This window comes from Dipodomys merriami, unplaced genomic scaffold, assembly GCF_024711535.1.
Source record: "Dipodomys merriami isolate MVZ:Mamm:240054 unplaced genomic scaffold, mDipMer1.0.p SCAF_30, whole genome shotgun sequence".
Lineage (NCBI taxonomy): Eukaryota > Metazoa > Chordata > Mammalia > Rodentia > Heteromyidae > Dipodomys > Dipodomys merriami.
In genome coordinates this window covers 18,598,744-18,711,896 of record NW_027204493.1, presented here as the reverse complement: position 1 = coordinate 18,711,896, position 113,153 = coordinate 18,598,744, and the positions used below count along the sequence as shown (strand labels likewise).

The 113,153-nt window shown below is 39.2% G+C and overlaps 1 protein-coding gene across 2 annotated transcripts; it reads left to right on the top strand.

Moving 5' to 3' along the window:
* Nucleotides 1-25,262: 25,262 nt before the first annotated feature.
* On the top strand, nt 25,263-82,103 carry Depdc1b (DEP domain containing 1B). Of its 2 annotated transcripts, none has more exons than XM_070040947.1 (11): nt 25,263-25,343; nt 30,903-31,168; nt 56,002-56,137; nt 60,363-60,490; nt 63,086-63,216; nt 65,271-65,318; nt 68,705-68,845; nt 72,837-73,003; nt 76,093-76,269; nt 79,566-79,751; nt 81,244-82,103. In XM_070040947.1, exons 1-11 carry the CDS (start codon nt 25,296-25,298, stop codon nt 81,403-81,405), a joined length of 1,590 nt encoding a protein of 529 aa, XP_069897048.1. In that variant the 5' UTR covers nt 25,263-25,295; the 3' UTR covers nt 81,406-82,103. The 2 variants fall into 2 exon arrangements, with proteins under 2 accessions (XP_069897048.1, XP_069897049.1); XM_070040948.1 differs by lacking the exon at nt 81,244-82,103 and adding an exon at nt 80,931-81,000.
* Nucleotides 82,104-113,153: the final 31,050 nt, after the last annotated feature.

Sequence of the window (113,153 nt, the reverse complement as noted above, 5' to 3'; positions counted from 1 at the left end):
ATGCACTGAAAGCATGTCTCTCTTCATATGCTATAATGCTATGAAGTTTTCTTACTAAATTTTATTTTGAACTCAAATCTTACCGATTTTCTACATCCAACCTACCATTTACAAGAAATACAGTGGATAGAGGAAGATGTTAAAAGATACCCAGAGAGTGCCAGGCACCTGTGGCTCATACCTGTAACCCTAACTACTCAGGAGGCTGAGTACTGAGGATCACAGTTTGAAGCCAGCCTGAGCAAGAAATTCTGTGAGATTCTTATCTCCAATTACCTATCAAAAAGCTAGAAGTGGAGATGTGGCTCAGGTGTCAAAGCACTAGCCTTGAGCAAAAAAGCTCAGGGACAATACCCAGGCTCTGAGTTCAAACCCTGCACACATATCAAACACACTAAGAAAATAGGTATAATCAGCAGATACAGAAATTCTTTTTTTTTTTATTGTGAAAATACTGTACAGAGGGGTTACAATTACATGGGCAAGATAATGAATACATTTCTTATCAAGCATTGTAACCTCCTCCTTTGTTTCCCCTTCCCATCCCTTCCCATCCTCCCAGCCCCCTCCTGCCCCCCCCCCCAAAGTTGTAAAGTTCGTTTTCGACATAACCACTTGAGATACAGGAAATTCTATAGGACAAATGACCTGACCTTTTCAACAAAAAGGCACTGAAAACACACACACACACACACACACACACACACACACACACACACACACTTATGGTTAAGAATAAAAAGACCCAAATCTTAGTAGATTAAAAAGATTTAAGATATCCCATGGGGGAGGGAAAGGATAGTGGGAGAACAACAAAGGAGGAGGTAACAATGCTAACAAGAAATGCACTCATTACCTTACTCACATAACTGTAACTCATCTGTACAACATCTTTACAATAAAATAAATTTTAAAAAAGATATCCCAGAACCAGACATAGTATCACATACCTGTAATGACAGTATTTGGAAAGCTGAGCTCAAGGCCAACGTAGCAAGTTCCAGGACAGTCTGGGCTACAGAGTAAGACTTTGTCTCCAAAAAAGAAATTAGAATTGTAAAAAAAAAATGTTTGTCAGTCCAAAAATTCATATGGAACAACAAAAGACCTAGAATAGCCAAAACAATTCTAGGGAATAAAGACAACATGGGAGGGCTATCCATGCCGAACTTCAAACTCTACTACAGAGCTATAATAACAAAGACAGCATGGTATTGGCACAAAAACAGACCCGAAGACCAATGGAACAGAATAGAAGATCCAGAAATAAATACCACAGGCCTACAGCCAGCTGATATTCGACAAAGGAGCCAAAGACATACAGTGGAAGAAACACAGCCTCTTCAACCACTGACTGGTGCTGGGAAAACTGGGCAGCCACATGCAGAAAACTAAAAGTGGACCCCAGCCTATCACCATGCACCAACATCAACTCAAAATGGATTAAAGACCTTAACATTAAACCTGAATCTCTGAAACTACTGCAGGACAGAGTAGGAGAGACACTTGAACTAATAGGCACAGGAAGGAACTTCCTGAACAGAGTCCCAGGGTCACAACAAAATGAAGAGACACTCGACAAATGGGACTACCTTAAAATAAAAAGCTTCTGCACAGATAAAGCTATCACAACCAAGCTAGAAAGACAACCAACTAATTGGGAAAAAAATATTTACCAGCAATATATCAGACAAGGGGTTAACATCCAGTATATACAGGGAACTCAAGAAACTAATCCCTCCCAAACTTAACAAACCAATTACTAAATGGGCAAGGGAACTAAAGAGGGACTTCTCAGATGAGGAAATAAAAATGGCAAAGAAACACATGAGGAAATGTTCATCATCCCTGGTGGTGAAGGAAATGCAAATAAAGACAACCCTGAGATACCACCTTACCCCAGTCAGAATGTCCCACATCCACAAATCAGCCAATGACAAATGCTGGAGGGGATGTGGAGAAAGAGGAACCCTATTACACTGCTGGTGGGAATGTACACTTATACAACCATACAACCACTTTGGAAAGCAGTCTGGAGGGTCCTTAGAAAGCTAAAGATTGACCTCACTTATGACCCAGTCATACCACTTCTAGGCATCTACCCTGAACAACAGGAACCAATATACAAGGACACGTGCACCTCCATGTATATTGCAGCACTGTTCACGATAGCTAGGATATGGAAACAACCCAGATGCCCCACCACAGATGAATGGATCCAAAAATTGTGGTATCTATACACAATGGAATATTATGCAGCCATTAGAAATGACAAAATAATGGCATTTGCAGGGAAATGGATGGAACTAGAAGAAATCATGTTGAGCGAGGTAAGCCAAGAGCAAAGAGACAAATGGTACATGGTCTCCCTGATAAGTGGATGTTAAATCCAAAATATTAGGTGATACGACAAAATTAACAGGACTTAAGAAACAAAGAACTTCCACTCATCTGGTCGAACCACTACTAAATATCCCCATGCTGCTGATCACATATATGGTGTATATGTGTACACCGTTATATGTTATAGACTGTGATAGACAATTTGCTCCAGGAAAGTTAGAATGAGCTTGTGATTTTAAATGATCATTATTATTCCACAATACTGTGAAATTTGGGAAATTATGTAATCACTTATCACAACTTAAAAAAAAATCATCGGGGAAGGTAAGGAGGGAAGGGATAGAAGGGGGAAAAATGGAGGGAGGGGGTAACAATGCTCAATAGGAAGTATACTCATTACCTTACTCATGTAACTGTAACCCTCTGTATAGTATCTGTACAATAAAAAATTTAAAAAAATGTTTGTTTTGGAGTTAATTGGGTTTCAGTTAGAACCACATCTCTAGCCCAAGTTGTAAGACATTTTAAAAGGATCTATGTGGTCTTCAACCTTAGGAGATTTGTAAGATAGGAAGACTAAGGCACCATACATGTGTCCAAGGGAAAACATTTGTTACAGATTTTCTCAAAGTTGCTTTTTTGTTGTTGTCCTTGTTGTAGTTGTTTTGGTTTGCCAGTCCTAGGGCTTGAACTCTGGGCCTGGGCGCTGTCCCTCAGATCTTCAGCTCAAGGTTAGCTCTCTACCATTTGAACCACAGCGCCACTTCTGTCTTTTCTGCTTATGTGGTGCTGAGGAATCGAACCCAGGGCCTCATGCGTGCGAGGCAAGCGCTCTACCACTGAGCCACCTTCCCAGCCCTTGTTATAGATTTTCTAGTGGAAAATAATTTTGACATAGCATTGAAGAGTATTCATTGGGAGTCCCTGCAGATATCTTTGATAAGAGAAATAACATGAGGAGTCTAGTTATGAGAGACACTGGAAAATGTCCCTTCCATGGAGCCTGAGGTGCCTATGGCCTTATAACACTTTTCTTCTTACAGAGATGAGTGAGAGTAGGGATTGTGTGTATAATCTATTGTTGATGTTTATGTTCATCATGATATTGCAGCATCATACCGTATAGCCAAGTAGTCTGGGGAGGGGCAAAAGTTCAGAGAAAGTATGCCTTTATTTCTCCATAAATCGTCTAGGGTACCAACTAAGGCAGTCTAGATGTGAAAACAAGGTCCCACGAATTCTACATAAATGTATCCACGAGCAAGCCTACCTAGTGGCTTTGAAAGACGCTAGGGAATGTAATTTTCTACACTAACACATGGTCATCTTCAATAAAATCAGATTCTATTATTAAAAGGAAATTAAGTGAGGTTTGAGTAGGCAATTAATGTCCACTTTCCCATTGAGAACGCACCATCAAGATGAGCCATTATTTGATTCTCCATCAGAGGCCACCCTCTCCCCACTTCCCAAACTAATCTCCACAAGCTTCATTGGTCCATTTTTAACATATGTTAAAAGGATTTTGTCCACAGTTACTCTTATTTACCATTTCCATTCATCCAGTTCCCAATCTGCAGATCGGAGCTGTTTTCCATTTCTGTCATTTGTTTTTTTAGTGTATGCTCTTGTTCCAGGGAGTTTCACTGTGGTATTTCACACGTGTATATACAGTGTTTTAATCAGATTGAATCCCTGCCTTATTCTCACTTTCCCCATCCCCCCCTTTTATAAGTGAACAGCTTTCAGTTAGTTTTCTTTTGGCATCTTCATTCACAAATGTTCACTCTCTAACATCCTCTTTTTCTCTCTCCTCTTCCTCTGATTCCTCAAACAATCCCTGAATTACAGACAGTTTTACACACACACACAGAAGAATGTATGTTTATCTTTTAGGTATGTATGAAAAAGTACGAACCTTTGTCCTTCTGAACCTACCTTTCTTCATTAACTATTTTAATAAAAAAGCCAATTGAAATTTAATTATAACTCTGGGTTCAATGCACAACACCAAAAAAACAAACAAACAAACAAACCACCAAATAAAACCCCAAACAGCCTTTACACTATAGTTTTGTCCATTGACAATAGGTAACAACAAAATGAAGAGAGTTAAGATGGAAGCAATGAAGAGTCCTGGAGAACTCTTTGAAGATGAGAAGAGTTCTGATTGCATCACATGGGAATACACTTAACGCTACTGAACTGTATGCCTAACAATGGTTAAGATAGTGATGTTAGGCTGACTGGTTCCTTTAATTTACTGTCAGATTTTGGTATTAGAGTTACGATGGCCCTATAGTGGAAGTTAGAAAGCATTTGAGGTTTTTTTTTCCAATCTTATTTTTATTAATTATCTTTAAATAGTTGTACAAAGGGGTTTCGAGTCAACTTGTCAGTTTGTGAGTACAGTGCATCGTGATCAATGTCATCCCTTTCAAAATTCTTCCCCATTCTTCCAAGCCCACCCATCCTCTCAATTTTCCTAGTTCCCATTTTTGCATATAAACATTGAGTATCAGAACCACATTAAAAATACTCATATTTAGGAATTACATGTACCTTCATTTTTTAAAATTATTGTTTACTTTCTTGTTATTATAAAGGCGATGCACAGAGGGATTACAATTACATGAGTCAGGCAGTGACTTAATTTCCTTTCACACTGTGTCTTCCCTTCCCTCATTTTCTCTCAGTCCCTCCCTCCCATCTCCACACAGGAGTTGTAAAGTTCACTTTCATCAGTGTCAGTGAGCTCTACTGCTGCACTTCTCCACTCTTTTCCCCTGGAGTTCTGTACCCCCCTCCCCCTCATGAACATGCAAGTATATCATACATAAAGAAGACAATCATCAAAAAAATGATATGCTTTTAATTAGTTAAATCATTGTAACTTTTCTTCTGGGATGGGAGGGACATCTTATTATGTTGCCACGTCTGATTTTCAACTCTTGAGCTCAAGTGATTTTCCTGTCTCAGCCTCCCACATGCTGGGATTATACGTGTGAGTTCCATGCCCGCTCTAAATACAGGATTTAGGTTACTGTGAACTCCTGGCTATCACTACTAAGTTCTTCATTTCTCCTACATTATCTACACTACATTAGTGCCTCCTCCTTCCCACCTTACCATTGCTACTTTTACCTATCTCAAACTCTTGCCAGTACTGAGACAGGCCAACCTATTAGTGACCCACATCTTGTAGTGGCAACAGAGCAGGTCATTTTGGTTAAGGGGAGAGTGATTGTGAGCTCTATGTTCAGTCACCCCTTCCTCTCACCCTCCATATCCGCCTCCTTTCCAAAAACTTAAATAAATATCAAAACCCCTGCTGCTTCTTCCCACAAACCGTTAAGTCCCCACCCTACCTATTGAGACTTTTAAAAATTGTTTTTTTTTTTTTTACTTCATGTTCCTTAACTGTGAGGATCAAGTCCAGTTTCACCATTGTATTTCCCTACTTGTCATGAAACAAAATGGAGACCACAGAGTGGAGGCTGGGATGGAGAATTTAGGAAAGAGTTTACTAGAGTACCCGTTGTCTGTAAAAACTTTTAGAAAGCCACAAAATGGGTGTGTGCTTCCTCAGTGACAGGAAGTGACAATAACACTTCTTAGCCACCACCCTCCCGTGTGCTACTCTGCACTGCTCCTAGAACCTTCCTGCTGGAATGTGAACCTGTGAACGTACTCTCTTAATCAAGTCAGTCTTGTCTCTGTTAGCCCATATACACTTTAAAACACAGATCTAATTATGACTCTCTCCAGCTTATTCCCCTTAATGGCTTCTCATTATCCAGAGGGGGAGGGGGAATCCAGAAATGACCCTTCAGAGCCTCCATGCCTGTGAAGTCAACCTCTGCCCAGTTTTCCAGCCATAGTTGCTTCTCATTTGATCATTTTCATTTCTCAATTATTGCAAGCTTCTTTCTCTGACTATGTATGAAACCTGCTCACTAGATTACCAGCCTCCCAGCCACCCCCTCAGGCTGCCCCTGGGGTGCATGTAAATCCTTGCCTTCACCTGAGGACCTTTTATCCACTTTCAGATATGAAATCACAATTCATATTTTTAAGGGATGCTTTTTCCCAACTACCCAGTGAGATTTCCTGCTATAAGACTCAGTGTGCCTATTTTCAGAGCAATTCTCACTATTTTCCATTAAATGTTTATACGATCGTGTGATTCACATTTGTCTTCCCTATCAAGGTCATGGGCCAGAGGAAGGCCCAGGTTGTGTGTGCCTTGCCTAAAATTCTATCTCTTGTGCTTAGCATAACCCTGCACGTAGTAACAAGTCAAAAAATATTTGTTCAGTCAATACAGGAATGTAAGAAGAAGGTGTGAGCCTGTTCTATATCACACTGAGTCAGGTGTTGAGCTGTAAGTTCAATAAGATAAAACTTTATTTTTCTCATGCTTGACTTTGTAAAGAATTTAGGAAGCAAACATCTAGGGATAACAGCTTCTGAAACTGTAGGTTTCAGAGGGAAATGAACTGAGAAATGTGTATCATTTCCTACTTAAAACAAACAAAACACCTGGAACCCTTTAAAGAAATGTTAAATTCTTGGTTTTTCTCCTCAGAGACAGGGTCTTGACATACATGTAGCTCAGGCTGGTCTTGAATGCAAGATTACAGTGCTTCGACTTCCTGAGTGCTGGTTTTACAGGTGAATAGCATGCTGCCCAAAGGATTCTAGATCTTAAGCAAATGATGCACAAGATTATCTTGAAACATGTTATAGTAGAAATAAGGACTACACAAAGACTAATAGGAATATAGCAAAAAGAGGCAAGAGGTAGTTGTGAAAGAAAATGACAGTATGGACAATAATTCATTTAAGCCAAGAATGATATTTAAAAATATTCAGTGGGGCTGGGAAGGTGGCTCAGTGGTAGAGCGCTTGCCTTACATGCATGAGGCCCTGGTTCTATTCCTCAGCACCACATAAGCAGAAAAAGCTGGAAGTGGCACTGTGGCTCAAGTGGTAGAGCACTAGCCTTGAGCTGAAGAGCTGAGGGACAGCGCCCAGGCCCAGAGTTCAAGCCCCACGACTGACAAAAAGAAAAAATCATTGGAGGGAAGGAAAGCTCTTCATAATAGAAGAAAGCTTGCTGAAAAATGTTGAGAGGATGGTTGAATTGGAAAATCAACCATTTGCAACTATCAACGTGTTAATTGATACATGAAAGGATAATTTAGAAATAGATAAAAGTTTCTTGGAGAATGGCTATTCATATGGTCTCTCTCTCCAAATTACAACCAGTATTATATAAACGAACAAGGTATCTTTTGGGGGAGATCTGGTGGGTACCACTCTAACCAAGTGACTAAACAACATAGATAATGCAGGTTTAGACCTTTTGGTATGTATAATTTTTACTAAAAGGAAAGAGGACTAGCAGAAAGAGGAGGAGCTAGAGGAAGAGGCGCTGGAAGAGGAAGAGCAGGAGAGGAGGAAAATTAGTATGTGGAGAAAGAAAACATAGCAAAAAATATTAACAATTGATAAAAATAGGCAGAGTCTTTCTCTCTCCCTCTGCCTTGTACAAACTAGTTGTGATCAAATTTATGCCACAGCCAAGCAGAACAGAATTAGCAAATGTCTCAGGTAGGCAGATTTCCCAGAGAAACCAAAAGGGTCAGAGCCATGCTTGCAGTTTTAAACTCCCTGTTTGGAGAAGCTACAAGGTATTCTTCTAAAGGCTGGTTCTCAGACTAGGTTGTATATGAGTATCATTTGGAAATCCTGAAGCCTCAACTAAACTCCAGAAAAATGATATAACCAGTGTAGGTCTGAAGCTCCCCAACTGACTCCAATGGACAGGCGAGTTGGAGAATCACTACTTTAAAGGCAGTCTCTCCATGAAAATGTTAAACATGGAGGATTAAATGTTTATATTAAGATTAGGCAAGGAAGAAAGGAAATTTACCTGGGATTCCCTATTTCAGAAGGAAAATGCCCGGAGCTACAGTAATGGCCAGCCTTTACCACCTTCAACCACACAGCCCCCTGCTGGAGTCTAGCCTTGGCACAGGAATGAACTCCAGTGGTTTATAATAAAAGAAACTCTTCTTCCTATTTCCTAGTTGCTGGGCTTAGGAGAAGGAGATAGGAAGGTCTGTAGCTGGCTCCAGGCATGGGGGAAGGCACAACGCAGTTCAGTGTGGTGAGAATATGCCACGGTCACACTGACAAAGCAGGAAATTAGTTTGTGGTATATTAAGCTTTTAGAGAGGGTGGTATTGGGAAATCTTTCTATAATGTCTAATATTTTGAAGTTACATAGAAAGATTGTATTCTGAGTTCACAAACCTTATTTGCAAATGAATGTTGGGAATGCCTAGATAGACTTTGTGTGTGTGTGTGTGTGTGTGTGTGTGTGTGTATGTATTGTTAGTCTATTTGTCTATAATCATAACCAATACCACACATTCTTAATCCCTCTAGTTTTGTAATAAATGTTGTATTCAGATAGTGTTATTCATCTAGTGCTCTTCCTTTTCAAAGTTATTTTGGCTACTCTCGTGCTTTTGCATTTCCTTAGAATTTTAGTATTATAATTTTCTGCAAAAAAATGGGCTGATAGAATTTTGACTGAAATTGCATAAAATCTGTACAATTTTTTTTAAAGAAGTGACATCTTTTGTTATATGAATCTCCTGGTTCCTGGACATTATGTATTTTCCTATTTATTTGTATGTTTAATTTTTCTCTATATAATTTGGTGTTTCAATCTTATTGAAAATGAAATTTTAAATTTCAGCTTCTGATTCTCCACTGATAATATACAGAAATATAATTGATTTCTGTTTATTGATCTCATGTGTTGCCAGCTTCTATAATATTCTTCTTAGGTCTACTAGTTACTTTATGGCTGTCATATGAGTTTTGGACAATCATGTTTTCTATAAATGCAATTTTCTTTCCAATCTGGAAACTTTCTTGTTTTTTCTTGACTTATGGAATGGCTGGAACTTTTACTACAATGTTGAACACAAGTGCTGGGGGGCTGGGAGTGTAGCTGACTGGGAGTATGTGGCACACATGTCTGGCAGGTCAAATCCCTGTCACCAGATCAAACCAAACACAAGCAAAAACAAAGAAAAGCCATTACCTTGTTTCTGATCTTAAGAGGAAAAGCAATTAACCAGGTGCTGGTGGCTCACACCTGTAATCCTAGCTAGTTAGGAGACTAAGATCTGAGGATCATGGTTTGAAGCCAGCCTGGACAGTAAAGATCTCCAATTAACCAGCAAAAAGACAGGAGTGAAGCTGTGGCTTAAGTGGTAGAGTGCTAGCCTTGAGCAAAGAAGCTCACAGAGAGTAAGAGGAAGAAAGAGAAAGAGAGAGAGAGAGACAGAGAGACAGAGACAGAGAGAGCAGAGACAGAGTAGCATTCACTCTTCTGTTTTCATTAGGATAATCACAGAATTCTTACAGATTCTCATTGTTAAATTGAGAATGGTCCCATTGCAACAATGAGATGTACAAGATTTTATGTCGAAAAACGAACTTTACAACTTCGGCGGGGGGGGGGGGAGAGGGGGGTTTGAGGGAGAAATGGGAAGGGATGGGAAGGGGAAACAAAGGAGGAGGCAACAATGCTTGATAAGAAATGTACTCATTAGCTTGCTCATGTAATTGTAACCCCTCTGTACAATATTTATAAAATAAAAAGAAAGAAAAAAAGAAATTGAGAATGGTCTTGTCTGTTCCTTGGTTTGCTGTGCTTATTCCTTTGTTTTTGCCTTTTTAAAAAAAAAAGTCAGAATGTACTTGAATGCAAGTCTGGTGATACACACCTGTAATCCCAGCACTTTGAAAGCCGAGATAGGAGAATTTCAAGTTTAAGGCCAGTGTGGGCTACATAGCTAGATCCTATCTCAAATAAACAAACAGAAAAATGACCAAAACTCTAGTTTTGTGAAATATCTGGAGAGTAAATGCAGTAAGTCAGACTTTTCTCATCCTAAATTTGGAGGGCTTTGAGCCCATACTTTCCAAGGATGAGCATTCAGCTGGCTCAGTATATTCATGTAACCTTGAGTCGTGTAGGAATTCTCGACCTTGGTTAACTCTGCATGTGGCTTGAGACTGGGTGTGCCTGTGCAGCCTTGTGTGGCTATACTTGGCCACGTGCCACTTTTGTCTAGGGAAAATATTAAAACAAGAACCACTGCCGAACAGGCACCGGCCGCTCCGGCTGGAGGGTTAGAGTGTAGGAGTGATGAGTGATGCTGTGAACAGCCTATGATGTGCACCTGTGGACACAATGAAGTTGATGCTGCTGATGCGTGCAGTCTGTGTGTCTACATTGCAGCTGACAGCTGGTCCCTGTACTGCTGCTGTTGCTGAGTCTCTGAAGAGGAGAGCCTGTGGGTAAAAGTGTGACCCTCCTTCCCTACCAAGACTCAAATCTTCTTTGGCCTACTCCAATCATAGAACCTGAAAACTTAAAATGTGTCATATCTGATTAACCCCAGCACTATAAAATCAAACACAAAAACTAGGAAACAAACACACATAAGAAAAACTCTGTAAAAACAAATGATTACAAGTAGAACATTCAAATGCAATAGAAGTAGATAATAGTAATAATGATTCCTCCTACGCGGTTATCCAGATTGAACAACTGTGAGCTCACCAACAACCTGATTTTTATTTCTCTCCCCACCCATGTCCACTTCCCCATGATATAGCAAGTGTGTCTTAGACATTATGTCATTTTATCATACACATTCTCAAAGTGGATCTCAAAGTTGCTATTCTTCTCCTGTCTCTAGGCCTTCAGCATTGCAATCACCTAGAAACTTGTTGGAAATAAAAATTCTTAGGTCCCTGCAAAGCACTTCTGAATCAGAAACTAGAGGAGTAGAGTCCAAGTCCTCTAAGTAATTCTGTATGCCAAAAATCTAGAGCTAAAAGATTGAGATTAAGATTATTGTGCTAAAAGATGGAGTCTTCTAAATGATAATGGTAATGCAATTATCATGCCTCAAAGTTTATAATATTTTTTTTTGTTTTGAGATGGAGTCTGTAGCTTAGACTTGCATCAAATTCCTGCCATCCTGACACAGCCTCCTGAGTACTGGGATGACAGAAATCCACCACTGAATCTGTTCAGTATCCTTTCAATGGCCTCATGATTACTTTTAGCACTTTTGTTCCTATTAGTTCACTGAGTTTTGCTCCAAATGTCCACATAATGATGAATGGATACGTGTTATTTGGCTGTTCATTTATAGCTCGAGGACTTGGAATTTGCTAAATATAGATCAGACTGGCTTTGAACTTTAGGTCCTTCTGCCTCATCATCCTGAATGCTGGAATTATAGGAGTGTGCTACCACCCATAGCTGAGAATATCTCTTAATTATTTGAAGGATCTCCTCCATCATTTACCCTTCCTCTCCTTGCAACTGCAAACATCTGATCATTTGTAGAATTTTCACATTCCAAATTTTGCTGGATACAACATTCTCCTTCCATCATCTGCATTTTCTGGAAATTGATAGTTGGTTCATAGCAGTGAGATTTGGCCATGTTGTGATACTCTCATTCCTTAGAGAATGGAGTTGTAATTCTCATCTTGTTAAGAACCAAGACTGGGTCTAGTAATTGCACTGCAGTTCTGTAGTTACTCCATGTTGTGCATCACACTTCCCATGGGCCTTTGAAGAGTGGGCTCTTCTTGTAGCCTTAACATTTCCTTAGGGTTTTATTTCTGGTAATTACAGCCTCAAGGACAGCACAGACATTCTCTCCTAGGACCCTGCCCAGGTCCTCAGGACCCTTCCCAGCAGGCTGCAGAGCTCCATCCACCCTTAGCCATCAGCTTACTTGCTGATGAAGATCAGATAATTATGGCTTTTCTGTGGCCTTCCTAGGAGATCTCCTAGAGGAGATCTGGAGGGGTGGGGCAACTTTTTCATAGTCTCCAGGGCTTTGGTGAGTATACAAGTTTGAGGACAACTTCGTAGTGAGTGCTGCAGGGCTACACACTCATTGGAACTGGAATCAAACCAGTACACTTGCCTTGCATGCATGAGGCCCTGGGTTCGATTCCTCAGCACCACATAAGCAAAAAGAAAAAAGCCAGAAGTGGCGTTGTGGCTCAAGTGGTAGAGCGCTAGCCTTGAGCTGAAGAGCTGAGGGACAGTGCCCAGGCCCAGAGTTCAGGCCCCACGACTGGACCAAAAAAAAAAAAAAAAAAAACAGTACATTACCCATGAATTTCAGGAGCAGGTGAGCCAGAATTTTCAGAGAAAAGACTATGAAGTTAAATAGGGGTCCATGTCTAGAGAATTTCTCTTTAGTTTCTAATAAAAGGAGGAAATCAGCAAATGGCCTGCCTAATTAAGACTAAAACTGAATGCTGGGTTTATTCCCTCACTAAAATCCTTCCATCCCTTTTCTCTCCACTCTTGGAAGGTGGTTTTTGTGCTAAATTCCTGGTGAGTTGTGACTGGGTGCCTGTTTCCACTTTAGTGTGGACTAGTTTCCATTGGTGCTTCTTTTTTTTTTTTAATGTTTTTTTTTTATTGTGAAAATACTGTATAGAGGGGTTACAATCACATGAGCAAGGTAATGAGTACATTTCTTATCAAGCATTGTTGACTCCTCCTTTGTTTGCATAGTATAAGATCTGTTACTTTACTCTTTCAAGCATCTTATTAGGTTGGTCATGCTTTTTGTCTGGACTCCGGATTCCTTCCCTGAGCACTCCCCTGCACTTCATGTTTCATTGGTTGATGTGGTGCTGATTAGAAGGATAAGCTTGGTTGATGAAAAGTCACTGAACTATGTGAAGATGATCTGAATGTTTTCTCTATATGATTATGTACTTAGCACGATGGCATTTTGGCGGACAATGAGTTGTGTATATGACAGTGATTTTGGAACATTCTGGTCACCTAAGTTGGTAATTACCATTGTAGTCATGTTACACTAGGGTTCAGTGTTTCACTAAGTAACTGGCTGTACAGGTTCAGAGCGTATGAACAATAGGGACACCATAGAGCCTTGATGAGCCCTAGAATGTGCTGTCTTGTCTGTCTGTGTGGGTACTGTGAAGACAAAATTACTTACCCACACATTTTTCAGAGTGCGTCCTCATTGTTAGGTGGTGCAGCTCTGTATATGTTACAATATAAGATTTTTAAGGCTATCATAACAAATATACCACTTTGGTGATAGAGTTAGTAATGGCATATGCTGTGCATGTGTAGGTGTATAGGAAATCTCTGTATGCTCCACTCAACTTCTTTTGTTATTTTTAAATCCTCAAATGGTTATACATGGGGTTTAAATTTAATATGTCAACATAGCTATCCATTGCTTCTCAGAGTCATCCTTCCGATCATTCTCCCTTCCCCCTCAATATTGCTGTAATGTTAAAGTGCTCTGTGAAAAGTCTTTTTAAAAGTGTATTTTTTTTATTACAGAAGAATTACCAGACTTAAAATACTTTATTTGATTAAATGGTAACCAAATATATGAGTTATCCTTAAAACCTTTGAAAAGTAACAAAAAGAAGGAAAGGGAAAAGAAGGAATAAGGAAAGGAAGTAAAGAAGGAAGAAAGGAAGGTAAGGAAGGAGGAAGGGAGGGAAGAAGGAAAGAGGGAAGGAAAAAAACAAAGAGGAAAAATATCTCTGTCAGGAAAAACCAAAGAAAATATATCCTATAAAGTAATCATTATTTTTAAGAATAAAAGCTCAAGATGATTTTATTTTTGTATCCCAGTGACTGTCAGTTACTTGGCACTGAAAAGAACAGGAGTGGCAGTGTTGGAGAGAGCACAATGGCCATTATGGCCTTTGTTGGCCTGACACACACAGACACCCAGCCCAGCCCCCAGCCTATAGACTTTCTTTGTCCCCAACTGCCCTTGCCTCACAATCTCCATTTCATCCTGTTTCAGTCGTAGTGTTGTGGGTCCCTATTCTATTTCTGATTGTGGGTCCTAGGCCGCAGAACCTCTGCTCTTGTGGATGAGCAGGAAATTCCCTGGTAAATGTCTTTGCCTGCAGGAAGCAACCCCTGTCTGGACTCCGTATTACTACAAGCGAGGGCTGTGGGACCTGGCAAAAGTGTCTTTTACAGTTCTGTATATTCCCCACTCTCTTCTGCCCATGGGGTTTTTCACTGGTTTTTCCCCCTCTATATTAAGTATGTTGGCTATTTCAGGCACTATTTGTAATGACACTTGTAGCCAACCTTTTAGACTTCTCTTAAAATTAAGTGTAGGGCTGGGAAGGTAGCACAGTGGAAGAGTGCTTGCCTTGCATGAATGAGGCCCTGGGTTCCATTCCTCAGCACCACATAAGCAGAAAAAGCTGGAAGTGGCACTGTGGCTCAAGTGGTAGAGCACTAGCCTTGAGCTGAAGACCTGAGGGACAATGCCCAGGCCCAGAGTTTAGGCCCCACGACTGGCAAATATATATATATATATATATATATATATATATATATATATATATATATATATATATATATATATATATATATGTATACATATGTATATGTATACACACACACACACACACACACACACACACACACACACACACATATATAATATAAACACCTAAGTGTAGATACTATTGATGTCAATTGATCTGCTCTTCCAGACTTGGTCAGAAACCAGAAAGTTCAAATATGTAATGATTTGTAAGTCTGCTGAGGCAAAAAATTGTCTTGTCCCCTTAAGAGTGTAATAGAAGCTAGGCGAGCTAACTTATGTCTATAATTGAGCTCCAAGGAAGCTGAGGTAGGTAGATCTTGAGTTTAAGGCAGGCCTGGGCTAGATAGGGAGATCCTAGCTCAAAGCCAACACTGAAACAAACAAAAACACAAAGGGGGATGAAGGAAAGGGGAGAGGGAAAAAGAATGATGGAGAGTGAAGAATTTTGAAATACATTACAATTACATATCAAGACAGTATACATACAGAATCTCAATGAAAGCCATTGATCAGTAGGAGGTTACAGGAAGGGGAAAGAAAAAGCAATACACACTGATCTGAGCAAAATATAATATAACATGTCTAAAGTATGACAGTAAGAACACTTACTACAAGTAATATGAACTAAGAAAATAAAATACAGAAAAGGAAAGGTGTGGGGCCGGGGGATGAGGATCCAAGCGCAGGGCTATTGACAAAGATAAATATGGTAGAACTAGTTTGTCTGCATACATGAAAATGTATCCGTGAAACCACTGAAGTTGTTTTAAGGAGGTTGAGAGGTAAGAGAGTGATGGAGGGGGTGAAGTTGGCCAGGATGCATGTATATACATGTGTGGGAATGTTCCAGTAAAATATCCACTATATACTAACAAAAATATGTAAATAACAACAAAAACTAAACTCAAATCTAAAGAAAAAACAGTAAAATGGAGAAAGTCTTTGATAGCTGTCCAGAGCTTACAGCCCTTGGGGATGCACCCAACTATGAGAAAGCTCTTTTCTAGAGCAATCACAGACCCACAGCAAGCTGTGGGACTGCAGTAAATGAAGTTCAGAGTAGACAGATAAGGTGAGACCAGGGGTGAAGCAATAGGACTGAGGTATGTGCATGATATGATAGTAAGTCCTTGTGTGTCTGTATGACTTCCATTTCCCCAGCCCTACTCTGAACCTCATTATCTAACATATGAGGTGTTAGATCAATCAAATGCTGTATATCCATATTCCAACTTCTTTAGGCTTTTGGTATCATCGTATTTTTCAGTTACCAGCATTGGAAAGTAAGTTTTCCTTCTGACGTACACAGGCATGGACCATCAATGTCAGATTGCATGGAGGATCTAGGTGTTTGGCTAAGACACAGCTTGGCTGATAGTCCTCTAAACTGGCCTCTAAGGTAGGAGCTGCAAGCTCTTGTTTTTATCAAGATTAGAAATCTGTACATGTTGTGGATCCTTGAAACTCCTGGAAAATAGCCCAAACCATAAGCCAGCTATGAAATCTATATGCCTCTGGGAGTAGAATTCACAAAGTGGAATCTTAGATAAGCTACCTTGGAGCTTCCTATGCATAACAAAGTTGGCATATTCCATCTTACTTTGGCAGGTATTTTCTGTTTCTTCATGGTTTATGATGCAATCTTTCTGCCAGCCTCTCAGATGACATTTGGAGCCATATTTGACTTTTTCCCTGCCTCAGCCTCATCCTTTACAGTGAATCACTCATTAAATATCACCATGACTTTTTATTCTTAGAATTACCACGCTGTAGCTATCACAAACTAACACTGGAGAGTTTCATATATAAAATGTGTATCCATTTTCTAGACAAAAGAAACGGCTACAAGCCTAATGAATTGTTTTTTTCAGCACTGACTTAATAGCTCACAATTTACTTTGTCCACCATGTGGCATGATGTGGCTTCCTCTGCTCAGCATATCAAGTGTGATAAAGCTGGAGTCAAGGAATTTTCCAGGCTGAAATCTCTGGTGGAGTTTCTGGGGAAAGTCTTCTCACTCCTGCAGGCTGCTGGAATTCACTTTGGCTGCTTACCTCTGACTTCTGCTACACATCTACTCCAGCTAGAGAGCACTTCCTCCTGCAAGGGGTTCAAATGATTAAGTCAGGCTCACTGAGTGTTCAGAAAATAGTTGTGTCCATCTCCCAGTGTTTTTCTCTAGTAATTCCAAAGTTGCACGTGTGTTTTTTTTAAATAAAATATTAAATGAAGCTCTTTGATGTAGTTTGAATTGGCATTTGTTCAGAGTGAGAGATAGGAGTTTAACTTCAGTATTTTACATAGAGACATCCAGCTTTCTTAGGTACATTCGTTGAAGAGGGTGTTTTTCTTTATTTCTTCTTCTCCTCCTCCTCACATTCTTCTTCCCTCTCCCCCTCCCCTCTCCCCCTCCCCTCTCCCCCTCCACTTCCTCCTCTCCCCGCCTCCTCTTCCTTCTCCTTCTGTGCCAGTCCTGGGGTTTGAACTCAGGGCCGGAGCAATATCTCTGAGCTCCCCGCCCTCTCCCCCCCACCACGCCACACACACATCTAAGGTTAGCACTCTACCATTTCAGCCACAGCTCCACTTCCAGCTGTTTTATCTGTGGTGGGTAATTGGAATTAAGAATCTCACAGTTTCCTGCCCAATCTGGCTTTGAACCATGAGCTCCAGATCTCAGCCTCCAGGGCAGCTAGGATTACAGTCATGAGCCATGAGCTTTCCAACTTATGTTTTTGGCTTTTCTGTCAAAAACCAGATGGCTGTAATTGCCTGGGTTTATTTATTTTATTGGTTGTGCTATTCTAGTCCATTGGTCTTTGTATCTGCTTTTCTGCCAGTATCATGGTGTTTTTGTTATATTGGCTTTATAATATGACATCTGCTATTGTTACACCTATGTTGCTCTTTTTGCTTACACTTGCTTTGGATATTGGGGATCATTTGCATGTCTAAATGGATTTTAGGACTGATTTTTTTGTGTGTGAAGAATAACATTTGAATTTTGATGGGGATTACATTGAATCTGTAGATGACTTTCATTAATATAGCCATTTTTAGAATATTACTTCTGCCAATCCACAAACATGGGAGCTATTTTCATCCTCTTGTGCCTTCTTTAATTTCTTTCTTCAATGTCTTATAGTTTTGGTTGTAGAGGTCTTTTATTTCCTTTGGTAGATTTCTTCCTAGGTATTCTTTTAAAGGCACTCATGAATGATATATAGATTATTAATTGTTGGCAAATAGAAAAGCTATTGATTTTTCTATGTGGATTTTATAGTGTTTATCCAAACTGGGAGATTTTAGTGGAACCTCTAGAGTCTTTTAAGTATAGGATCAAATCATCTGCAGGTAAGACCAATTTGACTTCTTTTACTACTTGTATTCCTTTTATTTCTTTCTCTTGCTTTATTGCTTTGGCTAGGAAATCAAGTACTATAGTGAATGAGAATGGAGAGAATGGACACTCTTGTCTTGTTCCTGACTAGGGGAAATGGTTTCAATTTTTTTTCATTTAATGTGATAGTGACTTTAGACATGACATATAGAGCTTTTATTATACTGAGGTGGGTTCTTTCATAGCTTTTATCCCGAGAGAATATTCTTCTGCATCTATTGAGATGATCATGTAGTTTATGTCCTTGAAAGACATAAGGTTTGAAACTTAGTTTCATTTGTCCCTTTATTCATTTATATTCCTTTAACAAGTATCTGTTATCTGCTACTAAGTGACAATATCAAGTAAATTTATTAACTTTTCCTGCTGGAATATTGGAACAGTTTCTTAATTAGTTTTTCTATTTCCATTTCTTGCTCTGTAACCTACCTCATTCTAGTCCATGGTCCTTGTAGCAGCCAGAGTGAGGCTTACAAAAACACCTATTTCAGATCTTAGAACCCTGTTGTTCAAATCTTGAATCCCACAACCCCATATGTGGCCTACAGTCCCTTTACACTCTTTTTTTTCCCACTCCTCCTTTTATTCATTCTAGCTGATGCCAGGCTCCCTCTCATGTCCCCTGGGTGGGGCAAGCATGTACCCATCTCAGGCTTTTACTTAGGCTGCTCGTTCCCCTGTCTTTGAAGGTTGTCCCCTAGACAATTACCTTGTACAGCACTGAGATCATCCACTCAAATAGCCCTTCATCAGTCACATCCCTCATCACCTGAATCAAAATAGCATCTTCTCTTCACAGCCCTCTTCTTTCCTCTTTCACTTTTCTTCCCAGCATTCAAATCACAAACATATATTAAATATATATTATAGTAGCCTATCACCCCTTCTGCTAAGGATGTCAGTCCCTGGAAGAATGATGTGTTATGTAATGCATTATTCCAGTGATTTGAGGTGTACTGGTATTAGGAGGTACTCATAAGTACTTACTGGATTAGTGAGTGACTGAATGTGAACACCTCTCTTTCTCTTTCTTTCTTTCTCTCTTTTCTTCCTTTCTTTCTCTCTTTCTTTTTTCTTTCTTTTCCTTCCTTCCTTTCTTCCTTCGTTCCTCCCCCCTCTCTCTTTCTTCCTTTCTTTTTCCTTCCTTCCTTCCTTCCTTCCTTCTTTCTTTCTTTCTTTTTTTCTTTCTCCCTTCCCTTCTCCCTTTTCCTTCCTCTTCTTTTTCCCTTTCCCCTTCCCTTCTTTCTTGTGCTGGTCTTGGGGTTTGAATGCAGGGCCTGGACGCTGTTCTTAAGCTTTTTATGCTTGAGGCTAGCATTCTACCACTTGAGCTACTGCTCCACTTCCTGCTCTTTTTTGGTGGCTAATTGAGGATAACAGTTCCATAGACTTTTCTGCCCAGGCTGGCTTCAAATCACTAATCTCAGATCTCAGCCTTCTCAGTAGCTAGGTTTACAAGCATGAGCCACTGGTGCCTGGTTCATGGCATTCATTTTAAAGAAAGCTAAAATAAAAATGTTGTAAAATAGCTTCAACAATTGTAATGAAATGATTTGGTTTTGTATTTTCCATATATCTTCATCCTTTTTTCTTTACCTGTAAATAAAAAGAAAATAGCCCTCTTATTGATAAACAATATTAATAAAGTTCTGGAGAACATTTCTCAATGAGATGATGGCAGTTCATACCAAGAACAGGGGGAATGAAGTCAAATGGGCTGGCTTGATAGCTTTGATGCTCAATAAACACTGTACAATGAATGCCAATGCAACCTGCAGAGCTAACATGTGATGTAAGCCGTGGGTTAACTTGGGTTTCACCATTGGAATCCTTTCAAAATAACACACCCCACTAGCCAACTGAGGACAGTAACAGGATTCAGTGCAGTGCCCAGGAACCATTTGGGAGTGAATACATAGCTGTCAGCCCCTCCCTTCTCAGGATGATTGAGAAACACATCTTCCAATTCAGCAGTGTACTTGAGGTCAATTACTTTCTGAACCAAGGCTGGAAATTTCCTAATGTCAGTAACAAATAATTTGTGATGGTGAAAGATCCATTTCTCTACAGACTTACACTCATCCTCTGAAGGTGTTTGGAGACTGAGTCAAAGTTTCTATAGCACCTCCATGGCTCAAACTTAGATATACCCGAGAAAAGTATGCACAGACATATTAACATTGTTATACCCAGTGTAAAAATAAACTTAATGATTCAGTGGAGACCTAATTGGGACTTAAATTTTCTTGGGGGTTGGAGAGACAGTAATCTGAATTAATTTACATTTCATATACAATTAATCCTATGTAATATAAAAAATTATAAAATCAATCCAAACTTTAACCAGAGTGCTGAAAAAGAAGTATGTGATTTTCATTTATTTTTAAGTGTGTGAGTTTAAAAAGTAAAACTCATTTCTCATAAGGGTTATTTGGATAGATTTATGACAGGTTTCTATCTTCTTACCTTTCTTATAAAATGTCTTTCTATAACTATGTGTGATTTTTACCTTATATATTTGGGACATATCCATTTTGAGTCTTTTAGGTTGTTGGGTTGTTTGTTTGTTTGTTTTGAGACAAGGTCTGTCTCAAAATCAGAATCTAGGCTGTCCTTGAATTCACAATCCTCCTACTTCCAGCTAGTTCAAGGGTAGGTATCTCCATGTCTGAGGTCCATTTTGTTTCTTGAAGGTATTAGTGAAAACCAACCAAAACCAAGCAAGCAAGTGAAACTAAACTCCACTATGTAAAGATTTTGTGGTAGAAGATCTAGATTTAGGTCCAAGAACTATTAATTACTGGCTGCAGGACTCTAAGCAAGTTGCTTAATGGCCCTGGTACTTAGCTTTCCTCATGGTAAAACAGAGATGTTTGTATGTACATAGCCAGTCAATTGTGGGCATCAAATAATTCAAGTAAACTTGGAAGGATGCTTTACAACTATAAGGACTGAAACATTTATTATAAATTTGTGTTTCATTCTAGAAAGAGGAGGTAACTTTTATATATTTATGTAAAGTAGAAAATAAAGGTGAAAACAAAATACTCATATGAGAGATTTATTTATTTATGTTTGTTCTAGTCCTGGAACTTGAACTCAGGGGCTGGGAGCTGTCCTTGAGGATTTTTGTTTCTGTTTTTATTTTTGTTTTTTCCCCCTCAAGGCTAGGACTCTACCATTTGTGCCAGAGCTCCATTTCCAGCTTTTTTTGGTGGTCAGTTGGAGATAAGAGTTTCACACACTTTCCTTCCCAGACTAGCTTCAAACCATAATCCTCAGATCTCAGACTTCTGAGTAGCTAGGTTTGCAGGTATGAACAAGGAGCTCCTGGCTATTATTTTGTTTTATTCATACATTTTAAATTTATTTAAATTTAATTTTGAGATCGGATCTTGTGATATAGTCCAGGTTTATTTCAAATGAACTATGGCTTCTCATGCTTAAGACCCTTCTGCCTCCACCTTCTAAGTGCTGGAATTACAGGTGTATGCCACCACACCTATTTGTATATATTTTTAATAGTTATTAGAGATTTTCCACAATTGTATCAATTACAAGTTCCTGGTAGAGAACTTACTCAGGTAGATTTTCAGTTAAAACAGACATAACTTTATGGAACAACAAGACAAACAAATATACTAGTTTCTTTTGGGACTTATTCAATGAGAGTTGTTATGGAGAAAATAAGAGAAGATAGTAGCATGTTCATACATAGCAGGATAATTTGAAGAATATTTGAATTTTGTTGATAAATAAGTAAAATATTTTAATATTGAAACAAAGGTATAGCTACATAATGGACTAGTTATCAACTATAAAATGTTAATTTCAGGAAAATGAGTTGGAAGTATAAGTTATCATGTGGAGTAAAATCAACCAGACTGAGAAACACAAATATCATGTTTTCTTTCATATGCAAGATTTGCATCTTGAAAAAAAAAAGAAGAAAGAGTTTTGTAAGTGTAAAATAGGAGAATTGCTTGTGGATGAGAACCAGTGAGAGAGGGGAAATGTAAAATAGATGTGTGTGTGTGCTTGTATGTGAATGATTATGGCATTTATATGCATGTATGAATATAGAATAATAAAACCCATTTTAGAAGGTAGAAGGGAATTAGAGTACTGGAAGTGGTGCATTTGATCCAAGCACATTATATATATGTACAGAAATATTGTTATGAAATAGCTGAGATTTGTTTTGAGCCACCACTCCTGGCTCCTCGTACACGCACGCATGTGCACGCGCACACACACACACACATACACACACACACACTTTTTTTTTGCCTGTCCTAGGGGCCTGGGTGCTGTCTCTGAGCTTCTTTGTGCTCAAGGTTAACATTCTACCACTTCCATGAACTTTCCTGCCCAGGCTGGCTTTGAACTGCAATCTTCAGATCTCAGCTTCCTGTGTAACTAGGATTGCAGGTGTGAGCCACTAGTGCCTAGAATATATATTTTTTAAGCCAGACTATTGGTTGCATGGTTTTCCTCATTTGTGGTAGCTAGAATGTGCCTGTAAATCTACAAATAAATATACTGAATGGTACAAACAAAACAAAAGCTAAGCAAAGCAAAAACAAACACTGGGACATGATAAATTATACAGGCATTAACACAGTGAGACCAAAGGAGAATATTCTTAGGAGAGGAACACAAAGGCATAATACCTATGTATAGCTGATTAGAATATAAATAATATTTATAAACAATATTTATCAAAATGAACTCCAGGAAATGGAAACAATAGGTTTTTTCCCCTTTGTTGCTGTTTTCATTTCATTTTTGTTTTGTTTTGTTTGTTCATTTATCTGCCTTTGGGAAGGTAAGAGGGGTGCACAGAAACCATGTGACAAAGGGTGAACAGAGGCAGCAGTGGTTTTCACTAGACATTATGTTGAAAATGAACTGTACAACTTGTGCGTGAGATGGGAGGGGAAAATCAGGAGAGAGCCAGGGAAGGTGTGACACTGTTCAAAAAGAAATGTACTCTTTATCTGACTTATGTAATCCCTCTGTACATCCCCTTTATAATAATCATTTTTAAAAAGCATGAATAAAGAAGAAAACATTCCCCCCCATGCCAAAAAATACTCTGAGAGAGAGAGAGAGGAATCCTTTTATTGAATCAAAACTATTTTTTTTAATAGAGGGTGATGGTAAAACAAATTAATGTTGGTACAGATGAGTGCTGAGTGGGCTGGAGGAGTGGGGTGTGTGTGTGAGGTCTCTCTACACAGCAAGATGAGGGAAGACTTGTAGATCAGTTGAAGGCTAGCATTGAGACTTGAATGAAGACAGAGAAGCTATGTAAGGAGCTGGAGCAAGAACTTTTTTTTTTTTTTTTTTTTTTAGCAATCATTGCAAAGGCTGTGAGATAGAAATAAGGTTATGGGATAGAGCAAAAGCCCATGGTGACTGAAGCATAGGTCAGAAGGACATGGAAAATTCCTGAGTCCCTTTTTGGGGATATTGAAAGCGTGCAAGAACAATCAGAGATCCTTTTTAGACAATATTTACGAACACCGTATTTGTGACTTCTGATATGTTGATCTTTGGGAGGCAGACCTGTGCAGTGAACAGGAATTATCTATGGTTTATAATGGACTCTTGGGAAAATGCCCAAGAAACTCACACGATGTTTTAAAGAGAGTTGTTCTTTTTGCTGCTGTGTCCTGGGCACCATATTTAGCACTTTAATGTATCAGTTCAAATCCTTATAACGACTCTCTGAGATGATTATCTCTGAGATGATTATTGATATTTCCATTTTGCCAGGGAGTAGATGGGAATTAAAAAATTAGATTGAAGTCACTCAGCTATTAATAATACTGATTATTACTGAAATTCAGATCTAGCAAAATTCCACAGACATGGAAGCTGCCTAATTTAGTGATGGGCATGGTTTGTTGCCAAATCCTTGTTTCACAGCTTTAGTAGCTGGTGGTAGGTCTCAACATGGACAACACTCTAAATTTCCTTCCACCTGTTTCTCTTGCTAAGGATATAAGCATCCTTGGGTAACCTTTGTCAAGGACAAGCAGATCTCTTGGAGTTTGGAGGTGTAAATAATGTGATAGTTTCACTTATTGCAAGTAGAAGTGATCCTTATTGCTTTATATTATGTGCTCATCATTCCAGGAATTTTTGTGATTTTTCTAAATGAGGCCATGTACACATCTGAAGCTGCTAATGGGGGAGAGGATGGTCTAAGGTGGGAGTTCAAGTTTTACTTATGATGTCTTATCCTAGGTACTCACTGAGTTGGCCAGACAAGAACTCTTAACTCGAGGTACACTTATAGAGTGGTGACCTCATTTTTCTCCTTGAATATCTGCAAATTGGAACAATTCCCGAGTGTGTGTGTGTGTGTGTGTGTGTGTGTGTGTGTGTGTGTGTGGTGGGGGTGTTAGAGGGACAGTGATAGCAAAGTTACCTATAACACGGGATGAAAATTTCACTCAGATGTAAACCAGAGAACTCCAGTTCAAGTGAAAAAGAAAAGAAAGGCTTTTATATTCAATCTAGAGGACACAACAGAAGCTGAGCCTGGGCTCTGCCCCAGGTCCCACAGCTCTTGAACGCGCTCTACACCGCACGTGGTCCTTACCCGGCTGTGAAAAGTCCTTCGCCTCGTCCAGGCTTTGGGTTCGCTCCTTTCATTCCACCACCAGCTCCTTCCAATCTCGCGCGGTGCTGCGGGCCGGGATTTACCTGCACAGCCCCCAACTGGGCTTGGGGCCAGCTGGGTCGGCGCTGCGCAGGGGAAGCCCGGGGGCGGCGTCGGGGCGCGGTGTCCCCTCCCGCGGGCGGGCGGTGAGTGCGGAGCGGCAGCGGCAGCGGGAGGGGGGGGTGGGCGGGGACACTGGGGCGGGGACACAGGACAGCTCCGCAGGATCCGCCACAGGGAGGTGTGCAGACGCCGGCCCCGCCCACCCATGCAGTTCCGGTCACGTGCCCCACGCGCCGCCCAATCAGTGCTCAGAACGCTTAGGCTCCCGATTCAAACTGCGGAGGGGGCGGCGCCCGGACCGGCGCTGGCTGGCGGGGCGGCCGGGCGGGCGACGTGGGGGCCATGGAGCACCGCATCGTGGGGCCCGGGCCTTACCGCGCTACCAGGCTGGTGAGTTAGTGTGCAGAGGCCTGGGTGGAGCCTCTTGCTCGGAGGTCTGCCCCCACGGCAGCCCGCGGGCCGGTCCTTGCTTGGGCCGGGCCGGCCGGGCGGCGGTGGGGCCCTGGGTGGCAGGTGCTCGGACGATGCTTCTGGAGGAAGGGCCGGTGGGCCCAGCCGTCCCGGAGGGTGCAGGGCCGCCCCCGAGGCTGGCGGAGTGTGCCTGGCATTATACAGGCGGATCTCCTTCCCGCTTTGTCCTTTGGAACTTAACCCTGCACCCGGGAGCGGGGCGGCGCAGCCTGCCTGCGACCTTAGGGCCATGGCCCCCATAGGCCCTTAGGCCACCTCACCCGCTGAAGGAGCTTAGGTAGGACCTTCAAGTCCCCCCACCCCCCACCCCGTAGGCCCCTACCCCTGTAAGACCTGTAAGACCTTTGCCACTTCACCCCCTCTAGGACCTTAGGGCCACCCACCCCCTATAGATAGGCTACTGCCCCCTCCTCCAACACTTACGGTTTGTGGTAGTGGGGTGTGTGTGTGTGTCCTTCCTGAATGACACTTGTTGACACTTGACGAAGTTTTCTAACTGTCCAGAACTGAGGTGGAGCTCTCAAGCCGCTTGGTGTTTCTGTTTCTGTTGTCTCCGATTTAGCTGAGGAATCAGCAGGGGTGGATGGTCTGAAAGAGCTTTTTGCAGGCTTTGATGGTAAAGGATGATGATTTCTCTCGGAGGTTAACTTTTAGTATTCAGGTGTACACTTGCTCGGCTTATGACCATGAGCAAGCAGGTCTGTTTGTTTGTTTTTAACTGATTTCTGCCTCAAGGATTACCATAATGGAATAGAGTGACATCTTGGTAAAAGTTCATGACAGTTTTTTTGAGGACTTTCTCTGGATGCTTAAAAGGTACTTTGGGAGGAAGGCTGTTGACTTCGTGGTCTGTCAACCACTTTGGGAAGCATCTGACTTGGAATTGAGTCTCATTGTTCTGTATGCCTTAGGACTATGTAGGAAAGGGTAGGAATTAAGGTTTAAACTCAATCATATGTGCACCATGTGAAAATATTGGGAAATAGTTTCCTCCTCTTTCTAGAGCCAGCCACACTTTTTTGCCCATAGGTTGGAAGACCACGTCTGGTAGGAGAAATGTTGAGGGCTGATGGTTTTTTACTTATTTGGCTCATAAGCCACTTTGAAAATCTAATAAAAATTACCAATCCTCTTTACAGATAAAATGCAAAAGCCACATATTCATGTTATCAAGGGACTTTAAGGTATTGTCCCATTTGACAAACCAACAACTAAGTCTTTCCTTGTGGTTCTTTGAGTCAGCAATCTCAGCTGGACTTAAATCATTGGTTCTTCTAATGGGATTCACTCATGTGCCACAATCATCTGGTCATGTGAGCAGGGGTAGTCTGTTGACTCAGTCCTGGGTTAGTTGGGCATATGTCTCTAACATGTTAGCTTAGGCATCTTCACGTAGTGTCCTTGTTGTTTCAGAATAGCTAAATGGCTTGGACTTGTGGCTTTTTGTTCAACTCTCATTGGCCAAAGGAAATAAAGCAGCTTAGTCTAGAAATTCAATCCTATTGCTTAATAGTAAGGGTGGCAAAACAATGCAATAAATACAAATTTACTGGCCAGGCATGTTGGTATATACTTGTAATCCCAGCTATCAGGAAGCAGATAAGAAGATTGTAGTCTGAAGCTACCTAAGTATGAGAAACTAGCCAGGGCCAGCCGCTCACATCTGTATTCCTTCTTATTCAGGAGGATCAAAATTTGAGGCTAGGCTGGGTAGAACAGGTCAGTGAGACTCCAGCTCCAAAATAACAAGCCCAAAACTAAGCTGGAGCATGACTTAGGTAGTAGATCTCAACTGAGCAAGCAAACTGAATAAGCATGAGATGAGTTCAAACACTGGTACTACAAAAGAAAAAGGATTTTTTTTTTTTGGTATGGCAAAAATCAAATGACTGTCCTACTTCATGAGGAATATGGAAACAAATTAGCCATTTGCTATCACTTAATCATTTTGTAACCCATGATTAAATAATTAAGAACTTTTTTTTTGAGGCAGGATCTCCTATGTTTCCTAGGCTGTTCTCAAGCTTTTGCACCAAGCAGTCCTCAGCCTCCAGAGTAGCTGGGTTTGCAGGTGTATGTTACCATGCCATGTTAATAGTTGTTTGCTTGTTTGTTTTAAAATTTCAGGCAATGTTTGGTGCATTTCACCCTGGCCTTTTCACTTACCAATCATTCTAGGCTAACCTCCAATTGTTCACTATCTGTACCTGTATCTGAGGCTAAGTGTGTGTGTGTGTGTGTGTGTGTGTGTGTGTGTGTGTGTGTGTGTGTGTGTGTGTGTGTGTGTGTGTTTCCCCCATAGTTTATTGGAGATAAGAATCTCATAGAGTTTCCTGCTCAAGGCTGGCTTTAAACCTCAACCTGAAGCCTCTTGAGTAGTTAGGATTACAGGCGTGAGCCACTAATGCTCAGCAAATCATATTTTTTTTAAAGTTACCCAGTCTCAGGTGTTTTGTTATAGAAGCAGAAAATGGGATTATGTATGTTTATTGCTAATCAGCTTCATATTGTAAAAATCTCATAAGAGAATTCAACAGAACAGATCTTATTCTTAGACCAAATACTTAAATAACATTTGCCAAATTGGGTGCCCTGCTGATTTTCTTCCAAAGATTTCTTTTTAATTGTAGTATAGATTGAATCTTATGCATTCTTTTAAGAGACTATCCTGAGATTTTATACATTCAACTGATATCTAAGCAACAGTTTATCTTTTACAAAAGAACGTTATACCTGCCTTCTGAGGTAGGCAGGTAGATTAAAAACTCAGGCCTGGGTTCAGGGTCTCTTTAAGGACTGTCTTTCTACTCTTCCTTGTTTAATTCTAGCCATCTTGTTATACTTTTCTTTTTTTTTCTTTGGGGGGGGGGAGGGAGTCCGGTCGTGGGGCCTGAACTCTGGGCCTGGGTGCTGTCCCTCAGCTCTTCAGCTCAAGGCTAGCGTTCTACAACTTGAGCCACAATGCCACTTCTGGCTTTTTTCTTTTTGCTTATGTGGTGCTGAGGAATCGAACCCAGGGCCTCATGCATGCAAGGCAAGCGCTCTACCACTGAGCCACCTTCCCAGCCCCTATACTTTTCTTATATTTGTATATAGTCTCTCCTTTACTTATTTGGATTTCTGAGATGTAACCCCATTGTGAGTTGAGAAACATCTGTATCCATCAGTTCTACCACTTATTAGCTGCATGGTTTGGTGTAAATTCCACAACTTCTATCAGATACTTATTTTGAAAATTAAATGTACCAAGATCATGGGAAGAAAATTTTGGAGCACATTCTAAAAGTTTCCAGGGAACAAAAATGACTCGAATGTTTATATATTAGAAACAAACACTAGGCAAGAGCCTCATGATGGGTTGTGATGTTTAGGAGGATGATGTGTAGGAGGGATGCCAAGACCTTTGCCCCCCCCCCATCTGACTGGCAGGACACTGAATAGCTCATCATGTCCTTGAAGATTCTAGTATAAGTTAGTATTCTAGGCTTTTCTGCTTCATAAGTTCCTGTCACTGATGTAATTTTACATATAAATAAGGAAGAAGGAGTGTGCCAAGGCCTGTGGCTTATATCTATAACCCTAGCTATTTAGGAGGCTGAGAGCTTAGGATCATTGTTTAAATCCAGCCTGGGCAAGAAAGTCCCTAAGACTCATCTTCAGTTAAACACCAGGAAGCCAGAAGTGGAATTGTGGCTCAGATGGCAGAGTGCTAACCTTGAGTAAAAAAAAGCTCAGGGACAGTTAGTTGACAGACTCCCAAGTTCAAGCCCCAGGATTGGCACACACAGAAAAAGAAAAAAGAAAAAATATCTTGGAAGCAGAAAACGTCATGAATTAATAATTCTAGCAGTCGGAATGATTCCTACCATCCCTTGCCAAGAAAATTTCACTATTGTGGAGAAATAGGCATGTGGGAAGAAGAAAATATTCAAGGAAGAAGAAAATATTCAAGGACTCTTGGTACACACCAGATGATACACCTGGCATGCTTGTTAAGTTTAAGAAAACATTCCTAGAGGTCCAATTGCATAGGTCTTGTATACTTAAAACTAGATATTGCCAACAAGTAACAGTGTGGTTTCCAAGGTCCTGCTTTGGAGGAGTTTTGGTCCTGCTAAGTCAGTTTCATTCATGATGCTGCCATCTGCTGTGTTTAGTGGGTGTTACACTGTTAGAGATCTTTTTTTTCCCGCCAGACGTAGTTGATGTTGATACCTAATTCTTCTAATAAAAGTAGACTGTCCTCAAAGATGTTTCTGTAGAGCGGATGAGGTGTAGCTGGAGGTTATGTCTGAGTTGGCTGGGAATTCTGCCCAGTGCATCACTGTCCTAGCTGTGACATTTCTGGAGGAGCCTGCTGTGAGTGTCATAGCAGCACGCTCTTGGCTGTGAAGGCACAGTCTGCTGAGACTGGCCATTGGTGCTCTAACTTGTTTGGAAGAAATCTATGTTTGCATAATCGAAGCCTGACATTGCAAAGGTGAAGGAGACAGTGTAGCTTCAGTGGCCCCAGGTAACCCCAGGCTCAATTTTGTGCTGATCCTGTGCCAGAGGAACTGCTTCTGGGGCATGCCTTCCCACCTTTGTGTGCAGCTGTGTTGGCAGGGTTTGCTTTTGGTCTGGTCAGATCTTTGTTTTTATTCACTATAAATTCTTACAGAGAAATATGAACTATGCCAGCACCATGTGTTTATCAGCAGAGCTCAGGCTAAACGTTGGCCAGTGGAAACTCCACTCAGGGGTCTTTCTAATATACTTGTACAACTTTAACAGTTTTACTCACCCTGATAATAAAACAACAACGATGATACTAATGGCTAAAGTTTATCAAGCATTTGCTACAGGACAGGCACTGACAGGCTTCGTGCACTTTATCTGTAGTATTTGTAAGAACTTCATTAATTATATCTGTACTTGCTTTGAAACTATCACTACCATTTATTTCTCCAGAACTGTTCTTTAGAATTTGAAGGCTGCAAGGAAGAAGGCTTCATCTGTTATTCAAGCAGATTTTAATAATTTTTAATTCTGTTTGTCTGCCCATCCATCTATCCATCCATCTAACTAAAGGCCTCCTCAGAATCTCTACCACTGTGCTATATCCCCAGCTTTCAAGCAGGTTTTTTGTTTGTTTGTTTGTTTTTTAAAATGGAAACATTGCACTCATTGGGATGTAACAATGTTTTAAAAACTTTCAGTTGAACTGGCCACTAGAGGCTCATGCTTGTAATCGTAGCTACTCAGGAGGCCGAGCTCTGAGGATTGTAGTTTGAAGTCAGCACAGGCAGGAAAGTCCATGAGACTCATTTCCAATGAAGCAACAAGAAGCTGGAAATGGAGTTCTATGGCTCAATTGGTAGACTGTTAGCCTTGAGCAGAAAATCCAAGCCCTGAGTTTAAGCCTAAAGACTGGCACAAAAAACCCCAAACCAAGCCATCAGTTAATTACTAACTACTTTTGCCTCCTTTTTGCCCTAGTGGAATGAAACTGTGGAGCTATTTCGTGCCAGGATGCCGTTGCGGAAGCATCGCTGTCGGTTCAAGAGCTACGAGCATTGCTTCACAGCGGCTGAAGCTGTGGACTGGCTGCATGAGCTGCTGAGGTGCAGTCAGAACTTTGGCCCAGAAGTGACTCGCAAACAGACTGTCCAACTGCTGAAAAAATTCCTCAAGAATCACGTTATTGAAGATATCAAAGGGAAGTGGGGTCAGGAAGACTTTGAAGACAACCGTCACTTATACAGGTAATGGCAACATGTAAATTCCTTCTTGGGAGGCCAAATGGGCCAGAGTCTGGAAACTTTCTGATGTGAAAGATCTGATCTTGTCTGTTGAAGCATTGGTTCCATCTGTGATGTGTGAAGTAGGGAACTAAACGTGCTGCCAAAACTGCAACTTATCATGGATTCTTAGCACACCCCAAGGTAGTCTTTGTTGCAATGAATTTTCAGTTTGGATTTTTTTTAATGCCTTTTGGTGCCTACAAAGATGGCTGTAATGACTTAGTACTTCTGAGGAATCTGAGAGGTGGAACAATGGTACCTCTGGGTTTAACTCTGCTGAGCATCAGGGATTGGTGTATATAGGGACTTAGTGCAGTGTGTCTGATTTTTTAACAGTTCAGGGCCCAAATCAAGAATTGTGCTCAGGCCGGGCGCTGGTGGCTCACGCCTGTAATCCTAGCTACTCAGGAGGCTGAGATCTGAGGATCGCGGTTCAAAGCCAGCCCGGGCAGGAGAGACCGTGAGACTCGCGGTTCAAAGCCAGCCCGGGCAGGAGAGACCGTGAGACTCCTATCTCCAATAAACCACCAGAAAACCAGAAGTGGCGCTGTAGCTCAAGTGGTAGAGCACTCGCCTTGAGCTGAAGAGCTGAAGGACAGCGCCCAGGCCCAGAGTTCAAGCCCCACGACCGACAAAAAAAAAAAAAAAAGAATTGTGCTCAGATTCCCTAATATTTCGAATGAGTTCTGACTATGTAAGTCTGCTTTTCTCAATGTTTATGTTCACATTTTAGTGCTGTTTTATGAGGTGGATGCTTACCATCAGGTGACCTGAGCAAAAATGGAGATGGCTTTTCTTCTTATTCTTTCTCATTGCACGATAGGCTATTTTATTGCTGGCAGCAGAAGATTCGGGCAATAGGAAAAGGCTTAGGAGGAATGAAGTCATATAAGTCAGGAAGAGGGAGTGTTGACTTACCTGTGGAAACCAACCAAAATAAGAACTGAGAAAGACTGACAAAGGAAGGGAGAATACAGACCCTCTCCACCCTCCTTTTCTGTTTTTTTTTTTTTTTCTTTTTAAACTAGGGTTTGAGCTCAGGGCCTTTCACTTGCTAGGCGAACAGTTTACTTGTGTCATAATTATATATATATATATATATATATATAATGTAATGTAATGACATTTTTTCAGTTAGAGTTTACAAATTATATATATGTATATATACATATATATGCATATATATGTATATACATATAAATTATATATGTATATATACATATATACATATATACATGTATATGTATATATATACGGATATATATACATATATATATATATTTAATTTGTAAACTCTAACTGAAAAAATGTCATTACAACTTATTTAGTGAGTTGCAACTTACTTTAGTGAATATATTCTCTGAGACACATGGCATTGAGTAGAGATAACCTGGATCTTTTATACCTGTACTATTTCTTTTCTCCCCTCCATCCCTCCTTGGACTAGCTGTTAAGAGAGGGAAGAGCAGGCTAAGGGTGGTTAGGAGTATGCAGGACATAGGGAGGAGAATACATATTACTGTGCATTTACAATCAGATTTCCTTATTCCATTTCATCAATAGTCTGCAGTGTGCAGATGTCATGACTCATCTAGGCACGTGTCTATTTGGTGGTTATTTTTGGTTTTGATGATTCCACTTTTAATTAAGATCCTGATTGGCCTCAGTCTAGGTCTTAAGGGCTTACAGATATCAGGCAGCAGAAATCCTGGCCCTGGTTCCTTCATGCCACACTGCATTGGAGATTCTTGAGTCATTATTCTCTTGGGAGACTAATTGCTTGTACCCCATCAAGATTTAGCTAGAACACTTCTAAAAGATTCTCTGGTTGGGTAACTTCTAATCTGTTCTGTTATGACCTGAAATTGGGTATCTTCCAAAGAGGCTGTGTGAGTCCTCAAGAGAGTAAAATAGGAATGTATTCCAGAAGCTGTCTACCAGCACTGACTGTTAGGAAAATGGAAGGGAAAGGAAGGAAGCAGGCCCGACTTGATCTTGCACAGGCAAGGACTGTTTATTGAAGAACTGCGAGGAGCAGCAACTTTCCCATGGGATCAAAGGTTGTTCCAGGGGATGGGGTTGGAGTTAAGGCTTTTATGGGGCCTGAGCCAGGAGACAGAGGTTACTTGATTTCAGCATAGGGGAGATGACTGCAGGTGCAGGCAAGGAATAGGGTAAGTATAGTTATAATTGACTTCCTTATCCAAGGTCTCAAGCTTTTTACTGTTCAAACAGCTCTACATTGGTCTTGCCTTGACAGTTTGACTTTCATGGGGTCCAATACTCAGTCTTCCAACCTCTTAACCCTTTTCTGGCCTCAGAGCTCAGCCTCAGAGCCTTATAGGCGAGGCCCACAATGATTCAGAATGTTTACAGTCAGGCTCAGTTTGGATTGCCTTGCATATCCGTGCAAACCTGGGGTTTTGCCTGAGATCTGCACGCATCTGGGATAATAGGGTGGGGGTGAATCCTTCATATTCCATCTTTAAATACATAAAAAGATTGGGCCAAGCGGGTAGAGGTAAGTCCTTCACTGACTGCTGTTTCACTTCTGTATTAACCCATAATTATGTCTACCCCTAAAAAAATAACATGTACAAGACATGTTCTGTCCCTCCATTAATATAGCTATCCCACAGCATCTTGATTCCGGGATCCCCTGGGGATCCAATAGAGATGATTTAAAGTATTGGGGAAAGATTGTGTAGGTTATATGCAACTGTTGAACCATTTTACATCTATCTATCTATCTATCTATCTATCTATCTATCTATCTATCTATCTATTACTGATTGTAACTTACAAAATGCAAATGCTCTTTAAATAGTTGTTATACTGCATTGTTTAGGAATGACAAGAAATAAGAGTGTGTGTTCAGAACAAATGCCTCCATTGTAGGCCTCATTGCATAGTACGTGAACAAGATGTACAAGACCTGAGGCAAATGATGTTCTCTGCTGGATAGAAACAGATTGTGAGATGATAAAAGTTTGCACAGGCAGGGCCTGCATATCACTTCATTCATGTTGACTCAGTGTGGAACTTGAACCGTGGCAAATTCAATTTCTGCTTTGTGGAATTTCCTGGACTTATTTTTTTTCATAGATGACATCTTGATGTTGTTCAAGTGTGATCCTTGAGCTCAAGTGTGATCCTCTTGTGTAGTTGGGACTATAGGTGTACGTCACAGTCCCAGGCTGGAATTTGTTTTTTAAATATTTTTGCTCATGCTCCATTGAATCTAAAGATGCAGAACCCATGGACATGAGGGGCTAACTGTAATATCACATACCACCTCCAATCTGGTTTAATAGAATGTTTGTGAGTCAGAAAGGGAACAATAGTTTCTTTCTTTGTTTGCCACCTGAAGATACAGTATAGCCTTTTAATATCTTGAGTGGCAGCTATGTAAATTCATCCACCTACTTCTTTGGGATGAAGTCTGTGTAGACAAGTAAAACATTTGCCTTGTATTGAGAATGAGCTAATGAGTGTGGGGCCAGCTGTGGGACACACACTGGCTTCCATGATGCTTGGGACCCTGCAGTAACATGCCAGTGTCCTAAGGAGAGCTGCAGGGGCCACAGTACCTGCATAATGCTCAATGTACATATGTGAAAATAGAGCTAGGTAGTTTCAGGGCATGAATGGGTTGGGATAAACGGGGAGGGAGAGAATAATAGATGGGATGGCCTTGATCAAGATGCATTCTACTCATAATTTCATATTGAACTGAGATCCCTTAGTACCATAAAAAATAAAGTGAAAAAAAGTTGTTCCTAAATAAAGGAGGTAAGGGAAACAGATCTACCTGAATATTTTTTTTTATTTTTAAGATTACTTTTTTGTTGTTGTTGAATTTTTTTTTTATTGTGAAAATACTGTACAGAGGGGTTACAATTACATGGGCAAGATAATGAGTATATTTCTTGTCAAGCATTGTAACCTCCTCCTTTGTTTCCCCTTCCCATCCCTTCCCAGCCCCCACCAATTCCTCCTCTCTCCCCCCCCCCCCCGCACCAAAGTTGTAAAGTTCATTTTTGACATAACGACTTGTACATCTCATTGTTGCAATGGGTCCACCTGTATCCCTATTTAAACCATTTGTTTTTCCCCTTCCCCTCCACAAATTATAACCGACATCAAATACAGTGAAAACAGGGGTTATACCGTGGGGGGAGGGACATACAAAGCAACAAAGAAATAATCTTATAAATATTTTAGAAACAATCGCATGAAAGAAAAAAAAACATTTGAATACATATCTTAGGGTTCATTTCCCTAACATCATCTTATCTGACCTTTTCTGCTTGACTCAGACATATACTAGATATTGCAAATAAGGGAAACCATGGGACCTATGTTTCTTTGGGCCTGGCTTACTTCACTTAATATAACTTTTTCCAAGCCTTTCCATTTCCTAACAAATGGGGCAATGTCATTCTTTCTGATGGAAGCATAGAATTCCATTGTGTATACATACCACATTTTCTTGATCCATTCATCTACTGAGGGGTATCTGGGTTGGTCATATCTTAGCTATAGTAAATAATGCTGCAATAAACATAGTCGTGCTGGTAGCTTTAGGATGGTCTTGTTTGTAAACATTTGGGTAAATGCCCAAAAGTGGGATTGCTGGGTCATAGGGGAGCTCTATGTGGAGTCTTTTGAGGAACCTCCATACTACTTTCCAAAGTGATTGAACGAGTTTACACTCCCACCAACAATGCAGTAAGGTTCCCTTCTGCCCATATCCCCTCCAGCATCTGTTGTTATTACTACCTGAATATTTATATAGCAAGGAAAGATGGTATCCTTGGTCTATGGAATTAAAGCTATAAAATATAGACACACTTTGCTATTCTTTTGTTTTTGTGGTGCTGGGACTTAAACCTAGGACCTTGCTCATGCTAGATAAGTGTCCTACCACTGAGCTACAGCTCCATCCCTTGGTTTCATCTTTTGAAATAGAGAAATCACACACACACACACACACACACACACACACACACACACACACACACACACACACACACACACACACACACACACACACACACACACACACACACACACACACACACACACACACACACACACACAGAGGAGGATAATGTTATAACAAAAATGCTTACTTTGGAATAGGTAAAAATTTAGGTTATAAAAAAGTACATGTCATATTTGTTTTGTGAGTTCATTTGAATTTTTTTTTTTTTTTTGGTTGGTTGTGGGGCTTGAACTCTGGGTCTGGGCGCTGTCCCTGAACTCTTCAGCTTAAGGCTAGCACTCTACCACTTGAGCCACAGTGCCACTTCTGGTTTTCTGAGTGGTTTATTGGAGATAAGAGTCTCTTGGACTTTCCTGCCTGGGCTGGCTTTGAACAGCAATCCTTAGATCTTAGCCTCCTGAGTAGCTAGCATTACAGGTGTGAGCCACCAGCTCCTGGCTTGTCATTTGTTTTAAATAAAGCTTTATAACCATAGATCTCCTATGAAGGAGTAGAACCAGTTTTATTACTTGGATTTTATAAGAAATTCTGAGCCAGGCTTAGAGCACATTTAACTAAAATCCTAGCACTTGAAAGGCTGGTCAGCCTATGTTACATAGTGAGTTTCAGGCCAGGTTAGGTTACATAGTGAGAGCTCATTCCCCCAAAATTAATAACAATGACAACAACAACAAACAACAAAAATAGTAATTTCATGGTGCTGGGAATGTACTAAGGCAGTATGAAACCTCCTAGTATATGTTTTTTTTTTCAGTTTATGTGACAGCTTATGAGACTCTTTACCTTTCCCCCTCCTCTTTTGCCTCTGCTTCACTCCTTTCTTTTTTTGAAACAAGGTCTTGTCTCCTTCAATATCAGCCTCCCAAGTCATGGTACTATGGGACCATTGCCACTCCTGGCTTCAGTTCTATTTTTTTATTTGTTGGCAGTTGCACAAATATTATATACATAGTATAATTGAAAGGACTAAATAAAAAAGTCAGAGTTTTCTATAGGCTAATACATGAAAGATTTGAAGTCTCATTTGCACTTGTAATCACAGAAAACTGAATACAAATTGAGGGGTAGGACCCTGCAGTCATTTTTGTGGGCCCAGGAAAAGTTCTTCCATCACTATTATAAATTTTATTTAAAAGTTACTTTTTATTGTTAATATAAAGGTGATGTACAAAGGGGTTTCAGGTAATGAGTACATTTCTTTTGGACAATGTCACCCCTTCCTTCATTTTCAATATAGTGTCTATTGAGTGCCACTGCTGTGTTTGTTCACCCTTGGTTCCCCCATTTCTATGCCCCTGCTCACCCCCACAAAGAGATAAATGAGCAAACAAGACAAAAATAAAACAAAAACAACAAAAATACTTCTTATTTCCATGTCCTGGAGGTATTTTGACAAATTTTATTTTGTATGATCAGAGGCACATAGCCATGGTGCCTTTGTGCTCCTCCCCTAAGAGCATCCTCCTTTGGTCTCACTGTGTGTGAATGTCTAGAGTCCTGTTTAATTTATCATATGTATTTGGCTGGTGTATTTTAGATCTAGCTCCCACATATGAGAAAAAGTTTGTGCTGTTTGTCTCTCTGAGCTTGGCTTGCCGCTCTTAACATGATTTGTTTTATGCCTACTTTGCAAGGATTTTTTATTTTATTGTGAAAATACTGTACAGAGGGTTACAATTACAGCAGTGTTGTAAAGTTGTAAAGTTCATTTTCGACATAACATCTTGTACATCTGATTGGTGCAATGGGTCCACCTGTATCTCTATTTAAACAATTTGTTTTTTCCCTTCCCCTCCACAAATTATACCAACATCAAATACAGTGAAAACGGGTTATTTTGAAAGGACCTGCTTTAGTGACCCCAGCCTTCGAATTAATGGGCTACTCACTCCCTCTAGTGGACATAGTTTATATTTTCTAGGCATGGTTATAATTTTTTGTTATTCAATTCTTGAGGGTTTTTTTTTTTAAATGTAGATTTAACTGTTTAATAATATGAAAGAGCACCACAGACAATTTATTGGAAAACATGTGTTGATATTCTGAGACCTTTTGGTTCTGTTGGGGTCATCCTCAGCACTGAGTCATATCACACGTCTTGGCCATAACGATCAAGTCTTCAGGCATTGAGCTGAAATATTCTGGTGCCAGGCAAACAAGGGGAGGGGCTGGAGACTCAAGGAGTTTACCCTCCCGCCCTCCCTCCCTCCCTCCCTCCCTTCCTTCCTTCCTTCCTTCCTTCCTTCCTTCCTTCCTTCCTTCCTTCCTTCCTTCCTTCCTTCCTTCCTTCCTTCCTTCCCTCCATGGGTGGGTCCTGCGTCTTGAACTTAGGGCTTGTGCTGTCTCTGAGCTTTTTGCTCAAGACTAGCCCTCTACCACATGGACCACAGCTCTATTTTCAGCTTTTTGGGTGTTTAGTTGGAGATAAAGAGTCTCACAGATTTTTCCTGCCCTGGGTGGCTTTGAACTGGGATCCTCAGATCTTAGCCTCCTGAGTAGTTAGGATTACAGGTGTGAGTCACCAGCACCTGGCTGCTATTTTTATTTCTTAAGTGAACAAGAAAGAAAATTTCCCAGTGTTTAGTTGGTCAGTTGGATTTGGAGGGTGGATGGGGTGGGAGGGACTGTTATTTTTAGATGTTAGTACAAACGGGTACCATGTGAGCTTTTGCTAGAGATTTCTTCACTTTCTAATCTGGCTTGCTTTTACCTTTAGAGACACTAACTTTAAAGAGCACATCAATTAATTTATCCCAGATAATATGACCTTTTCTTTTAAGTGCATTTTTATTTTAAATTGACTCATAGTAATTGTACCTATCTGTGGGGTACAATGTAATATTCAATTCAATGTCACCACCATTGTTACATTATAGTGCTATAGAATATCAGAAGTGATTCTTCCTATCCAACTGCATTCAGTTGTTCATTGTTAATTCTTTCTCTATAAGATGATTTACCCTCTCTCCCTCCCTCCCTTTCCCCCTCTCCCCTCCCCCTCCCCCTTCCCCCTCTCTTTCCTCCCCCCCTTTTTTTTTAATGTTTCCTGGACCATTGTGATTTACCCTCTCTCCCTCCCTCCCTTTCCCCCTCTCCCCTCCCCCTCCCCCTTCCCCCTCTCTTTCCTCCCCCCCTTTTTTTTTTAATGTTTCCTGGACCATTGTGGACCACAATCCTCCTGTTTATACTTCTTGTGCAATGAGTGAGAAGATGAAAAACACTAACGTACATTGCTTCTGAGGATACAGGTGGCATAAGGAAACTCATTGAAAGCTGTTGAATAATGGTAGGAGGTATAGAGAAAGTGAGTGAGGGCATCAGTGTGAGTACTCCATGCATTTGTGAAAAGGCACCGAGAAACCCTCTGAACAGCGAACATACGCTTACAAAAAGGGAACGACAGGAGTGTAAAGTAGGTTCTGTCTAGGGTGAGGGTACTAGTGGTGAGCGGGAGGAGGGTGGAGAGAGAGGGCGGGGGAGGGTGAGTGTAGTTGGAATACTTTATGAACACACGTGGATGTGGAACCCTGGTGCATGTTGAGATGGGTTTGGGGAGTGGGGATGAGGGTGAATGACCGAAGCTGTGAGTCTGATGGCAGCATGTTGAATGCATGTATGGATGCGTCAAACGAAACCCACCTGTACAATTAGTTGAAGCGAATAAAAATGTGGGGGAAGAAAAGGAATGAAGGGCCAGATTGGAATTCCGGGGGTGCTAGTGAAAATAAACAGAAAGAGGACGTTTAACATTTTTTTGCTGCCAAGCATTCTGAACTACTTTTCTGCTTTGTGGGAGGGCGTATTTGTGGGGCCTGGGTAAAAGGGGAGTGTGTGTGTGCCCTTTGGCAGTTGGTGACTCCCTGCTGTTCTCCCTTAGCAGTAAGGGTGAGCCACGTGGGCTCCCCTTGGCTGCTTGGACAGCCTTCCCTGGGACTTGGACTCTTGGGTGAGAGTTGCAAAGGGAAGGTTCTTTGAATCTTGAGTGAGAGTGGCTTGGAGTTTCTTGTGAGCAGTGGTGGCCTGCCGGGGCCAAGGTGGAAAGAAGTACAGGGAGGCAGAATCATGGGAAGGGCTTGCTTCATGCTGTAAGGTTCCAGGCATGGCCTCATTTCCTCAGTGTGTGAGCAAAGGACTCCTTTCCCCTTTGTCTCAGCTTTTGTTTTTCTTGCCTTGTCTGGCTTCTCTGCTTCTCCCATTGATTTTGTGGCCTTTCTGAGAGCTTCAAATTCTTTTCTAAATTCTACAGAATTGGGTTCTCTTGCTTCCAACTGCAATTAAGAACGTAGGTTGGTGTAAAAAAGCAATGCGTGTAGCCTGGGCCTAGCCTAGGGTGCAGAGATGGCTAGGCATCTAGGCCTGAAAGCAGAGCCACAGACACACTGATGTGCAGCAACTTTGCACAGGATCTGGCAGGCCTTGAGCTATGCACAGGGTCGGGTGCCAACAGCAATCCAGGTACACTTAGACCTTGAGCTGAAAGTTCTATAGGTGCTGTTGTATCACACTGAGACCATCACTGCCCTCAGTCACCAGGAGGTTACAGGTATGTTCATAGCCTGCCTCATTGTACTCTCCGGAATCACCAAAGCCAACTCCTGATTATTGGTATGCCTCTGTCACATTCCCTTTAGGGTGATCTGGTGATCAGTTCATGCTAATTTTAAAACCTTGGTTTGTCTATTTATCCTAGTCTTTCATTGGTGGTCACAGTTCCTATACCTCATAGTCCCTCAGGTTTCTTTGTCCCTTCCCTTCACGTTTATTTGTTTTGCCTATTTGGCCATCACCAACTTGCTCTTGAAATTCTCTTTCCTCTTTGATCCTTAACCAGGTTTCTTTCCTTCATGATGCCTAGTTTTTATAAGCTTCACTGAGTAGGGAATGTAGCCAGAATCCAGAAATACCAAAGGAGCAGCATAGCTCTCATTTCACACAACAGAGAATTGGTCTTCTGGCCAGGAAGGGCAGTCTGAACAAAAGCATTTCTCAGGTATTATTGACATAGGAGCAGAATAATAAAGTATACAGGCATTAATCAGTGCTTTTCAGGTCAGATTCTCAACCATAACTTTCTGAAGAGTAGGAGGCTACCTGAGATGCAGATTATAAGACTAGATTTATAAAAGTTGCTGAAGGGTGGTGCGTACCATTTTGTGCAGGTGTTTCTGGTGAGACTCAGGAAGTATAGCCTGTGGAAGCAGTTTTATGCAGCTAGTCCAATCAGCATTGTACCAACTGCTTTTTCCACACATATTCTGAGCTTTGTGGGTTTTTTTTTTTTGCTTTCAAAGAACATTTGTGTTTTAGGGTCTCTCTTAATTAGATCCTCATATACACAGCTTTCCCCTTTCCCCCTCCTTTCCATCCTTTCTCAAGCACCATGGAGTGTCATTTGATGCTGAGGTTCAGAGCTGAACACTTGAGTTAGAAGACAAACACATAATTTGAATTGATTGTGCCAAAGGCTGTGTTAGGATATGACTCCAGTGCTGTAGGATTTGGTTCTGCTTGAATCAGTCAGGAAGTAGTTTCTCCCAAGGTGACAACTGAGTCTTGATGGGTAACTGATGTTTGCCAGGTAAGGAAGGGAAAGCATGATCAGTGTGATCATGGGAAAGCATGATCACTTATGCTTACACATAAGTGGTGGGAGATGTGGTACAATTTGGAACCAACCCAGGGTTCTGCACATTCCAGGCAACAGTGCTGCCCGTTAGCTCCACTCCAGCCAGAATTTGCCTTCTATCTGTACATTCCCATCAGCCAGCACAATTTCTTGTATTCTCTGAGAAAGAAGTTACAGGGTTGGTTTGGAGTAGTTAGTTCCCTTTCTGATTGTTTAGTCAGCAAGCAGCTGTAACCACAGTCATATCCGTTCCCCAGGTATGGTGACTCTGCTCTGAGTGCTCAGGGAAGGAAGGACTCTAATAAACACAGGATTTGGAGTGAGGCAGCACTGGGTTCTAATGCAAGCTCTTGGCTCTTTGCTACCCACTCCTCATGTAATCATACTTCACTTGCTTGCACATTCAGTGTACCAAACAGCTCCCCTGCAACTTTGTAGTGTTCCGGTTGACTGTGCCAGTTGTTGGTGATAGAGAAGGAAAGAGGTAGACATGCTCCTTGTTGAGTCCTTGCTCCCTTTCCATTAGACCAAGGCTCAGCAGACTTGTTCTGTATAAGGTCAGAGTGAGTATTTGCAGTCATCTAGCCTCTGTTGGAACTGCCTGATTTGCAGTTGTATGGTGAAAGCAGCCACCAACACTATGTAAGTAAAGGGTCAGAGCTGGGTCCATGAACAAGCAAGTGATGGCAATTGGGCTGCAACTCATAGTTTCTTGAGGGCAGAGTCTGTTAGTGATTCTTATATTCTGTGACCTATTGGTATCTAAAATGTAGTAGGCGTTTACATTTCTTACATTCATGTGAAGTCATTACATGTAGATGAGTTAAATTCAGAAAAGATTCTGGTTTTAAATTGTTTGATTATTAATTTAAATTAAATTCTGATATTAAATTAAATTATAAGAAGATATCTGATAATTCTTTTGAATAGAGAAGATAACAAGATGGGACTCGGTATGCAAGAGATTTAATGCCAGGGGTAGGGGGAGCTGCTGGGAAGACACACAGGAAGGGAGGAGGAGTTGAAGGAGTGAACCCTGCTTCTATGATACAGGTCTGACCTCCAGGAAAACCGGGAGGGAAAGAAGTGGGTAGGTGAAGCCCAGGTCCACAGGATACAATTCTGAGAAAGTCTTGGTCAGGATGATGAGGTGACCTTAAGCAAAGGCTACTGTTGAAGGAGTACTATGTCTCCTGATGGTAATGACCTGGCTCTGCCACCTGGCTGTGCTCCTTGATGGGCTAGAAGCCACTTGGGGAAGTGGGAAAGATACGGCAGCTGGGGGCTGTCAGCTTCTTGAAGGGCGAGATGAGAGCCTGTACCCGCGTGGCCAGTCCGTGGCCAGTCCATTTCTTGGACCGCATGCATCTATTTCCCCACGCAAGTTTGTGGAGCTTTCCACCATAGTTCCTGTGGTTGCAGCTGATCTCTGCCTGTCTCCACGGCAAGTTCCTCACCCTCCACCATCAGCTGGACAGGGACCTGGTAAATTGACCCAGAAGTTCATTCCTCAGAGTCTGGAGCTTCCATCACTATACACTAACCTCTCTGTAGTGGCCCAGGAAGCCCCTGAGTGCCATGGCTACCACAGCCCACCTGTCTTCTAATCAAGGTCAGCTACCCCTGTTATGGTATCTTTCCTCTTCTTACCTGCTTGCTCCCTGGCCCTGAAGACTCTAGAATGCCACTGCTCTGCCCCCTGGCAAAAGAATGTCCTTTTTGGGGATAGGAATTCTAACTGCTGGGCATAGAGTGGGGGAGATGGGAAGCCAAGGTCCCCTCGCGAATCCCTGGGGGGATGTAAGTGGGCCTCTGCCTCTAGCCATTGGTTTCTAGTACATTGCATTCTTCCCAGGGGAACATGCCACCACGATTCCTAGGTTATTCTCTTGTTCTAGCTATCTAGGTTGTTTCTAATACAGTATTGTTTCCATTACTGCAAGTTCATAATGTATCTTTAAATCACGTAGTGTGGGTTCTCCACTATGTGATTTGGTTATGTAGTTATTTTGGTTCACTCTGTTTTAGATGCAACGTGATTTATTCTTATAAAACTTCCTACTGAGACTTTGAATGAAATTGTATGGATAAGAAGATCAGTTTGGGAAGATGTAACTTCTTAGTGTGCCTCGGACCGGCTCTGTCGGGACAACGGAGGACACCTAGTGGAGGAACTGGAATAGGTGGGGAGATGGCGCCAACTCTCTACCACTTGAGCCATAGCACCTTAGTGAAATTGAACCTTCCAAATCCTGAGGATGTTATATATCTTTCTATTTATTTAGATGTTTAATCTCAGATGTTAATTTAGATGTGTAATCTTAGATGTTTTGTATTCTCCCCTCTCCCTCCGCCCCCCTGCTTTGTTAAACTCACAACTTGCTTGCTAGGCGGTCTTATACTGCTTAAGCCACACCCTGTTGCTCTGGTTATTTTTGAGATTGAGTCTTGTGAAATTTTTCTCAGGCCAGTCTGGGCCTAAATCGTCTTATTTGTGCTTCCCATTGTAGCAGAGATGACAGTTGCATGCCACCTGTCATCAGCTTTTTTTCATTGAGATGGGTCTTGTGAATTTTTGCCCTTGCTGGTCTCAAACCACATTGCTACTTATCTTAGCCTTCTTTGGTCAGGATTACAGGGATGAACCACCATGCCCAGCTAGTAGTTTGCCGTTTTAAAGTTACAGGTTTTGCACTAGATCTTAGACTTAGATCTAGATAGTTCATGTTTTTTTTGATGCTATTGTAAATAGTTGTAGTTTCTTCTTTCCTTTGTAATTGTTTGTATTTCTTTCTCTTCCACATTCCTAAATTAAATTAAATTAAATTAAATTTTACATAGAATCTTGCTACGTAGCCCAGGTTGGTCTCAAGCTTGCCATCCCTTGGTCTTCTGAGTGCTGGGATTATATACATCCACCTCATATCAGTGTTGCATTACTCTTTTTAAAGTCAGAGATGTTTTATTTATTTTTCTTTTGTTGCATGGAATTTATTTTCCAAGTAATTCCTTTTATTTTAAAGACTTTCAGATCACCTCACATCTCCTTGTCTTAAAAATACTCATCAATCTTTTACTCATAGTGGAATTTTTATTCATATGTGATAGGGGAAAGCTTGCTTAGTTTGGCATCTATTTTTCTAGCTTCAGTCCCAGTCTCTTTTCCTTATTCACTGTAAGTTCCTGAGCCATTGTCAAGCAGTAAGCTAGAATATAATCATTAGCAGCTTTACAGTGTTTAGATGATGAGATACTATTTTCTCTTAAACACGTTCAGTAGATTTACAGAGGACCATCACAGGTGTGATTAACCCATGGGTTTTTGAGAAACAGTAGCGTTAGAATTTTTGTTGTTAGATTTTTCTTTCTAGTTTCTCTGTTGATATGAAGGCCTTAGGTAGCAGAGGCAAAGAAATTGGTGGACAAAAGCTGCGGATGATACAGATGTTTATTGTTACGGAAGGAAGAGTTTTAGTATAACATAGATTGTGAAAGGGAATGTGTGACATTGTAAGATCTGTGCCAAGCTTTGGAAACCTAGATGTCCTAGGATTTTTTTTTTAATCAGTTGAAAATTTTTTTATTTTTTATTTTGCCAGTCCTGGGGCTTGAACTCTGGGCCTGGGTACTGTTCCTCAGTTCTTCAGCTCAAGGCTAGTGTTCTACTCCTTGAGCCACAGTGCCACTTCTGACTTTTTCTGCTTATGTGGGACTGAGGAATCAAACCCAGTGCCTCATGCATGAGAGACAAGCACTCCACTTCTAAGCCACCTTCCCAGCCCCAGTTGAAGATTTTTAAAAAAATCAATTGAATAAGTAATGAATAACTGATTTCAAGTATGTTTGGCACAGGCTAGTAGTTTGGATATGAGTTATTTTTGATTGCTTTTTTTCACCAACATTTGGCAATGGAGGTGGCACAAGGAGACCAGGGTTGCTTTGTTGCCTGGTTAGCTAAGGCTTATTATTATTTTTCTGCTCCTAATTTTCATGTGCAAAGGTGGAGTTCTAGATACTCTTATTAGAGGTAAAACTTTTAGAGGAAAAACAATGGTATTCCACTAGGGGGAGCTCTGTTCCTTTTTATGCTCTCAATTATGTTGAGGAATCTTTCAAATATTGTATAGACTACATATGAACAGTGTGTGTCATGACAGTATACTGTTTCAATCAGTGCCTATAACTCACAGTTTGTGTCATTTTCTCATATCCCATCTGTATCCAGACTCTGGTGTTTATTGTACCATTTTTTTGGGGGGAGGGGAGGGGATTGGTGGTAAAGTATACATGTGTCCTTAAAGCAATGTATCTGTTTTGAACTTTTTTCGTTTGCCAGTACTGGGGCTTGAACTCAGAAACTTACCCTCTTCCTTGGCTTTTTTGCTTGAGGCTGGTGCTCTACTACTTGAGCCATGCCTCTACTCTACACTTTTTTGTAGGGTCTGCTCCTGGATGGCGAGCAGACTCTGCCCTCCTCACAGCAAAGTCTCCACCCAGTACCTGCGTTACCTAGGCAACTGACACACCTGGAAGAGGTCACATCTGCATCTGCTGAGATCACATCTGAAGGTGATGTGGCCACACCTTTCTCCACCCATACCCTAGATAAGGCTAGCCCAGGCCCAGATGCTCTCTCTCCCAGCCGAGTCGAGGGCCAACATGGCCTGGTGCCAGCCAGAACAATGAATAAACCTACCCCTTACCTGAATACCACCTGCGTGCTGCTGTTCTTACTCGAATGCCTCTTTTTAAAAACCTAACTTTTTTTTTTTTTATTGTGAAAATACTGTACAGAGGGGTTACAATTACCTGGGCAAGACAATGAGTACATTTCTTATCAAGCATTGTAGCCTCCTCCTTTGTTTCCCTTTCTTATTTTTTAAGCTGATTAATTGAAAGTAAGAGTTTCATGGACTTTTCTGCTCAAGCTGACTTTGAACTGAGATCTTCGTATCTCAGCCTCCTTAGTATCAAAGATGACAGGCATTTGCTTTTATATAAAATGTGTCAAAGTATGAAAGTATGTGTTATCTTTTTATCTATCTATCTATCTATCTATCTATCTATCTATCTATCTATCTATCTATCTATCTATCTATCTATCTGTTTTCTGTGCTGGTTTTAGGGGCTTGAACTTAGGCTGTAGTTGCTGTCCCAGAGCTTCTTTTGCTCAAGGTTAGCACTCTACCACTTGAAACACAGCTCCACTTTCAGCTTTTTTGGGATTGTTTATTAGAGACAAGAAGAGTCTCACAGACTTTCTCCCTGGGTTGCTTTGAACCATGATCCTCCTGTCTCAGCCTCCTCAGTAGCTAGGATTATTACGTGTGTAAGTCATGTAATATGATTTTAAAGATTTATTTGTTTTGATGTGTGTCATAGATCACTTGATTCTCATGGCTATTTCTTATATTAATATACCACATGCTGCTTATCTGTTTTTCTGTTAGTGGAGATTTGGATTGTTTCCTATTTTTGGTTTTGCTATTAATGAACAATGCTGCCATGTAAATTTATTATTCTTTTTGAATATACTAGTGTGGCTTTTGACACCTAGAGTCACTAGGAGTGCATTTTGATCTGAACATATGTATATGTTCGCTGTTGCTAGGTAGTGACAAATCATTTTCCATAGTGGATTTGCTAATTTTTTATTCCAGTAGTAGAAAATACTTGATATTGCCAGATTTAACATTTTCCTAATTTGGTGTGCATGCAGTGTCATCTCTTGTGATGTTATTTTGATTTTCTTGATTACTAATGAGACTTTGATCCCATATCTGGAGTTTCTTGGTTCACAGTATTTGCCTTTTTCTATAGATTTTTTTTCTTATGGATTCTAGTAGTTTTAAAAAATGCATTTGGCACAGTAATCCTTAGTTAATTATATGGATTGTCAAGATCTTTCATTTTCTCTTTCTCTCTTTTGTATTACTGGGGCTCAAACTCTCAGCCTTGCTTATGCCAGACAAGCAGTCTACTACTTAGTTACACTGCCAGCCCTCACTTTTTACTTTATCTGTGGCATCTTAAAGGACAAAAGTTATTAATTTTAGTGTAATTAGATATATCAGTACTTTTCTTTGTGACATATAGTTTAGATGTCTCAAAAAGTCTTTATTACCTAAAGTCAGAGAGATACTTTCTTCTATTTTTACGGATTCTTTTTTTTAAATGGTAATAACCTCTTACTTTTAATTAAAATATTTTTTTACCACGAGTAGCTACAAAACACTTTGTCTTGAATTGTGAAACAAGTGAAACTGAGTATTAAATGTTTTTTTAAGAGAATGAATAAGACTTTGTTTGGACCTCATCAAAACAATGTACCTGAACTTTAAAGCAAATCCATATTTTTATTGAAATCAACTGTCAAGTTTATTTTTTCACCAAAAATAACAGCAATTTTTTTCTGTATTATTTCTAGACAGATCAACATTTATTTTGTAGGTTTTTCTTGTAAGTCAAGAGGAGGCAGTAGATATAATCATGGAGAAATACAGAAACAGACAAGTTGGCTGCACATATAGCTGGCTATGGATTCTGTATTGACCATGAAGTGGAAGTGTTCAACATTTATCTGCTGATAAGCATATGAAAATGGAGGCACAACAAAGGAAAGTAAGCAGCAACAGAGGCTCTTCCATTGAGATTTCTACTGTAGCTTGTTTCTCCAAGTTCCTTTGATAAAGACAAAATCTACACTGAAACCTTTGTGTGTATATAGATTTTTTTTTTTGTCGGTTGTGGGGCTTGAACCCTGGGCCTGGGTGCTGTCCCTCAGCTCTTCAGTTTAAGGCTAGTGCTCTACCACTTGAGTCAGAATGCCTCTTCTTTTTTCTGAGTGGTTTATTGGAGATAAGAGTCTCATAGACTTTCCTGCCAGGGCCGACTTTGAACCGTGATCCTCAGAGCTCAGCCTCCTGAGTAGCTAGGATTACAGGCATGAGTCACTGGCGCCTGGCATTGTGTATAATTTTTTAAATCATATTTTTTATTATATGTAAGTAGTTGTACAAAACAGCATTCAATGTATCAATTTCTAAGTACAGTCCATCTTAATCAGTGTCACCCTTTCATTATTCTCCCCAAATCCTTATATTATGCTTGTATATTCTTTAATGTTTTTAACCTGTTATATTTCTTGTGAAAGTAATAGACTTTCATTTTCAAAAAAAGGGATTATGACCAAAGACATAAATAAACCAAGGTTTTATTTCATCATTTTCATTAGGAATTGCTCTAGTTTTTTTATTGCGAAGAAATAGTGTACCTCATACTTTAGTGGCTTTAAGTAAGCATTTGATTTTGCTCATGGATGTTGTGTCAAGAATTTAAGGAAGAACAGGGACAGCGCCCAGGCCCAGAGTTCAAGCCCCACAACAATAAATAAATAAATAAATAAATAAATAAATAAATAAATAAATAAATAAAAGAATTTAAGGAAGAGCTCATCTAGCAAGTTGTCCCTTACCTACAGTATATCAATTAGGCTAGAACATTTTTTCTTATATGTTAGCTTCTTTCTCTCACAAGTGTGCCTTTGTGCATCCTGTTCTGTCTCTATCTTTCCAAATGAAGTTTCAGTCTGTAGGCCTGAACTTCTTGCATCATAATGTCATGATCATCTTTATACTTTCATGGTAACTGGCCTCTTTTGTGTCCCAACGGTGAGCATCTCCAACGCAGATATTCCCAACAGGCAAGAAGAAAAGACTTCCACGTATGCAACTATAACCTCTTTGTACACTACCTTGACAATAAAATTAAATTTAAAAGATGTGAAAAAAAGAGAAGACTTCCAGACAACCAAGGTCTGCCTGGACCTGATAGAACATCATTGCTGATGTATTGTGTTAGTTACAGTCATCACCTGGCTCACTCACATGGGGTGGGGCTGTAGAAATAATCTCTTTCTGTTGATGGGTACTATCTAAGTCACATATGGGACCAGAAGAAGCATATAGGATGGAAAACACATGGGATGTGAAGAACATATGGATTGGGAAGAGCACATGTGATGGAAGAGAGAATGTTGTGACCATCCTTGGAAAATACAGTCTGTCAAAGTTTGCCTCTGGCTCCATTGATACTCCTTTTATTTGCAAACTACATTTACCTCCTTCCACTAGACTCCTCTAAGTTGCATTTCAATATAGCATCAAATTCAGTGATCATTGGTCCTTAGCATTGTTTTGAAATGTAATTATATACATGGCTGCCATTTCTTGATTAGAGCAATGCTCTGTTTCCTCCAGTGATTCTAGGTGGTTCCTGGCTCTAGTTTCTAATGTTGGCTCAGCATTCTGGTTATACTTCCTTTTCATAAGAAATAGCCTTTGTTTGCAATGCAGTATCTTTCTGAGATTCTCTTTGCTTATAGATTGTTGATTGTTTTGGCTCCTCATTTTTGTTTGAAAAATCCAGTGGATGTCATTTGAACTGTTCCAGTACTTGGTAACTCTGCTAATACTATTGTCTGAAGAATGTGGGGCTTTCTGCTGGTATCGTCTTATCTGGTGATTTGCCCCACCAAACCAAGTCTCATTCATAAATCTCTTAGAGACAGCTTCTCTATCTTGGGCTACTTTGTAAGTCTACTATAATACAATACCCTGAAGAGTCTTAGACATATATGATATAATATGGAATCTATTTGGTATTTGTCCCCACATGTTGTCATAGAGTGCTTAAAAATCCCTGGAATTTCTTGTACAATAGGAGTATCTTGATATTCACAAAGAGCCAGTGCTGAATGAAAGGAGTAGGAAATAAACCAGGGTAAAGGAGAGAAAAGTGTTTTAGTCTTTTTTTTTTTTTTCGTTTCATAAAACCCTGATAGTTTGAGCCTTACATCTTTCTAGATTGTAGCTAAAATCTTAACAGCCAGGTATTAGTGCCTAGTTTGTAACTATATTTTACTAAAAATACCGTGGATTTGATCTTGGCACAAGATCATTTTACTGTGGGAACCTGTACTGGGAAGGACTGGGCATAAGAAAGCCTGTTTTTGAATCTTCTCCTTTGTATCTCCTCTAAACAAACAGGTCCTTTATTAGTTTAGCCATCTCTTGTCACCATTAATCCTGGGAAAGTCCTTGGCCAGGTGACGGTTTTGTGGAGATCTTTTTTACTACCAGGTGAAATGGATTTTAACTTCCAATAACAAATTCCTTACTGTTCTTCCAGGCTTTATAAAGTTCTCCTGAGTTCCTTCAGGCTTCCATTCAATTCATTCTGATGCAAATACCACATACTTCTCTTGTAGTTAGTTATCTGTTGCACCTGAAACCATGGTAAAGCTACTGGCTTAAAACATCCATTGTAATTTCTGCATAGTTGTGTGGGTTGGGAATTCAGGAGGACTTAGGTAGACATTAGCTGGGACTGCCAAGAGCCCATTGCCAGAATGCCTTTATTCATAACTCTGGAGTTTTGGTGTTCCTTGACTCAGTTTCTCTCCACAGAGTATCTCATTATCTAGGGCCTCTTTCTACACCTTCCCTATTGTACAACATAGTGGTCTTAGGGTAGTCATACTTCTTACATGATGGTTGGTTTCTAAGCAGGAGCTCTGCAAAGAATGTGTGACAGGAGAGCAAGAATTCCAAGAGACATAGAGGGTTCAGCCCATAAGATCGAATGCTTTTGCCAGTTGTGATTATTATTATTATTATTATTATTATTAAAGCCCTTTGAGGGACTCATTAGACTCCAGGGTAGAGAAATATACCCTGCCTTGTATACTGTAGTGACAGGATCACACTTCAGAAGAGTGTGGATGTAGGCTGTTCACTTTTAAACACCTTTACAATGTAAACATCTTTGGAAATGTGGCAAATTGCCACGAGCATGCAATTTCATTTCCCCTAAATGGATAATGAGTTGACCCAGGGCAGTTTAGAGCAGTTCTTGCTTTCCCATTCATCTATAAGGTCTACTTCATCAGAGATCTTCTTTCTTACATGTGAGATTGAATGTTTGTTTTAAATTCTCTTTGTTTAGGACTTAGTACCATTCTGCAGGGGACACTGGCAATGTCTGGGATACTGCTGATAGTCAGCGGTGGATAGGACAGCCCTAAATCTGGCTCCAGGTGTCATAAAGCTGAGATGAGAAACCAGGGTTTGTGCTGTGAGGCTTGCCCTTCTCTATTATTCTTGTTAGCCTTCATATCCCGTAAGCCAAGTCACCTCACTCTGGTTTAAGAAGGTCTTCATTAGTTTTGTTCCTTTGCATTTCCACATACATTTTACAACCCATTTATCATGTTTGTGCTTGGTTTATTGGTAAAGTACCTACCCAGTAAGTGTGAGACCCTGACTTCAAACCCCAGTCTACACACACACACACACACACACACACACACACACACACACACACACACACACACACACACACACACACACACACACACACACACACACACACACACACACACACACACACACACACACACACACACACACACACACACACACACGAAAAACCAAAGACTTAAAAAAAAATCATGTTCATGAAGAACTTTTTTATTGTCATTGGACTTTGATTATCCCTGCAGATCTGCCTGGGAAAAATGGACACTTTATGATATTGAATCTTCTTATTCACTAACCTGATAAAGCTGTTTCTTTATTTAGTGTTTTGAAACAGGTTCCTACCATGTAACCCAGGCTGGCTTCAAGATCCTTTTGTTGTCAACTCTTGAATTCTGGGATTTCAGGTGTGGGCCACTAACATAGTAAAGGGGGTTGGTTCTAAGTCTTTTGTACAAAATGTTTTGTTCTCACAGCCAGTTAATAAAGCTTTAAAAAAGCAAGGCTCTTAATAAATTGCCATCCTATCTTGCACCTTAATCTCCCACGTGAAATATGTGACATTTGAACTAGCTCTGCTCTAATAGGATTTGTAGCTCCCAGATTAGGTGATTAAAATGTCAGGATTAAATTGGTAACTTTTAATGCACAAAAATCAAAGTGGCCCACAAGAGGGAGCTCTTCTTCATTTTGTCTCCAGCAAGGTTGGCAGACTGGGGTGAGAATTGATAGTTCACTTGCTAACCACTAGCAGCAGCTGTGCAAAGAGCTCATCTTCCGGGGGTGGGGGGGGGGGAAGAGGGGGAGCGCTGGAGAAGAGAGTCATTGGCGTCTCTTCAGTTATAGGAAATTCTACTTTGGTCCTAGGAAGATAGTACTTTTGAGTTTGGGGAAAACAGAAATGTAGAAGGAAATTTATAGATCATCCACTTGAGTTCTTGGTAAATGAGTAACATGATTTAGTCTTCTACATTCCACAGGGACAGTTCTGGAACTCAGGCATAAAAATTTTAAGCCATAGTTGAAGAAATGGAATTGAGGGAGTGAAAATAGCCTTTGGTGGTGGCAATTGTGTTTAATGTGTAGGTGTGGGGTGGGTGGGGAGGGCTCTAGGGCTTGAATTCAGGGGCCTGGACATTGTTCCTGAGCTTTTTTTTCTCAGAGCTATCACTCTACCACTTCAGCCACAGTTCCACTTCTAGCTCTTTTGGTAGTTAATTGAAGATAGGAATCACATGGACTTTTTTGTCTGCCTGGCTTTGAACTACAACCCTCAGATCTCAGCCTCCTGAATTAGCTAGGATTATACATATGAGCCACCAGCACCTGGCTGTGCTTAATTTTTGGTGAGTTGAGAGATGTGGATGCTCTGTGAACTGCTGGAGTTGTATGCAGTATTGTATGTGTGTATACATAAATATCACAACTTAGAAGCAGAGCTCTTGTGTGACTGTTAGCTGCTGTGAAATTGTATTGGAGCTGTGTATGGCACTGTGCACCAGCAATCCCAGCACTTGAGAAGCAAATCCAATGTGAGTGTGGTCCTGTCTTAGAAAAAAAGTAATAAAAGGAATAAGGAAGCTGGATGGATTTCTGTACGCTAGCTTTTAATTGCTAAATAGGACTACCTTAAAAAAATCCATTTAATTTATATTTTAGACTATCTTGGGAATGCCTACCTTGGTAACTTGATTGCCAGACATTGAAGCTATCTTGCAGTTTATTTATCCTTACTTGATTTAATGATTTCCAGGCCTCATCTTTTTTCCCCAACTCAAAACTGACTTTTGCAATGAAGTGCAGTTATTAGATGTTCTTTTCAGAGAAGATGAAGCTCATCTTCTCCATTACTCATCTTTTCTTGTCTCTTGTGACTTCTTAAGTGTGTTTCTGCACAGAGTTTATTATTTGTGATTCTCCTGATTCACCTTGATATAAGAACTTCCTTGAAAACTATAGACATCTAAAAAATCTTTGATTCTGCATTTTCTTGAAGATTAAGATGTTTCATTATTGAATTACTTTTCCCCATGGAAATCATGGGCAAGATTTTAAGAGTTTATTTTCTTTTACATTTTCAAACTCAAAGGTCAACCATTTGTTGATTTCTGTGTTAACTGTTAGACCTGGATTTCAATAGTTAGATCTAGATTTCTTGTATTCCGTGTGTGTGTGTGTGTGTGTGTGTGTGTGTGTGTGTGTGTGTGTGTGTGTGTGTGTGTGGTGGTGGTGGTGGTGGTGGTGGTGTTGTTGTACCAGTCCTGGGGCTTGAACTCAGGCTCTGGACACTTTCCCTGAGCTTTTGTACTCGTGTGTGTGTGTGTGTGTGTGTGTGTGTGTGTGTGTGTGTGTGTGTGTGTGTGTGTGTGTGTGTGTGTGTGTGTGTGTGTGTGTGTGTGTGTGTGTGTGTGTGTGTGTGTGTGTGTGTGTGTGTGTGTGTGTGTGTGTGTGTGTGGTGGTGGTGGTGGTGGTGTTGTTGTACCAGTCCTGGGGCTTGAACTCAGGCTCTGGACACTTTCCCTGAGCTTTTGTACTCAAGTTTAGTGCTTTACCACTTGAGCCATAGTTCTACTTCTGGCTTTTTGGAGGATAATTGAAGACAAAGGTTTCATGGACTTTCCTTCCCTGGCCAGCTTTAAATCCTCAGATTTCAGCCACCTGAGTAGCTAGGATAACAGCTATGAGCCATTGGTGCCCAGCTTTCTTGTATTGCTTTTGCAATGCAGTTTTGTGCTTTGGTTTCTTCTGTGGTGCGGGGATGGAACCCAGGGCCTCCCACATGGTAGGCAAATGCTCAACCACTGAACTACCTACATCGCCACCCCCAGCTCTGCACTGCATTATGTTGCAACATTATCTTTTTTTTGATACACTTTCAGAAAAAAGTTCATCTGAGAAGAATACGAATTCAGTGTTTATTCAGTGTTAGTTGTTTATCTGGTATTGTGTAGTCCAGTTTTAAAAGTCAGGTGATTTTCTGTCTTAATCTAAGGAGTGTTAACACACAAAAGGATTAGGAACAGGAAAGGCATACCGAAAGGCAGAATACAGACACTGGGCAGCTTTCTAGATCCTTCAAGATACATTTCTAAACTGTACTTCAATCTCTGTGTAATGTATTGATTATTCAAGAGAAGGAAGATTCATGTTTACTAGAAATATCTACAAAAGTGAATATTAAGTGCTGGGTTATAGCTCAATGGCTGAGTACTTGCCTAGCATGTGCAATGGTCTACGATTTACAACCTTGCAAGAAAAACAAAAGTTAAAAGTGAACATTAGGCCAAATACATTATGTGTTCATATACTTACTTGGTCTTAACAAATAATATTGAAGATTTCTCTATCAATGAGTTCTGTTTAGAGTTTATCATCTGTAAATTTCTGCTGGCCTTGTAAAGATTTCATATTTAGTAAACAAAAGGCCTCTCATACTATTAATCACATTTTTAGAGTTTAGTGTGGTGGTACACTTGTAGTCCTAATTCACAAGGAGGCTGAGACAGAAGAAAGATCACTTAATTCCAGGAATTTTGACTATCAAACCTCCATTTTTTAAAAAACAAAACAAAATCAAATCAAATAACAAATGGTTCATGTATTTGATAACCAGAAAAAACTAAATCAAATAATGTTTTACATATTTGATAACTCTTTTTCTCTGTAAATGGTATTTGATGGACATTTGATGGACATAATAAATGAACATTTTATAATTATTTTTAATACAGCTATCCATGTGGAATAGTTTAATGAAACAGGAGCTCATTTCTTATATGAATTGTTGAAATACCTGTGTTTCTTCATTGCCTAAAATAATAGAACATTTCTTCTTGGCTTTTAGATTTCCTCCTTCCTCACCTCTGAAACCATATCCCAAAAAGCCACCATACCAAAAGGATGTTATTAAATTTCCAGAATGGAATGACCCCCCACCAGGCACTTCACAGGAGAACATCCCCGTGAGGCCCATTGTGATGGTAAGTGCTGAGACAAAAACCAAAGGCCCACAGCAGGGGGAACCATCTGGTAACCCACAGCTTGGTCGTTTTTCTATTGGTCCCTCATCCACAATAGTCTGGAAGTTCTGTAAAACAGTAGCAAACACACCTGTCAACAGCTGAGAGATTAGTTAACAAAGAAAGATTGATTGGCTCCTGCAGTTTTTACTCTTGCCTGCTGACATTTTGATGGGATATAGCTGGTATTTGTCATCACTTGTTCAGTCAGATGAGCTTTCTGTTAAATCTCCTTTGTAATTCCCTTTTCCTGACTGTTCTGTATTTACTTCTCCTTTTTGTTTTCTCTTAAGCTTTGTTATAATTAGTGTCAGCTGTGAGAGGGTGGGGCATGGTATATTGTGTAGTGGCCCCTGACAAAATATACAGATGAAAGTGGGTTCTTCTGGTGTTGGAAAACTTGAGTTCACTTGAAGTGTACTATCTCTATATAGCTGAGGATGTCTTTGATGTAGAGATCCTCCTACCTCTGCCTCCTGGGTGATGGGATTCATCATTCCTTGCTGGAAGAACAACTTAAGAATATCCAGCCCAGGGCCTTGAACATGCTAGGTATTCTACTACTTGAGCTATGTCCCTAGCATGAAAAAAAAATGTTTTGTAAGGCCATTCTAAAGAATTTTTCTAATGCTAATGTTTTAAGATAAATTTGTTTTCGTAAGACAGAATATCCAAAAGTGGAATATAAGCTTCAAGAGATCAGGTACATTTTTTGAACATTGTGAACATCATATCAACACCTAGTATGGTTCTACAAGTAGAGTTGTTATTCAGTAAACATTTTCACTATAAAGTCAACTCCACAGTTTTTGGATAGTCAGTCTTTGTTTTATGATGAAGTCAATTTTAAGTAATATAAAAAAAGAATGAAAAAGTTTTAACGAGATTGTATTATGTCTCAGTATGGAGAGAATAGTTAACATGCTTAGATGACTTGAGAAATAATGACATCAAGGACAGAGGTAAGGACTTCATAGTGGCCAGCCGGTTTGTCAGAGATGATCATGAACTTGGTTTAAATTTGATGGTAATGGTGGCTTATACTGAGTGGGTGTCTTTAACAGTAAAATGGAACTAAGAGGTCAGATTTTATTTAGAAGTACTAAACTATTTATAAAAACTTGTTGGGTGTTCTTGTATGACAAGCATTGTTCTAGAATCTATAGAGACAGTAATATGTGACACAAATTTTATTTTAAAAGGCTCAGAGCCTAGTGAAGCATAGAATAGAAATAAACACTTAGAAAACAATTACCTGCATGCTGTTGAAGACATTATTTCTAATGACAGTATTTAATTAATGACTCGGTGGTAGAAAAGCTCCAAGAGATCATGTACATTGTTTGAACATTGTATTAACACCTAGTATGACTGTGTAAGCAAAGCTGTTATTCAGTAGACATTTTGCATTATAAAATCATCTCCAGTGTTGTTTATACAAGAAATAAAACACATATTAAATGTGTTTTTATGCCATTGATAAAATGGCTTCCATTCTCTGTTCTCCTGGGTTCTGTGTACTTTTCATGTTCTCAGTGTCCCACCCAAAGACCAAATGTTTATTAACACTCCTCAATCTACTGTTCTAGGCTTTGTTCAATGACAGTTTCTTTTATGTCCAGTTTCAATATTTTCAGGAGGCCTAAAGTGGGGCCAGAGTCCTAGATTGAGTGATGTCTTGAGCCTTTAAATCTTCAGTCTCTTCTGTATCTGCATGAATATTTCTTTTTATTACATAATTCTTGCCTTGACTTTTCTTGTACCTCTCTTTCATATATGTAGTAGGGCATTAGCTTTCTATTGGTATGTCACCACAAAACTAGATTTCCTGCTTCTGGAGCTCTGTCCTAAGGAAGAATGGTGGAACTGGATCTATTCCCTCATGGGGGCCTTGATACAGAGTTTAGAATGACAAGGTCAATGGTCATCAAATAAGCAGTTCATCTTTCTTAAACACTTGGACTTGTCATTCCTTTCTACTATTTTTCTTTTTCTTTCTATTTTTTCCCAGTTTACTCATTTTTGTTTTGTTTTGCCCTATTTTGTCTTGTTATAAAATAATAAAAATAAAACAGAGCCAATACAATTATTTGTTGTATTTGCTATGGGGGCAAACAAACAATTCTAATAGGAATAGGAAGAGAGGCCTCTGAAGCCAGACTGCTGGGTTTGAATCTTGACTTCACTCATTACTGGTCACTTGAACTTGTTTCCTTACTTCTTTATTTCTTCTTTTATCCTTACTTCTTTATTTCACCTGTTTGTGTCTAAAGTTTTCATATCAGTGAAAGTAGGAAAATACTACCTTAGCAGTAGGGTTGCCACGAGAAGCAAGAGAGGCCTTAGGTATAAAGTGCTGAGGATAGATCTTGGCGTCCAGGCTCTCAGTAACTTTGGAGTCCTGTTGCTGTTATTAATTTATTATATAGAGTTGTTTTTAGGCTGAGAAAAATAAAATGAACTAACCATCATACTATCCCTGTAGCTGAATCATGTGATTATTAACAGTACACTTGTGTCCTTGTTTTCCATATATGTTTCTAACCCACAATGAGGTTGGGCTAGCGGTGTTTGAAGCCTGTGTTTTTCATTTAGAACAGTCTGTGATGCCTGTTTTTCATGTTATTAAACATCTGACTTCATATTAGTGTGTATCATTAAACATCTGACTTCATATTAGTGTCTGTATCATTAAATATCTGACTTCATATTAGTGCCTGCATCAAATATAAAAGTAATGTATTTTATTTCCCAGGCTTTACTGGTAGGTTTCCTGTTTTTCAGCACATGAACAATGTCCTAAGCAGTACTTTCACAATATAGTCATTATATTGTTTTGGAATATCTTTGGAAGTAGCTTGCTAGGCCCACATAAAAGTATACTTTCAAAAACAAACACCAAGTTTACATACTTAAAAATGCACACATCCGTCTGTCCTTTGAATTTCTTTTGTAATTCAGTGGTTCTTTAAACACCAAAGCAAAACTAAAAAACCTAATGAAAAAATACTTTCCCACTCACTTTTTTTTTTTTTTTTGCCAAAAGTTTTCATAGGAACTCTTTGTCAATGACTTCTAATAGGTTTGCTTCTAAAGGTCAGATTTCTCTGTGATTACCCAAAGAACATTTTGAGACTTAAATAATGTGATACACAATCTATAAAATACAAAGGGAGCCTGTCATTGTTGTTTGGGGCAAAGATGTTTATTAGCTTTTCTCCTTCCCAGGAATCGTGGGCTGTCAATCACCCTTAGCTATCCTATGGGGTAATTTGTCCTGCTGAAGGTAGCCAGGATCGGGCTGCTTTCCAACACTATGCTTATTTAATACTCTATACAGCTAAGAAGAACGAGGAAAGCTTCAGTGTGTAGGGGAGGGATGGATCAGAATGTGGAAAGGGATGACATTGATCAAGATGTATTATATTAATAATCTGCTTTGTTAAATAGCAACTCCTTTGTACAGCTACTTACGGAATAAAAAGCAAATAACAAAATAAAAAAGGGAGAGAAGTCTTAAAGGTAAACCACTTTGGGGCTGGGAAGGTGGCTCAGTGGTAAGAGTGCTTGCCTTGCATGCATGAGGCCCTGGGTTCTATTCCTCAGCACCACATAAGCAGAAAAAGCCAGAAGTGGTGCTGTGGCTCAAGTGGTATAGCGCTAGCCTTGAGCTGAAGAGCTGAGGGACAAGTGGTATAGCGCTAGCCTTGAGCTGAAGAGCTGAGGGACAGTGCCCAAGCTCAGAGTTCAGGCCCCACAGCCCACAACAAAAATAAATAAAATAAACATTTGAATTTTACTTTAATCACTGTACTTGGACAATGTGAATTTAAATAGATACTTCTCAACTTAATTTTGAGTTAAGAGAATTTTATCCCCATGATACCTTACTGATTATTTGGAATGCACAAAGGACATATTAGCCATATAATGTTATATTTATTGCCTTAGCTATTTTGTAGTTCATGAATATATGTTTTATAACATGACCTAATCTTAAGAATCTTCTCTACTTCTCTGGGGTCCAGGCAAAGAAAGTTAGTTTGTAATTCTAGTTATTACTTTAAGTCAAATTAGAGACAGCCAAATCAAAGACATTGCTTATAAAACCATTATATTGAAATATTGTTTTCTTTTCCTATCTGTTATCCTTTCATCCCTTCTTCTCACTCCCTTGCCCCACCAGAATTCTGAGATGTGGTTCAAACGTCACAGCATTGCCATCGGAGAGGTGCCTGCCTGCCGTCTGGTCTACCGCAGACAGCTGACTGAGGCCAACGTGGAAGAGATATGGAAGTCTATGACATTATCATAGTATGTACCTTAAATATTATATTTTAGGAATTCTTTTTGTTCTATTTTGCCTCTTCTCTCTGCATAATTTTCTGAAATTATGTTTTAAAACCTCAAATCGTGTAATTTGTACCTCTGCTATTTAGCAAGTGTAATTGAACTGAATTCTGTGAATTTTTTGTTGTCATTCACTTGTTAAAAAAGGAATTTAAAAAGTTGTTAAACTTTTTTGGGTCTTTTTTTTTGTTTGTTTTGGTTGCTGCTTTTTATTTATTTTGGAGACAAGGTCTTACTTTGTAGCCCAGATTGTCAAACTCTAGTGATCTTCCTGCCTCAGCCACTCACAAGTGGTGGAGATTACAGGCATTGCCACCATATCCAGCTGAGAATTCCTCAACTTTCACCTAACACAAAAATCTTGGGATTAAACCCAAAGATTCATATGGAACAATAAAATACCCTGAATAGCAAAACTATCCTTAACAGAAAGAACAGTGCTGGAGGAATATCAATACCAAATTTCAAACTCTACTACAAAGCCATAGTAATCAAAACAGCTAGGTATTGGCACAAGAACAGAGTTGAGGACCAATGGAATAGAACTGAAGACCCAGAAATGAACCCGCTGACCTAGAGCCACCTAATCTTCAATAAGGGAGCTAAAAAAATAGAATGTAAGAAAGACAGCCTCTTCAGTAAATGGTGTTGGCAAAATTGGTTAAACATCCTTAGAAAACTAAAGCTAGATCTTTATCTATCACTCTGCACCAGAATCAACTCCAAATGGATCAAAGACCTTGGAGTCAAAGCAGACACCCTGAAAACATTACAGGAGGACTAGGAGAAACTTGAGGGCTCTTTGGCACAGGCCAAAAATTTTTTAATAAAGACTCAGAAACGCAACAAATCAAAGAAAGGTTGGACAAATGGGAATGCATGAAACTGCAGAATTTCTGCATAGCAAAGGAAATAGCTAGCAAGATCAATAGAAAACTTACAGACTGGGATAATATCCTCACTAGCCATATGATAGACAAGGGTCTCATATCTAAAATATACTTAGAACTCAAAAAATTAAATCCCCAACAACAAATCCTTAAAGAAACAATTGCTAAATACAGAGAAATTTCTCTGAAGAGGAAATAAGAATGGCCAATAGACACATGAAGAAATACTCAACTTCTCTAGCCATAAAAGAAATGCAATTCAAAACAACATTGAGATTCCACCTCACTCCCGTTAGAATGGCTATAATCAAGAACTCTAATAACAACAGATGCTGAAGGGGATGTGCCAAAATGGAACTCTACTGCATTGTTGGTGGGAATGTAAACTCGTTCAACCATGGAAAGCAGTATGGAGGTTCCTCAAATGACTACACATAGAGCTCCCCTATGACCCAGCAACCTACTTTTGGGCATTTACCCAAATGTTCACAAACAAGGCCATACTAAAGCTACCAGCACAACTATGTTTATCACAGCATTATTTATCATAGCTAAGATATGGAACCAACCCAGATGCCCCTCAGTAGATGAATGGATCAAGAAAATGTAATATATATATATATAGGAATTCTATGCCTCCATCAGAAAGAATGATATCGCCCCATTTGTTAGGAAATGGAAAGACTTGGAAAAAATTATAATAAGTGAAGTAAGCCAGGCCCAAAGAAACATAGATCCTATGGTTTCCCTTATTTGCAATAACTAGTGTAAGTCTAGGACAAACAGAAAAGGTCAAAAGCTATGTACATATGACCAGATAAGATGATGTGTGAAATGAACCCCGGTAGGGACACAAGTGGTTTTTTATTTCTTGCTATTGTTTTTTTTTAACATATTTAAAATGTACTGTGTGATTTATTTGTTTCTCTTGTATGTTCTTCCCCCACGGTATAGCCCATATTTTCACTGTATTTGATGTCAGTGCCCTGCATCTTGTATATACATTTTCTGATTTGGGGAGGGGAAGGGAAATAACAAAATGCTTAAATAAGGATATAGGTAAATCCATTATAACAAGAGATGTACAAGACACTATGTTGAAAATGAACTTTACAACTTGGGGGGGCGGTGAGTGGGGAGGGAGGAGTTGGGGAGGTGGGGAAGGAAGGGATGGTAGGGGAAAAACAAAAGAGGAGGTAACAATGCTCGACAGGAAATGTACTAATTACTTTACTCATGTAACTGTGACCCCTCTGTACAGTATTTTTACAATAAAAAACATAAAAAAGAATTTAAATAAAAATCTTGGGCTGTCTTGGGCATCTGAGGTAATATGTGTAAAATTAAACTTAACAATATTGTAGTAACTCTTTTGTTCATGGAGATGTACTAGGACCATTTTCTCACCATTAAATAAGTTGGTTTTTTGTTCTTACAATATTTTTATTTATAAAATTATTTGCTTAGAATTTAGGGTATTATATTATAAAGTAATTGAAATATATTAAGGGTAAAAAATACCTTTTAAAGTTTTTCATCATAATCCATTTGTAATCTTTTGCCTATAAAGGTTGGGTAAAATGCATAAACTAATGCATCTTAAAGATTGATCTTCGCATGCAAATAATGGTTTCTAAAGTAATTAATTTACTTATATTTATCCTTTTAGTTTACAGAAAATCCTTGGCTTAGATTCCTTAGAAGAAATTTTAGACATCAAACTTGTCAACTCGAAGTTCATCATCCATAATGTATATAGCGTTAGCAAGCAGGGAGTTGTTATCCTGGATGACAAGTCAAGTAAGTGCATGAAACTGTTTGTTCTTGGTTGACCCAACACATGCTGCACAGATCAGCTAGCAATTCCTATTTGGCTTTTTCCTAACCATAGAGAAGTTTTACTCCGTCATTACATACATCCTTTGACATCCTAGTGCCTTTTAAAAATGTTTAGACTAAGGAAATGTCTGAAGAAAATGATTTCTATGAGAATGAAAACCTTAGCAAGATGCATTTAGCAACTAGTTTATTGCTAACCCTCCTAGGCATTAAGTGGTTACATAATATCCACATGAAAAGCTCTGGGAGTTTTCTTGGGGTCTGGTTACATTTAAGCTTTTACTTAATCCTTTCATGATGATGTTTCTATGTTACATTAAGTCTTGATTTATATACTTTTTTCCTATTATTATTGCTATTATTGTTATTGTTATTGCCAGTTCCCATGTTTGAACTTTTGTTTGGCTTGCTCAGCTGGAGTGCTACCGGTTGAGCCACACTTTCTGCCAGGGTTTTAGTTGGTTATTTTTGGAGATGGAGTCTGGAGGACTTTTCTGCCTGAGTTGGTAATTCCATGGATCTCTGTCTTCTAAGTAGCTAAATTACAGGCACGAGCTATCAGCAATTGGCTCTTTTTTACAGAATTCTTTTTAATATGATAGGTCTTTAAATGCTAAGGCTCCTATAATTTTTTCTCTAAGTCTGCTTACAAATCAGAAAGAGAAAAGATATTTAGTTGTCATCTAACCTAGTTTTTGTCTTTGTTTTGTGTGCCAGTTCTAGGGCTTGAACTCAGAGTCTGGATACTGTCTGTTAGCCTTTTGGTTCAAGACTAGCCCTCTGCCAATTTAGCCACAGCTCCACTTCAGCCTTTTTGCTAATTAATTGGAGATTACAGTATGATGGTCCTTCCTCTCCAGGCTGGCTTCAAATAATCCTAAGGTCTCAGCCTCCTGAATAGGATGATAGGTATGAGTCAATGGCCCCTGGCCCTAACCTAGTTTATTCATGGTACCTATAAAGGGCCACAATGCCCACACTGATTTTAAAACTTCTTTCTATGAGTAAGGGTTACCAAAATTGGATGGACTCTTTGATTTGTTCTTTTAGTATAAATCCTTGATGCTAAAAATTGGCTGAACTAAATGACCTTTGATATGAGAAACTAGACTAATACTTTCTGGGTTTAAAAAATACTATTATTAAATTCAGGGCTAGAGGATCCCAGGTAGTAGACAGAGTGTACCAGAAGGAGCCTGAACATGTGAGAGAGATGTTTTTCTAGGCCATGTCTTCTGACAGAAGCAAAGCCTGCCTTTGAAAGTGGAAACCCTTCTCCTTTCATAGCCCCTGAATCAGGAATAGAGGTTACTGTGAGACAGAACTTCTTGAGCAGTGGGGTTCAACATGAAACATTAAGTTCCAGAGAATAAAGGGGTAGGGATAGTCTTTGAAACACATCCATGTCCTTCCATATCCTCTGAGTACAGCAGGTAAATACTGTTAGTTATTCCTGAGATGACCAGTCATATTTAGTTTTATTAAAGTCTTCTGAAGGAAGAGAGGATTTTTACAACATTCATGCTGATTAGATATAGCTCAATTAGACAAGTACCTTTCTACGTTTACAGAAAGTAAAGATAACGTGGCAGTACGGGACTGGCCCATCTTGTCAGTATCTGTGGCCAGGCCAAGAGGGGACAGACTGCATTCAATAATTCAGCTTGGTGTTTTTATAGCAATATGACTTATTCTAAGGCTGTCCTACTACAAGTTTGCTTGTTGACTTTTTTTTCCTTCAGGAAAAACCATATTTTATTTTTTATTTTTACTGACGCTTTTAAAGATACTTCTTGTCTTTAGCGAAATTTGTTGGCATGATTTATATAAGCACAAGTTATAATGCTACTGCTAAGAAATAATTTCTGTCTTTTAAATGTTCGAATTCATAGATTAGTGCTATGTTTCCTATTACCTGGGCCGAATGTACATTGTTATAATACCAACTATGGATAGAACTCCCTGACTTGTATAGAATTGAATGGCCGATCTTCTTATTCTCATTTCTCCTACAGGAGAACTTCCTCATTGGGTACTGTCAGCCATGAAGTGTTTGGCCAATTGTAAGTACTAATTATCTTCCTGTTTCATGAAATTAACAGAAATTAATGCCCAGAGTTAGAACATAGTTTTTCTCAATGACCTGTGCACTAATTTGATACATGGGAATGGGCAGTTAATTGTTTTGGAACCCTTGTGCTTTTAGTGATACATTTGCAATTCAGTGAAAGGTCTGAGTTATAGAAGAATTTTAAATGCATTTCGTCCTTCTGTGTTTAATAGATATTATCACACTATAGTTAAGTTTATGCTGCTTCTGGTGAAAGAAATAACTGATAGTTCATGTAATAGAGAAACAGATGCCTGTTAACAGAATATAGATATTTCATTCCTAAAACTGCTGACTTGTGTTGCTAAAACATATATTGCAGTACCCACAGAGTTTGCATCATCAGTTTGTCTAGTAGTTTCTATCTATTTGCTCCTCATTAGGGGCTGGCCCAACTGATATGCAGCATGTTCTGCAGAAAAACAAAAAAAGACATGGCTCAAGAATTTGGCTGCCAAGACGTGGAAGCATGGACCAGGGTGATGGTCCTACGAGGACTTCCATAGGCATATGAAATCCATCTCAGGAATGTGACATCCATTTTAGTGTCTATCATTGCCCTGTGGATAAATAGGCTATTAGAGAATCTTACTAACAATACCGCTTTCTTGGGATTTTTGACACTTAACCCAAGGAAGGGATTGTGAAGTTTAATGACTTTACACTAGCAAGTGGTTTTTATGACTTCTTTACTTTTGTTGGTTGATAATTGGGGATATCCGAGCTTAGAGGGGTGTGTGAATCTCAGAGATATTCCAGAAAACTATTTTCTTTCTTTACTTTTGGGCAGGACTCGTATGGACAAAGAGAGGTGTATAAGTTCTTGCATTAGTGGACCCTGAATTATTTATTTCACTGGAGTACATGGTTTGATTATAGGTTGGAAGTAACTACTATGTTAATGTGGATGATCTTAGTGATTCTGTGTTGAAAATGACATATGCAGTATGAACATGCACAGCAACATTAGTTTGTATGAAACCCAAAGTTTTCTTGGTTTAACTAATTAAAAGTTTCATTGGTGTTTGGTTTAATATTTTGGAAATTATGATATGTAAATTATAGTACTGTGGTTTTAGCTTGGGGAAGTGCTTTTCATTTTTCTTGCTCAGCCTTTTGAAGTGAATTAAATTGAAGTTTTATCTTTGGCCAGTGTTGGCAATAAGGAGTTAGAAGGTATAAATGGGAAGTTAAATTACTCATTTCTGAACTCCTGGCACATGAAAGATTTGGAAGTTGATCATTTGGGAATGTACGTAGGAGGCTGGCATAACATGTCTATGCTGTAATGGGCTGTAAAGCATATTAAGGTAAGTTTGTGATATTGAATTCTCAATGATGACCAAAATCAGTGAAGAATTTAATTTTCCTTCAAGCAAGATCTACATACAAAGCCATAAAACTTCCAATGAAAGGTTAGAGCTGACTTAATCATAGAGAAGAAAGATATGAAACACAATTTAGTAGTGTTTTTTCTGTATGTCAGGTAGAGAATCTGCATTACATATATCAAGATAGATATTTCATGATGGATTAGCATATCTATCCATAAAGAGGTTTATTTTTATATCAAAGAATAAAAGGTAGCCAAAGAGAGGGTCAGCCTGTTGGATAGCTTTATAAAGTCTCTAGATTTTCCTAATTCTAATTAAAATTGACTTCAAAGTTATGACCTGTGCCTTGTCGTTTTATCTTCAGTAAGTCGAAATTCCCACTGCACTCATCTAAAAGGGAACAGACAGGATAGGCTCCATTGACTTTGAAGCCTGATTGCTTCCTTTTCTGTAGGCCTGCTACTTAACTTTTCTCTTTAAGGCCCGTTTACCATTATTATAGAGCATGTGCATATGGGCCTGGGTTTTAGTTGTTGGCTACTTTGTTCATGGCTGTCCACAGAAAGAGGGACTGATACTAAAGAAATATAAAACCAGGCTAAGGTGGAAGTTGGTGGTTCACGCCTGTAATCCTTACTACTCAGGAGGCTGAGAATTGAGAATGTGGTTCAAAGTCAGCCTGGGCAGGAAAGTCTATAAGACTCTTATCTCTAATTAACCGCCAGAAAACTGAAGTGGCACTGTGGCCCAAAGTAGTAGAATACAAGCCTTGAGTTGAAAGAGCTCAGGAACAGTGCCCAGACCCTGAGTTCAAGCCCCACGACCGCCAAAAACAGAACAAAACAAAAAACAGACTCACTGGTTTTTCCCTTCTTTGTGCATGTGGGTCACAACTTAAGCAAAAATTGAACCCAAACCAAAAATCAAAGTATTTATTTTCCAGAGTTATTATGAATATAATTTGTAAAAAGCTAGGATAAAGAAAATATTTTTCAAATTAATGGTGGTTCAGAAAGAAATAATCCATAAAATCTGGTCTCTGCTTCTCTTAGAGGGGGAAACTATTGCTTTTGTTGTTCTTGTACACACACACACACACACACACACACACACACACACACACACACACACACACACACACACACACACACACACACACACACACACACACACACACACACACACACACACACACACACACACACACACACACACACCCCTAATGGGATTTGAAAACAGAAATCTGATGTACACACAAACACACGAGCACACACACACACACACCCTAATGGGATTTGAAAACAAATCTGATGTACACACACACACACACACACACACACACACACACACACACACACATACACACACACAGAGACACACACACACACCCTAATGGGATTTGAAAACAGAAATCTGATATACACACACACACACACACACACACATACACACACACACACCCTAATGGGATTTGAAAACAGAAATCTGATGCACACACATAGACACAGACACACACACACACACACACACACACACTCTAATGGGGATTTGAAAACAGAAGAAATCTGATGTCCTGTTGGGGAATGAGAAATTAAGAAATAAGGAGCAAGGTTCAAAGCCAGTCTGGACTGGAGGTGGAGCTGTGACGTAAGAGGTAGAGCACTAGTCCTGAGGAAAAAAAGCACAGAGACAGTGCCCACCCCCTGAGTTCAAGTCCTAGAACTGGCATTTAAAAAAAAAAAAGAAACCATCAAATGAACAGTAGATTTCTTTTAATGTGGAAGGAGTTCAGAGCTTTTCTTTTCCTCATTGCACAATAGATTTCAACTAGACATGAAGTTACTTTTGTGTAAGCAAAGTATATGTCAAATCTTCAAATGAAAAGTTTTCTGTGTATTTTAAATATCTGCATATTCAAATGTTTATATACCACACATGCATTTGGATTCTTGTACTTAAAAGTAACTGATATACTACTAATGTTTTTTTTCTTTTTAAAAATTAGGGCCCAACTGTTCAGATTTGAAGCAGCCTATGTACTTGGGCTTTGAAAAAGATGTATTCAAAACAATAGCAGATTATTATGGTCACTTGAAAGAACCATTGCTTACTTTTCACCTTTTTGATGCCTTTGTCAGTGTATTAGGTAAGTTGGGATATAATGAAAATATATCTACATGATTAATATTTGTTTATTTACTATCTTAGGACTTCTTAATCAACGCTCATAGCATTTGTTAATTAAAAAACAATGCTCTGCTTAGCATAGCTGAATTTCTGTTCCCTGAAGAAGCAAATGAATAAATAAACAGTTTAAACAAAAATAAATAACAACAGTTAAGCTCTACTTTGGAGAGATTGGAATGGAATATTATCTTCCTATCATGGTATCAGTTATCTTAGTGATCACATATAAATTGCTTGTATAGTTATAGCCAAGAGAATTCCTAGACATTTTCCTTCAAGATAAAGAATTAAATTAATAAAATGCCAATAAAATGCAGGTTATCTTTTTGTGATACTTAAGTGGGTAAGGAGTGTTCTACACATAAAAGCAAGAAAAGTTACAAAAACATATTAGATCTTTCATGCAGAATTGGCATTAACCTTTGGACAGGTGAACCTATTTGCCGTTTCCTACAAATCTCCAGAGAAACTGTTGTTTATGCAGTGTCTTTCTTTAAGCAAGAAGTTCTGGCCAATTGATGTATAGTCAGAATCTCTTTAGCTTAGTATAAACATTTTTCCTTGTTTACACTTCTTCCCCATAAAAATGAAAATTTTCTTTTTTTGCCTTGCTTGTCTTATTCTTTTGATTGTTCAAAAACTATAATTGACCCTTTTCAAGTCTTTTTTTTTTTTCTGTCCAAATAGAAATGTTTCATTAGATTTTCTGGAAACTTCTAGGTCCTCCTAAAAGTCTTCATACTTCGTATTTTTAAAAGTTTCTAATGAATAGCTTGCTTTTGGCCTTGTATATGTGAGTGATGCAGCTAGGTCTATTATGCAAAAATGAGAAGCTGTGTAACCTAATGGAATTTGAAAACAGAAATCCAATGTCTCGTTGGTGAGTGAGAAAGAGGGTGAGGGGCTGTCATCCAGAGTACCTAATTCATGACTGCTTATGCAGTTATCATGGTGAAATGTCACCATGTGTTAGATCTAATAACACTTTATTTATTTAATTTAGTGTTTTAAAATCAGTTGTGGGTCTTGAACTCAGGGCCTGGGCATTGTCCCTGAGCTCTTTTGCCCAAGGCTAGTACTCTACATCTTTGAACTACTTTGAGCCACTTTGGGTTTTCTAGTAGCTAATTAGAGATGAGTCTACAGGAACTTTTCAGCCCAGGCTGGCTTTGAAGTGTGATCTTCAAATCTCAGCCTCCTGAGTAGCTAGGATTACAGGCATAAGCCACCGCCCAGCTATGTCTTATTATTCATAGCAAAATAATTTTGAAATAATTCAGAGAACTTATATTCTTTGTGTTCAGAACTTTAACATCTACTATCAGGTGTGTTATAATGTTTTAATAATAATACTGTAAGTTTTGCTGTAAATTATATGATACTGGACATATGGATATATAATTAGGTCTATAGAAGAGTCCAGAAGTCTGTCTAGCTTTATTCAAGTGATTTTCAACAAAGAAACTAAGAAGGACAGTCTTTTTGATAAGTAATGATAGAACAAGTCAATATCCATATGGAATAAAAAAACTTTCTATTTATTTCATGAAACTTTATAGTGGAGTAATAATAATCACAGACTAAAACACAAATGAAATGAACACCTGTTAGAAAGAAATAAAGGAGAAAATGCTTGGTTAGGCAAAGGTATTTTAGAAAGTATAAATCATAAAATAAAAAATTGACTATTGAAATGAGAAATCTCTGCTATTTGAAATACACCTTTAAGATAGAGGAGGACTTGGCTTGTGTTGCTACCTGAGAAGTAGACATGGTCCTGCTGCATCTGCAGCTCTGCTTGCCACCCAATAGTATTGGCTCATTTAGTTGAGCCAACTAAATGACAGCCAGCTGCTGCCTCTTACCCACAGGCCCCAGCATTCCTGGGAGGATCTAACCTTGAATAGCAGCAATAGCAAAAGGTACTTACAGTGAAAAGCAAGTAGGACTAGAATGAATATCTTCCTCAGCCTCCCTCCACAAAGACAAGGAAAATAGTCTTCTAGACACTCAACATGAATCACAACAGAACAGACTGAGAGGTTGTTCTCATGACAACTCTCTGCCACAAAAAGATGGGCAGGTCATATTTGATGTTGAGATGTAACAACAGTGATTGTGGCTCAGTCAGAAGCTACGGAGTGAGAGAAAGAAACTAAGGTTTTGAAGAAAACTGTAGAATGGTACAGTGCACTGAAAACATTGCCCCAATAAGGTGCACGTGTCCCTCCCTGTGTGTCCCTCTCTATCTATAAAGATGAGGAAAAATAGAGCCATGAGGGAAAGTGTGTAGGCTTCTTGGAGAAGTCTCAAGGTGCTCATTCTCTCTTCCTTTCTCATCTTTTGGCTTTGGGACTAGGCATCTCTATTAGAAAATGACTGGGTCCACCTACTGCCAGCACCCACTGAGGGATGGGAAAGCTCCTCTGAGTATGTGGCCATTGCAGTGCATTGTCACTGTAGTGACTGTCAATTTGAGAACTTTAACACCCTATTTTTACATATCCCATTCCAGGAGGTCTCAAATTTAGTATTTATTCAAACTCTATGGAGGCATTTTTATAACTTTTTTCTCTCCCAGCCTGCAAGAGACTAGAATTTTCTAACAGATTTAGGAAAATTGTTTAGAAATTTGCAAGGCCTGGGCTGGGAAGGTGGCTCAGCGGTAGAGCGCTTGACTTGCATGCTCAAGGCCCTGGGTTCGATTCCTCAGCACCACATAAGCAAAAAGAAAAAAGCCGGAAATGGTGCTGTGGCTCAAGTGGTAGAGCTCTAGCCTTGAGCTGAAGAGCTGAGGGACAGTGCTCAGGCCCAGAGTTCAGGCCCCATGACCGGACCCAAAAAAAAAAAAAAAAGAAATTTGCAAGAACTTCTTTTCTACAGTGCAACAAAGAAATTACAATACTGTTGTTTTCTGATAGTATTACCAGAATTAGACCTGTATCATTCGTGGTAGAAATTGTACTCTAGCCATCTAACTCTGCTCTCTTCTTTTTTTTATAATGAGATCCAGTCAGTTAAGTTTTGTTTTCGTCTTATTTTCCAAGATAAAGCCAAACTTCCCTAAGTTTAAATTTATAGTTATAGAACAAAAGAAATAAAACTCAAGAAAAATAAGTCCTAGGCAATAAGAATTATTTTTAAATTACAATTAAGTAAATGAAGAAAAACACAAATGAGAGAATGTGTTCTGATTGTATACTTGAAAAAAAAAGCAAACTCTGATAATAAGAAAGCAAGATGATTTTAAAAATTTAGCAAAAATCTGGACAAATAATTTTCCAGTAAGCACATGTTTATCATTTGGGAAATGCAAATTAAGACCGTAATGAAATACTATCCATTCTGTTGCTATAATATAGTAGCATTTTTTGTTTGTTTTGTCGGTCAGGGGGCCTGAACTCTGGGCCTGAGTGCTGTCCCTCAGCTCTTCAGCTCAAGGCTGGTGCTCTACCACTTGAGCCACAGCCCCACGTCCTTTTTCTGGTGGTTTATTGGAAATAAGAGTTTCATGGCTCTTCCGGCCCTGACTGGCTTTGAACCTTGATCCTTAGATCTCAGCCTCCTGAGTAGCTAGAATTGCAGGTGCGAGACATCAGTGCCCAGCTATTAGTATATTCTTAGTCATGCTTCCTTGGGCCTATTAACAGTGTGAGTGTTGAGGGTTAGGGTGGTCCCTGCCGGAAGTTTAGTGGGGAAGAGTGCTGTCTGTGTTGTTAACAAACAAGAGGGGAAAATGGCTTATATGAGTTCTTTATTATCTCAGGTTGATGATTTCTATTTTCTCAACTGATTTTGTGAGTGATAATGGATGTACATTCAATTGGCCAGGTGTAGTTCCATATGTGAAAACATTTTACCTAATTTGAATACATATTTTGTAAAAATGTGAACATATCAAGTAAAGATAACACGTGTTTTGGAGATAAAAATTCCGTTTTTGGAATCAGGTTTGTTACAGAAAGAGAAGATGGCAGTTGAAGCCTTTCAGATTTGTTGCCTCCTCCTGCCCCCGGAGAACAGGAGAAAGTTACAGCTGCTCATGAGGATGATGGCGAGGATCTGCCTAAATAAAGAGATGCCACCACTGTGTGATGGCTTCGGTACCCGGACGCTGGTAGGAGGAATGTTGACTCCTTACTGTGGCAAGGTTCTGGAGTGAAGTTCAGCTAAGTCAGAATTTCTTGGTAATCATAGGAAGGTCAAGATGGGCTTGCTTGAAGATTTCACAGCCAGCTCTCTACAGAGTGGCATTGGGTTTGTTTTTTTTTTTTTGGGTCGGTCGTGGGACCTGAACTCTGGGCCTTGGCACTGTCCCTCAGCTCTTCAGCTCAAGGCTAGTGCTCTTCTACTTGAGCCACAGCACCACTTCTGGCTTTTTCTGCTTATGTGGTACTGAGGAATCGAACCCAGGACTTCATGCATGCAAGGCAAGCACTCTATCACTGAGCCACTTTCCCAGCCCTGGCATTGGGTTTTTGATCTAATCATCTTAAAGAATGTAATGGAAAGGGTGAGGAGGGATCCAACTCAGTGTAGGGATGATCTGCTGTGTTCTGTGTCACCTTTACAGCTGATCCCTACTGCCAGCACAGAGTGAATGGAGAGTGGACAGGAAGTATAATGTTGTCTATTAAGAAATCAATATGTTCTCCAACTCCAGAGCACAGAGTATTGCAAAGTCTCTGTGACAATGATACATCATATACAGAGTACCATGTTACAGTGATATAGCATGTACAAAATTAAAAAGGCAGAGTGTGCTGAGCATTCTGATATTCACTTGGCAGTCTCAGTATACTGTGAAGCAGGAGGATGGAGAGTTCAAGGCCAGCTTAGATTATACAGCAAGTTTCATGCCAGCCTGAGTTTATGAGATCCTATCTCAAACACCAAATAAACAAATAACACATACATGTCTAAGAAGCAATGATATTTTTTCTTAGTTTTGTTTTTAAAAATACCTTCTAATATTGAATCCTATTTGTAGTGTCAGCATATCCCTTTTGTTACATTGATTTTTAAAAAAATAATTGATTTACTAATTAATTTGGGCAGTGCTGGGATTTGAATTCAAGGTCTCATGAACTCAAGGTCTCATGCTCTACTACTGGAGCCATGACTAGAGCCTTATTTTCATTCAGTTGGTAGGATTTCCCATTTTTGCCTTGGGCTGGCTTTTCCTCAAACTGCAATTTTCCTACCTACTGCCTTCCATGTAGCCAGGGTCACAGATATGTGCCACCTAACTTATCAATTGAGATAAGGTCTTGCTAACTTTTTGTCTTGGCTAGTATTAGATCCTCCACCTTTCCAGTAGCTGGGATTTTAGGCTCAAAACCCTGTATCCAGCTTTCTTTTTATTAAAAAAATCAATAAATCATTTATGGAATGCAGATATGATATGTATAGTAGAAATATTAATTAAAGCACATGTATACCATCTCATCTATTTTTTGTGAGACATTTAAAATCCACTCAACCATTTTGAAAGAGACTGTATTATTAGCTATGATTATGACTGGCGTGCTGTGTATTAACTCACTGAAACATACTCCTCCTCTCTGTCTGGAACTTTGTAGCCTTTGATCAACATCATTTCTTTGCTCACCCTCTCCTTCTTGCCTACCACCTGTATACTCTGCTTCTCTCAGCCAGTGTTTTTAAGTAGTCTATGTTTAGAATGCATTTACTAACAAAAATCTCTTCATTTCCCCCCCAAATGTCTTGGAGCACAATTGCTGCTTGAGTGCATATAATGTGTCTTTATGTCCTTGTAAGCCATTGGGCCTCCCTAGGGATCCCTAGCTTTAGAGAAGCATTGGGTCAGATCAGGGCATCGGGGCTAAGTGCACTGATTTTCATCCTTTTAATTTGGTTAGAGGACTGTGGAGAAAGACTAATGGACTCTTTAGAAAAGTTGAAGGAAATATCGTACCTACTTCCTGTAAAAATGTATGTCCAAGGCATTCACAGCTCCTGGGAGCACATTATTTCCAGCAAAACCTCTCTGCCTGCCTGTCTTCTTGTATGCTTTACTAGGAGAGAAGGTGAAGTGCATTTTCTGATGAAATGAAATCTTACTAAATAGCATTACATGTCTTTATGCTCATGGATTTTTTGATGCAAAATTGTCAGCAGTAAAATTAGAGGAAAAGGAGAAAGAAGTCAGAAGATAATATGAGAATGGGAGAGTTAATATGAATTTTAGGAAAATGATTCTGAATTTACATATTTTATATTTCCATAAAGTATGTAAAGTACTTTGAAGTAAAAGTGTTACATGATTCAAGTCCTGGTATAAGAAATCTTACAGGCCGGGCGCTGGTGGCTCACGCCTGTAATCCTAGCTACTCAGGAGGCTGAGATCTGAGGATTGCGGTTCAGAGCCAGCCGGGGCAGGAGAGACCGTGAGACTCTTATCTCCAATAAACCACCAGAAAACCGGAAGTGGCGCTGTAGCTCAAGTGGTAGAGCGCTCGCCTTGAGCTGAAGAGCTGAGAGAAAGTGCCCAGGCCCAGAGTTCAAGCCCCACGGCCGACAAAAAAAAAAAAAATCTTACAGTGTGTGTGTGTGTGTGTGTGTGTGTGTGTGTGTGTGTGTGTGTGTGTGTGTGTGTGTGTGTGTGTGTGTGTGTGTGTGTGTGTGTGTGTGTGTGTGTGTGTGTGTGTGTGTGTGTGTGTGTGTGTGTGTAAATCTATGTATGTATAAAAATCTAATGTAAAAGAGGGAGTTTAAAATTGCTCAAACATCTCCCGACCAATTCTCTTAAAGGTACACATTTTGTTCTTACTGGTTGATGAAACAACTAGCCTATTGGACATCACCATATGTGGCTAGTTACCTGGTAGTACATATACCTGTGCATTGGTTATTCACAGTTACTTTTTTTCCCTTCATGTGTGTGCCAGTAATGGGGTTCAAACTCAGAGCCTGGGCAGCACCATCCTTTAGCTTGTTTGCACACCCCTACTTCTAGTTTTTGCTGGTTAATGGAAGATAGAGTCTTATGCTTTTCCTGCCCAGGTTAGCTTCAAATCACAATCCTCAGGTCTCAGGCTTCTGAGTAGCTATGATTACCGGGTGAGCTACTGGCATCTAGCTTCATATTTGCTTTTAGTACATCAGATTGAACTCAGTTTACGGGTAAGGGAATAAAAGCAACTCATCTGTGTTTGTTTACCCCTTCCACCCCTTTTTTTTCAGATGGTTCAGACATTTTCCCGGTGCATCTTGTGTTCTAAGGATGAAGTAGACTTGGATGAGTTATTAGCTGCTAGGTTGGTGACATTTCTGATGGACAATTACCAGGAGATTCTGAAAGTCCCTTTGGCTTTGCAGACGTCCATAGAGGAGCGTATGGCTCATCTACGAAGAGTCCAGGTGAAAGATGGGGTGGTATCAGTTCTGCTAAACTGGCAATGGAAAGTCATGCAACTTTGCTAGCTTCCTGGGATATTTGGTCGTAAGAATTAAGTGGGTTAATATGTTCACTGTGCTTATATACAATGGTCTTGATTCATTGTAAGCACTACTTTTGTTTGCTGTGATCATTTAAAAATATATAGAATCATACTTAGTTTTCTTATGTCAACCACAACAATGAAATTATAAACCTTGTTCACTGGGGAACTTTAGGGACCATAGATTATATACACCAAAAATTAGGATTATACCAAAATGTGCATATTATAGTAATTCTAAGTACTTTTATGTGTCTTCCATACCTCCAGCCTATCTTTTACTGCTATGATGGATGAAGTCTCACTTCTTGCCTGGGCACACAACTTGAGCTCTGATCTACCTACTTTTAGGATTCCCTAGTTGGGATCACAGGCATATATATCTGTGTCTAGCTTCTATGGAGATGGAGTCTCTTGGACTTTTTTTGGCCTTTCATTCTCAGCCTTCTGTGTAGCTTTCGATAGCAAGTGTGCATCTGAGAAGGAGATTTGAGAACTTTTCTGCCTGGACTGGCCTCAAATTATAATCCTCTCATTCTCAGTCTTCCAACTAGCTAGAATGCTAGGTTTAAGCCTCCAGCACCACTCTACAACAATGGTTAATTACTGCCACTGTTATTATCGTTATCATCATCATCATCATCGTCATTATTGTCATTATTACTGTTAATGTCATCATTGACAACATAATATTCCATAGTAGAGATCTTTCATAGTTTACTTAATTGATACTAACTGATTGATATTTAGATTGTCTCTATATTTCTCCCTGTTTGGCAAGCAATATATTAGTAAATATATTTTGTAGTTAGATTTTCTTTTGGCCAACCCACAATTATTTTCCAAGAGTAAATCCCTGGGCTCAGTGTAACTTCATCAAGAGCCAGACATATGTTTTAAATTTTGATGGTATATTGCCAAATTTCCTCTTAGGTTGGATGTTTCAATTTACATTTGTTTCAGTGGCATAAAAGAATGTTTATTTTTTTCACCGTGGCCTGCTTTGAATATTGTCAGCATACATACCTTTGTTATCTTCATCTTCATCTGTGAAAAATACAATCTTACTGTTTTAATTTTTTCCATATATATAAACATATATCTTTTCATATATGTATTTTGGATGCTGATACTGGAGCTTGAACTTAGGGCCTGGGTGAGGTTCCTTAGCATTTTCTATTCAAGGCTGGCACTCTACAGCTTGAGCCACAGCTCTACTTCAGGCTTTCTGATAGTTAATTGGAGATAAGATTGTCATGGACTTTCTTACCCAGGCTGGCTTTCAACATTAGACCCTCTGATCTCAGCCTCCTGAGCAGCTAGGAATACAAGTGTGAGCCACCAGTGCCAGGCTTTTTCCCTAGTATTTTTATGAGCCAAACTTTAAAATAGAAATGAAAAATGCTACACAAGCATTTCTGCATGGAAATATTGTAGTAACCATGTTGCTATGCAGACTTGCTTGGTTTGTGTACTCATATACACAGTCCAGGCCCATACTCCAGCAGCAGTCCTGTGAGCCTTTTGCTCTCTCTTGAAGACAGAAAGCTGAGCTTTGGTGACTAATTTAACTGCCTATAAACATCATCTTGTGAAGAGGCACTTTGGTGTGCGCTGGATAAAATCAGTAACTACTCAACTGTCCAATTACTTTTGTTTTTTGGAAATACTTAGAATTGCTCAGCAGTTTTTCCTCTTAATGCTCAGAGCACACAGATCTCTGTTACCTTGAGTAAACCACTAACTCTGACATCACAGCACTTGTGACCATTGCTTCTCTGAAGATGCTAGTGTTGTCATATTGGGCAGTTCAAGGCTGAGCCAATGAGGGAGGCAGTGTTTTGATACCAGCCTTCTGTAAGCCTTGTCTACAGCCCTGAGTGTGTCAGGTTTTTCTCATTCCTGAGATTGGCTATTGCTCTCTACGTAGGCCTTATCCTTTATCCTAGCCATTTCTTTCCTCTGTCGTTTAGATTATGAAAAGAAATAACCCGCAGAGCCCCCTTTCCCTGTGATTCCAGTCTGCTGCTCTGAGGTTATCTCCAAGTGATTTGATAAGCTGATATTGAGGCATGGATCATGCTTAATATATTCACTCTCCTTAACACCAGCCTTATTTTTAGCTGTGGCCTTTGGCGGGGTGGGAGTTGGGGGATGAATCTTAATCCAAAGTAGTGATTGTAAACGTAGGAATTTTATCCACTAGAGAACAGTAGGGTACTGTATTTTTGACTCTAGAATCTGAAAATAAAAGACATTTTAAATGGATATCTATTTATCCAAAGGCCTTGGTTTTCATTCTCCTTTTATTCCTCAGCCCCTTTGCTGTGCAGTGTCTACACACTTATTATTTTTGCTTGATTCTCATTATTAGCACATGTGGGTAGGTTCTGTTCTTTCTCTACTTATCTCCTGTGAGCTCTGCCCATCACAAGGGAAGGGAGAATCAAGGCTCTTCATGAGAGGAAGGAGCCTGCATAAATAATCTGTGTATGTTCAATACTGTATTTGTTTGTATTTTTCTCTGCAAGCATACATTAATTGTACAAGGAGGGTTTCATTGTGACTTTTCCACATGTGTATGTAGCCTGATCCTTCCCTTCCATTACTCTTTTGATCTCACCCCCACTCCTAAAAACAATTTTCAGTAGGTTGCATTGTCTCATGCTTGAACTTGGGGCCTGGATGCTGTTCCTGAGCTTTTTGCTCAAGCTTAGCTCTCTACCACTTGAGCCATTTGGTGATTAATAGAGATAAGAGTCTCACAGACTTTCCTACTTGGGCTGGCTTTGAATTGTAATCCTCAGATCTCAGCTTCCTGAGTAGCTAGAATTCTAGGCATGAGCTACTCATGCTCAGCTGTTGTATTTATTATGCATGCAAATAAACTATTCAATCATATTCATCCTTGTTCACTCACCCTCTTTGTTAGCCCTCCACTTCTCATTAATACCTACCTCAACAAAAGAGCATTCTTTATAATTATAGTCAATATATTTATCTTTAAGATTTAGGTCTCATTAAAGGGGTTATGTAATTAAAAAAAAAGATAAAAATCTCATCTTTAAATTGTGACTTTTAATTGTTATTAGTTTGAAATTATCGTTAATACTTGTAATTATCAATATAGTTTTCCTCAAATTGAGGAATGGCATCCAGTTCTTTCTAGAAGTCATGATATAGGGATCTAAACTAATGTTTGGCTCTTTCCCTTAGATAAAATACCCAGGAGCCGATATGGATATCACGTTATCTGCTCCTTCATTTTGCCGTCAAATCAGTCCTGAGGAATTTGAATATCAGAGAGCATATGGCTCTCAGGAGCCGCTGGCTGCCTTGCTGGAGGAAGTCATAGCTGACGCCAAGCTCTCCAGAAAAGAGAAGAAGAAGAAGCTGAAGCAGGTGACAAAGCCTTGCAAACGTGTTTGCTCCTCCCCAGTGTGCTTATATGGTGGTTCCTACCTTTTATTCTTTATTTTACTAGGCTTCATGCAAATTTCATCTTCTGAGAAATCACTGGTTTGAAAGTTCATTGTTTGGCTCATTTGTTCAAGAAGTTTTATTGATTTACACAGTTGGGGACAATTTTCTAGATCTCTATTCTTCAGCGTACATCTTTTTACATTAATGAACTCTTCATTTATTGAGTGATTCTTTAGTGTTTCTGTTTTGACTTGTGGCATGATGTGAATCAACAATTCAAAGAAGCTAACAACTTTTGATTTTTCTTTTTTTTTTTTTGGAAGTTAAATCACATTGATTTCACAACATGCAAAATGCCTGGAGTTTAGAAGCCATTGGTTTTAGATAGTCAGTGTCAAATCTGTTTTTCACCTCAGACATCAGTAGATTTTCAGTTCCTTTTATGTTAGATAGCACAGCTTAAAGGCTTGAAGAGAAATTGTCAGGAAAGGTGTGCTTTGACATTTTTTTTTTTTTATTGTGAGAATACTGTACAGAGGAGTTACAATTACATGGGCAAGATAATGAGTACATTTCTTATCAAGCATTGTTGCCTCCTCTTTGTTTCCCCTTCCCATCCCTTCCCATACTCCTCCCACCCCCACCCGAGCCTTCCCCACCCCCCACCAAAGTTGTAAAGTTCGTTTTTCAACATAACGACTTGTACATCTCATTGTTGCAATGGGTCCACCTGTATCCCTAGTTAAACGATTTGTTTTTTCCCTTCCCCTCCACAAATTATACCGACATCAAATACAGTGAAAGCAGGGGTTATACCATGGGGGAGGGACATACAAAGCAACAAAGAAATCATCTTATAAATATGTTAGAAACAATTGCATGAAAGGAACAAAAACCAAAAACATTTGAATACTTATCTTGGGGTTCATTCCCCTAATATCAATTTAGATTGATCTGTGCTCCGATGAACAGTACTTGTTTTGAAGACTGAACCTTACAACACAGCTGTGCTCTTGGTCCCACAGTAGTTTGTGTTGCTGTTCCTATTTTTCTCCTAGTGGTTTTTGGAGGAGGTAGTGATAAGGATGTAGACTGTGTTGCCTCTCTTGAAGTTTTTCAGAAAGTCATCTATACCAGAGTCTTCTCTTTTCTATTTAGGTAGAAGCTGGAGGTTGAGTTGGAGAAGCAGGGATATCGGGAAATACCGTTTCCAAGATTTTCTTCAGCTGTGAGGAACAAATTTTATTTATAGTGACAGTGGGGGGGGGGAACAACTTGAGAATTACTAGTAAAAAGGGAACTATATTTGAAGATCAGATCAGAGGAAAGAGGAGTTGGATCTATAGACACTGGAATCACATGATCTACCCAAACCACAGAAGTATAGGATCAGAAACTTTTACAGAGGAAATCTGCCTACTTTTCTTGTCTCTTATCTGTCTTTTTGACTCTCATTGGATTTCTTGTTTAGTTTCAGAAATCCTATCCTGAAGTCTACCAAGAACGATTTCCTACACCAGAGAGTGAAGCACTTCTGTTTCCTGAAAAACCCAAACCAAGGCCACAGCTGTTCATGTGGGCCCTGAAAAAGCCATTTCAGCCGTTTCAGAGGACTCGAAGTTTCCGGATGTGATACTTCCACAACAGCAGAGCTGGAGACCTTCGTAGTGGTTGCTGATGGAGCACATGGTCGTGAAAGAAAGAAAGTCACAAAATAGAAACTACTGAACTAGACATAATACATACAGATTATCTGACTTTTCAAATGTTGAGCCATTGTCAGTATTTTGTTGTTGTTTTAAATAAAACTCAATGCTATTTTTAAAGTTGTATAAAATTACAAGCCAAAATATATAGTGGTGGTTATTGACAGGTTTGGAATTGCTACAAAATGGCAGGGGGGGGGGAATATTTTTTTATGTTTTGTTTTTCATGTGTGTGTAAAATCTGTGGATATCGTAGTTACCAAAGTCTGTTATAACTAGGTGTTAAGAATAATGTATATACTTGAATGAGCAGACACTGGGTGCTGCTACTGTCATGCTGTTGTACAAAAGCTCTTACTGTCCCATATTGTGATGATTGTGTCTTTCAGTGTGGATTTGTTGGATGTTAAGACAGATTCCACTGAAGCTGGTTCTTTAATAACATATGTATGAACTGGCATTTACCTATCAGTGTGGAAGATTTGCTTCTGCCTGCAATGGAATAATTTCAGTCTTTGCTGAGGATGGAAAGTTAAATGATAAATTCTTTGGTTCCGTTTAGACCTGTAATTCTAACTTGAGTCTGTTGGTTTTGTGAAAAACATAAATGAGTTAAATAAGTAAAATGAAACTAATATATATATATATATGTATATGTATATATATATTTCCATCAACTTCTTCATCTATGTGAAAGTAAATGAAATGTAAATAAATACTGTTTTTTTAAGTGCCATGCTTTATTCTTTTCTGTTTAGATCAGTTAGAGTATCTCCTCAAATGTTTTTGCCAATATTCTTACATCAGTCATTTATTTCTATAAGAAAATAAGAAGGAAGATTTATGTTTTGGGCCTTAGGCGGAAGATTTAGTTTGTTTTATTTTGTTTATCTTCTTCAACATAGTGGAACTATTGGATTATGCAGCATATGTCTGGAAGGCTTTCTCCAAGCAGAAATACCCCCAAAAAGCTGGGAACCATATTCACTGATTGGCTTGGAGAATTCTCTGGACTGATTTTTTTCCCTGCACTTTAGATCTGCCCTTGTACTTTTGTAGCAGAACTTCTCCTATAGTTCACAGAGATGTTGCTTACTTAAAAAATCAGTTTGGGTACCACCTTACATTCCAAATATGAAATGTAGTGATGCATTTTAGTGTTTTATTTTTTATTCTTAGATTTTGACATTCTATTAAGAGTAAGGAATAATTTTACTCTGCCTTATTTGCCTTTTAAGGAGGGTTTATTTTTTCAGAATCTGCTCTCCTGTTGTTCTTCTTTGGAAATATATATGATTGCTTTTCCCTCCCTTCCTTCCTTCCTTCTTTTCTCCCTTTCTTTGACTTTCTTTTTATGTACCCTTTATAAAATGTATAACATACTTAAGAAGAGATTGAAAACAAATAAACCTAACTACTACCTAATTGTAAGACTGATGACAGATAATACTAATTTTCCAAAGAGATTATGGGGGGGGGCGATAGGGAGGTTGGAGGGTGGCTCAAGAATAGAGTACCTTCCTAGTAGTTGAAAAGTCCTGAGTTCAAACCACAGGACCACCAAAGTAGTTGTGCCAATGAATGCTTCCTTTATTAGTGCACAGGAGCTCAGTTTGCTGTTGTCAGAGTTTGATTGGTTGCTAATATGTAGGTATGTAATGGTGTCTGACTACAGTCTACTTTGCTTTTAGTAATATGGCTGACATCTCTTTCTATGTTGTCTGAACTTTTTCACTTTTGTATGTATTTTAATAGCTTGTCACCTATACATGTTCATGTACCTTACTGACATTTTCATTTGGAGAGAATTGCTACCTTTATGATAGTGAATCATTAAGCATGATTTACTCCTTCACTTATTTAAACAATATGACTATTTAAATTTTCCTTTAAAGTTCACAAATCTTTTGTTATATTTGTTCCTGAGTATCTGATGCTTTAAAAAAAAATGTTAGTATCACTGGGAGCTGGTGGCTCAAACCTGTAATCCTAGCTGTTTAGGAGGCTGAGATCTGAGGATTGTGGGTCAAAGCCAGCCTGGATGGGAAAGTCCATGTGACTCTTATTTCGAATTAACCACCAAAAAACTGGAAGTGGTTCAAAGTGGGGAGTGCTAGCCTTGAACAAAAAAGCTTAAGAATAGCTCTCAGGCCGCAACAACAGCTGGGATTACCGGTCTTATTGTATTACTTTAAAACTTGTATAATTTGTTATTTTTAATATAATCTGGTGATTAGATTTATCCACTAAATTCACCACTTTTCCCTTTCTTAAAATACATTTTTTTGTTGTTGGTACTGGGTTTAACTTTATTCTTGTTGGCTTGCTTGCTCTACTGATGTTTTATCACTTGAGCCTCGCTTCTAATCTGAATTTTTGCTGTCATTTTGGAGATAAAGTATTTATGGACTTTTCTGCCCATACTGGCTTCAAATTGTGGTCCTCTGGACCTCACCCTGTGGGGCCTGAACTCGGCCTGGGCACTGTCCCTCAGCAATTTAGCTTAAGGCTAGCGCTCTACCACTTGAGCCACAGCGCCACTTCTGGCTTTTTTCTTTTTGCTTATGTGGTGCTGAGGAATTGAACCCAAGGCCTCAGGCATGCAAGGCAAGTGCTCTACCACTGAGCCACCTTCCCAGCCTCTATTTTGCTTTTCTAAATTAAGTATTTTTTTATTGTTTTGATAAAGGTGATGTACAGAGGGGTTACCATTTTATAAGTCTGGTATAGTTACATTTCTTTTTGGACAATATTACCCCTTCTTTAGCTCTCTCTGTTTTTCCCTCCTGTCTTTGCCCACAAGTTGTATAATTAATTTTCCAAAAACATGACTATAAAAGCTATATATAATTTCTATACCACGAAGGAGACCCCAGAGAGTTTTTTTCTTTATTTCCACATGAAGGTACAATGAGAAGTTGGTTGTCTGAAGTGCAGAAGAGTCATCTCCAGAATTAGACCATTCTGAAAACTTGATCTCAGTCTTCTATCCCTTAGGACAGTAAAAATAAGTTTTTGTTGTTTATAAATCACTCATTCTATTGCACTTTGTTACAGTACAATATCATAAACTCACTTAACAGCACATAGAATTCTGGGTTGGTAGTTATTTGATGCCACCACATTATAGTTATTGCTCCTTTGTTAGGTAGTTTCCATTGTTGCTTTGGAAAAGTCATCTGCTACTCTAGTTGTAACTCCTTTGTGAATAATGTATCTTGTTTGAGCAGGCTGCTTTTCTCTGTCTTTGGTTTCTTCAGTTTCCAATCTTGGTATACTTTTTTTTTTTTAATTGTATTTTATTTTATTTGAGAACATACTGTACAGGGGGGCTACAATTACATGGGCAGGATAATGCATACATTTCTTACCAAGCATTGCAGCCTCCTCCAATCTTGGTATACTTTTAAAAGAATTACTTGTTGAATATTTGTTGGGTTTCTTGAATCAGAAGATTGAAATTCTCCATCACCATAGTATTGGCTTTGTTAATCTTTCCTCTGCTTCGATCTCTAGTTAGACACATTAGACTTCCCCAGAATATTCTACCTCTTAATTTCTGTAGCTTCCCAGTTTCTTTCTGTGATAATTCCATCTGGATAATTTTTTCAGATTTTTTTCTTCCATTTCAGTACTTCTTTCAGGTACAGCTAGTATATCAAATTTATATATCCACAATTACAGGTTTTGCATTCCTTCTATTGTCTGTTTTATAGCCTGGGAAACTGAGGATCAGTAAGTTTTGGTTATCTTGGTAAGCCAATTGCTCACCTTGTCAGTTTTATAGTTGGTGGTCATAGCAACTACTGAGTGCCAGAAAAGTCCAGGCTGACAAGTAAGAAGTGTTTTATGGATTTTAGTTACGTATGCTACTTTTCAACTGATAGTTTTCTAAAAATTAAGATCTCAAATTTCTCTTTGATTTGCAGTGTTTGCATCATCCTAACCAGATTTGCCATATTGATTTTAGTTTCTTTGGGTCATTTCCTACAGATAGAGGTGGAGATTTTTTCTTGGAGTTTCCCACAAAAATTCCTGCATTGGTGATTAAGACAAAAACTTTCTTTGAAGCGCTGCGGATACAAGCATACATGTGCTTCACTTTCAGGTAGGTTTCGAAAGTTATTTTTATGTATAATTGCTTTCACGTTAAGGCATGATCAGTAATAAATGTTACAGAGATTTTTGTTGCTCTCAGAGACTGATAATTTATCAAAGGAAAGTTTCCATATAGACAATTTTAAGAGAACACTGTAGCAAATTTTCAAGGTTGAATATACTTTGGGTATGAGCAAGGTGATGGTATTCATTCATTCATCATTCTAATTTCTCATACATCTTTGAACAGTAATACTGCATTAGCCTTCAGGGAAGTCATATCCAGGACTCCAGCAAATTTAGTTGACATACTGATCACAGCTTAAAACTTGAATTATCCAGGCGCTTGATTCAGATCCTCACATCTGAAGAAAATTTCTATACATCTTTAGGGAAACTATTTCCTATAAAGAACTTGATTTGTAAGATACTTCTATCCAGAAAGGGAGGTCAAAATGTTCCTTTATTTGGAATGTGACAAAAATCACTTACCATGGTTAAAAGTGGAATCAGTTAAAATGTTTATTTTGTGAGTGTTGCTACATTCAATCATGTTTATTTTTTTATCTTTAAGACCAAAAGCCTACAAATGCTCCTGGAGTAAGAGTACCATTGCCTACTAAAATCAGTATTAAGAAGAAAGTCTATATATATATATCTATTTTGATAATATTTTAAAATACTCAAATGAAACATAGGAAATTCTAATTTTGTGGCATTTGCAATTACTCTTACATTACCTTTCTCAAGATAATATTGTTTGAAAATAGTATAATACTGTTGTATATACGTGTACATTGGATCTTCTAGGAAAATACTATAAAAACATTAATGATGATTATTGGATCTTAAAGATATTTCCTCATGATTGGGATCTACAACATAAACAGACTTTTATAATTTGAGTCAAGTTGGAAGTGAATTTGCTACTTAATTAGTAAACAAAGATGAAGTCTAGGTTAAGTAGAGGATATTAAGTTGGCAGTATAATGAGTACTACTGGTGAACTTTTTGCTTTTGTTTCTAGTTGGGGAAAATGAAGTGGAAATGGTAACAAGTGACTTTTCATTGTTTAGTGTATATTTGTGTTGCTATATCAATTACATGATTTCTTAGTGAAGCTGAGATTTTATATAAAAATCACTTTAACTGTTAGCTAATTTTACATTAGGCAATTGCTGTGTGAATTGTTTGTTTTATTGGGACTCTAGAACAAACGATGTTCTCCATAATATACTACCAATTATGCCTATTTCTGAAAAAGATTCATATATCTGGTTAGGTCTACTCACTTTATAATATTCCTTTGTGGCTCTCCTGTCCAACTGGGAACACATAGAACATCTGAAATCTTTTTTAGAGGATCTGTTGAAAAGTTTATCTTGTCCTCCAGCCATCACAAATGTTACAGATTTTGCCAGCCTTTCTCAGCTAGTAATAAAAGAAGGTAGTCTTTTTGAGTGGTATGTTGCTCTGTGCTTTGTAAGACAAACTTCTTTATAAAAACAGAGGCCTGGGGCTGGGAAGGTGGCTCAGTGGTAGAGCGCTTGCCTTGCATGCCTGAGGCCCTGGGTTCAATTCCTCAGCACCACATAAGCAAAAAGAAAAAAGCCGGAAGTGGCGCTGTGGCTCAAGTGGTAGCGCGCTAGCCTTGAGCTGAAGAGCTGAGGGACAGTGTCCAGCCCCAGAGTTCAGGCTCCACAACCGGACCCAAAAAACAAAACAAAACAAAACAAAAAACCCAGAGGCCTGAGGATTATTTTCATGAGAAATAAATAAGCTATAATTGATATTTAAAATTGCATCACTCTACATGATTTTGATTTTTGTAGATGACTGCAACATGGGAATGTAGAGGCCTTTTACTCACTGTTTCCACTGGGAACTCATGACCTTGGAAAGGTTCTGGCCACAGACATTTCAGTGATAATAAACCAAGACAGCTGGCTGCTAAAAATAATTATGCAGGAAAAAGTGCAATTTCTTGTTTTCTGAAAGCCCGTGATTCATTTGTCTCTAGTTGCTGATTTGTATATCTACATATGTGCATTTTTAATCAGGTGTGTTTTAGACTCAAACTATGAAAAAATCCAAGTAAAAATTATTGGAGAGATGCTTTGAATTTAAGAGTCATGTGACTGAAAGCTACTTCACATGAGATCTTAAACCTTGAAAAGCAGAGGAAGTAGAACAACTGACACCCACCTTCTTGCTTGCTTACTCTGCATAATTTTCAAAATTAAACCTGGATTTTTATCTATGTTGCTATATGCAAATGAGTTCTGTAGATGCCAGCTCTATTTTTCTTTTGTGTGTGTGTGTGTGTGTGTGTGTGTGTGTGTGTGTGTGTGTTTGAAGAGGGTCTCACTCTGTTGCCTTGGTTGGTTTGGAGCTTCTGGGCTTGTGACCCTCCTTTTATCAGTGGCTAGGAGATCTAAGTTTTTTTTTAATAAGCTTTTGATACTTTGGACTTTTCTAAATACATCACATGGTCAAATCTTGTTGAATTAAACTGACTTAGTGTTCTCTCTTTTTTGTTTTTGTTTTTGTTTTGCCAAATAAATCTAGGAATTGGATTCAGGGCCATGTATTTGGTAGGCAAATGCTCTCCTACTTGAGTCACATTCTTAGTCCTATTTATTTTTCAGGTAGTATTGAATTAACTTGCCTAAGCCTACCCTCAAACCTCAATTCTTCAGTCTCTGACTCCAGAGTAACTGGAATAACAGGCATGAACCATCATGTCTAACTCCTGTCTTAGTATTCTAACTCTTAATCATTTGAGGCAGTAACAGTTAAAACATAAAACTGACATCTAGCTTTCACTAAACTTTGTACTTACCAAAATGCCAGTGTAATTATACACAATTACTGCTTAAAGATGATGAAGAATTTAACTTTTAAAAACATTCCCCACAGAGAATTGCACTTGATGAGGTATTAAGGCCCTAGGCAGTGTCTTGTTTAGCACATTGGACTTTTCAAAAATCATGATCCATATAACACACAATTCCAGCAGAGGTCAGTCTTGTGTTTGTAATTCTGTACTGTACCAACAAAACGTAAGAATTTTGTTTATAGCCACATGTGTATTACTTAGTAAGCCATTAATTGTGGGAAAATTAAACTTAAAAAGCTGGTTATCTTGCTAGGCACTAGTGGCCTAAGGCTGTAATCCTAGCTACTCAGAAGGCTGAGATCTGAGGATCACAGTTTGAAGCCAGCCCAGGCAGGAAAAGTCTGTGAGACTCTTACCTTCAATTAGCTACCAAAAGCCAGGAGTAGAGCTATGGCTCAAGTGGTGAAGCACTAACCTTGAACAATCCCCCCACTCTCCCTCCTCTAAAATTCAACTCAGGGACAGTGCCCAGGCCCTGAGTTCAACCCCCCAGACAGGCACAAACAAAACATAATCCTTCTCATATTTAGAGTAACCAAGGCCATGGCGGGGAGGGGAGGGGGGGAGAAGGAGGAAAGCAGTATTTTAGCTCATCATCACATTTTCTCCCCTCCTGGTGGTTTTATTACTTACTAATGACTTTAAAACTGGGCTACAAATGGTAGAAAAGAACAATTATCCCAATGCAATAGCAGACAATTTTGGATAAATGTCTGATAAATGTCTGGATCTTAAAGTAAAAGAAAAAAATCTCTCACAAAATTCAGTTTAAGAAGCAAAATATGGAAATGGGATAAATGTACACGAGTCAGCTCCTTGCTTCTTTGCACTATGGAGGCAACTCTCTTTGAGGAATCTTGTTTTAGTCCTCAGACAGAGCTCATATTTTCATCTGTAAGTTAAGGACATCTTCATAAATGCAGAGATTGTCAGCTAGAAAAAGCATATCCTACACAAATGATACCTTTGGATTGCTGATATCGATACACAACATGCAATCAATCAAGCAAACAAGCCCAGAAAGCATCCTGCTGATTACTGGGATGCTAACTGATCTTACTGGAAGTGGAGAGGACAGTGGAAGGCACCCTATGCCAGCAGCCGTGGTCATGCTGACAGAGCTCCTGCCTTCACAGAAACTCAAGTGAACAATGTGCTTACCAGGCAAGGCTCCTGGTCCCTTTGTCCAACTAGCACTTAGCCACAGTTCTTCACCAGGACATTTGCAGCAACTCTACAGGTTAGAACAGAGATTTTACCTTGTAACTCTGGCAGTAAAAAGTTGGATAAATGACTTTGACCAAGTCATAACCTCTCTAGGCTTTGCTTTTTTCCTCAGTAAAATGAGTTGATTTATAATTTGGAGGTTGAATCACCTATGGTTTTCCAAGAAGAACATACTACTCAAAGTAGGTGAAAATCAAGGGACTAGTGAAGGAATAGATGTGTAGGCCTTTAAGAAAGACAAAATGTTAAGTGTTCCATGTGGACAAACTTATCCTACATGCAGAGGCTGGAAGACATTTAGATGATGAGACAGGTTCAGAGAGGGTCCCAATTACAAATGGCAAACCTTGAACTCTGGTCTTTTTATCTCTGATACTCTATGGCCCTTACCCCTCTACTGCACTAGGTCCTGTCATTAACAGGTGAGTTGTGGGGACTTGATCCAAGCAGACTTCTGCAAGAAGAGACCTGTTTGCTTTTCCTAGGCCTGGCCTTCCTCCCCTTTGCTTCCTCCCTCTTTTCCTAGCTCCATTTCCCCTTCCCAACTATTTCTCCCTTTCATTTTATTTATGGTTTCTTTTATTTATGGTTTCTGCTAGATAAACTCATTTTATTTTTATTAAATAAACCAATGTACAAGTTAATAAGATTAATTTGTATCAATGTATCAAGTCATTTGTATTAATTTGTATCAATGATACAAATAAATGAAATTCACTGTGATATTTCCATGCAGGCACATATTATGCATTAATTATGTCCCTCCATTTTTTTTAACTCTCTCCCATACTATCTCATCCCCTGACACTCTGCTTCCTGCATTCCCAGTCCCTAGTGATCCTTCTGCTTTTCATGTTTTTTTTTTATTCTTCTTAGTTTCCACATATAAAGAAAATAAACATGTTATACTGGTCTTTCCATGGTCTTTCTATGTCTGGCTGGCTTCGCTTCATATAATGATATCTAGTTTCATCAATTTTCCTTCAGATGACAGAATTTCATTCTTCTTTATGACTGAATGATACTCATTTGTGTATTTATTACATATATTTAAATACACACATTTGTTTACAGATATAGATTAGTTTTATAACATGGCTATTGTTAGTAGTGCTGTAATATTTCCATGCATATATCTCTGATACGCTGACTGCATTTCCTTTTGATGTATACTTAGATTAGGATAACTGGCTAGATCTATGGTGAATCTATTTGCAGTTTTTTGAGGAACCTCTGGGCTGATTTCCATAGTGGTTGTATGAATTCAAATTCTCCCAACAATGTATAAGGTTTCATTTTCCCTCGCCAGTATTTGTCAATTTTGTTTCATAATAATCATTTGAATAGGCACAAAATGGAATCTTATTACAAAACTGCCATTTTCTTGATGGCTAAATCAGCATTTCTCCTATATTTATTGGCCAGTTGTATTTCGTTTTTTTTTTTTTTTTTTGAGATGTTATCAATTCAGATAATTTGCCTTACAAATTAGATGATTTTTTAAAAACTTTTTTGAGTTCTTTATATAATATGGCTATTAGTCTTCTGTCAGTCAAAGTGCTCACAAAAATTTTCTCTCATTCTGTAGGGTGTTTCTTCAGTATTTGTTGTTCCTTTGCTGTGCAGAAGTTTTTTAGTTTTCTTTTCTCCACTTTCAGTTCTTGCTTTTGTTTCCTGTACTTTGGGGGTCCTATTCAAGAAATTATTACTTATGCCATCATCTTGGAGAGTTTCCCTTGTTTTCTTTGTAGGCTTTAAGGTCTTTTTTTTGGGGGGGGGTCCAGATGTAGGGCCTGAACTCTGGGCCTGGGTACTGTCTCTCAGCTCTTCAGCTCAAGGCTAGTGCTCTACCACTTGAGCTACAGCACCACTTCCGGCTTTTTTCTTTTCGTTTATGTGGTGCTAAGGAATTGAACCCAGGGCCTCATGCATGCAAGGCAAGTGCTCTACCACTGAGCCGCCTTCCCAGCCCCGGCTTTTAGGTCTTATCTAGAGGTCTTTGACCAATTTTGAGATCATTTATTTTTTTCTTTTAGTGATATAGAGATTGAACTTAGGGCCTCAGACTTGTTAGGAGATGTTATACCACTTGTACCACATCTCCAGCCCTTTTTGCTTTCATTATTTTTAAAAATAGGGTTTTGCTTTTTTTTTTTTTTTTTTGCCTGTGGTCCTTCTATTTATACTTCCTATGTATCTGGGATAAGAGTACACTGCCATGTCCAGTTTTTTTATTGGTCAAGATGAGGCTCTCATGTGTTTTTCCATGTCTGGCCTGAAACCATGATTCTCATAATCTCAGTTTACTAAGTAGCTAGGATTACCAGTGTGAGCTACTACATCCAGCTCTAAGTTTCAGTCACCTGCATGAGGGTGTTCAGTTTTTTAGCACCATTTGTTAACAGGCTTTCCTTTTTCCAATGTATATTTTGGGCTCCTTTTTTGAAAATCAATCAGTGACAGCTGCCTAGATTTATTTCTGGGCCCTCTATTCTGTTCTATTGGTTTATTTCCAATTCCATACTTTTTTATTTCTGTGTCTCTATGGTATATATTGAAATGAGTTAGTGATGCCTCCAAATTTGCTCTTTTCCCTCAGGATTACTTTGACTGTATGAGATACTTTTTGCTACCATATTAATTTTAGAATTTTTCTTTTAATTTTGTGAAGAATATCACTGGCATTTTGAAAGAAATTCTATTAAATCTGGTTTGCTTTGGTAACATTTTTCTCTAAGATCAGGAACAAACAAAGGTGTTCACTTTAATCATTCTTAGGTGTAACACTAGTAATTATAGCCAAAGCAATTAGGCAAGACAAATAAATGAAAGGCACACAAATAGGAATGAAAGAAGCTGTTGGCAAGACTATGTGATTAAATATATAGAAGAACCTAAAGAGTCCCCCCAACGGTTATTAGAACTGACAAATTCAGTAAAGTAGCAGGATGCAAAATGAACATAAAATTCAGTAACTTTCCCATATTCCAACAATAAACTCAGTGAGAAAGAAATCAGGAAAGCAATCTCATTTGCAGTACACACACACATACACACACACACACACACACACACACACACACACACACACACACACACACACACCCTGAAGAATAGGCCCAAGGGTATGAAACACACACACACACACACACACACACACACACACACACACACACACACACACACACACACACACACACACACACACACACACACACACACACACCCTGAAGAATAGGCCCAAGGGTATGAAAGACTTCTTCAATGAAAATTGTAAGACAGTAGAAGAAAAGATACAGTGAGGTAGAAAGACCTCCTTTATTCATGGTTTGGAAGAATTAATATTGTATAATGTCTACACTATTCTTCTTACTGCTATTTCTTTCTAGTTACCCTCTAGCTCCCCATTTGTGCTCATGTATTTCTTGAATTTTAATTTTGTCTAGGATACTTTTAGTAGCTAGAACAACGTTCCAGTGTCCATATGGATTTGACTCTTTGCTTTCGGTTCACTGATGTGATGTCTATATTTGTTCTCCACCGAACTTGCTCAAGCTGTTTTATGTTTCTTTATGAAGACTAGTTAGCTTTCCAAATAATTAGGACCCTTTCCTTCATTCATTTTGTTGTATAGAACCTTATTATGCTAGATTGAAAAACTGGACAAAGGAAGATAGCTCTAACTCAAGAAAGTACACATGTCCACGTGTAACTATAGATGACGAAATCTGTGGCATAGATCTCTATGTAGTACAGTGGAGAGAGAGAGAGATAGTTTTTTCAGGGTAGTTGAAAGAGTATAGAAAGTGTCACTGAGTAGCTATGCTGAGCCCTGAAGCATGTATCCATCAATGAGGAAGGCAGGGAAAAGGCAATAGCAAGTATTCAGGCTCTGGTGATGGATAAAAAATGATTCACCTTTCCACACCAGGTAATAGCAATACTTTAGTAAGAGACTTCCAAAATGGTGGCAGGGAAGGCAAAGAAATAATTGTTTTTAATTGAGAATTTGTTTTAGGATTTTTCAAGTAACATTTCTCATCTTTATAATCCAGCCCAACCCATACGGACCCCAGAGCCCTTTGGAGCTCTGGCTCCTTCTAGGGTGCTGCTACATCATGTCTTTAAGTTTCCATGGAGCATGCCTGTATCCACTTGTACCAATGCACTGTCAATGCCTTCAATGCATTGCTGGTGTTGATGAACTTTAGTTGTGCTTTATCTCAAAAGAGTTATCCTTTTATTGTTAGTTTCTATTTTCCTGTCAACAGCTTGATATTCCATGCCTCTGGGTCTGTACTGTTCCATTTCATAACACTTAATGAATGTTAGAACTGGCTCTGCAGATGCATTGCCTTCGCTTGTTGCCCGCAGTGAAATGCTTTTAATATTTTCTCCACATGTGGACTCAGTGTTTTCCTTTGCTTTTTAAAAATTTCCATAGGTTAATCCACCACTACTGCAAGTAGCTTGGGGTATATATAGACCTTTTCTTTTTCACTCTATCCTAAATAATTTGGTGGTATTTTTTTAATTCAGTGAATGCATCCATCACAATAAATGGTCATTTCCTCATTTATATTGACTTGTATTATAGCAAGCTGACTCTCTTTTTACATAATTATTGAGTTAATGGTAATTTTCAGGAGCTGGGACATCTGGGTATTAAAACTAGCTTAGGGCTTCAAGTTATCACACTAGGGTGAATGACTCATGTCATGGTGTCTGGTTTCAAGTTTCATCATCAAGACTAAGATTTTGTGATTTTTTTTTTTCTTAGATGACTCAATATAAGATGAGGATATTAAATAAATATCTTTAAATTATTCTCCATTTCATTAAAGTGCTCTTGACTTGATAACCCTTTTATGCACTGAAATAAACCCATTTCTAATGTTGAATATTTGTTTTTTATCACCAGACATCCAACTTTGTAAACTTATATAGCCTCTAGTAGTTATAAATAGCTGACTGAATTATAATTGGTTATCATACTTAACTGCTGTTACTTTCTGGAAATTAAATTTATTTAGCAGTGCACAATGATGGAATTTTAAAATTCATATTTTATTCATATTCTTTTAATGTAAGTGATTTTTTCCCCTGTCTCTATTTGTGTAGATGGTAAGGAAGGATGTACTTGGCAGGATTTGTATTACTGTTCTTTAGATTATAAAAAAAAAAAACAGAAAACTAGGTCTCAAGGTTGTAAAACCTTTTATAGCTTATGGAAGGCTATAAATGTTTCTCAGAATGGCTTTCAGTGGTAACTCTGTGCTTCTAAGGACTCTTGGAAGCAGCCATTCTACTGTAGGACATAGTCCTGTACTTACAGATGGTAGTGGTGTTCTACTATTGCCCTTGCACATGCTTTTCATTTCTTGAGTATTCACTTCTTGATATTCTAACATTTTTGGAGCACTTGAATATTTGCTTCAAAACTCTGCATTTGGTAACAAGCTGATAAATCAAAAACCTGCCTGACAAATGTGGGCAGGGGCTACAAAGGAATGAGGAACTAAGAAGAAGAAAACAACTAAGAAATGACAGGATGATGGTAAATCATTGGCATTATGACCTTACAGGAAACAGAAAGGGGATTCACAAACAGAAAGCCATCTTTAGGGATGAATGTGCACTCTAATCCAGATTTCTGTAATGAGGAGGACAGACTGGATGGCCAACTTAAGATGCAGTTCTGCTTTCTTGTGGCATGTCTATGCCATGTAGGAGGTAAGTATGTAATGAAAGGTAGAAGGTTTTTGAAATGTGTCATCTCCTGGTCTGGCCAAGGCATCTCTCTGAAGCTGGAAGAATGGAAAATCACAGGATTAGGAGCAGGTTTAGGACTTTTGATAATTTATATGAAAAGAAAGAGTCCATGTTCAGTACCCATCCCAGACTGTTTTTAGTAGTGGAAAGCTTGACATGATCCAGAGAAAGAATTCTCTAAATTTCTATGAAGCTCAAAAATGTAAGTAAAGAGGAAATTTATAGAAAGGCTTTCAGAGGCTAGGGAGTTTGGTCCCTGTAGGAAGGAGTTCTATTAGAGTAAATAGAGGTCCCCTCTGATTCCATGAAATAAGGGAAGTGTCCTTTCTATGGTTCTGTTTTCTTCTTTCTCAAGCTTTGCCTCAAACAGGGTTAATTATAGAAAACATATTTGGATGGGGCTGGGAAGGTGGCTCACTGGTAGAGCGCTTGCCTTGCATGCCTGAGCCCCTGGGTTTGATTCCTCAGCATCACATAAGCAAAAAGAAAAAAGCCAGAAGTGGCGCTGTGGCTCAAGTGGTAGAGCGCTAGCCTTGAGCTGAAGAGCTGAGGGACAGCGCCCAGGCCCAGAGTTCAGGCCCCACGACCGGACCCCTTCCCCCCACAAAAGAAAACATATTTGGAAAGGTATTCAGATAATCTCAGAGAGCTTAAGCTTTTGGTCTACAACTTGGCCAAGCATTGGGAGATAAAGGACTCTAGTTCCAGGGCAATTTCAGCCTTGGCTGTTGACCATGAGTCACATAGTGAACAAGAGGCAATGATGAGAAATCTAGGCTTCTAGTTTTTCCCAATACCTTAATGATGCTGGAATTTTGGTGTGTGATATAAACTTTGGTAGACCAAAGAGACTACAGCAAAGAGCCTTTCACACCAGAATCTAAGGTTATGTTTTTAGTAGTAGTTGTTCCACTTTCCATCTGGAACCAAATGTAACTGGTTCAGGGAGCTGACCAACCTACTCACCTCCAGTGGCAATCTAGAGAACAGTTCTTGAACCAGAGAGAGAGAGAAAGGGGGGAGGGAGAAGGAGAGGGAAAAAAGAGAGAGAGGAGAGGAGGGTGAAAGAGAGAGAAAGAGAGAGGAGTGATTTTAAATTGAGTCATATAGTTGACAAACTGATGAGGGCTGTCAGCAGGGGCCCCAGTGGAGACATCTCTATAAACTGATTGAGTGCCCTTATAACATGGTAGTTGACTTATCACAAAGTCAGTAATCCCAGAGGGCACGAGACAGAGCACAATGTCCTTTACAGCAGTCTCAGAAGTCACACACTGTCATTTCTGATAACCCACTGTTTACTTAGATCAACCCTATGCAGTGCAAGAGGTGGTCATGCAAAGGTGTTCAAATCAGGAAGAGAGGGTCACTAGGGGCCATCTTGGAAGTTGACTAACACACTATTTATTACACCTGCTCATATTATATAAAATTTAACCAATCTTGTGAAAATCAATGACATAACTAAAAAATCCATTTTTCTATGGAAACAAAGCTAAAGACTTTGCTGGAAAGCATACTACAGGTGTTAGATGAGTCCAAAGCAAATGGAAGTACTTAGAGACATTGTGGGAAAATCTAGATTGAGGTAGACACTAGTGCCTCACCCCTATAATCCTACTCAGGAAGCTGAGATGTGATGAGGATGACAGTGTATAGCCCATCCAGGCAGGCAGGAAAGTTCATGACTCATTTTCAATTAACCATCAAAAAGCTGGAAGTAGAAGTTGGCTCAAGGGGAAGAGCAGAAAGGCTTAGGCACAGTGCCCAGTAGTTCAAGTCCCAGGACCTGCACCTAGGCATGTGCACATACACGTGCACACACAAAATCTAGATTGATTTAGCTGCTGAATAACTTTACAAGGGACAGGAACTTTTATTTTACTTTTAAGAAATTAATTGATGGTGCAAAAAGTTTGGAATTGACAATTGGTTTAAGGGGTAAGAAGGGAAAAGCAAAACAGTACTCAAACCAACCCAGCAGTACTATACATGATTAGGGACAAATTAGCTTGCTGTTTTTGAAGATAATGAGAGATAATGGCTATTGATGGGAGACACCATTTGATTGAAGAACAGCCTACAGTCGTACAATATTACAGTAGAAGATATTACCTATCAAAATGATTTCTAAAAGAACAGAGTATATTAGATCTGATTCAAAAAATTGTAGCTCAGAGGCATTTTTCATGAAAAGTTGGTACTCATATGCATAAACTAATATGAACTAAAACTGCATCATGCATTTATTTCATTTTGAAGTCTGACATTGTTGTAAATCTGTATGTTCATTGATTTTGGCTGCTGCCTAAGGAGCTCTTCTTTTAGGTGGTTTGAGATCATAATCCATGAATGCACAACTCTTATTTTACTGTATTGGTAGCAAGGTTGACACTGAGTCTTCATGTGGCTTCCTTTTTGTCATTTTGTGTGGAGCACATGGGCAGCAAAGATGGCGCTGAGAGGGAGTTGAGTGGGCAGAGCCCGATTTGCTTATGTTCAGTGCGTAACCAGCCTGTAGAAGCTTAGGTGCATGATAGGGTGTGACCTTGACAGTGATTGGTTCCTCTTCCTCCCCTGCCATGCCACCGGCTCTTTTTTGCTTTAAAAAGGGCTTGCCCTGTGTTAATAAGTGAGTTTTCCTGCTTGACTTGACTCCCTGCTGCATCTGATTGTCACCCAGGCTAAGGGAGGCTGGGGAACGGGCGAGAGGCCGCACTTACCTTTTCTCGGACCCTGGCCATCTTTCGTGGGACGGACGAAGACCCGACAATTTTGGGTTAAATTCTCTTCTGTAACAGCCTCAGCTGAAGGTCTGTAGCTTCTGGAGGGGATGTAGTCAGATCAAATGTGGGTTATCACTGCCCTGGCCATGGCTGGGGCTTCATTATTTTACCTTCATGTAGAATGCAGTTCATTCTGGCCAAGGGGGTACAGCCACCAAGTATGAGTCCTGATCAGGCAGCCATGCAGCTACCATCAGCAAGCACAAACCCAAGAAACAATTTTAACAAAATCACAGCCAGGAGGATGATGAAAGGGGTGACATCTATGAAGACGCATTGTACTTATAAACTGATCTGTTGAATGGTACAACTACTTAATGGTAGTAAAAGAAAAGAGAAAAGAAATCACAGCCATACCCTTTTATTGCTATAGTGATTTTTCAAGTAATATCTCCTGAGGGCCAGTCTCAGATCATGATCGGGCTACCTATATCTCCATTATTGAGGGATTATTGATGCGAACCACCAGGCTTGTTTGTTGAAATAGGGTTTTAAAATTTTGTTTTGCCTAGACTGGCCTCAAACCATGATTCTCCAATCTCTGATTCCCAGGTATATGGGATTATAGGCATACATCATCAGACTTAGAATTGAGACATTTTTCTCTGTGAAGTAATTTACTGTGCAATACTGAAGTGAAAGATGCATAGGAAAAGATATCCAGTAGGGCACAGTGGTTTGTGCCTGTAATCTCAGCTATTTGGTAGACGGAGATTGGTAGGATTATGGTTTGAGGTCAGCTGGGAAAGAAGTTTACAAGACCCCCATCTCAACCTACTTTAAAAGAAAAAAAGAGCAAAATGGTAGGAGGTATAGCAAAGCACCTGCATAGTAAGAACAAAGCTCTGGGTTCAAGAGGTGGTTATCACCAAATATCCAAAACCTATAAATAGTTGTGATGGAGAAATGTACAGCTGATCCATCTATGGGTTATTTTGTTCTTTGGGTCATTGACTTTCATTTAACCATTAAAAATTGAACTAGGGTTTTTAAATTTGCTTTGCCTAGGCGGGCTTCAAACCATGATTCTCCCATCTCTGCTTCCCTGAGTATCTGGGATGCTATTGGTTGGGATATTTATAACTTTGTAGGTAGATGGTGACTATTTGATGCAGGTCTGTTCTGTCCAGCAGGAAAACAATAACAGAACTGCAATGGTCACAGATGGTGCAGGGTATTTGCAAGTTATTTAAGAAAAGATTGGAGGGACTATGCTGTTACCACTTAAAAAAGAAAGACCATCTTTATTAAATGCATATCCATATGGTTTAAATACTTATAATGGGAATGTCATATAATTTATGCTTCATAATGTTCATTGATTTTTCAAATCAAATATCAGTCTTGATTTCACCACTGAAGAAAGCACCTGTTATATTTAAGTTCTTTTTTCCCTCAGATTCTTTTTTTTTTTTTTTTTTTTTTTCCCGCCAGTCATGGGGCCTGAACTCTGGGCCTGAGCGCTGTCCCTCAGCAATTCAGCTCAAGGCTAACGCTGTACCACTTGAGTGAGCCACAGTGCCACTTGGGGCTTTTTCTGCTTATGTGGTGCTGAGGAATCGAACCCAGGGCCCCATGCATGCAAGGCAAGCATTCTACCCCTGAGCCACCTTCCCAGCCCATATTTAAGTTTTTTTAATTGAGACATTTTTTTTTTTTGTATTGCCAGGCAGGGTAGAAAGGTTTGTTAGGAAGATTGGACCAATGGCCCTATGTAAATCTTTTGTCTCTTGCAGCCTCAAGGTAGGGTGAATGAGTTGGCTACCGTAAAGCTTTCATTTAATGCATGAAACAAAAGAGCCTGTCAATCGTTCGTGCACAACTTGAGAAGTGAGTGCCTCTGCATTTGCCTAATGCCGCGTAAATTGCAACTGTAAGGATTGAACAACTATGTATAAACTAAAGCCCATTGGATTCTACACATAGTTTAGAATTAAGTGTGAGTTGTCTGGCATGTAAAATATTGCAATAAAGATGAAACAAAGAAATCACAGGAAGAAAAAAATGCAGTGCCCAGTTTGTGGCATAGAATTAACATAAAAATGTATTTTCAGCATGACTATGTTCCAGAAACTTACAAATGGATATATATGAGTATGAAATTTCAATGTGCACAGCAACCTAAAACAGAATCATTCAAAAATTTGCTTCCTTTCAGGATCATAAAGCTGCTATATCAAGGAAGTGTTTTCATTTATGTAGGATGAAGTTACTTTGTAATTGTCAAAGAGTAGAGAATATAATATTGGGCAAAACAAAGTTCTATTTGCTGGGTTTAAAAAATTATGGACCTGTAAATAAAATTTTTCTTATTATAAAATATTCCTAGGGCCACAATGAGATATTCTCAGGCTCATGTAAGCTGCATATACATCAGGTAGGCAGTAACTAGCCTAATTTAATTTATAAATGAATAAACATTCAGATAACATTTTTTAAAAAAGAGACTAAGGTATTTTCAAATGTGCTGAGATTAACAATGTTTGCATTGTCGAAAGTATTGTTGCCACTGTTGATTTTTTTTTCAGGCAGAACTGTCTAATTTTTTCATATCTTTGTGTGTGCGTAAGGATGAGTGTGGCAGTGTCTAGTATTAATGAGCATCACAGAACTGTATGAGAGACCAAGAATGCAGAGTAGGGCTCGAACACCTTAATCATGGAGGACACAGCTCCTGTTCCAACATTAAACAATCTGGTTTGGGATGTCATTACAAGCATGGCCACCATTAGATGTTAAGCTACTGACATCTCAGATGAGGATGTGCTGTGCACTAGGTACCAATGAGTGGGATGTGTCTATCCTTTAGGTGATGACACAGAGGTTCCCATGAACCGTCATGCAGTAGTTGCCCCCTACCTGCCCATACACATTTTTTGACAGTAAGTCTTTTTGGTATTATAGTTAAAACTCTGAATCCTGTATTACTTAAAACATGTTATATTATAATTTGAAAAGTAGAAGATAGAATGATTGTTTAAAAAGAGAGAGTTTTAGACAGGTGGTGCTGGCTCACACCTGTAATCCTAGCTCAGGAGCTGAGGTTGGAGAATCCTGGTTCAAAGCTAGCCAGGGCAGGAAAGTCTGTGAGACTCTTATCTTCAACCGTGGGATAGTCAGATGTGGAGTTGTGGCTCTAGTGATAGATCCTTAGCCTTGACAGTGCCCAAGCTCTGAGTTTCATTTAAAAAAAAAAAAAAGGGAAAAGAGTTTTCTTTCAAATGCAGACTCAGCTCCTGCACTATAATATAGAAAGAAATTCAGGGAAAGTCCACTGTACCCAATCCACTGCTCTGGGGTCTCCTAGCAGTGGGGACAGACTGTGAACTGTGCAAAATTGCACTTCTGGTGCATTAGCCATACCCAGTGTAAGCTAGTGGGAGAAATCAAAGGGAAGGAAAGCATGCACACCTTCCTTCTTTACTGCCTCCATCACACAGCTCCATTCATCATCTCGCTTCAAATGAACTTAATCTTTTGTCTGACTTGGAAGGCAAAACTTCATTTTTCAAAATTAAAAAGCAAAAAAAAAAAAAAAACAACCCAACTGAGACAAACCAAAATAGAGTTGGGAAAGCAAATGTTCTGCTATACTTTGCTAAGAGACCTATGTTCTTAAGCTGGCAAGGAACTTCTGGCTGTCAACACCATTGCTGCACAGTGAGCTTAGGGAAACTCAGGGGAACCATTTTTCTTCATTTTCTCCTCAACGCAGAGGCAGAAATAAGGCATAGGATATAAAGATGAACACAGAGAGTCATTGGCACCTTAGGATAATGGCAAGAAAATGCTGGTGCATCTTATTTTCATTCTATCAAGTCATTTTCTAATTGGATATCCTTGAAACAGTGTTTCTGCTCCCTCGTTCCCTCCTGTTTTTCTGTCCATATTCTCTTCTGGGGGCCATGCAGGTCCACGCAGGGAAATGATCAAATGAACAGGAAAGTATATTCTTGGTGATGCAAACTCATTAAATGTCATATCTTGCCAAATGTTGAGAAGTGCTTATTATAGCCTATTTTTTTTTTTTTTTTGCAATGTAGAATTTCCTTCTGTGAGAGCCCTAGAAATTCTGTTTTTGGCAATTAGTCTCCTATTTTGGTCTGAGCCATTAGGAACTCAGTGTAAGTGGACAACACTTACGGTTGAACCTCAAGCCCTGTGAGTTTCCCTGGATGCTGTTACAGGTGATATTTTGCCTGCATTAGAATCTGGAGGGCTTGTTGAAGCCCACATACCTGGGCCTAGCTCAAGAATGTCTAACTTACTAGATCTAAGGAGAAACCTAAGAATTTGCACATCTAACAGTTTCTAGGTATTTTGCTGTGAATCTGAACCATTCTTCAAAATGTCTAGAAAGGTTGGTCCCCAGAGTACTGGTGTTGGGAGGTGGGTGGGAGGTGACTGGATCATGTAGACTTTGACTTTATAAATAGATGAAGTTGGGGGGTAGTGGGTACTTTGGGAGGTGATGTACCTCAGAGGGTAAAATTTGTCCCCAGTCTATCCCTTTCTCTGCCTAGAAACAATAGAGTCAAATGACTTTGGACTGAACCCCCTGAAGCTCTGAGGCAGAATAAATGTTTCTTGTGTCTAGTTGATTTTTCTCAGGTAGTTTGTCACCACAGAAAGCTAAATAGCACAGCAAGGGATGTTGTGCCTTGGACAGCTGTAAAAATTTATGGCTCAAATGGATATGTAAGGTCCCTAAAGAAAATGCAGACATCAGGGCAATGAATAATTCAATGGATATATGTTGAATATTACAGGGTATTATGTGAAGACTAGGGTGTATTCAGGTAAGGGGATCTAACTCTTGCCATCCAGTCTCTTACTAGTTACTAAAAGATGTATTTTCCCTAGGAAATTTTGGGGTTGTGGTGGTGCTGAGGTTGGAACTCAGAGCCTCATTCTTATTAGACAGGAGCTCTACCACTTGAAACACACCCTCATCCTTACCCCAGTAATTTTATAAATTCCATTGACATCATTTATTGAAAGTCTCCCTTTGTATAAAGTATTGATCTGCTGGTTTCTTATTGAATAAACAAATGAACTATGATTTCACCCAGATGATAAGCCAACTATTCTTTTTTTAAATATTATTTTATTTTATTTGAGAACATACTGTACAGAGGGGCTACAATTACATGGGCAGGATAATGCATACATTTCTTACCAAGCATTGCAGCCTCCTCCTTTGTTTACCCTTCACCTCCCTTCCCAGCCTCCCCCCTCCCCCCACCCAATTATACCCCCCTCCCCCCCCCACACCGACATTGTAAAGCTGGTTTTGACATGACATTTTGTACTTCTCATTGTTGCAACAGGTCCACCTGAATCCTTAAACGACTTGTTTGCCCCCATCTCCTCCACATGTTATAAGCCAACTATTCTTTTACATTTTCCCCTGTAGTCTGAGTGTTTATTTTATTTTTGTTTGCTTTTTAGCAGCATTTAGCTTTGATCTCAGGATTTTAGTACTTGATATGTGGGTGATTTACTGATTGAGCCATGACTCCAACTCTGGTTATTTTTGAGATAGAATGTTGCTTTTATTTCCTGGCTGGTTTGGACCTCAATCATAACTTGGATAACAGAGGTATGCCACATGCCTAGCTTTGTCTCTTGAGATGGAGTCTTTAAACTCTTTGTTCAGGCTGCCCCTGATCTCAATGTCCTAAGTAGCTGATATGATAGGGCTGAGCCACTGGTGACCAGATGAAAGAGGGTTATTTTATTTTATTATTATTTTTTGTGGATTGTGGGGCTTGAACTCTGGGCCTGAGTGCTGTCCCACAGCTCTTCAGCTCAAGGCCAGCGCTCTACCACTTGAGCCACAGTGCAACTTCCGGGGGTTATTCTAAAATAGAAAAGATATGAGCTTCAGGGCTGGGAAGGTGGCTCAGTGGTAGAGCGCTTGCCTTGCATGCATGAGGCCCTGGGTTCGATTCCTCAGCACCACATAAGCAGAAAAAACCGGAAGTGGCGCTGTGGCTCAAGTGGTAGAGTGCTAGCCTTGAGCTGAAGAGCTGAGGGACAGCGCCCAGGCCCAGAGTTCAGGCCCCACGACCGGACCCAAAAAAAAAAAGAAAAGAAAAGATATGAGCTTCAGAAGTTGCAAATGTGTTGTGATAATAAGAACAAATTCATGATTGGAAACCATTTGTAAAAGTCAATTCTGCTTATATTTAAAATTTTTCCTTCTACAAATGCTAAGAGTTGCTTTTATTAAGGTCACACACTTCCTGGCCTTGGGACCTAAAGAATGTAAGACTAAGGTCAACACATTTAGCTTAGGGAGTCAAATAACTTTCAGTTTATATATCATATTTATTCTCTCTAAAAAGCAAGTCTTAGGGTTTGTTGATCTCTCTTTTCTAAAGCTGTCCTCTTTCATAGCTGTGTCTTCATTTCCTTTATCCTGCTTCCTTTGATTTTAGTTTGTGATTTTTCTTTGAGTTTTGTGAGATAAATGCTATGTCGTTATGTATTAGTGTTATATGGTGAGAAAACAGAGAAGGTCAGAGGTCCAATTAGGAATCTTATTAGAAGGGCGGGGACTGCAGATGGACTCCTGTCCCAGAGATCTGCAGGAATACACTGGACACTGTCAGAAATCTGAGCCATGAGAGCTGGAGAGGAAAGAAATAGCAGAAAAACAATACCAGTCAACCAGATCAGCGCCAATGAAGAGCTGAAGTAGGACACCAAGGTGACTAAAGACCAGGAGCCAGGACACAAACATGGAGACATTGCAATGGTGTAATGGCACCTGATCTGGTCCGGGCCTAAAGAGGGTCAGGTCAGGGGCCAGGGTCACAGGGAGCTTGAGAGTTCACGACCCAAGACTGGCAGGTCCAGTAACCTATTATCCAAGTGCCTCCCTCTGTCTCTGCCTCTAGGAATTCGGGCACGCCTGTCACTGGAGGTGGGGCTTCCCTGCCTCCTCCCTGAAGACAGATGGCAACAGTTAAAGCCAATACCCTATCATCCACTACCTGGCCAAGATGACTCCGGTTAGATTCAGCCTCCTTACTTCATTAGAAGAAATCTTTTCTCATGTATGCATAAAAACCTACACATTTTTTCTTATAATTTCTTCTATAATTTTCTAAAAAATTGCAGGTCAGTTTAAAATGTGTTCCAATGAAGTAAGGAGGTCAGATCTGGCCCGTGCCATATTGGCCACATGGTGGGTCGTAGGGTCTGGTATCTTTTCTTCATGTTGGGGGAAGGAAACACCCTCCTCTATCACCTGCCTGATCCCTGGAGGCAGGGGCGGGCACTTGGCCAATAGGTTACTGAATCTGTCAGTCCATTGCTTGGGACTGGGAATTTCCTGCAGACCTGTTTCCTTCCCGGACTGGGACCAGCATAGGCACCCTTAAGCCATGCCACAATTGTCGCCGTGATTGTGTCCTGTGTTCTGTCTGCTGACTCATCTCTCGTCATCATGGTGTTCCAATTCAGCTTTCCATCGGAGCTGAATTGGTTTGTTGGTATTGTTTTTGTTCTTTTCTTTCCTCTCTGGCCTGTTTCCTAACCATGTTAAGCCTTTGTAACAACTGGCTGCCTGCAACCTGTTAACTGTATAATAAAGGCTCCTATATTCCATCTTCCGAAATGTGGCTTCTGAAATAATTCACCTTACAACACCAAGTCGATAATAATTGTTTTTTTTTCGAAATTATGGGTCACATGAAAGCGTATTTCTTAATTTTTAAATATGAGGGTTAATTAATGTATTTAAGCATCAGATTCTTTTCTTTCCTTCTTTTTTTTGTGTGTGTGTGTGCGTGGTTTTTTTGGAGATTGAACTGGGGACTTAGTAATGCTAGGCAAGTGTTCTGTCATTGACCTACACTTCAAGCCTACTTCAGATACTTGAGGATAGTTAGAATTATTGAGAGGACTAAATAAGTTATTGTTACTAAACTCCTGAGACAATGTCTTATCAGTCCTTATTTAATAATAATAGCTATAGCTATTTACTTTTTCCTTTGATCAAGGGGGCCAAAGTAGAGTGCTTACATATTATGCATTCCTGGTGAATAGTTTAGGCAGAACCTAGCTCTGATGTCAAACTACAGCATTTAGGAAGCACCCAAAAGTTTGCGCTTTACTGTTTTTTCCCCCTATGGAAATTTCCTGTCTAGTAGATTTGACTGTTCTATTTTTATAGGGCTTATTTTCCTGTTGAAAAAACTTGATGTTTTTATTAAGGAATTCTCTGTCCTAAAATCTAATATGTGCATTTTTACTTATTTAAAACCAAGATGCATCCATATTCTCTCTACACGTTGGATGTAGTATTCTTTTAATGCACAGAACTTAAAAGAATGCAGCTTAGCTTTGTTGTGTTTTGTTTAAGGTCTAATAAGAAATTATATTACTTGAGGAAATATAATTATCAATTGGATTCAAAAGGTTAATAATGCAGGTGAGCAATTAAAATGGTTCTGAGTACTTTTAGTCTTTCCCTCAAGGAGACTTTTCTCATCTTTCATCTTCCCAGAGGCAGAGGAGACAGTATACAGAGGACAGGCGCGAATTTGTCCTGACAGGGCCTAAAGCTGTGCCAGCACTTGCAAGGACTTGGGATGCTTGGTACAACTAAACATGATGGGAAAGATGCTTAGTAGAATAACCAATTTTCTGTAAAAATTGTTTTTGAAACAGATTTTCTCAAAATGTTGAATTGTGGTTTGGTTAAACAGTTGCCCAGGTAAGTCTACTACGCAGCTATGGTTGAAGGCCCTAGGGAGTGGATCTAGAACATTCCATCCCCCTCCCTCTTTTTGTAAGTAACTGCGTCCCCACATGAACATGTTAACCAAAATCACTTTTTGTTCTCCACTTAGAGATGTGGGTTAAATTGTAAACATTCCTGGGAGTTCCTAAAGAAAAACAGTGATCATGGAATTGCCATATTGATCAGTAATTTCATTTTCTGTTATCCACCTCAATTGAAAACAGGTTTTCAAACAAAAACATGTAGAAGCTTGGCATTAGTGGTTCACACATGTAATCCTAGCTACTCAGGAGGCTGAGATCTAAGGACCATCGATTGAAGCCAGCCTGGGTAGAAAAGTTTGTGTAACTCTTGTCTCCAATTAGCTACCCGAAAACCAGAAGAGGAGCTGTGGCTCAAAGTGATAGAGTGCTAGCCTTGCACAAAAAAGCTCAAGAACAGCACCCAGGCCCTGAGTTCAAGCTCCAAGACCCACCAAAAAAAAAAAAAACCCAAACCCCAAAACAACAACAAAACCCCCACAAAACCTGTAGACACAATGTTCACAACAGTATTCTCCACAATAGCCAGAAGGCAGTAATAATTTAAAGATAGCTAGCAGAACCTTCTAGATATTAAAACTCTTATTATATTACAATATAATCTAAAAACTCATGTTTAAAATCATGAAGATAAGGACAAGGACCAAGATAACTAAGAAATATACTGCATAAAATTGGAGACAAGAAGACATAGAAATTTTATGAGAGGAAAAAAAAAAGCTTCCCATAACAGGACATGAAAAAGTTGAAGGAAGATAACGATAACAGTCACCAGAAGGGGCATAAGGTCAATAATAGCAGAATTTCTACCAAGTCATTTATTTTGATAAGTACTGTCATCTTTTGTTATGACTTGTTATACTGAGATTCATTTTATTCAGCAATGTTTAATGACTTCTTTAGAATCATGACCCCAGAATATTTACTGAGAATCAAAAGAAATACAGTGGACCGAAGGGATGCTTCTAATGAGATACTTGAAGAAAAAAAAAGCTGTTGTCATATGACAAGGCAAGAGAGCATTCAGCTAAAATGGAAGAGATACAGTATTCTAGAATGTGTCAAGCTGCTAATTAAGAAAATATTTTGTTTTCTCAATTTTTTTTAACATTTATGTTTTTTTTTCTTGCCTTTTCTTCTGTCAGGACTAGGGTTTGAATTCAGAGTCTCATGCTTGTGAGGCAGCCACTGTGTCTTGAGCTGCAAACCCAGGCCTCTTTTTACTTTTTAGTTGTTTTTCAGATCATGTCATGCATTTTTCTCTGGGAGTCAAACTTGATTTACCTATGAGAAATTACAGTTGTGAACTGACATGCATTTTACTGAGATGGGAATCTCCTTTTTTTTTTTTAAATACCAAAGTTGGCCTTTAACCAATAGTCCTTCTGATCACTGCCACCTAAGTGGCTGATATTACAGATTTGAGCCATTATGCTTGGATCTAACATTTTAATCTTCATTGCCATTTTAAAATGTGTTATTGTTGCTAGAATTTTTCAGTTTGAGCTAATAGTCACTTTATATCTACTTTACTATGGCTAATACTTTCTAACGTGCGTCGCCTGCATTAGATATCTTAATATACTACTATATTGATTTCAGAGTCATTTATACAAGCACATTTAGATTCATAGTTTTATATTACTCAGAGAAAGTCTTAATCTCCTATTTCCCACTTGTTTTGTGGGCAGAAGATTTTAATTCACTGACCATTTTGCATAACTTTAAAAAATAAATTAGATGAAGTTTGAGAGAATAAAATTAAAATTTAAAATTTCTTGCATAACATTTAGATTACAACTCATTCTAGTAAACAAATTGCTTAAGCAGTTTCCCAAGTTTGATATAATGTCATCACCATGATTTAAATGTGAGATTAGTTAATGTAAGTAGCAATTAGAATTAGATTTAGCTTGTGTGTTTGGGCCGTGATGGAACACTCCTGTGGGGACTCTTATTGCATGCCAAAAGCAATATGAGAAAGAATGAGGCACTGCCTTTTTTTATATTTTTCCTGAGGTGTGATGCTTTGCCAGATCCTCTGGGAGAAGAAGAATAGATGAGCAGTGGGAAAGAAAATTGTAGGATTTAATTATTTCAAAATTGTCTGCTTCTTTTCTAACCAGGAAGAACTACAGAAGCTTTTATTAAGACAACAAAAAAGGGTTCTTACAGTTCTTAGGAAAAATGGCAATAGTTAATAACTGTGTAATAAATATGTTTCTAACCTCACTCAAGGGCCCTAATTGTGAAAAATCTATTCTGTTTGACTCTGATTTGTGTGTTGGCCAGTTCCCTAGAGTGGTGTCCCTTGTGACCACTGAGGGACTGTGCTTTCTGGGCAAATCTGATGGCATTACGGCTATAGATTGCAGTGTTCTGCATCAAAAATGTATTCCTTTTTGCATAATTTGCTTAGTTCTCCCTGATATTTGTCTTTACTCCTATTATTGATAAAAAAGAATATTAGCATCTGACTAACAGTTTCAAGTGCACAAAGTGTAGTTTCAGAGAACCACAGAGGCCATCTGCTTCAACAGCCTCATTTTTCCCATAAGGGCAGATACTCAGAGAGATAAAGGCGCCTTTCAAAACTAGCCTCCATTTGCAGACATGGAATCAGGACAGCCTCTCGTACAAGTGTGTCCTTATTGTTGATGTAGAATCATCACATTCAACAAGGAGTACCCTGTAGGCCATCCAATATAACAGCTTGTTAGAGGACCCTTAAGAAAAATTGTCCACTCTCCTCTCCGATGTTCTTCAAGACAACTTTATTCAAATCCAATTAAAAAAAAAAACAGGAGAAAATTAAAGATTTTGTGACTCATTGGAATGAAAGTTTGGTTTTTATTTTAATATCACTTGGAAACATTTCATGAACTCTAGAGGCAGAATTAAACCAACGCCTTTTGAAAGGCAGTTTTAAAAAACAGCTTCATGGAGATATAATTCTCATGCATTTAAATCTGTTCAAAGTGTACAGTTCGCTGAATTTAGTATATTTATAGCATTGAGCAAACATCATCACAATCTAATTCTAGGATGTGTTCCTCACCCCAAGAGCATACCATTAGAGCAGTCTCCCTCCTTCCTTTCCCCATTTCCTTTCGGCAGACCTCCACCCTGAAGCCTTGGACAACCACTAGGCAGCTTGCTGTCTCTACCACCTGTATGTTCTTGATATTTCCTATAAATGGAAGCATACAATATGTGGTCTTTTGTGAGTGCCATCTCTGGTTTGTTTCACATACCATCAGACTTTTAAGGTTCATCTAGGAAGAAGCATATATAAGCACATTGTTCCCTTTTATGGCTGAGTACCATTCCATTGTATGCGTGGAACTACACTTCATTTACCCATTCATCATTTGGTGAATATTTGAGTGGTGTCTGCTTTTTGGCTATGAGTAATCTGCTATAAACATTTATGAACACGTTTTTATGTGACTTACATTTTTACTTCTTTTGGGTATAGATCTAGAAGTAGAATGGTGGGGTCCTAGGCTGACAATGTTTTACAGTTTAAGGAACCCTGAGGTGGTCCCCTAATCTTTTCTGCCACATATGCCAATTTCTGTACAGTCTCTTGAAAAGCAAATTTCGCTATATAATTTGTAGATAAAAATTCAGTGGACCATTTGTTATTGAGCTTTATGACAGGTCTGGTGATTTTTTAATACTGTCAACTCCCTTGTGGAATAAATCAGAACTTTCTAAAGAGGACTTTTCCCAGATGGGGCGTGTTATCAGTCACTCAGGGAGGAGACATAAACCATACCAGTAATCTGAACATGGAAAATTTAGTAGGAAGAATTATTAAGTAGTATAGTGGAGGAAGGAACATTCCTTGTGGATTCTTCCTCATTTTCTTTACTCTGGTAGCAAATCTAAGCGTGTGTGGGAGAGGAGCCACACACATTGTCTTATAATTTTCAGCAGCTGTAGGGAAACCTCAGCATTCTATAGCTGGTAGAATGGGCTGTGGTTTTCATGGACTTCGTTTTCAAGGGTCTTGAGTTCTCAGTAGTACTGCCTTCCTTTTTTTTATTCTATTAAAAATTTCCTGTGGTTTTCTGTTCAGATCTGCTCTTGGGACTCACAAGAGATGCCTTGCATTTCAGCCATGGTAATACCTGTCTTTTTTAGGTAGCAGCAAACCATTTCCCTTTTGGTGCCCAGGACCAATTGCTAGCCACGTGAGCTACCCTTTTCTTCTGCCTCTTGTTTCGGTGATGTAGGCATTGGAGGTGGCTGGGTGGTGTTTCCATCTTACAATGGACATTTATGGAAGGATTGACTCCTTCAAAACTTAGGGATTCCAATCTTCAGAGCTCAAAATTTCTCTCAGAAAGGTATGTATGTATGTATGTATGTATTTAGTCAGTTGTAGGGATTAACTCTGGGCCTGAGTGTTGTCCTTGAGCTCTTCGTTCAAGGTGAGTGCTCTGCCACTTGAGCCACAGCACTACTTCCCAACAGAGCTCAAATTTTCTGAGGAACCAACCCAGATGCCCCTCAGTAGATGAATGGATCAAGAAAATGTGGTATATATACACAATGGAATTCTATGCCTTCATCAGAAAGAATGACATTGCCCCATTTGTTAGGAAATGGAGAAACTTGGAAAAGATTATGTTAAGTGAAGTAAGCCAGGCCCAAAGAAACATAGGTCCTATGATTTCCCTTATTTGCAATAACTAGTATATGTCTGGGACAAACAGAAAAGGTCAAAAGCTATGTACATAGGACCATATAAGATGATGTTAAGCGAAATGAACACCAAGATACGGACACAAGTGATTTTTTTATTTCTTGCTATTGTTTCTAATGTATTTATAATGTACATGTGATTTTTTTGTTGCTTTGTATGTTCCTCCCCCATGGTATAACCCCTGTTTTCACTTTATTTGATTTCAGTGCCCTGCATCTTGTATATACACTTCTCTAATTTGGGGAGGGGAAAGGAAAAAACAAAATGCTTAAATAGGGATACAGGTTGAACCATTGTAACAATGAGATGTACAAGATATTATGTTGAAAAACAAACTTTACAATTTAGGTATGGGGAGGAGTGTAGCTGTGGAGGTGGGAGAGAAGGTATGGTAAGGGAAAAACAAAGGAGGAGGGAACAATGCCTGATAGGAAATGTACTCATTACCTTGCTCACATAACTGTAACCCCTCTGTATAATATTTTTACAATAAAAAATGTATATTTTTTTCTGAGGCAAGAAGCATAATTCTGCCAGGTGCCTGTGGCTCATGCCTATAATCCTAGTTACTCAAGCTGAGATCTGAGGATTACAGTTCAAAGCCAACCCAGGCAAGAAAGCCTGTGAGACTCTTACTTCTAATTAACAAGCAAAAAGTCAGAAATGGAGCTGTGGTTCAAGTGGTAGAGCACTAGCTTTGAGCTAAAATCTAAGGAACAGTACCAGGCCCTGAGTTCAAGCCCTAGGACTGTCATACACACACACACACACACACACACACACACACACACACACACACACACACACACAAGCAAAAATTGTGCAAATGGATTATTATTTATATGATGAGAAGGGCCACTTTCATCCCTGCTCTTTAATTCCCTGAGCTGAGTATTCTGGCTATGAAAGAGATAGCAATGTATGATAGTCTCTAACATAGATTTCATTCTTAAAATATACCCTCCTTGGTCCAGTTGTGGAGAGACAGGAGGATGGTAAGCTAGAGGGGGCTCGGGCTATAGCTATATGACATATCTGAGAACAGCCTGCCTATATAGTGAGTGAACCTCTTCCCCTCTTTCTGTCTCTTTCTCTGTCTCTTTCTCTCTCTTTCTCTCTTTCTCTCTCTATCTACACATACACACACACACACACACACACACACGCACTCACACAAGCAAGCAGGCAGACAGACACACACATACATACACACAACCTTCATCTTCACAGAGTTATGTTTTCAATGGATAACTGTGTCTTCACTAAGCTTTTCCACATTTACATCAGCCCAGTAGCTTCCAGTAATGGGACATGTGATCAAATCAGTTCAAGAGTTATGCATAATCCTATTGTTGTTCTTTCTTTGTTGTGACAGTCACTTTG

Bases quoted from the DNA above. Each gene is read 5' to 3' on its own strand.
- Depdc1b (XM_070040947.1), top strand. From the start codon at position 25,296: ATGGAGCACCGCATCGTGGGGCCCGGGCCTTACCGCGCTACCAGGCTG. The intron at 68,846-72,836 runs GTAAGTTGGGAT...TTTTGGAATCAG, and splicing joins TGCCTTTGTCAGTGTATTAG to GTTTGTTACAGAAAGAGAAG. The intron at 73,004-76,092 runs GTAGGAGGAATG...CTTTTTTTTCAG, and splicing joins GCTTCGGTACCCGGACGCTG to ATGGTTCAGACATTTTCCCG.